Source organism: Vulpes lagopus, chromosome 16 (genome assembly GCF_018345385.1).
Source record: "Vulpes lagopus strain Blue_001 chromosome 16, ASM1834538v1, whole genome shotgun sequence".
Classification (NCBI taxonomy): domain Eukaryota; kingdom Metazoa; phylum Chordata; class Mammalia; order Carnivora; family Canidae; genus Vulpes; species Vulpes lagopus.
The window spans coordinates 22,616,847-22,761,025 of record NC_054839.1 but is presented as its reverse complement, the minus strand read 5'-3'; positions in this window follow the sequence as shown (position 1 = coordinate 22,761,025).

Genomic DNA, 144,179 nt, shown 5'->3' with positions numbered 1-144,179 from the left:
CTGAACAATGTCATCAACTAACTAGATCTAATTACCATTTAGAATATACCCGCCAACAACCAAAGAATACACATTATGAAATGTTCACTAGGAGATATCATATCATTGAAAAAAATCTAAATATTTTTGAAATAATACAATTATGTTCTTATAATAAAATAATTAAAATACAGGGGATCCTGGGTGGCTCCGCAGTTTAGTGCCTGTCTTTTTGGCCCAGGGCGTAGTCCCGGAGTCCCAGGATCGAGTCCCACATCGGGCTCCCTGCATGGAGCCTGCTTCTCCCTCTGCCTGTGTGTCTGCACCTCTCTCTCTCTGTGACTATCATAAATAAATAAAAATTAAAAAATAAATAAATAAAATAAAATAATTAAACTATAATTATCTAACAGAAAACTCATAGAAAAATCGCCAAACATTTCAATATTAGATGACATATGTTTCTTTTTTTAATAATAAATTTATTTTTATTGGTGTTCAATTTGCCAACATACAGAATAACACCCAGTGCTCTTCTCGTCAAGTGCCCCCCTTAGTGCCCGTCACCCATTCACCCCCCCCCCCCGCCCTCCTCCCCTTCCACCACCCCTAGTTCGTTTCCCAGAGTTAGGAGTCTTTATGTTCTGTCTCCCTTTCTGATATTTCCCACACATTTTTCTCCCTTCCCTTATATTCCCTTTCACTATTATTTATATTCCCCAAATGAATGAGAACATATAATGTTTGTCCTTCTCCGATTGACTTATTTAACTCAGCATAATACCCTCCAGTTCTATCCACATCGAAGCAAATGGTGGGTATTTGTCATTTCTAATGGCTGAGTAATATTCCATTGTATACATAAACCACATCTTCTTTATCCATTCATCTTTCGATGGACCCCGAGGCTCCTTCCACAGTTTGGCTATTGTGGCCATTGCTGATAGAAACATCGGGTTGTAGGTGTCCTGGCGTTTCATTGCATCTGTATCTTTGGGGTAAATCCCCAGCAGTGCAATTGCTGGGTCGTAGGGCAGGTCTATTTTTAACTCTTTGAGGAACCTCCACACAGTTTTCCAGAGTGGCTGCACCGGTTCACATTCCCACCAACAGTGTAAGAGGGTTCCCTTTTCTCCGCATCCTCTCCAACATTTGTTGTTTCCTGCCTTGTTAATTTTCTCCATTCTCACTGTGTAATTCATGTGTCAAAGGAAATGATTCAATGAAAATTAGAAAGATATCTTAATCTAAACGTAAACTTTATTTAGTACAGGGTTAGAGGTGTTAGAGGTAAATTTATGGCAGTAAATGTTTACATTAGAAAAAGAATAAAGAATTCAAATCAGCAATTGAAGCTTCTACTTTTGAAAGAGAAAAAGCAGGAAAAAAAATAGGCCTTAAGCAAGCAGAAGGAAGGAAGCAATATGTATAAGAGCAAAAATAATCAATGGAGTAAAAATAGAAAAACAATATAGGAAGAAAAAAAAACCTGACCTTATTCACAGATGGTATATTTGCCTATGTAGGAAATTCCAAGGTATCTATAAAACTAGCAAACAACGCTTAAAACCAATAGATGAGTTTTGCAAGCTAGCAGAATACAAGGTCAATATGCAAAATTTAATCATATTTGTTTATAGTGGTAACTGATGATTGAGAAGTAATTTTTTAAAATTATACTAGCTCAGAAATGCTTAGGTATCAATCTAATAAACCATGTGCAGATTTATTTATTTCAGATTCTGATTCTTTCTAAATGTATACACAATTCTAAATTGTATAAGGAAAACAAAGAAACTAGAACAGCTAAAACAATTTTGATAAAGAAGTATAATATAGGAAGATCCACTTTATTTTAATAGTAAGATTTGTTACAATGCTATTGTCATCAAGACAATGTAATATTGATAAAGGGATAAGTGAATAGATCAATGAAGCAGGATAAGGAAACGAGAAATAGACCCATGCAAACATCGCCAGTTGATTGTCAACAATCTTGCAAAATATTTTCAGTGGGAAATAATAGTCTTTTTAACAACTGTTGCTGAAATAATTAGGCATTTATGTACCAAAATTTTTTTTTAAATTTTTATTTGTTTATGATAGTCACAGAGAGAGAGAGGCAGAGACACAGGCGGAGGGAGAAGCAGGCTCCATGCACCGGGAGCCTGATGTGGGATTCCATCCCGGGTCTCTAGGATCGCGCCCTGGGCCAAAGGCAGGCGCCAAACCGCTGCGCCACCCAGGGATCCCTTTTTTTTTTTTTTTTTTAATTTTTATTATGTACCAAAAATTGACAAAAATGTTCAAACATAAAAACTCAACCTAATCCTCATATTTTATTGCAAAAATAGTAACTATGGTTAGAATATGGATATCAATATAACACATAAACATATAAAAAACACCTAGAGGAAAATCTTAGTGACCCGGATTACTCAAAGGGTTCTTTGAAAACACATGATTTATAAAAGAAGAAAAAAAGATAAATTGAATTCATTGCTATCAATATTTTTTGCTTCTTTGAAAGATAGTTAAAACAATGTAAATCATGTATCAGCAAAGTTATTATAAAAATTTATAGGGGGCAGCCCAGGTGGCTAAGTGGTTTAGTGCCACCTTTGGCCCAGGGTGTGATCCTGGAGTCCCGGGATCGAGTCCCTCTCTCTGTCTTTCATGAATAAATAAATAAAATCTTTAAAAAATTTATAAAGTATACATATACACACATTTTATCAATATGTAGGTACTTATGTATATAAATAACTATAAATTAAATAAAAAGAAAACAAGTGATCTAAAAAATGGACAAAATATCTGAATAGACATTCATTGTGGAGGATATAAAGATGGCAAATAAGCATATGGAAAGATGTTCAACATAATTAGCTATTAGGGAGGTGTAAAGTAAAAACCCTGACAAAATAGTACCACACACTTTTGAAAGTGGTTAAAAACAAAATATTGACAGTATCAAAGGCTAACAAGTTTGTGGAGCGATTTGCACTTCCATACATTTTTGGTGGAAGTGCAAAATGATACAGCCACACTGGAAAACAGTTTGGAAGTTTCTCATATCATTTCAATAAACTCATCATATGAAAGAGCAATACTCAGAAATAAAAACTATGTTCACACAAAAACTTGTGCATGAATGTTTAGATCAGGTGTATTCATACAATGTAATACAATTCAGCAATAATAAAATAGTCAATTTTTGATATATCTCATAATTTGGAAGTACCTTGGATGCATTAGGCTGATGAAAAATAGAGTTTCAAACAATTACATGTTTGAAAAGTTTCTTTCATCAGCATAATGATAGTCACCACTGTGTGATCCATTCATAATACATTTTCTAAAAGACACAATTACAATATCTTTGAACCTATGAGTGCTTGACATGGGTTAACTGTACATCTGTGTGTGTGTATCATGGGGTGGGTGTGATTACAGAGGGATAAAACAAGGGAGTTGTTTTTAAAGGTTCTGAAACATGATTGTAGTGGTGGTTTCCTGATTCTATGCAAGTGTTAATATTTATGAACTCCATACCAATAAAAAGTTTTAATTTATGCCAGTCCTATTAAAAATTAAAATTAATTTTATGGGGATCCCTGGGTGGCTCAGTGGTTTAGCTCCTGCCTTTGGCCCAGGGTGTGATGCTGGAGTCCCAGGATCGAGTCCCACATCAGGCTCCCTGCATGGAGCCTGCTTCTCCCTCTGCCTGTGTCTCTGCCTCTCTCTCTCTCTCTCTCTCTCTCTCTCTGTGTCTCTCATGAATAAATAAAAAAAATCTTTAAAAAATAATATAAAATTTAATTTTAAAAGAAATGAAAACAATGCTTAAATGACAACAAGAATGTCTTTCTTCTTCCTTTTATTTACATTGTTACCCTTCCACCACACCACTGGGTGATTACACAATCACAGCTATTGTGGGACTGATATGCTCTTGCATTGTCATGTAATAATGTTATGCTTTACCCACCAGAAATATAAGCACTGTTGACAACTGTAAATGAATAGTATGATCAAAAAGAGCATTCACTCCGGGTGCAAACAGCAAAACATAAAACTAACGAAACATAGTCTGAGTAAATAAAACTATGTTTTTATTTGCCTCTGTCTCTGTCAGTTTATTCATCTTATTGTTATTTTTACTGTGAAAATTTGTGTTTCCATATTCTTTGATATTGATAGGTTATTTCAATTAAGATTGTTAAATTTAATTAATATTACAAAAATATCCATTCTTCCAGGCAATATTTTTTATGAAACATTAATGGATATACATTACATGTTCAAATACATTTTGCAAATGATTATTTAAAACAAAGATATGATGTGTATTATTATTTTAGTGATATTCAGGATTTTTACTTTGTTGCTTTATTTTTGTAGAACGTACACACTTTTATTGGAAATTATAAACTAATCAACATTTTATATTTTGGGCACCCCTGGGTGGCTCAGCCATCAGGCGCCTGCCTTTGGCTCAGGTCATGATCCTGAATCCAGGATCGAGTTCCGAATCCGGCTCCCTGCCAGGAGCATGCTTCTCCCTCTCCCTGTGTCTCTGTCTCTCTCTCAGTCTGTGCCTCTCATAAATAAATAAATAAATCTTTAAAAAATTTAAATTTTGTTAGTAGTACTTATAGTAGTAATAATGTTCAATTCAAGGTCATTATTTCAAAAGAGATCAAAGTGGAAGACTGGAAAGTATGTGTCCCTCCACACTTTTATCACATTTACCCAATTATTCCCTCCATAGTTAACCATTTGCAGTTTCTTTCATTTATGACTCCTGAATATTACATCATATTTATAAGGCCCATCCATAATGATATTACATTATCCTTTCCAAAATTAGCTTAGCATATAATTTGAAAAATAGGTTCAATATTTTAAATAAACTTTATTTTAAAAACATGAAGGCAATGTCTGGATGGCTCAGCAGTTGAGCATCTGCCTTTGACTCAGGGCATGATCCCAGAGTCTCGGGATCGAGTCCTACATTAAGCTTCCTGGGTGGAGTCTGCTTCTCCCTCTGCCTATGTTTCTGCCTCTTTCTCTGTGTATCTCTCATGAATAAATAAATAAATAAATAAATAAATAAATAAATAAATAAAATCCTTAAAAAAATAAAAACCCCAAAACATGAATTTATGGGGCACCTGGATCACTCAGTCAGTTAAGCATCTGACTCTTGGTTTTGGCCCATGTGGTGATCTTGGGTGGTGATATAGAGCCCTGCATCAGGCTCCATGCTCAATGAAGACCCTACTTGAGATTCTCTATCCCTTTCCCTTTGCCCCTCCTGCTTATTCTTCTTTCTCCTTCTCTCTCTCTCTCTCTCTTAGATAAATAAATAATAAATCTTTGAAAACAAAGTTATGTAAACAACCTAAGTGTCTATTAATTAATTAATAAGATGTGAGATACACGCATAAATAAACAGATACACACACATATGGACACACACATACACATACAAGAATACTATTCAGTCATGAAAAAGAATTAAATCTTGCCATTTGCAATAACATGGATAGAACTTGAGGATATTATGCTAAATGAAATAAGTGAAATAGGAAAGACAAATACACTATGATTTCACTTATTTGTGGAACTAAAAACCAACAACTAAAAAACAAACTCATAGATACAGAGAACAGAGTCATTATTGCAAGAGGTGGGAGCAGCAAGAGGTTTGGGGAAGTAGGAGAGGGAGGACAACATTTTTAATTATAAAATAAATAGTTCATGGGTATGTAATATACTGAATGGTGACTGTAGTTAGTAATACTGTATTGTATATTTGAAAGTTGCTAAGAGAGTAGATTTTAAGTCATTACCAAAAAAATTCTTACTATGCAGATGTTGGCTGTTAACTGGATGTACTGTGGTGATCGTTTACAAATATCCAAATAGATAATAAATATATAAAAAGGCACTCAAACTAGTTTTTCATCAGGGAAATGCAAATTGAAGTCACAATCTGGTAACACTGCATACCCTCCGGAATGGTGAAACAGAAAATGTGCTGCTGTCCAGTGTTGAAGAACACATGAAACAACTGGAATTTTCATTCACTAATATATACAAATATCAAATCACTATTTTGTATATCTGAAACTAATATGCTTAACGTCAATTATATTTCAATAGAAATTTTTAAAGTATTCCATTGAAAATGAAAAATGTGTATAATAAAAAATAATACACAAATTTTAAGAGCACAGATTTACACATTTTTCACATAGCTTACTCACTCATGTTTTCATCTGCCCTGCAAGATATATAACATCACCAGCATTCCAGAACGTTTCCTGATATGTCCTATTCACTGACCCTCCTCCTTGGAGGAAAACATTATTGTGACTTCTAACACTGTAAACTAAATTTCCTTGATTTGTAGCTGATATAAATCAAAACATGTAATATATTTATATTACTTTGAATGTTTCACTCAGTGTTATAAGAATTATCTATGGTGGATACTATTCCTTTATGGTAGTACATTACAGTTTTTGACAGGCATTTGGATTATTTTCAATTTGTTAGTTAATATGAATAATCTATTAATGTGTCTTTTGGTTAACCTTTTTGTTCATTTGTACATGTTTATATATTTTGATGTGTATAAATTACTCTTCAGTATTCATCAAAGTAGAATGGTAGGGGCACAACTTTGGTATATATTAACCTATAATACATAATATCAAATACTTTTCCCATGTTCTAGGAAACATTCAGATTGTCAGTCTTTAATTTAAGCAATTTAGGTCTATGGAATAGGATAATGTCAGTGATTTTATTTGGCGGATTTATCAAAGAATAATAAGACCGAATGTCTTTTACATGTTCATCGATCATTTGGATATCCTCACTTATGAAGTACCTCTTCAAACACTTACCTATTCTTCTAATATACATATTATGTATGACATGTCTTTACATAGACTTAATAGGAGTTTTTTGTTGCTGCTGGAAGTATGCAAATATCCCCTACTCTGTGAATGCTTTATCACTGTCTTTAGAATGTTTTAACATTTTGTGAAGAATGTTACATCTTGAATCTATTATCAGTACTCTTCTATACCATTAGTAGCATTGGTTGTTTTGATTAAGAAATATTTACTTTTTCTTATTAAGTATATATCATGAATGCATTTTTCTCTCCTGTGTTCTAGAAGTTTATTGTTTTGCCTTTTACGTTTAGATCTACAATCCAAATGGAATTATATTTCCATATGGTGTACAGTGAAGTCAGTTTTTTCCCTTTCCCTTCCCTGCCCTGGCCTGCACTATCTTGTGCTTCCTTTTTCTTCCCTTCCCCTTCTTTCTTTTCCTTCCTCTTGCTTCAACTGTCATTCTCTCCTCTCTCCCCTTCCCTGCTCCCATAGATATATGTATTTATTGACCTAGCACCATTTGCTTAAAATAATATCCTCTCTTCCACATTAGAATATCAACTTTATCATATACTGTGTCCATTACAGTTAAAACTTTTCTGTACTCTGTATTCTTTGTTACATGGATTGATTTAGCTATCTTTGCACAAATATGCAATCTTAACTCTTGATACATTCTAATAAATACTGATACCTGGTAATGTGATTTTTAAATTAACCTGGTATTTATGAATTTTATGTAGGATACTCTTTTTATTTATTTTTTTTGAAAATTTTTCTCAACAATACAGTATTGGGTAGGTTTGCACATGTTTATTTAGAATTATATGTAATTCATCTATTTTTAAGTTTTATTTTCTAAATATTTGTTTTTGGTATAAAGAGTTAAAATAGATTTCTGTGCACTGAACTTATATGAACACAAGATAAGGTTTAATTCTAAATTTCACTCATTATTGTTAAATTCACTTAATAAAGTATAGATTTTTCAATCCATCCTTTAGACTATTATTTATTTATTTATTTATTTATGATAGTCACACAGAGAGAGAGAGAGAGAGAGAGAGAGGCAGAGACACAGGCAGAGGGAGAAGCAGGCTCCATGCACCGGGAGCCCAATGTGGGATTCCATCCTGGGTCTCCAGGATCGCACCCTGGGCCAAAGGCCGGCGCCAAACCGCTGCGCCATCCAGGGATCCCCATCCTTTAGATTTTTTGAAGAATTGTTTTTTCCTGCCATACTACATTGTTGAATAAAAATGATTGTAAGAGGCCTGCTTGGTTCAATTTCAGTTTCAGAGCTAAGTCTCCAGTATTTGACCATTAAGTAAAATATTTGACTTTTAAAAAGCTATTAATTATTGAATTAATACTGTTTTCTTTCTAGTTAGCTAAGAGTTGATGTAACCAACTTTATCTCTCTCTCCACTGATATTTACTGTCATTTTTATACTATAATAAATTATCATTTATATTGAGCCTAGTCCTTGTCTTTTTGTTTTTTAGGCTTAATCTGTTCATCATATCCTTGTTATGACACCGAGTTTATTGTCAGATCTTACAAATACCCCAACGTTCTACTCACCTCTCTCATTATTCTTCTTTTCAGAAAATTTCTGCACCAGCCTGCTTATTTATATTTGTATATGAAGTTTAAACTATGATTCTTAGTTCCAAACACACTAATTTTTACATATTCATAAGTGATATTTTTCTAAGTATTATTGGCCTCTAATTTTTATTTACGTACTTTCTTTTACAGGTTTATTATCAATGTTGGGTAGCTTAAAGGAATTATGGCAGTATTCTTTCTCTATGCTCCAAAATTACTTAATATTACATATTAACTTTCTTCTCTGAACATTCCATATGATGTATTTATGAAATATTTCTTATTCACAGGTATTCATTAGCTATATTAGCTCTTTACAAAATCTTTTAATTCTTTAATGACAATCAGTTTCCTTGTTTTGGAAAATACTTTGGTAAATTATCTTTTCATAAGATATTAAATTTACCCAGTTTCCACAGAGTTGAAAAACATTGCCACAAGACATGCTTGACCCATTTTTTCATTATCTTTATATTTTTAAATATATATTTAAGGGCACGCATTTTGTGATGATTAATGTTTAAAAGTATCTTTTTTTTTTTTTTTAATTTTTATTTATTTATGATAGGCACACAGTGAGAGAGAGAGAGAGGCAGAGACACAGGCAGAGGGAGAAGCAGGCTCCATGCACCGGGAGCCCGATGTGGGATTCGATCCCGGGTCTCCAGGATCGCGCCCTGGGCCAAAGGCAGGCGCTAAACCACTGCGCCACCCAGGGATCCCTTAAATTTTTTTTTTTTTTTAATTTTTATGTTTAAAAGTATCTTATTATTTCTTATATATTGTTTTTCAATTGGCTTTCTCCCGTTTTCAAACACAATATTTGTGTCATTTAACATTTTTCTCTTGGAGCCAAGAATTGAGTTTTTATTATATTATTTTTCTTATCTAATCAGTAAGGCATTTTTGTTTATTTTATTTTTAATTTCCTGTGTTGGCATTGTTTTTAGATGACTTGTACTTTTTCTATATTTCATTATTTATTAATATTTTATTTATGGACTAATATAATCATCTTAGCAGATTGTTTATATGTAGCTGAGTAGATGAAAAACAATGATTTCAGCCTACCTATTGGGAGGCAATCATGAAAAAATAATGTGGACAATGTTGTTGATTGCCAGTCTTACACTGGATAGATGACTGCAAGGTAATTTTGACTATGTTTGTACTACTGAATTAAAAAAAAAACTGTGTTAATTTAATGTTTTTGAGCTAGAATTAGGAAGTTTATATTTAGACTTGTATATTAGACTTACACAAAATAAAGAAAATTAGGCTAGAGTTGGACTAATAGACTAGATCGTAGTATCTTTCATTGATATGAAAATGGAGAAGACTTATGCTGCATGCTACATGCTCAAAGGGAATTGAGCAACACTTTACATTCCAACATGTTAATTCTCAAAATTATTCAAGATGTAGTACTGAAACCAGATCTTGAGATATAATGGTAGAAGAGTTCAGCATTGAGATGATGAATTTAAAGACAAAGGCTAGAAGAAATAATCCATGGAGATATTTCAGGTAGACAAGAGAAGATAGCCTAGTACACAACCCTGCACAATTCCCAAATATAGTCTTGAAGTAGAGGAACAACCTTGAAAAGTATGTGTGTATGAATGGCTGGTAGGGTAGGTGAAAGGTCAGAAAATACTGTGTAAAAGAAAGCAATAAAATAAACTATTTCGAGAAGGCAAGCCTTAACATGTGTGCTCAACATTGCTTAGAAGATGAGTAAGATGAGGCTAGGTAAGTGGATTTGTCAACATAATAATTAGTAGCTTTAGTAAGATCTTCTTTTGTGTTGTTTTGTTTTGTTTTCTTGGTCCTTCCCTGGTTTAAGTAGAATAAAAAGTGTTGGATACACGGAAGTATAAATAGCAAATACAAGTCTTCTAAGAAGTTTGTGGAAAGGGAGAGAAAACAATGCAGATCAGTAGCTAGACTCAGTTACGAGTTAAAGGAAGATATTTCATATATGGATAGGTAGATAAACAATCAGAGAAATTGGAGCATATTTGTATGATGATACGAATGATCTATATATATATGGGTGAAAAACAATTCATCTTGCAAGAGATAAAGAGGAAGACTGTTGGAAAGAACTGCTTTGAAGAGAAACAGTATGAAATTCAGTGCGGGGACCAGGGTTGACTATGGCAGGAGTCTGTTCAGTTTATCTAATTAAATAGGAAGAAAACAGAGTAGCACCATTCATCTACAGGCATTTATTACTTCGTAATTTTGATCAGAGCTAAATGAAATTTGTCTTGCTTCTCTTATTTTCAATGAAGTTTAAGCCAAAATTATTTGTTGATAGCAAGGAAGAGGGAGGGAAAATGAACATTTCCACTGAAAAAGGAAAGGTTATAAATTGTAATTTTAGGAAGTGGCAAAACAAATTTATAACTGAATGCTGTACTATTGGTGGTAGTGTCCATCTGAAATTTATAATTATAAATTTAAGACTGGTTAGATGCTCTGCATGATACTTTCAACAGTATTTAGTTGTTCATTTGTATTAGGGAACAATTCTTTTTGTACAGAAGTGTTTGTCCCAAAGAAGATAGCCACAAGAAAGAATGGCCTTTAAGAATGTTCTAAGGAATAATTTAAGTAAAATTGGGATAAATAAACTTCTCTTTAGTAAAAGTGGGATAAATAAATTTCTTTATTTGTTGAATTCTGAGCAAGTGGTGGAGAAAATCGAGTCAGGAAGCTGACGTTAAAACTATTAGCTTTATTACTTTTGAAAGCTGCGTGGAGACATGATTTCCATGTGTGAGGCACAATATGCTTTTTAATAATCCATAGTTTAGGTCATAAAACAACACAGCAGAATGCATTTTAAGGAAAGAAAGTAGTAGCTGATCTTTCCCCTTGGTGCTACTTAACAGGAATTTTGAAAACTACTTAAAAAAAGAAAAAGAGGGCAGCCCTGGTGGCTCAGGGGTTTAGTGCCGCCTGCAGCCTGGGGTGTGATCCTGGAGACCAGGGATCGAGTCCCACGTCAGGCTCCCTGCATGGAGCCGCTTCTCCCTCTGCCTGTGTCCCTCGCTCTCTCTCTCTCTCTCTCTCTCTCGGTGTGAGTAATAAATAAAATCTTAAAAAAAAAAAGAAAAATAATTTCTGAATCAAAAAGTCTTAAAATTATCATCTTTCTAATTAGCTGACACTAAATTCCCAGAAAAAAATATATCTCTGAATTTCTTCGAAAGGCTGTGTATTTTCCTAGTTGCTAGTTTGTAGATTTTTCTTGTTGTTGTTGCCCCAAGTGATTGTTTCAGAAAAAACTGAGTGTTAATTTTACTTCTCTTAAAAAACTAACATATCACATAACTTCCTTCTTCAAACTCAATTAATGAGATCATCCTTTGCCCTCCCTCCCGTCTCCCTTTTTATTTCAGATGGCCCTTGCTGCCCAGTCAAAAAACTGTGGGATGACAGCTTCCAAAGTACTTCAGTCATGACATCCATCTATTCCATTTGCACTTGGAGGCGTGGTTTACATACATATTTTATGTATATACTGTATTTACAACATGGGTAGTTATTTACACTTCTGCTCTCAAACTTTATTCTCTGAACTGATAAAATAGACTCCAATTACTCTTCAGGGTGGATGAGTATGGGCCATCTCACTATTACAAATAGGGATAGGCCATCGATAGCCTTGTTTTGAACAACTTTGCATACATGAGAATGAATGCATCTGAATTATGTGTGAAGGCGATATTTGCATAAACTTTGAATATATGCCTGTGTGCCTGCAGAAGCATTCTGTAATTGTGTCAGTACACATGCAACTATTATAAATAGAAACTATTATAAATAACCAGTTCAAGTTTATGTTAATGAAATTTATATGAATTCATGTGGGTTTATGTGTATGTGCTTAAGAAATATCAGGAAATGAAGTGAAACATTTTCTTTGTAGAATTAAAGTTCTAGTTCTAATAAAGTGTATAAACAAGGTCTTCATGAGGTTTAGTCTAATATTTTGTATATTTACTTTACATTAAAATAGATAAAACAGAAGAGTAATTGTATTTCATTAAAATATATTCTTAGCATTTGACAAATGATGATGGAAAAGTCAGAACATGATTAATCGAAAAATATACTTAACTTCCATATTTAACATTTCTAGGTACTTACCTATTTATCTATCATCTATCTTTGAGTGTATGTTTAGAAAACAAATGCTAATATACAATGCACTTATGACTGTGAATAATAAATATGTTGATACAATGTTTTAAGTTCAGAGAGTAGAGTATGTTAAAGTAAATCTCATAGCATAGAGACAGGAAACAGCAATTTTTCAGTAAAATTTTTATATAGTGTTAAGATGATTGATGCACTCTATATATAAATAATTTGAAATTGCATCATTTACCTATATATCATGGAATGTAAACCAAAGTAATTTCCAGATCCTGTCCAGATTGAAACAAATGAAAAAACAAACATTAAAAAATATGAAATAAATAGAAAATATTTTATTAACAAAAATATACTCCTGCTATATCCTTTATTATAGGGGAAAGTAAAAAAAAGTGTGTTTAAATAATGTAGTCAACAAACATACAGTCAATTATCATAATCATTGATTTATTTTTGGATCGGATAAGACCAACTTTAAATGTTATTAAGAGAGAAAGATACATTCCTGAAGATTTATGAATAAATTTCAACCATATTATAATAATATTTTCCACTATTTTATTAAGTAGTAAGTTATAAGGTAGTACGGTTCATAACTTTTTGGTCTGTTTACAGACTTATTTGGCAGCCTGGTAACGTTGATGCATTTTTTTAAGTGTACAAACTTAAATATGTGTGATTATAAAGAATATTACCTACGATACCATTATCAAAATATAAAAAACACATAAAATCCTGTGTTAATACATCAAATAATATGTCTACTAATACATCATATAATATGTCTACTAACAAAAACTTTAATTGCTGTTATTTGTCCTGTTGATAAAACTGTGTCTCTCTAATACTATTATAGTTTGCTGCAACATTCATAATTAAGTAAGTGGCTAGATATTTATAAAAATAAAAGTGTAATTTTCCTCATCCATGTTCACAGATCCCCTGAATTCTACAATAAACTCATAATTATATTCCATAATAAATTCTGCTCCTACAGGGCATTAACAAGAAAATTTGCACATGCATAACTAATATATTTCTGGTGTTTTATGATTTACCAGTACTAAAAGAAGATGCTTCCTTTAAAGAAGAAATTCCTGAGGCTTTTAGCATTTCTTTCTTTTAAAAATGTTTCTCTAAAAAAATAAATAAAAAATAAAAGTGTGTGTCTCAAATCCTGTCTCTGTACCTCAATAATTTTAATTTACATTAGTTTTATTTTACTTCCTTTTTATTTTTACTTTAAAATATTTTTAAATCGTAAAAAAAAAAAAACCTTCTTGGGGCACCTGGGCGCTCAGTCAGTTGAACTTTAATTCTTCAGCTCAGATCATGAACCGGGGTCCTGGAATTGAGCCCCATGTCTGGCTCCCTGCTCAGCTTGGAATCTGCTTGTCCCTCTGTCTCTCCTTCTATCTCTTCCCCCCTCCTCTCAAATAAATAAATATATCTTTAAAAAATAATCTTCTTAATGATTTATATTAGGAAATTTCTGTATGTCTACTAGCTTCTGGAACCCATACTCTGTGAGACAAAAGTCTGCATTCTCTTTGAGAACAAAACCAAAAATGAGGGAAATATTTACATGTTCTCACCTGCTGAAATAGTCATGCAATATAGAAAACATTATGTAATTTACATGAGCATTCTAAACAAAGTATTAAGTAATATTTGCACATTTGAAACTCATTTATTATTTGATTTTCTATCATTTAGGTGTGAATTTTAATGCAATTTTATTTCCTTGGCAATATGACTCATATTTGATGTAACTGATAAAATATGGCCCCACTGAAGTACATTTAATTTTCTTCTTTAAAGATTTTATTTATTTATTCATGAGAGACATACAGAGAAAGAGAGGCAGAGACGCAGGCAGAGGATGAAGCAGGCTCCACACAGGGAGCCTGACGTGGGACTCGATCCGGGGTCTCCAGGATCACGCCCTGGGCAGAAGGAGGTGCTAAACCGCTGAGCCACTGGAGCTGCCCTGAAGTACATTTTAAAAAACAATATATCACAATATATATCCAGAATTTATTTTTCAAGAAAATCTATATATTTGAAATTCCCTATATATTTATTCTACATTTTTATCTATCTATCATCATCTATCTATCTATCTATCTATCTATCTATCTATCATCATCTATCTGTCATCTATCGTTTACTCTGTGAGTGGAGTAATGTAAAAGGTTATTAACATGTATTAAATTTAAAAAGTGAAAATATTAATAGTCACATTTATATATAAAATACCCCAAATTAAAATAAAATTGGAATATAAAATAGAAATAATAGAAATAAATCAAGCATAGAATAGGGCACTGTTTAAGTAGTACTGCCACACATTTAATTCCATATTTCCTGGAAGATAAATAAAAATAAATGCAAGAAATAAATGACTTAAGTAGTTTTTAGTAACTCTGAAGACAACATACTAGGCTAAAATAACATACTAGGCTCCCACTCTGTATGAGTGGGATGCCTGGGTGGCTCAGTGATCACTGCCTTCGGCTCTGCGCCTGATCCTGGAGTCCAGGATCTAGTCCCCCATCTCGCTCCTGTGGTGAGCCTGCTTCTTCCTCTGCCTGTGTCTCTTCCTCTCTCTTTCTGTGTCTCTCATGAATGGATAAAGTCTTAAAAAAAAAAAAACCAAAAAACCTTTGTATAAGTAATTACAATGATATATTCACAGGAAAATATCTTCACCAGCTTCCTTGAATAAATAAATCATCAGGTTTCCTGAGGCTGTTTTTGTGGTAATATTTGAATAAATTCTGAGTAGATAATCCCAAGAACAATAATATACAAAAATAATATCTTCTCTTTTTTTAAGATTTTATTCATGTATTCATGAGAGACAGAAAAAGAGAGAGGCAGAGATACAGGCATAGCAAGCTCCATGCAGGGAGCCCTATGCGGGACTCCATCCCGGGAGTCCAGGGTCAGGCCCTGAGCCGAAGGCAGATGCTCAGCCACTGAGCCACTCAGGCATCCCAAGATAATATCTTCTTTTTTTTGTTTGTTTGTTTTGTTTTTTTTAAATTTTTTTTTAATTTTTATTTATTTATAATAGTCACAGAGAGAGAGAGAGAGGCAGAGACACAGGCAGAGGGAGAAGCAGGCTCCATGCACCGGGAGCCCGACGTGGGATTCGATCCCGGGTCTCCAGGATCGCGCCCTGGGCCAAAGGCAGGCGCCAAACCGCTGCGCCACCCAGGGATCCCAAGATAATATCTTCTTGATATGCAACTTTCTTCTCTGGTGGATTTCTTCAGTCATTAGATGTAAATCAATTGTTCTCAAATTTTGGTGTACGTAACAATTAAATGCTTTCTTCTTCAATACGAAACTCAGTTGCATCAATTATTTTTTTCACAAGCGTGTGATGGGAAGGGAAAATGATTTTTTTAAGACTTTATTTAATTATTTGAGAGAGAGAGATGGAGAGAGAGAGAAAGAGCACTAGTGGGGGAAGAGAGACGGGGGAGAAGACGGGGAGGGAGAAGAAGGCTCCCCACTGAGGAGGGAGCCTGCTGCAGGACTCCATCCTAGGACCCTGGGATTATGATCCAAGCTGAAGGCAGACACTTAACTGACTGAGCCACCCAGGCGCCCCAAGGGGAAATTAATTTTTAGTAGTCTTCCCAGGTAGTACTAATTCAAGTGGTCTCTCAATGTCACTTAAAATAAAATTTTCCCATAGGAAGAGTTGTATTATTTCTCTCCCAAACAAAGCTCCATAAATGTAACTGCTCTCAAGTGAGTTTTAGTATTTTGAAAAAATAAAATAGGAAAATTCAAAATCTAATATTACAAAAATTAGTAAGCACCTTGCTAGTACAATTCATGGAATACATTGTTTAAGAAAAAATTAGTGCCTTCTATCTTTCTTTCCTAGCTCTTCCTGTTTTTACTAGTATGAACAGGATATCTTTGTGTATCAGGTCATTCTTTTTCTATACTCATGTGCATATATTTATTTGGGGCATAAGTAGTATCATAATATATATATATATATTCACTAATATATCTTGCTTCATATTTTGTAGATATATTTTCATACCAACAAATTTTAGTAATAAGTGTTTTGCTTACTGAGACATCCTTACTTTGGATATAGCATGATTAAACACTTCTGTTTATGGCTTCTAGTGCAGCCCTCAAAAACGCAACCTTTTTTTTTTCTTTATTATTAGAAACAATAAAGCAATCTTATCCTATTTATGCATCTATATTGAATTATTTTTAAGTAGAAGTTCTAGAAGTAAAACTGCTGAGGCAAAGGTCATGCACATATTATACTTAACAATTACTGCCAAATTTACCTTTAAAAATATGTGCTTCTGGGATCCCTGGGTGGCGCAGCGGTTTGGTGCCTGCCTTTGGCCGGGGGCACAATCCTGGAGACCGGGGATCGAGTCCCACGTCGGGCTCCCGGTGCATGGAGCCTGCTTCTCCCTCTGCCTGTGTCTCTGCCTCTCTCTTTCTCTCTGTGACTATCATAAATAAATTAAAAAAAATATGCTCCTATCAATATTGTATGAGTGTTCTCATTTCCTAAAATTTCCCTGCACTAGTTATTATAATCATCTTATTTTTTGACAATCTCATTGTAGCATCAATATTCATTTTCTTGATTTTTGGTGAAATAGAGCAGTAGTTTATATATTTAAAATCATTTAAATAATTTTGTAGAATAATAGATTTATACTTACATTTTTTCAAAAAATTCTTTATATTTTATTTATGGATTTTTTCATTCTCTATAAATAATAAAAATCCCCAATTGGTTGTGCATATTTAAATTTTTTTCTCCCTGTCTCTTAACATTATTCATGATAATTCCAAAATAGATCCCATTGAGATTTCAATTGATATTTTACTGAGTGTATAGGTTTGTTGAAGAGAGAATCAATGTCCTTTTTAATATTATATCTGTACATTTAGGGAATTATCTACCTGTCTAGTTAGGTCTTCATATATATCTCAAATAGATTTTATAGTTTTAATTATATGAAATGGACACTGCCGTTAGTTATATTCCAATATATTTTATAATCATTGTTGCTACCATGAATGGGATACTTAGCACATGTCATTTAAACTTTTTAATTATAGCATGGAGAGAGTTGATAAATTTCACATATTAAGTAAGGGAGATTGTGTACATGGATAGTTAAAAGCCTGTCTATGGATCAAGCTGCCTTGGATTGTATTCTGTTGGGGCTGCTTTCTAGGTGTATATCCTTGGACAAATTAGCTGAGCCAACCTAATCCTCAGTTTCACCATCTATAAATTAAGCTATATATAGAATCAGGTTTCCCAGCATATGTACTTCCACAAGCTAATATTTTATCTTTAAGGATGAATTTTTCTATAGAGTTTTTACAGATATTATCAAAGAGAAAAATTAAATGGCCTTTAATTTCTAGCTTATCAAAGATTTTGTTTTTAATTATATTTGTGATATTTGCTGAGATTTGCCTAGCTAAAAATCTGAATGCCTAAATTATAGGTGTACTCGAATGTTTAATACAAATAAATTTCTTTTATTTTAAAAAATAAAATAGAAATATTGCAATCTTTGGGAAGTGTGACTTGTACACATTTGATAAATGCTGAAAATTTATTATTAATTCTTGCTTTTATTTTTTTTTCAAAAAGTAAGGATTAAGCAACAATAGCAAGTCTTTGATCTGCTTCCTTAATTAAATTTAGTCACCATAAAAATGCATTTAGGTTTTTATTTAGATATGCATGATATTATTCAGGTTATAGGTAGGTCCATAATATATGCCTTCATTTAATCTTTACAACAACTTGTGAGATGGATACTATTCATAGCTTTTTTTAGGTTGACCTCTAATGGGCTATAAATCTCTTTTCCCTATACTCCTACAAATTCCAGTCTTATATAAAAGAGGTATTTATATGGATGTGTCAAGGACAAGAACAAAGAATTTCCGAGGGCTGTGAGAGAGAATTATATGTGATTGGAATACAAAAGAGTTTCCTCACTCCTAGGAAACCCAGATTGTTTCATAACCACAGTAACATGGCAACAAATAGCCAGCTAAACCCAGTCAATCTATCACCACAACTTGAGTAAGTAAAAACATTTTAACCAGTTAAACAATTAGTCGTTGACTCTTGGTTTTAAAATCATTCATTCCAATTAACAAGCCTCTGGTTATGTATCAATCGACAAGCAAAATAATCATTCTTCTGCAGATGACATCAAAACTTTTCCACTTCTGGGAGTCCTCCAATCCCTGATTTCCGTGACTCCTCAAAACCCTATATCAGCCATCAACTGTCAGAAAGGCTATGCAGTTGAGTCTAGCTTTGTGAGGAGTTTCTTTTTATCTGAAGGGATAAGTGGTGAGTGATCTACCCAATACACCCAACAGAAGAATAGACACCTCCTTTCTAAAGGCAGAAAACAGAAAAAAAGTAGGAGCTACTGGTCAGCAACAATTATGAAATCTGACTGGCACATGTTACCAGTCCTTGGATTAAGTTTTAGCCTTATTGCCTAGCAGTGAGTCACTATGGCTCCTGGCTCTGCTTCTTGGCCTTTGGTTCCACCTTTGTAAGCTTCTTCTTTTCCAATAAAAACTAGCTGGCATTTGCAATTGAGAAGTGTCTTCAGCCAATTTCTTGTCTATAATACTTTGAGTCCAATGTCTCTGTTCATTTTACTTTAAGCTGGACTTTCTTCCTTCTCTGAGTCATAGGGAGGAAATGAGTATATTTTGCATGTGGAAGGCATATGATTTGTGGTCAGAGGGAAAACTGGAAGATTTCATTTTCCAAAAGTGGCTGCATAAATATGTATTCTACACACTAGTTTCCAATTTGACTTTCAAAATGACTTTGACATTCTTCCATCGAGAAGGGATCTATGTCTCCTATCTTTAAGTCTGACAACATCTTTACAACTGCCTTAACCCATAAAAATATGGCAGAAGTTGTGATTTGTGAATTTAAAGGCTTAATCATATGATACTATGAATCTTAGTCAAAAGATACTATAGCTTCTATCCTGGACTTTGGGCTCACTCACTCTGGGGGAAGCCAGCTGCCATTCAAAGAGACTCCTCAAGCATCCACTTGGTGAGGTCAAAATACAGAGTTATCAAAAACAATTAAAAACAAAACAAAACAAAACAAAACAAAACAAAACAAAACAAAAAAACAAATAGAGATGTATTGAGCCCCAGCAAGAGCCAGCCTCAAATTTCAAGAAATTTGAATGAGCTAATTTGGAAGAGAAATCTCCAGACCAATAAAACCTTCTGATGACTGCAGTACCCACTATAACGATGCAAATTCATGACATGACTGATCTCAAATAAAGACTGCCTAACCAAGCCCTTCCTGGATTTTGATGAATTATTAGGAAGAACATAAAACTTTATATTCAAGGAACTATATTTTAGAGTTATTGTTATGCTACTTTAAGTAACTAAAATAGTATTTATTTAAAACATCAAACAGATAAATTTAAAAAGATGGAAATCATACCATGCATTTTTTCTGACCACAATGATGTGGAACTAGAAATCAATCAGAAGAAATCTTCAAATAGCACAACATAAATATATGGATTCTAAATAGCATGCTAGTAAATAGTGAGTGGGTTAACCCAGAAATCAAAGAGAAATTAATTTAAAAATATAATAAGATGAATGAAAAGGAAAACTCTCTCCCAAAGCTTTGGGATGCACCAAAAGCCATTCTAAGAGGAATGTTTATAGTAGTGGAGGCCTACCTCAAGAAACAAGAAAAATATCAAGCAAACAATCTAACCTGAAAGTAACTGGAAGAAAAACAACAAACTAAGCTTAAATCCAGTAGAAGGAAAGAATTAATAAAGATTAGAGCAGAAATACATGAAATAAAATGGGCAGTCCAGGTGGCTCAGTGGTTTAGCACCTGCCTTCCGCCCGGGGTGTGATCCTGGAGTCCCAGACTCGAGTCCCACATCAGACTCCCTACATGGAGCCTGCTTCTCCCTTTGCCTGTGTCTTTGCCTCTCTCTCTCTCTGTATATCTCATGAATAAATAAAAATCTTTTTAAAAAGAAAGAAAGAAAGAAGAAAGAAAGAAAGAAAGAAAGAAAGAAAGAAAGAAAGAAAGAAGAAAGAAAGAAAGGCTAAAAACCAATAGTACAGGCCAAGAAACCAGGAGCTGTGTTTTTTTTTATATAAAAAATTAGTAAAAAATTTTTTAAATATTTTTTAATAAAATAAAACTTTTTTTAATTAAAAAAAATTGATAAAACTTTAGCCAGACTCATCAAGAAAAACAGACTCAAATGAATAAAATCAGAAGTGAAAGAGAAGAATAACAACCAATGCCAAAAAAATACAAGGGATTTTAAGGGATTATTATGAAAATTATATGCCAAAAAATTGGACAACGTAAAAGAAATAGATACATTCCTAGAAACATATAACCTCCCAAAATTCTATTGGGATGAAAAAAAAAAAATTGAAAAGGCCAATTACTAGCAAGGAAATTGAATCAGTATTCTAAAAACTTCCAGCAAACACAACCTCAGGACAAGATGGTGTCACAATTGAGTTCTACCAAACATTTAGAGTTGATTCGTGTTCTTCTCAAAGTATTCCAAAAAACAAAGAGGAGGGAAACTTCCAAATTTATTATCTGAGGCCAGCATCACCCTGATACCAACACCAGATAAAGACACCATAAAAAGAACTACAGACCAATACCTCTGATGAACATAGATGCAAAAATATTCAACCAAACCAAATTCAGCAATATATTTTTAAAAAATCTTTCGCCATAATCAAGTAGAATTTATTCCAGGGATTCAAGGATGACTCAATTTTATAAAATCAGATAAATATACATAAAAAATAATTAATTGGAATAAAAATCAATTCAAGAAAGGGGAAATTTCACATATGTTTCCATGATACTCAAGAAAATAAGAAAAATAAAACAGCATTGAAGCAAAATGTCAAACAAATATTTTTTAGGACATATATCATTAGCATGATAGAAGATGCAAAGTGAGCTGGAATGGCTCAAAACTTAAATAAAATATAAAAAAATACAGAAAATAGTATCTACATTTCAAGCATTAAAAATTGTAGTTCACTGCTCAAATCTGAATCAAAATTAGGATAATATTATTAAAAAATCAGAATATCAAAAATGCAAAACGATAAAGTACCATTAATGTCAGAGAATATCCAAATTTTTGGAAAAAACAAACATTTTTTCTCAAGAAAAAAAACAGAAAAAAATAGGATTACACAAATTCAATTATATATTTGAAAAAAAAAACAAAATATGCTCTTGCAATTTATTTATTTGCTTTGTTTTATATCCTTTTCAGCTACTTCTTGAAATAGAATCTGGTCATTGATTTAAATAGGAAATTTATTATTTTGTGAGGTTTTCAGTATTTATTTGTATTGTATTTTAGATCCATGCAATATATAAGGAAATGTGATTCATATATGTCATGTAATACTTTTTCATCTTATAAATTAGTATAAAAACTGATAAATTCACTAAACATTAAAAATCATGTAATAGGTATATTGATTACTTTATGCTGAAATTGTTTTATGATTTAAGACTGATGTGCTGATTATTGGCAAAATCATTTGAGGGGAATCTGTGGGTTCAACATGCATTAATGGTCTTACTTAACACATAGAATATAGAATCTCGCTTAAATTTTCATATTAACTATTTTTTTCTTTTAGAATTATATTAGATTCACAAATCAACATATTCTGTTCAGTGTTTACAGCAAACATATTAAAAGGAACATATTAAAAATTGATAACAATATAAAATAAAATGCAACTTTTTTCAAAACTTAGCTGCATGTGATTCCCTCACCCCTTACAAAAGGAATTCAGACATTCAGGAAATTATCACTAAAATAATAAAGGTAACTTAATATAAAAGCTCAGCACATTTAAATCAAAGAGAGTGTTAAAAACTAATATGGACACTAGAAACTGTTAACATTAATAGATTATTATTTTAGAGCCATAGTAACATTTTTATTAGTTATGAATGAGAAAAAAACTTCTGGCTTTATATTTATACTGCAAACAAGAAGTGAAAATAAATGATTTTAACACTTAAATATATTAAATAAAACACATAGCAAAGAACGTATAGGCAAATTAGAATGCTTATTTTACATCTAAATTATGAAATAATAAATCGAAAATTAAGCCAAAAAAGTTAAAATTTAAATACATAATAGAAACCAATGCGATAAGGGACTAATGTATCTGATAAAGGGAAAAACATAACACTAATACCTTTGCAAAATGTAAAAACATACACACAACAGCTAAAGGAGTAAACTAAATACTTAGTGGTAATATTTTACTCCAAATTATGCATTAAATATTTGGAAAAAATTAAAAAAATATATGTTTCTAAGAAAATATAATTTAACTATGATAATAGAAGTGATGAAAACCTTAAGTTAAAAATCATTCTGAAAAGTTGAAATATTTTAAAGAATGTCTCTTCCAGCTCTTACTCCTCCAAATTACCCAGGCTCAAAATACTTCAGGGATGAATTCTGTAAGACCTTGAAAAAATGTATTATTCAGTTGCTATTAAAATGCTCCCCAGCATAAACCAAAAAGATTTCTGTAGTGACATTAATCCATAAGGTACTAAATTCAATACATAAATATATTAATTTTGAATAAATAGGTCTACTTTAAGCAATAAAATTAACATAGATACTTTAATTATTTTTAACTTTTATTTTTTTGAGAGTGAGAGAGAGAGAGAGAGAGAGAGAGAGAGAGAGAAGGCATGAGTTCAGGGAGAAGCAAAGGAAGAGGGAGAGGCAGGGAGCCCAGATGCTGGGCTGTATCCCAGGATCCTGAGATAATGACCTGAACTGACGGCACATGCTTAACTGACTGAGCCACCTAGTCACCCCAAGATACTTTAAATTTTTGAAATAATTATTATAATAGCAAAGGTTTTGTGGAAAAATAAATGTGAGAGAACATATAGAGAGACTTTGAAAAATAATGGTATCATGAAGATCTAATCTTCATAGACATTAAAGTACCTTTTAATATTAAGATGCTCAAATATGTGGAACTGAGGAATAAACAATCATAGCAATAAAGCAGAATTAAAAGGATTGAATAACCAGGGGAACTTTATGCTAAAGGCTGTATTTTAAAATAACATGAGAGAATACATGACTCACTATCATTTTGGATGTGGTAATTTTGAAAAATAAATAAAACCAGATATCAAGTTAAATCCATTTACCCAATAGCTTCCTCATGAATCAATGACCTAGACTTAATGATACATTAAAATATGGAAAATATAATATCAAATATATTGATAACATTGTAAAGGAAGAAGTTCTTTCAAATAATGAAATGAATCCCAGAAGCTATCAATGGAAGTACAATGAAATTGGAATCATAAAATTAAAAAAAAATGTGTGGAGTCAAAAGGGAAAAAGAATCTTAAAAGAATATTCTCTGAAGGTGGTATAGCCATGGGACCTGCTTTGGACAATGAATTGTGAGTGGTTGTGAGTATATTTCTAAAACAGATTTCTCAAACAATTTTAGCATTAATTGATACATGTACTTTAAATTAGATAGTTTTCAAATTGATTTCTAAATAGGTTACATATATTTACATCTGTTCAGTATAACTTCAGGAGTTCCTTAAAGCAGAAGAATTTCAGATCTGGTATGTAATTCATGTAATTGTCTTTCACTTGTGAAAGTTATCCTTCAGTTTCAGGCCTGGAGGGAAAGCAAAGCCCTCAACCTAATTGCAATAGACCCACAGGATGAGTTAAAAATAACTTTTTTCTTCTTCTACCTGAAATTGAATCACTGAAATACTAGACAAGTTTGCACTGTAGCATAGCTACCCTAGTCTGATACCTGGGGTTAAGTGATAAGTCTTACATTAGATATTACTTTCCTTTTCCTTATTTATGTACCCTTGAAAAAGTAATAAAATCTGTCTAACCCTCAATTTTCTTGTATTGAATGTGTTAAATGCAATTACTTATATAATATGATTAAAGATTCAGAAAGAAAATCGGTATCTCCCTACTCACTTTTGATAAGAGAAAATTAGAAGTTGAATGCATTTCTGACTCATCAGGTCTCATTAAAATACTTCATTTTTCTCTCGCCATTTTTGGACACATTTTTTTTTCAATTATCTTCTATATTTGCCATAAATGTGAACAGGAAATTAAGATTGTTTATTATGTCCTAGGGTTTTTGAATAATCTATTTACTTAATCCTTATAATAGAGAGTTATAATATTTCTTAAGGCTCTATTTGTGACTCTAAATTTTTATTACTATGAGAATAGGAAAAAAGATGTCACTATTAATGTTGAGGAACATTTGTTAAGGTTTCTCAATGAGACTTCCTTGAAAAAGAAAGATACAAATCCTACTCAGATTTCAAGGATCGGAATATTTATTTAAAAATATGTTCAGCATAAACAATTAGAGACATCTCTTAATTTATCAGCTGAATCTAACATATTCACACTTGACATGATTCCCTGAACAAGAATGTCAGGATTATCAGGTTATGTTTGTTACCTATAGATAACAATTACTTTCTTACTAATAGAACTTAATACTGCCCAAGCATTAAAACTTCTAAAAATGAAATACAAGAGAGTATGGAGAGTTGCCTATAATTTAATTTTGAAATTACAAAAAATATAACAAAAGATGGATCCATGAACACTTAAACTGAATCAGATTTTCATTTATTAATGTTGCTATCACCATCACTATTAGTCCAGTAAACAAGTACTTTATAATTTCCTACTTTCTCAAATATAGACCTCCATACATAACATTTTTTAAATTATTTCTCAATGCCATCCAACTGCTATGATAATACATATTTTTAGGGGCAGAGATTCACATAGGGGTTTTTATATTTTGGAATGGGACCTATATCTCTCTTTTTAAAAATATTTATTTATTTATTCATGACAGACATGGAGAGAGAGAGGCAGAGACATAGGCAGAGGGAGAAGCAGGCTCCTAGGAGGGAGCCCAATTCAGGTCTCAATCCCAGATCCTGAGATCACACCCTGAGCCACCCAGGAGTCCCAAGGAATGGAACTTCTCAAATTGTATCTTTAGGCTATGTGCACTAAAATGGGAAAAAGATTTTAAAATATATACCTCAAGAATAGAATTTCAAACATGCTAAATGAATAAGTCTTAGAAAATATTTAGTCCAGGTTGAGCCTCACTAAGGCTAGATTAATTATCTTAGCTCTGAATTGATTAATGAATTTGACTTCATTTTTAATGAAAAATATTTCTGAAATATTTGATAGGTTTTCCCTAGAATAACTAATGGAATATAAGATATACATTCTTATTACTTCATATAGTTTATTTTTCAAAGAGCATTTTAATGCATTTTTCTTGATTAATAACAATGTCCACAAGAAAGACTAGCCCCCAGCACCATACTGCATCATTGCTGACAACTAAAAAATAAAACAAACTCATGAATATTTAATGTTTAATAACAATTTACAAAATTACAAACCATAATAACAAGAAGGGATTGTGGTACTAATCATATAGTACAAATTATGACACTAGAAAATATATTGAAGCAAGATTTTACAAGTGACTATATTCTAATAAAACTTTCTAAAAAGACAACTGGATTTCAACACACTTAAAGGAATTCAGGAATGTTGTTTTCAAATAACAGAAACTAATTACCGTATTCTTACATTTTGGAACATGATCAGTACTAGAAATGAATGCAAATATTAAAATTGGTCTCACATGACCTAACCACTAATACAAAATCCAAGGGGCTAATTAGGTTCATTTCATTAAGCATGAAATGAGGGTGAAATCCCTCTCTAAAAATTAAAACTGTCACTTTTTAAAAATCCTAATACTACATTGTAGAACCAGTCTTTGACTAAAAATTATCTTTTTAGTCACACTATATGGTGAACACTGTGTTAGGCATAGATTTTGTTTTCTAAGTTTCAAAATATAACTAGAATGTATTGCTTAACTTTTTATCAAAAGTTACATATATCCAATAGAACAAAATCACTTTGTCTAATAGTATCAAGCAGTAAGCTTTTACAAATGCTGTAACTTATATGCAATTGAAATCTTGTTTACTAAGTGTAAATGCTTGCTATGATTAATCATGATGTGAGATTTCTTGCCAAATGCCCTGAATATTTTGTGCCTCTTAAAACGCAGTTCTCCTGTGCTCTAAGTAGCCTAATACACAATTATAAACATCCATTATTGTGCTGAACAGTGATGTATGTAAAAGATGATCATTAAAATTTGAAAAATAGGAGCCACAGCTTATGATTAAGATGTGGAACATAAAAATAAAACTTTATTTAATGAAAATATTTTCAAAAAAGGTAAAACCATATGCTTCTATGATGCTATCAAAAAGCAATGGAGGTAAGGAGGCCTTGAGGAGATGAATTGCAGAGAATAAACCCTTCATAAGGAAGCAAAAAGCTGTTTTTTTTTTTCAATAAAGAATGAAAGCACATAATGTGTTCATTATATAGTAGCCATAGTTTTACAACTCTCAAGTAGGTAAATATATCTTTGGGCCAAACTACTAACCAGGAAAGAAAAAATGGTAAATCAAAATTCATCAGAATAAAAAAGAATTTTCATCAAAGACTCTATTTAGAAAAATGGCAAGAACCAGACTGAGAGAAAATATTCCTAATAGATTTATCCACCAAAATAGTTGTATTAGAATACATAATTAACCATAAAAATAAATACTAAACAAACAATCCAATTAAAAATGAGTAAGGATTTAAAGGTACTTCACCACACACATATACATACAATATATGATTAGCCAATAAGTACAAAAAGATGAACATAATTCTTCAGATAACTTTGAATTAAACTACCATGAGGTATCATTTAACTGTAAGAATGAAAAATAATTAAAAAGTGTGATAATACCAAATGCTGGCAAGGGACTGGAACAATTGGAATGCTAACACATGGCTGGTGCCATAGTGAAACAGTATAACTGCTCTAAAAAACTTTATTTTTTTAACAGTGAAATATATCTGCTTGACGATTTAACAATTCCACTCAGCATTATTTTGTGAGCACAAGAAAACATACGACATGAAAACCCTCATACATGACAACTTATGACACCTATCTGTAATAGCCAAAACCTACAAACAACCCAAATGTTCAACACAGAAGAATGACAAATACAGCGTGGTACATGGAATTCAATGAAATATTACTCAACAATAAAAACACATTTGTGGTACACAAAATGTCATGTATGCATCTCAAAAGCATTATGTTGTACAGAAGAAAGCAAACAGAGAAGAAACATATTACCACATTTTTTTGAAGTTAAAACAAGTAATCATGGTGATACAAGTTAAAAAAAGGGATTCCTTTGTAATTTTGGGGGTGGTGATGCAGAGCATGGATTGACTAGAGAATGTCAGTAAGGGAAACTTCTGGGATGAGAGAAATGTTCTATATCTTGATTGGTGGGATGGTAACATGGGCATAGTCATTTATCAAACTCATCAAAGTGTACATTTAAAATGGATATAGTTTTGTGTATGTAAATTACTCCTTAATAAAAATGCAAATTATGTTACAGAATATTGGGACCAGAAAATATTGTCATATAGGCTATAGCACACAGCTATTTAAAATTCATCCCTGGGAGAAATAAATTTACTTGAGTCAAAATAACAGGGATTTAGAGCTGAAATTCTTTCTCATATTTATCATTGTGATGGAGGCTGGAGAACACAGGTTCAAGAGAATGGCAAAGATGTGAGGAAGACATGACAAATCAATGTGTTTTCTGAGGAAACTTGGTGCTTTGGCCAGGGATTTCCTGGGGATGTTTAATGCTCCAAGCACCATTGTTGGGTGGAGGCAGGAAATGAGTCTGAGGCTCTGAGTGTAATATTTTCTGATAAAAAGATGTCAGAGTGTTATTACTGAAAACTTTTTAATTTAGCCTTATGTATCCAACTAAAGTATCACTTGACACCTACTTGTGGGTTAATATTTATGCTCATTTTTTTTCAGAGCTTGTTTTTATTGCGCAGCTGTCTTGATTATGGTTCAATTTTATGTTCTAAATTCTGTGGGGCCAGAAAGGTTTTTATCTAGTAAGTAGACTTACAGAGAGTCTCAAAATTTGTGAAAACAGAATCACAAATTTAAAAAGGAATAGATTCATGATTTCAAAAAAAAAGTAGACAATCTTTGTTGATTTTGTTTGAGCGAAGTGGTTTGGTATATTATTTAGGAGTACTGAAAATATACCAATTATCCTGTGGATTTTTTGCAGTAGAGATTGTATAACACCGTCACTGTGTAAGATGAAGTAGGGTTACCAGAGCCCTTCGCTTGTCCACTCCTGTCATCCAGTATTCCACACTTTCATGTACATCAACCTCACTGTTGTTGTTTTTTTTTTGTTTTGTTTTTGTTTTGTTTTGTTTTGCTTTGTTTTGTTTTGGTCGGAGGGGAGGGCTTCCAAATGCCATGGGTCTATTGAAGCATTCATGATATTTCAGCTCTTCTAGTATAGTGAAGTCTGTCTAAAACCTGATTTCAAGAGTCTTTTAATGATCTTTCTTCTTTCACTAGTGTAAAGTTTTGCTGGAGAAGAATCATAGACAGTGATATGCTTCTTTAAGTCAAATATTGTTTGGTTTCTAATTTCAAGCACTTTTTCTGGCCACAGACCCTACTCATCCCAACCCAAATCTATATGCCAAGAAATGTACCAGGGAGGTAAGAAATCCTTTGAAAAAGTTTGAGCCAAAGCTTGATGGAATTAATTCCTTGCTTGTGATAAATTTGAGACATGAGCAGTTTTGATCTTGAAAGCTCCTTGGAAGATTTAGCTACCACTCAGTTGCTTGCATTGGAATCAGCTCAAAAGGAAATATATTTCTCCCCCTGTTTCATTTCTTCACTCCCTACCTGTAGGCCTGAGCAACTGAAGACAGTGTGGGTGCTTTGACTGGGGCCACATGTCTTGGTTTTGAAAATCACCTAGTTTCCTGGGTTCCTGGTTAATTGCATCTTTCACACAGATAGATGTCATAGTGGAAGTGCACAAGATTTAGTTTTATGAAACTAAATTTTCGGTTGGTTTGTAATGCAGCTATAGGAACAATTACTAAGGTATCAACTTTCTGACACCATTATAGTGGATCACTGTGGTATTCTGCAGACTTCTCCTGGCTGAAAGTAGAGGAATTAAAATATCCATGGGACAACTCAGTGTGTATGTAATGCTCTCCTTTCTATGTCAATTTGAACAATATTTAGCCTCAAGATTTAAGAAATTTCTTCAACAGATCTCCATAACTAGATGCCAGAGGCTATTAATCTATTAATCTTTGAAAGTAAAGATAAAACATCTTGCACAGAAGCTGACAGTCAAGCTATAAATTGGGTAAGTTGACAGTCAAATTCTATCATTCACCATTTACCATCTGTTTCCATTTTGGTTTTTACTTATTTAAATATTTTAGAACCTAAACTCATTAACTGAATAGAAATATAATAGGGATGACCACCACTGTATTATTTAAAATTTTAATAGTGGCATTTAACCATACAATTTCACCTAAGATCTGATTGTTATTCTGATTTAATAAATATATAATATATAAATAAATATCATTACTTATGATTTATTACATATCATAAACACAGAAGTTGCACAGGCTTCTCTTGGTTCATTTAATCATAATGGTTCTTAATCTTTCTCTGGCAAAGGATGTGAGGATTCTATCAGCTGTCAATAACGCATTTAAATTATATGCCCAGGGACTGAAGAAATGAACACAGGATCAGCTATCAGTGGAGCAAAATGATATATGGAAGTCAATTCAAAGCCTATATTCAACAGATCATCAAAGAGCTGTTTTTTCCCCTTTCATCTGTATTCAGTTATGCTGACAAAATAAGGGAAGCAATGACGTGTTAATAGCTTCCATAGGGAGACTAAATCCAGCAACCTTATTTTGTAGCATTTTTTGTTCAATTCCATGGTGTAGATACACCCACCATGGCTGATTTTAAGATATCCACATGACAATATTGAACATTGACATTAGGGAGATGCTAATAATCTTTGGAAAGTTGATATAAACTGGTACCATCACTTCATTGTTTAGAAGAATGTTTATCGTACGTACTTTTTATACTATTACAGAGTCTATTCTCAAAAGAACCCAGCTTCCTCTACAAGTGACAAACTCTAGGTCTGGAAATATTTTCAGATTTGGAATCTGGGTAAAAAATTATTTTTCCCTTAGAGCTTTTGGCATCAGCTTTCAGCTTGTAAGACTTTGATCTTTCTTGGACATATGTCATTGTTGGCTATACATCTATCTTCCCCTCAGGAATGCCAATGTCCCATTACCTATAGCTTCATGTTTTATTGCCATATGTAATCCTGTTGAACCACTCACTTGCATGTCCCTTATGGGACATCTACATCTACGTCTCCTAGGGAACCTACTCACCTGATTGTTTCTTTGGTCTCTGGAGCTATATCTGCTTTAAAATGCGCACCTCTCTAAACCTTTTGAACCATTCTTAGAACTCCTTCAACACAGTTCAATAATGTTGACCTAATTGACAGTAGCTATGTCATGTCTAAGCTTAAAGTATTCATTATAGTATTATAGCAAACCAGCTCCCAGTGTAAGAATATTGAATCTTGAGTCATAGGAAAGTCTCCTTCTCATATCATCAAACTCTTTCCTTTTAAGCCTAATTTTGTGTCCTCCTTAGTCCAGCCTCCTCAAATACATTCATGAGTTTTTCTGGTCCTGGTCAGTAAATAGGTTGTATAAACCCCAACAGTTGACTTTTCTTTTTGTAATGTAAGTGGCTGACTTAAGTTTTGATTGCTGAGACATTCACTTTAAAGATGGCTATCTTGAATAAACACATTGCCAGCTACAGGACTCTATAAAAGAGTCAGGCCATGTGTACCTCCCCCGCTCTGTCCCACAACCCCAGACTCCTTTGTGTTAGAGATCCTGATTGATTTAAAAAAAATGACTATTAGGGCCTCTTGTTCCCTGCTCATCACACTCCTGCCCCAGCCAGTCCTGTGCTTTAAATTTATGCTCATGTGTTTTTATTATTTTTTCATTCATTTTTTGAGTATAGCTGACACACAATGTTTCATTAGTTTCAGGTGTACAACTTAGTGATTTGACAAGTTTACACATTATACTATGTTCACCACAAGTATAGCTACCATCCATCACTATTACAATGTCATTGACTTGTGCTCTTGTGCTTATGCTCTTTTTATTCCTGTGACTCACTCCATAACTGTGCCTGTATCTACCTCTGTCCTTCACCCATCTTACCTAACCCCCATCCCCTTCCCTTCTGGCAACCATCAGTTTTTTTTTTTTCTCATACTTACTTATAGTTCTGTTTCTGTTTTTTGTTTATCTGTTTTTTGTTTAGATTTCATTTATGATGGAATCATATGGTACTGGTCTTTCCTAGTCTGACTTATTTCATTTAGCATAATACTCTCTGGGTCCACCCATGTTATTTCAAATGGCATGATCTCATCCTTTTATAATTCACCTACAAATCATGAGCCCATGAACCCCTAGGCCCCCACCCTCTATCACAATAAAAGCAGAACTCCAGGTCCTCATTCTTCTATTTCTTTCTACCCCCAACCTCATTGTGTGGCTCCAAGTATGCCGTATAATTGGAAGGGCTTGTAAGATTTCATTTTATTTTTTCAAAGTTTCCTGATGGCTATTGCTGAGATCCTCTTGCAATCAAAATATGAATCACAAGAACCATTTCAGCTACAACATTATTATTAGGCTGAGACTAGCACAAAACAATATATTAGCAAAGTTTTGTAGAATTTTTCGTGTATAATGTATTTACGCCAATAGCAGAGGCTGTGATTCTAAGTTGGAGTATCACTGAAAACTTACCTTGATTACTGATACAGAGATAATGAGGTGGAGTAGCAGGAGACTTTGAAATTTGGAAACTATCATGTAAAGCATCCAGTTCAGGTGCGGTCTTTGATTGATCTCTAGGCAATCAGAAGATCCTTAACTTTTGCAGGGTCATGTGGTTATTTTTGTTGTCCAATGTTCACAAGAAGAGTCAACATTCTTGAACTCAGCTCAAACATTCATTCAACTCAAACATTCCATAACAGGTCACCTGGTCATTTATTGTTTGAGTCAGTGGGCAGAACTGAGAACAAAGACATGCCCAAAGTGTATCAAAACAGTGTATCTGTATTGTGGCTCTACTGCATTGAAAGGATGTTCAGCACAGCCTTTCCCTGCCTAGTGAAGGGTTGAAGGTCTATTTACATTCTGCCTTGGACTTTCTGTTCTCTCAAGTTTTCAAGTCTAGGCAGTTAACAAAATAATGCAACTTCAAAACTGCCAAAATGACCTTTGCATCCATATTTTTAAAAAGAGAGAGCTTTTGTATAAGCCAGTTCTCATTCTCCTACCCAATTTGTATCCACCATGCATTGGGGGTTTACAAACTCTTATAAGTGCTCCATGATCATTGCCTCTTTACTTACCATCAGTAAGGTCTTAGTTTCCAATTTCATCAATTGATCCAATTCCAGATTTCAATTTACTGTATACATGGCAGCTAATTCAAGTCTACTTTTCAAATAACACCATTCCACTTTATTGGTAATGTGAGTACCTAGTAACAAAATAATCCTTATTCCTACCTTCTGTTCCATGTGTTATTTCTGTCCTTTATTTCACTTGTACATACATATACTTAAGTAAATATATAGATACAAAAATTTTATTACATTGTTAGTATAATTATTTTGAATAAATTGTTTTTGGCTAGGTAAATTACAAATAAGAAAAACAAAAGGGGAGATTGGTGGGGACATGAGTGACATAGGTGCAGGGGATTAAGAGTACACTTATGTGATGAGCACTGAATAATATATAGAATCCTTGGATCATTATATTGTATACCTGAAACTAATGTAACAGTAAATATTAATTATACTTGAATAAAAATATAGTTATTTATTTATTGCTTCCTTGTGCTCTTCTCCAGTTTATGAAGGTCCAAACTACTTATATCATTATCCTTCTCTCTAAAGAATTTTTTTTTAACATTTTTTATGCAAGGTTCATCTACTGGCAGCAAATTCCCTCAACTTCGGTTTGAGAAAGTCTTTATGTATCCTTCACATTTGAAGGATGATTTTGCAACACAGAATTCTTGGTTAATTTTGTTTTCTCTCAATATTTTAAATATTTCACTCCACTCTCTTCTTGCTTGCATGGTTTCTGAGGAAAAGTTAGAAGTAATTCTTTGTTCTTCTATACATAAGATTTTTTTTAAGATTTTATTTATTTATTCATAGAGATGCAGAGAGAGAGAGAGAGAGAGAGAGAGAGAGAGAGGCAGAGACACAGGCAGAGGGAGAAGCAGGTTCCATGTAGAGAGCCTGAGGTGGGACTCGATCCCGGGACTCCAGGATCATGCCCTGGGCTGCAGGCGGCGCTAAACTGCTGCGCCACCGGGGCTGCCCGATAAGAGATAAGATGTTTTTTAACCTCTGTCTTTCTTATGGATATATATTTTTTATTTTTGATTTTCTTTAGTTTCAAAATGATATGCCTGGGTGTATTTATTTTTTTTTTTTGCATTAGTCTGCCTGATGTTTTCTGAACTTCCTAGATATATGTCTTAGTGTTTGATAATTTGAAAAAATTCTCAGCATCGTTTCAAGTATTTCTCCTTTCCTTTCTTTCTTCTCCTTTGATATTTCCTTTATGCATATAGCATATCTATTGTAGTTGTCCCACTGTCCTTGAATATTCTGTTCCAATTTTTACAGTTTCATTTCTCTTTGCTTTTCAGTTTTGGGTATTCTATTGATTTTTCCTTTAGTGCAGAGCCTCTTCCCTCAGCTATGCAAAGTCTATTAGTAAGCCCATAAAAAAATTATGCACTTTTGTTACAGAGCTTTTTTTTATTTCTAACATTTCTTTTATGTCGTTTTTTTAGGATTTCCATCTATCTGCCTATACTACTCATTTGTTTTTACATATCCTCTATTTTATTCATTAGAGCCCTTAGCATGTTAAATATAGTTATTTTAAATTCCTAGTTTGATAATTCCAACATGCCTGTCATGCCTGGTTCTTATGCTTGTGCCTTTTCAAATTGTGGAGTTTTTGCCTTTTGGTTTGCCTTGCAATTTTTTTCTTCTTGAAGCCAGACATGATGTGCTGGGTAAAAATAACTGCTATAAGTAGGCCTTTGGTAATGTATGGTGATATGTAAAGATAGGGAAGTGTTCAATATTCCTATGATTAGCCATCAGTCTTTTAGTGAGGTTATGCCTCTAGATTATAAATTTCACTAGTTTCACTAGTTTCTCAATTATTTTTCTTCCTCCTTAAGTAAGAGATGATGGCTAGAGTGGGCAGGAGCCTCGAGGCTCTAGCAATTCATCAATTACAGTCAAGATTTCCCCACCCTCATACTAGTTCCTGCAATGGTTGTCATTCAGAAGTCTCTGCTTGGTAAACTGTGGCTCCTTTTATCTGCTTGCCCATTTCTTCAATCTTGGTGGTAGGGATTACTTTGTGTCCTTCCCTGCCCTGTGGATCCATGAAAAGTTATTGATTTTTCACTCTGCTCATCCTTTTCCTTGTTTTTAGGACAAGGTGGCAACTTCCATGCTTCTTTCTTTTAAAATGGGGTGGAGAAAAAAAAATAAAAAAAAATAAAAAATAAAATGGGGTGGAGAGCAAGTTACCTAGCCTTGCAGAATTTTAGCAGAACAGTGGCTTGATCTGTTTTATTTTATTTTAAATATTTTATTTATTTATTAATGGAAGACAGAGACACACAGAGAGAGACAGAGACATAGGCAGAGGGAGAAGCAGGCTCTCTGCCGGGAGCCTGATGCAGGACTCCATCCCAGGATGCCGGCATCATGCCCTGAGTCGAAGGAACTCAGCCACCCAGGTGCCCCTTGATCTGTTTTAAAAGACACCTTTCTGATTGTTAAACTGAGAATAACCTGTCGGGTAGTGAGAGTAGAAGGCAGAAGATCAGTTAGCAGGTTATTTCCAGTAATCCAAGACAGGATATATGTGATTTGAATGACATTTGAAACTGTGGAAGTAGTTAGAATAAAATAAATTAGGACAAGAGTTTTGAGAAAAGTTATTTTCCAAAAGTAACTGGAAGGAAAAAATCACCTCGATAAAATTAGGTGTCACCAGGTCTAGATGGCTTTTAAATATGTAAGACTAGTACAATCACCAAAGATTAAATATAATTAGAGAAGTGAGCAGTACCAAAGAACTGAGACATGGGGATACTTAAAATTAAAATTAAAAGCTGGGAAGTAGGGTAAGAACTTATAAAGCAGAGTAAAACTTGTTGTCATTTAGATAAGTGGAAATCCAAGAAAAGGTGTGTCACAAACATTTTAAATAGCATCAGATGCTGAAAAATCATACTGAGAAATAATTAGTTATTATCTTGTAAATGTGAGCACTCACAAATGCTATAATGCAGCATAATCCTTCCCAGACATATTCTAGAAAGATACTCTTGCATTTGTATTCCAGAAAATTTATATATAAATGCAAAAATTGGGACTGTTTAAAATAATGTAAACCTGAAATAAACCAAACTTTCATTGAAAAAATAAATGGATTATAAAAAATTTATACAACAAAATATTAGCCAATAGTAAAGGTTCATAAACTTATGCAGAAATTATTAATCAATGTTATTGATGTGATAAGTCAGAAAATCTTAGAACATGATAACATTCAGAATGATTTGCTTTTAAATGAAATTTAAAGTATCAAAACTAAGCCATACAATCTTTAGAAATATGTGTGTGTGCATGTGTGTGTATTTCTATATAAGAGAAAAGAAATAATAAAGCAAAATCAATATAGTCATTTCCTTGAGGTAAGCAGGGTAGAATAGAAACACTTAGGCAATTCAAGTTATTATCATCAATATTCTAGTTCTCTAATAGTGTCCTGGTTTTATTCATGTTTAATATATTGTTATAATTAATTAACTGATACATGATGTGTAGGAAGACATAAGTAAACCAGTGAAAGGAATGCATTCTGTTATCAGGATAATAATAAATCCAATTTTGCACAAATGAGATTAAAATAAATCTTTTCATACAATTGAATAAGAGAAAAATAATCAATACAACAACAAAAAAATAAAGACATGAAAAATAATTTTACTTAAGGGGGAAAGTGCCTGGCCAATAAGCAGCTGGAAACAATGTCATTGTTAAATAGGAAGAAAAATTAAAACCATGAAGAGAAATAATCCCATACCCACCAACTTGGCAGATATTTTGAAGACTGAGAAGCCAAGTTGTGATGAACAAATCAAATAATAGGAATTATAATAAAATATATCTTTGGATTAATATTAGAATGTAATTTCGAAAAAAAATTATAATTTAAATATATGGATTATAAATTATGACCCAGTAATTTCTCTTCTAGTTAAAAATTCTAAGGAAGCTTCTTTATAGGTACATTAGAAAGAATATTCATACCAACATTTGTTGTGACTTAAACAAAAAAGAAACATATACATAACAGAAAGCAAATTCTCATTAGACAGGAAGATGAATAAATAGGTTGTAGCACATTCATGCAATGACTCAATATATAGCAATGAAATTGAGCAGTTATCTCCACATATAATCTGGATAGATATCATAAAATAACACTGATGCCAAAAAATTCAAGTTAACAACACAGTATTAAAAATGTATGATATTTTTGATAAAAAATGTATGATAAATTTCTATACCATAAAGACAAAAAGAGTGTGATAAAGATGACATTTGGGATAATCTACCCCTTGGGAAAAGAATGTGATAGGGGAGTTACTCAATAGAGGCTAACAGTAATAGTAATATTTAATTTTATTTTTTAACTGGGTGAAAGCACAAAGATGAGGGGTGTGTGTGTGTGCGTGTCTTTTCTCAAGTGCTAGTTCTCAAGGCAGTAAAAGCAGAAAGAGAGAGAGAAATTTAACCAGATTCAGAATTTAGACTAATGAGAGACAGGAAAAAAATAGTGTCAACATTACTGAAAATGAATTCAAGAGATAATTATAATAAACCATGAAATGTGATGTGAATAAGAAGGAGGTTAGGTTATGAAAGGCCAAGGAACAGTGTACCATAAATACAAACGTTCTAAGAAATGTGTTGGGATTGGAGTACTAAAGAAACAGAAAACTGTGTGGTTTCAAGAGAGGGGAGGGTAAGAATCTTTCAACTGATAAGGGGTAGTACTGGGAATGATCAGGTTTAACACTGGGTATTACTTTCAGGTTGGAAGGAATGTTTTGTGCAACACAGCATGATTTTTGGCAAGATCAGTAGATGTTAAGATTAAATAAATAATAGCATATTATTTGGAAATAAAAAATTATTTCCAAAATACCATTTATATTTTCCATTACATTTTTTTTGTGGTTGTTGCTGCTTGTTTCAAATTTTTACTTAAATTCTAGTTAGCATATGGTGTAATATTGGTTTCAGGTGTAGAATTTAGTGATTCATCACTTACATATAACACCCAGTGCTCATCACAAGTGCCCTCCTTAATGCCTATCACCCATTTAGCCCATCCTCCCATGCAACTTCTCTCAATTCTCAGTTTGTTATCTATAGCTAAGAGTCTGGGTTTTTGTATTTTTTTCCTTTCTTTGTCCATGAGAAAGAAAGAACACCATGTAAAATTGTGATAAGTCAACAAGACTACATATCCCCAAGCATTTCACATGTCCACATGTTTTTTATATACATCTCTCAGTCAGTTAAATGTTGCTATCTATGGCTGATTAAACTAATAATGTAAGCACTGTCTACGGCATGAAAAAAATTAAGCAACGTTAGAAGGTTTATATATAACACTCCTTCTGAACCCACAAGTACTACCCAGTGCTACACCTGATCATTCCCAGTGCTACTCTTATGAGTTCAAAAATTTTACCCTCCACTCTCTTGAGACCATGCAGTTTTCTGTTTCCCAACACATATCTTATAACTTTTGTATTTATGGTACACTGTTCCTTGGCTTTTCATAATCTTACTCCCTTCCTTTCTTCATGGTTCATTCCAGAAAGACTATTTAGTATGTATATTTGTCTTCCTTACAAATTGGTGTTAACTACATTTGATTTGATTTCCTTCATGAATTTTTGAAATTGTTATTTACTCTCAACTATTTTGTTGCAATTTATATATTTTGAAAGACACCTCATAGTCTTTGTGGAAATAAAGAAGTAAAATATAAAACTTGGTATGTTTGCTTGAGTAATTCACTTTTCAAAAAGATGTTATTACCAAAGATAATGTATTTTAAGCAAACTTACCAGAAAGCAACTGCTCAGTGAATAATAAGATTATACCAATTTACTGGTAAGTGTACTTAACCTTTAATATAACTTGATATTACATTGAAGGGAATGTCCTTCTTAAAAAATTATCACTGTGACAATAACCAAACAATCTTTGATTTCTTTTTTACTGTACCTTGTGATAAATTTGTATTTACTGAAAGACAACAATTGAAAAACCAAGAAAAGAGCTTTAGCAAAGATGTAGAACATTCTTTTTTTTTTTTTCTGAAAACTCACATAATCTAGAATTTAGGGTACTTGTAGAATATCGTCCCATTTTCATGTTATGCTATTCTTATTAAACACTGACAAATACTTGGTTAGAAAATGTAATGATTAACAATTACTATAGTTCATTTAATATCTAAAACACAAATGTGAAATTGTAATAGGACGTAACTAAGTTTTAAATTACACATGAAAATTATCAAATGAATATATTTTTATAACATTTTTAAATGTCCAACAAGTGCATTTTAAACAAATACTCTCTCAGAGAAATATTTGAAGGTGTAAGTTAAAAAAAAAAAGGTTTAATAATTATTTTAAGGCAAGAAATACATTTATTCCCAAATTCTAGTTGGAATATTCCTAGAAGTTTTTTGGCAGACACAGACAGAAACAGGCTCCAAGCAGGGAACTGGATGTGGGACTCGATTCCGGGACCCCAGGATCATGCCCTCGGCTGAAGGCAGCGCTAAACTGCAGAGCCACCGGGCTGCCCCTTAGAAGTTTTTAAGCTTTCCTAACGTGAAAAAGTATTTTTCACCTTTCTTGGTTATTATTGTTAAAAATAGAAATATAGGGAGGGGCAAGATGGTGGAAGAGTAGGGTCCCCAGGTCACCTGTCCCCACCAAATTACCTGGATAACCTTCAAATCATCCTGAAAATCTACAAATTCGGCCTGAGATGTAAAGAGAGACCAGCTGGAATGCTACAGTGAGAAGAGTTCGCGCTTCTATCAAGGTAGGAAGACCGGGAAAAAGAAAGAAAGAAACAAGAGGCCTCTAAGGGGGAGGGGCCCCGAGGAGTCGGGCTGAGTCTGGGGCGAGTGTCCCCAGGACAGGAGAGCCCGTCCCGGAGGAGCAGGAGCTGCACCAACCTTCCCGGGTGGAAAGGGGCCCGCAGGGAGTTAGAGCAGGACCCAGGAGGGCGGGGATGCACTCGGGCTCCTTGGGACAGGAACAGACACCTGCGCCCCGGGAAAGCCCCACACACTACGGCCGAGCTCCCTAAGGGCTGCAGCGCACACGGCGGGACCCGGAGCAGCTCGGAGGGACTTGGGCGGTGGCTCCGCGGAGGGGGCTGCGGGGTGGGAGCCCGAATCCAACAGCGCAGGCCCCGGAGCACAGGGCGCCGGGACACAGCCCAGGATCCGGCTTCCCCCGGGACAGGCAGAGGCCGGGAGGGCCCAGGACAGCGAGGACGCTCCTGCCCCAAGCTGAGCAGATCAGCGGCCCGCCCCGGAGCCTCCAGGCCCTGCAAACAGAGAGCCCCGGAGTTACTGCGGGAGCTGACTCCAGGGCTGCAGAGCTGGCCCCGCCACTGCGGTTGTTCCTCCTGGGGCCTCACGGGGTAAACAACCCCCACGGAGCCCTGCACCAGGCAGGGGGCAGAGCAGCTCCCCCAAGGGCTAACACCTGAAAATCAGCACAACAGCCCCACCCCCAGAAGACCAGCTAGATGGACCAGTTCCAGGGGAGTAAAGGGACTTAAAGTATACAGAATCAGAAGATACTCCCCCGTGTTTTTTTTTTTTTTCTGCTTTTTGATTTCTGTTTGCTTCCCACACCCTTTTTTTTCCTTTCTCTTTTTCTTTCTCTTTTTCTTCTTTCTTTTCTTTTTTCTTCATTTTTTTCTTTTTTCTTTTTCTCTTCTCTTTCCTTCTTTCTCTCCTCTCTTTTTCTCCTTTTCCAATACAACTTGTTTTTGGCCACTCTGCACTGAGCAAAATGACAAGAAGGAAAACCGCACCTCAAAAGAAAGAATCAGAAACAGTCCTCTCTCCCACAGAGTTACAAAATCTGGATTACAATTCAATGTCAGAAAGCCAATTCAGAAGCACTATTATACAGCTACTGGTGGCTCTAGAAAAAAGCATAAAAGACTCAAGAGACTTCATGACTGCAGATTTTAGATCCAATCAGGCAGAAATTAAAAATCAATGGAATGAGATGCAATCCAAACCAGAAGTCCTAACGATGAGGGTTAACGAGGTGGAAGAATGAGTGAGTGACATAGAAGGCAAGTTGATGGCAAAGAGTGAAACTGAGGAAAAAAGAGACAAACAATTAAAAGACCATGAAGAGAGATTAAGGGAAATAAACAACAGCGTGAAGAAGAAAAACCTACGTTTAATTGGGGTTCCAGAAGGCACCAAAAGGGCCAGACGGCCAGAATATGTATTTGAACAAATCATAGCTGAAAACTTTCCTAATCTGGGAAGGGAAACAGGCATTCAGATCGAGGAAATAGAGAGATCCCCTCTAAAATCAATAAAAACAGTTCAACACCTCGACATTTAATAGTTAAACTTGCAAATTCCAAAGATAAAGAGAAGATCCTTAAAGCAGCAAGAGACAAGAAATCCCTGACTTTTATGGGGAGGAGTATTAGGGTAACAGCAGACCTCTCCACAGAGACCTGGCAGGGAAGAAAGGGCTGGCAGGATATATTCAGGGTCCTAAATGAGAAGAACATGCAACCGAGAATACTTTATCCAGCAAGGCTCTCATTCAAAATGGAAGGAGAGATAAAGAGCTTCCAAGACTGGCAGGAACTGAAAGAATATGTGACCTCCAAACCAGCTCTGCAAGAAATTTTAAGGGGGACTCTTAAAATTCCCCTTTAAGAAGAAGTTCAGAGGAACAATCCACAAAAACAAGGACTGAATAGATAACATGGTGACACTAAACTCCTATCTTTCAATAGTAACCCTGAATGTGAATGGGCTTAATGACCCCATCAAAAGGCGCAGGGTTTCAGACTGGATAAAAAAGCAGGACCCATCTATTTGCTGTCTACAAGAGACTCATTTTAGACAGAAGGACACCTACAGCCTGAAAATAAAGGTTGGAGAACCATTTACCTTTCAAATGGTCCTCAAAAGAAAGCAGGGGTTGCCATCCTTATATCAGATAAACTAAAATTTACCCTGAAGACTATAGTGAGTGATGAAAAGGGACACTGTATCATACTTAAATGATCTATCCAACAAGAGGACTTAACAATCCTCAATATATATGCCCTGAATGTGGGAGCTGCCAAATAGATCAATTAAAAACCAAAGTGAAGAAATACTTAGATAATAATACACTTATACTTGGTGACTTCAATCTAGCTCTTTCTATACTCAATAGGTCTTCTAAGCATATATCCAAAGAACCGTGAGCTTTAAATGATACACTGGACCAGATGGATTTCAGATATCTACAGAACTTTACATCCAAATTCAACTGAATACACATTCCTCTCAAGTGCACATGGAACTTTCTCCAGAATAGACCACATACTGGGTCATGAATCAGGTCTGAACTGATACCAAAAGATTGGGATCGTCCCCTGCATATTCTCAGACCATAATGCCTTGAAATTAGAACTAAATCACAGCAAGAAGTTTGGAAGGACCTCAAACACGTGGAGGTTAAGGACCATCCTGCTAAAAGATGAAAGGGTCAACCAGGAAATTAAGGAAGAATTAAAAAGATTCATGGAAACTAATGAGAATGAAGATACGACCGTTCAAAATCTTTGGGATGCACCAAAAGCACTCCTAAGGGGGAAACACATCGCAATACAAGCATCCATTCAAAAAATGGAAGGAACTCAAATACAAAAGCTCACCTTACACATAAAGGAGCTAGAGAAAAAGCAGCAAATAGATCCTACACCCAGCAGAAGAAGAGAGTTAATAAAGATTTGAGCAGAACTCAACGAAATCGAGACCAGAGGAACTGTGGAACAGATCAACAAAACCAGGAGCTTGTTCTCTGAAAGAATTAATAAGATAGATAATCCATTAGACAGCTTTATTAAAAAGAAGAGAGAGAAGACTCAAATTAATAAAATCATGAATGAGAAATGAGAGATCACTACCAAAAGCAAGGAAATACAAACGATTTTAAAAACATATTATGAACAGCTATATGCCAATAAATTAGGCAATCTAGAAGAAATGTACGCATTCCTGGAAAGCCACAAACTACCAAAACTGGAACAGGAAGAAATAATAAACTTGAACAGGCCAATAACCACAGAGGATATGGAAGCAGTCATCAAAAATCTCCCAAGATACAAAAGTCCAGGGCCAGATGGCTTCCCAGGGGAATTCTATCAAAAGTTTAAAGAAGTAACTATACCTATTCTACTAAAGCTGTTTGGAAAGATAGAAAGAGATGGAGTACTTCCAAATTTGTTCTATCAGGCCAGCATCACCTTAATTCCAAAACCAAAGACCCCACCAAAAAGGAGAATTACAGACCAATATCCCTGATGAACATGGTTGCAAAAATTCTCAACAAGATACTAGCCAATAGGATCCAACATTACATTAAGAAGATTATTCACCATGACCAAGTAGGATTTATCCCTGGGACACAAGGCTGGTTCAACACTCATAAAACAATCAGTGTGATTCATCATATCAGCAAGAGAAAAGCCAAGAACCATATGATCCTCTCGTTAGATGCAGAGAAAGCATTTGACAAAAGACAACATCCATTCCTGATCAAAACTCTTCAGAGTGTAGGGATAGAGGGAACATTCCTCGACATCTTAAAAGCCATCTACAAAAAGCCCACAGCAAATATCATTCTCAATGGGGAAGCACTGGGAGCCTTTCCCCGAAGATCAGGAACAAGACAGGGATGTCCACTCTCACCACTGCTATTCAACATAGTACTGGAAGTCCTAGCCTCAGCAATCAGACAACAAAAAGACATTAAAGGCATTTGTATTGGCAAAGAAGAAGTCAAACTCTCCCTCTTTGCAGATGGCATGATACTCTACATAGAAAACCCAAAAGCCTCCACCCCAAGATTGCTAGAACTCATACAGCAATTTGGTAGCGTGGCAGGATACAAAATTAATGCCCAGAAATCAGTGGCATTTCTATACACTAACAATGAGACTGAAGAAAGAGAAATTAAGGAGTCAATCCCATGTACAATTGGACCCAAAAGCATAAGTTATCTACGAATAAACCTAACTGAAGAGGAAAAGGATCTATACCCTAAAAACTATAGAACACTTCTGAAAGAAATTGAGGAAGATACAAGGAGATGGAAAAAATATTCCATGCTCATGGATTGGCAGAATTAATATTGTGAAAATGCCACTGTTACCCAGGGCAATTTACACGTTTAATGCAATCCCTATCAAAATACCATGGAGTTTCTTCAGAGAGTTAGAATAAATTATTTTAAGATTAGTGTGGAATCAGAAAAGACCCTGAATAGCCAGGGGAATAATAAAAAAGAAAACCATAGCTGGGGGCATCACAATGCCAGATTTCAGGTTGTACTACAAAGCTGTGGTCATCAAGACAGTGTGGTACTGGCACAAAAACAGACACATAGATCAATGGAACAGAATAGAGAATCCAGAAGTGGACCCTCAACTTTATGGTCAACTAATATTCAACAAAGCAGGAAAGACTATCCATTGGAAGAAAGACAGTCTCTTCAATAAATGGTGCTGGGAAAATTGGACATTCACATGCAGAAGAATGAAACTAGACCACTCTCTTGCACCATACACAAAGAAAACTCAAAATGGATGAAATATCTAAATATGAGACAAGATTCCATCAAAATCCTAGAGGAGAACACAGGCAACACCCTTTTTGAACTCGGCCACAGTAACTTCTTGCAAGATACATCCACGAAGGCAAAAGAAACAAAAGCAAAAATGAACTATTGGGACTTCATCAAGATAAGAAGCTTTTGCACAGCAAAGAATACAGTCAACAAAACTAAAAGACACCCTACAGAATGGGAGAAGATATTTGCAAATGACGTATCAGATAAAGGGCTAGTTTTCCAAGATCTATAAGAACTTCTTAAACTCAACACCAAAGAAACAATCCAATCATGACATGGGCAAAAGACATGAAGAGAAATCTCACAGAGGAAGACATAGACTTGGCCAACACGCACATGAGAAAATGCTCTGCATCACTTGCCATCAGGAATTACAAATCAAAACCACAATGAGATACCACCTCACACCAGTGAGAATGGGGAAAATTAACAAGGCAGGAAACAAGAAATGTTGGAGAGGATGCGGAGAAAAGAAACCCTCTTACACTGTTGGTGGGAATGTGAACTGGTGCAGCCACTCTGGAAAACTGTGTGGAGGTTCCTCAAAGAGTTAAAAATAGACCTGCCCTACGACCCAGCAATTGCACTCCTGGGGATTTCCCTCAAAGATACAGGTGCAGTGAAATGCAGGGACACCTGCACCCCGATGTTTCCAGCAGCAATGTCCGCAATAGCCAAACTGTGGAAGGAGCCTTGGTGTCCATCGAAAGACGAATGGATAAAGAAGATGTGGTCTATGTATACAATGGAATATTACTCAGCAATTAGAAACAACAAATACCCACCATTTGCTTCAACGTGGATGGAACTGGAGGGTATTATGCTGAGTGAAGTAAGTCAATCGGAGAAGGACAAACATTATATGTTCTCATTCATTTGTGGAATATAAATAATAGTGAAAGGGAATATAAGGGAAGGGAGAAGAAATGTGTGGGAAATATCAGAAAGGGAGACAGAACATAAAGACTCCTAATTCTGGGAAACAAACCAGGGGTGGTGGAAGGGGAGGAGGGGTGAATGGGTGACGGGCACTGAGGGGGCACTTGATGGGATGAGCACTGGGTGTTATTCTGTATGTTGGTAAATCGGACACCAATAAAAATAAATTTCTTATAAAAATGGAAATATAGTTTATGGAATCTAGCTATCCTTTATATACTTGTTTGTGAATTGAAATGATATATCTTAAATTGTGGTTTAGTTTTCAAACTGACCTTCAGAAAAATGGGCAATACATTATATTCCCATGAATGTGAATCTCAGAGCCTATTTTCTCCTTGTTCTCTCATTTTTACATTTGCATTTACCTAATTATAGTGAGCTGGGCAGTCATTTTAAGTATTTATGTGCTATTGGCATTTCTTCCTCTGTGAAATGCCTTTTAGACACTCAGCATTTTTTTAATGGGTTGCCTTTTACATATTGATTTATGTTTTTAATGTAATACCAATAGCAAAGTTTTGTCTCTAACTATATTTCCAGTAGCTCTTATAATCAGTTTATGCTTAAATTATAAATATATTTGTCACACAGTGTGTTTGAAATCTATTGTAATCTGATCATATTTTCTCTTTTGATTCTAGGTTTTTCCCTTTATGAGATCTGAGTTTGTATATTACCTGAGTACTTTCCCTATCACAAATTATAAAATATTATAATTTTAAAATTTCCCTACAGATTCTTCTGCATTCATTTTGGATAAGCTACTTACCTAAAATTAATTTTGAATTTAGTTAATTTTAAATTATGAAGTAGTAAGTAAAAATTAACTTCCTGTGACCAATTACCCAAAAATTATTAATATGATGAAACCAAATCACTGATATAATAATATATACATTCGAGTTTATGAGAAAATGTACATTAAAAATTTTTCGGTACAGGGCAGCCTGGGTGGCTCAGTGGTTTAGCGCTGCCTTCAGCCCAGGGAGTGATCCTGGAGACCTGGGATCAAGTCCCACGTCGGGATCCCTGCATGGAGCCTGCTTCTCCCTCTGCCTGTGTCTGGGACTCTCTGTCTCTTTGTCTCTCATGAATAAATTAATAAAATTTTAAAAGAAATCATTCAGTACAAATCAGTCTTTTTCTTATATTTGTAGTCTATTCAGAAGTTATTTCTAGAACAATCTGATATTTCTAAGTGTCATTTAATTTTTATTTTTTCTTTCCAAATTTTAAATTGCAGATACATTTTTTCATAGTTTTTTTAAAGATTTTATTTATTTATTCATGAGAGGAGAGAGTCAGAGAGAGAGACAGAGAGAGAGAGAGAGACAGAGAGAAGCAGAGACACAGGCAGAGGGAGAAGCCGGCTCCTCGCTGGGAGCCCGATGTGCGACTAGTTCCTGCATCTCCAGGATCACACCCTGGACTGAAGGTGGCGCTAAACCGCTGAACCATCCGGGGCTGCCCTTAATTTTAAGAATTTATTTATTTATTTCAGGAGGAAAGAGAGAGAGAAGGAGAAAGAGAATCTGAAGCAGACTCTACACTGAGAGCAGAACCCAATTCGGTACCTCACAAAAGTGGGATCCCACAAAAGTGGGATCATGACTTGAGCTGAATTTGAGTTCAATACTCAGCCAACTGAGCCAACGAGGCACCCCTATTTTAATATTTTTATAAGGCATTGAATGAAGCATTTCCTACTGGAGTTTGATACTTATTTTCACTTAACTGATATTAGACATATCTAATGTAAATATATATGCATCTTTTGTATCTACCTCAATATTTTTCTCTATTTTCATGTTCTTTGTATTTTTTGTTACATATGCTAGAAGATAACTCGAGTATATTTTTCAGAACACTACATTTTTCAATTGTGCTAGTCAATGGATTTGCAATTTTTGTGAATTTATTATTATAATTTTTTCTTTTTCTTTTTTTAAGATTTTATTTATTTATTCATAAGTGACACACAGAGAGAGGCAGAGATGTAGGCAGAGGGAGAGGTAGGCTCCTTGTGGAGAGATGGAGGAGGCACTAGATGCTAGGACCCCGGGATTATGACCTGAGCCAGAGGCAGATACTCAATAAGTGAGCCACCCAAATGCTCCTGTAATTTTTTTCAGTGTCTAAGAACTCTTGTCATGTTTGCTCTTTTTTCATGTCATTGTTCTCTTTCTTTTTACATGTATGATTCTATAGTACAATACATACCTAATTTTTCTCCTTATATCTTTCCTACCAAGCCTTATGCTTTGATGGTCATAAGGGCTTCCTCTCTAGGTCTTTTCTTCTTATCTTACAATCTTTTATAGAGGTGTCATTCAACCACATAACTTCAAATACATTGACAACTTCTAAATTTAATCTTCAACCCATGCTGATAGATGAAATCTCCTTATGTCACCTTGAGGCCTGGGATATATAAGAGACACATCAAAATTAACATGTCTTGACCTGAACTTATAATTTCACAACAAATTTAACCATGCTCCAGTGTTCTCTATCACAATAAATTACCAAGCAGTGTTTCTTTTAGAAACCTTAGAGGCAATAACAAATCATTCCTCTGTTTCAACTCTTGATTTCAAACATTTCATGTCCTGGTAATTTTAAATATGTGTATCTTTCTACAATTTGTTGACACTGTTGTAGATTAAGGTAGCATCATCTCCCACCAGTATTCTTGTCTTATCCTCATGATTTTTCTTCAATACATTTTGTATTCTTCCAATAGCTTCACTAAAGTGCAGGTAGGGTGAATTTTTGAAATGTAAATTTAATGTGTCATTACTGCAATACTTCAGTTTCTACTCACTGGCTTTAAAAAAATTATTTATTTATTTTATTTTTTAATTTAATTAATTTTTTTATTGGAGTTCAATTTGCCAACATATCGCATAACACCCAGTGCTCATCCCACCAAGTGTCCCCCTCAGTGCCCATCACCCAGTCACCCCAATCCCCTGCCCACCTCTCCTTCCACTACCTCTTGTTCATTTCCCAGAGTTAGGTGTCTCTCATGTTTTGTCACCCTCACTGATATTTTCACTCATTTTCTCTCCTTTCCCTTTATTCCCTTTCACTAATTTTTATATTCCCCAAATGAATGAGACCATATAATGTGTGTCCTTTTCCGATTGACTTATTGCACTCAGCATAATACCCTCCAGGTCCTACCCACTGGCTTTTAGATAGAATTCAAATATCTTTATTTGAAACAAAAGGGTCTCCATGATTGGCATCTTAATTCCCTCTAATGATTCATTTCTGATATTTTATATGTTATATGTTGACATTAATTATCAGATTATTTTTCAGTTTTCATAATTAAAAGAAGAAAAGTGAAAAGGACAGTAGTTTACAACTGACCATACTTGTAGATTAAATAGCATTCGTAGTTTGGTTGAGAATTCACAATGGATTATAATGTGTAACATAAGTGTACACACACACACACACACACACACACACATGCACACCTGCAAATACTAAACACAGTTACATAAATAGACATATTCTGAAGAATTTATAGTAGACATGAGTGTTAATCCTTATTGTTATAACTGCAGAACATTTAGAAGAGCCATCACTTTGACCATCTGCTCTACTTTTTCTACTCATTCATTCTAATGGAAAAGAAAATCTAGAAAATGCCAAGAATATAAATATACCTGCTGGAAAAAATTAATGATGGGTTACAATGGACAGTGAATCATCTCATTTGAACAAACATCTTGAAATATGAAAATAATATAAATTATACTTACAAAATGATAATGAAAAGTTTTTATGTAAAAGGTGAAAGGAATGAAATACCAATTGCATGCTGAACTAATTTATATATTAGTATCCTGGTAAGTATATAAATTAATAGAACATTTAAATAGTTAATAGCTAATGTTATTAACTAATACCAACTATAAGTATGAAATATAGTGATTTACTAGTATTGGTAAAAACGAACTATAAAATGCAGCTAAATGTTATTTCCATCTCTATAACATACACATATATGGATGTGTATCCATGTACAGATACATTATAAAATCTTATGTACCATAAAACCTTATGTACCTTATGTATAAAACCTTAGTACATAATGTACATATATTTACATTATAAATATATATGTACATTATAAAACAGTATTAGAAATCTTATTTGAAAAAATGTTTGAAAGTAAAATGGAAGTAAAAGACTTCTTTATTTTTAGTTTCTGCAAGGTTTTAAAAAGAACATGCTAAGCAGTAATTCAAAGAAAATTGAGCATGAGAATAAATCTCAGTTGTGAATTTCTCACTAATGCAGGGATTCCATCTTAAATCTCTTTTTTTTTTTAAAGATTTATTTATTTATTTATTCATGAGAATACACAGAGAAGAGAGAGAGAGGCAGAGACACAGGCAGAGGGAGAAGCAGGCTCCACGCACCGGGAGCCCGATGTGGGATTCGATCCCGGGTCTCCAGGATCACGCCCTGGGCCAAAGGCAGGTGCCAAACCGCTGTGCCACCCAGGGATCCCCTTAAATTTCTCAGATAGAAATCTACCTCACTTAAAAACAACCAGTGATACAGTATTCACAGGGAAGTTATTTCTGCTTTTGGTCAGTTAATGTTTTCAGAATCCAATGATTTTTCTTTTCAACTAATTGACTCTTATTACCAACATATGAAATCTGTTCAACATTCCCTGAAACTTCTTGCTAAATATTGAAAGAACCCACTAATACCCAAGTAATTACCTAGGTACCGTAACCAAGTTGTTTATAGAAAGTATAGTGTATTAGAATTAGGGTAATTAGATTTTTTAAATTGTGGCATTTTGTATTAGTATATTCAAGGTATATTTGAGGATATGATAACTAATATGGATAGAATGTGTCTACATAGAATTATTTATCTAAAGAACATCAGAGTTTCTTTTGCTATGTATTTCACTAATGATAAATCTCATGAGCTAATAAAACTAAATTATTTTGGCCAAGTTTTAAAAAAAAGTCTGATCACTATATTACTTGTTTTTATGTACAGCAAATAGTTTACATTTGGTAATTTATGCTGATATGAGTGGCCATGAACTATAATATTTTTGTATGGCAGGATTTAAAAGAGCTATATTTGTAGAATGATGTGGTACTATAATCTCCCTCTTAGCATCTAAACTTAAGGTATCAGCTGATGAAGAATAAAAATAAATTTTAAGAATGACATTAATATTTGATTTCGTACATAAACTATTGGATCTTTAAATATAAATTTAAAAGATTTGTAGATCTTTAAAAAAACATGGAGAAGGTTAGATCGATAGTAATGTGTGATGGCAAACTTAAAAGAAATTTTACCTGGGATGATCGTCACTAATTATGTTATTTTTCCATTTTTAGTTTACTTATCAGAATTTTTCAAAATTAAATAAGAGCGATATGCAGAAAAATTTTAGGGAAATTTATTGTCACTATTAGGCTTTTATTAATCTTTTTAGTCTGAATACAACACATTTTTTAAAACCATTCCTTACGTTTGAGTATTTTATTTTCATATTTATTGATTGGTATATAAAGGAAGTTTGCACAGCTGAAATGTCCAGATATCTGTCTACTTCTACTGAGTTAAATAATTAATATATTTTCCCAAACAACAGAAAAAGAAAAACTTATCAGAGAGACAAATGTAAAACATGTTTCCCTATAAGATTAAACATGTTTGAGAGAAAAATTAAGGCTCACAGGTTCTGTGTAAAACCTTTTCTACATATAAATGGCCCCTATCTACATATTGATTTAATTGTTTAGTCTGGCTATAGTCATGTGCTTCAAAAACCCAAATATGATACAATATTTAGAACTTTTATTGTTCCCATTGAAAATCAGAGTTCTAGTCTGATAGTCCTTAAAGGGATTTCCTTTTTTAAAATTATTATTAGCAGATATTTTTGTTCCCATTGAAAATCAGAGTTCTAGTCTGATCGTTCTTAAAGGGATTTCCTTTTTTAAAAATTATTATTAGCAAATATTTTTGATACATGAGAGCTTAGACAGAAAATTCAAGGAAATGAGCTCTGTTATTTTTAGTAAGATATTTTATATTATTATTTCCATTTTATTTTTTTTTTCCAATTAGATAAATTATGTAAAATGAAGTGAACTTGTATTGATTTGTATCGAGAGCAGAAGGGGGGAAAGAAAGCTATGGATGGGAATACAGAGGACCTGGAGGGAAAAGTGTGTGTTCACATGTTTTGGGAACCCTGAGGTTCTTTAACAGTTGGAGAAAGAGAAAGAAAGAAAGGAGTGTGTGTGTGTGTGTGTGTGTATGTGTGTGCTACATCCTTTCACACCATAATCTGTGGGAAGTGGAGATAGAATGAAGAAGTAGAAATGTAGGTCAGTTCTTTAGATCAGTACCCATTCAATCAGAAAGGCACTTTAAAAGACAGTCAGTCAGACCACAGTGATTGCCTGTCATAGATGAATTAAAGGTCAATGCTGGAGGCTGGGGGTTGACTGCAAGAAGCTGGGGTAGTTCTGTGAAAAGAAATAAGGTGGGTATTTGGCATAGTGGTAATGCTGTCATTCTGGATTAGAAATGTGGTTTAGTGAGTGTGTTTACTTTTGCTAAATAAGCAAGGTGTACACTTATTATTTGTATACTATGCTTCCTTTAGAAATATTTTCAAAATAATAAAAATATACAACCAATATTTTGCTTCCCAAATCCAAAAGCAACACAAACATCTATCAATGTTCTTTAGCCAAGTTTGTTCACTTTCCTGACCAGATAGATTAATGAGTTGCAATTTCTGCTTGTTCTCTTTCCCTGAATATAGTACATGGGCAGACATTGAAGGAAATACTAAGAAAAGAGTGCAAAAAAGCCTAACCTGGGTAAATTCCAAACCTAGAAGTTACATGTACTGAATATGCATGCACACAGCCCGTGTGCAAATACACAAGAGCATTAGCTGAGGATACTAGCTAAGCACCATTTAGATTCTTTCTAAATCTAAAATCTCCATTCTTAAGAATAAATATAATCATGTTTCACATTTCTGTGCCTTGATTAAGGTTTAGAAACTACTAACTTTGTTAGAGCAACTACATTACAATATCCATTTTGGCATGTCAGGAGTGGAGGAGAATGATGTCTATTTTTATTTTGAATTTGAAGTAATCAGGCCCACACATTTTTCCTGTTTTACAGATGTTTTGAGGCATAAATGAGAAGCTATATGAGAAATTTGTTTCTCCTTTTCACCAAACGACACTTAACCATTTGACAGTAGTTTACCAAACACTTGGTAAACTAAGTCCTAAGTACGTAATTTTAAAGAAGATAAGAAGTACCCAAACTTTCAAAGAACTAAAAGCTGATGAGGGAAAATTTATATAAACAAGTAAATAAAAAACAAGTCCAAATACCCAAGCAAAATGATAAGAAATCTGAAGAAACTAAACAAAAGGGGTGGTAGAGTATAGCTGTGGGAAGTAGGGTAATCTAATTTAGGTGCTATGGTCAATGAAGGTCTTACTGAGGATATGACATTTTAGCTGAGACTTGAACGCTGGGAAGGAGTCAATCAATGCATATATCCAAAAGAAAGGTTTTTGATGCACAGAAACAGCATTTTTAGGCAAGAGCTCTGGGCACTTCAGAAGAAGAAAATAATACAGGGAAGTGGAAGAGGGGTCATTAGGAGGAAATAATTCTGGAGAGATAGGTAAGAGCCAAGACATAGAATCTAGTTGTCTGTGGTAAAAGGATTTCTCTTTATTCTAAGTAAAATACAAAGTCATGAAATTTGTCAAGCTGGATGTGCCAATACCTGATTCAAACTGAGAAAAGATCCTTTTGACTATATCATAGAATATTAATTATTTTCAGACACATGTTAAGATGAGGTTATAAATTAAGTGACTACTGAATTTGACTTGAAGAAGCCTTTGTTAATGCGGGCAACAAAATGATGAAATAATATTTTTGAATTTAGACCTTCAATAACTTATTGGTAGATTGCATAAGTGGGGTGAAGAAAATGAGAAAGATTTCCACTTTTTGGCTCAAGTAGTTTTGAGGGTGCTACTTATGTTATTGAAATTTACATGGGAAGTTTAGTGTAATAAAAATCTATTGATCTATTGGGCATATCCATTCAGAGATGTCTCCTTAGAAATCCAACAGTAAATGCAAACATCACACTTTCCATGACCTCTCGAACTTTATTGTTCTCCTTGTCACTTATCATCAGCTGTTATTTTACATAATTATCTGACTATTTTATGTCTCACCCATTAGAATGAAAACTTTACATAGGTAGTGAATTTGCCTTTTCTGTTTAATACCACATCCTGAGTACTTGGAACAGAGTAAATGTTGTGATATATGTTTTAAATGAATGGATTTATGTATGTATTCCAATGTCCAGCAAAGTCTTTAGTATAATAGAGTGGTTAGGGCTCAAGATAAAATCCAAAAACTTATCAAGATGGATACTACTTAATGCTTCAAGTTTGGAGAAGCTGACTTAGGAGGAGAATTTGGACAAAGATTTATTTTTTTTTAAGATTTTATTTATTTATTCATGAGACAGAGAGAGAGAGAGAGAGGCCGAGACACAGGCAGAGGGAAAAGCAGGCTCCAGGCAGGGAGCTCGACGTGGGACTTGATCCCAGGTCTCCAGGATCACACCCCCGGCTGGAGGCGGCACTAAACCGCTGTGCACCGGGGCTTCCCTGGACAAAGATTTAGGGTTACCCAAACTAGATCAATTTCTAAGTTTCCCAAACATATAAGCATGTATTATGCTAAATCCAGTAAAGTAAAAACTGATTTTCCTCTGTGACATTTAGCAAAATAGACAAACACTGGTTTTTGTAGGCTCAGTTTTCATAGAAGGGTAAATAAAGCTTTAGGCCAGTGCATGTGAAAACTCTTAGTAGAGCTCTTGCCCATAAAGTTGGAATCCCTAATAGCTGTATCCCCTTCTCAAAGGACTGCAACAAAACTTTCTTTGGTTTCATGCAGTGTAAATGGAGATGGAGTAATCCCAGAGAAGTTTTGAACCAAAGCTGTATTCATAGGTCTTTGCATATATAATTTATATTACTTTGGATATTCAAAAACATCAGCCAATGAAAATATTTAAAGTGATCCTAGATTAGTAAAAAGTCTTTTTTAGAGGAATACAGCTTTACCCGAGTCCTCAGAGGGAATGCATAAGTATTTTCAAAAGAACATGAACAGCGCAAAGAAAAAAAAAAAAAAAAAGCACAAAAAGAAACAAGGCACGATTTGCGATAATCAGCCGAAAATGCAGGGGAAAACTGGTTTGCCTGTAATATGATATTGGATATAATATTAAATAACTATTCTTACAAAGTTTTCATTTAAAAATATAATATAGAGGGCAGCCCCAGTGGCTCAGAGGTTTAGCGCCGCCTTCAGCCCAGGGCGGGATCCTGGAGACCCAGGATCCAGTCCCACCTTGGGCTCCCTGCATGGAGCCTGCTTCTCCCTCTGCCTGTGTCTCTGCCTCTCTCTCTCTCTCTCTCTCTCTCTCTCTCTCTCTGTCTCTCTCTCTCTGTTTCTCTCATGAATACGTAAATAAAATCTTTTAAAAAAATAAATAAAAATATAATATAGAAAAATAGAGAAGTTGATAAAATTTGAATAACCAAGTAGATTATTAAAAGAAGATAATATTTATAGAAACTAAGAACATAATTATAGAAAATAAATACCTAATAATAATACTTCTGAGTAGGTTATAATTGACCACACCCCACTATGTTTCCCTTGCAATGATAAAAAAAAAGAGGGATAAATGGAGGGGGAAAAAAAAACTAGATAAATTGAAAAAATACATATTTTTTTAAAGAAATAAAACAGCTCTGAAAGAATATCAAATTAATCTGAAATTCCAGAGGGACAGCCTTTATAAGGTGACAGTTGATCATTAAATATTTTCTTTATAGGCAGTATTTGCTAACTCTGGACACGGTTAATGATTGGGTGGGGGCCATACAGAGGTACCTTGCTGGTAAAAGAGAGAAAGAGAATCAAGCCAAGATTTGAATGTTTGTGTACTTGTAGCACAACAATTTTGAAGATCCAGGAGCCCTAAATATATGATGGAATTTATGCCATGGCCCATTTACTAAATTATTTTGCTAAGTGGCTTGTTAACAGTTTCTGTAAGGCAAAATCAATGTTCTATTGTCTTACAATATTTAGAAGATATATTTACTCCTAAATAATGGGATTTCTCTCAAACACACACCCTTTTCTCCACTCAAGACATTCAGTATAATTGAAATAGGGTACGGAAGGGAAAAAAAAGGCACAGCCTAAAACCTCCAAATAACGGACCCATACAGTCCTTCAGTTTAGCATAGAGAGACAGGCCAAACCAGACTCTCAAATAAAAATCTGATAGGAAGATTGCTATAGACTGAATTGTGTGTCTCCCTAAAATTGTTGAAACCTAATTCCCAGTATCATAGTATTTGGAATTGGGGACTTTGAGAGACAATTAGGTGATGCGGGTGGAGCCTTCCTGAATGGGATTATAATGACCTTGTAAAGAGACCCTAGAAAGCTCCCTCACCCTTCTACCACATGAGGACACAGTTATCTATCAACCAGGATGCAGGCCTTTAGCAGGTACTGAATCTGCTAGTGCCTTGGTCTTTAACTTCTTAGACTCCAGATCTGCGGACATAAGTTTCTGTTGTTTATAAGCCATCCAGTGTATGGGATTATGTTATAGCAGCCCAAACCGACTAAGTCAAACATACACAAGCAACAGGAAAACAAAAAACAAAAAACAAAAAAACTATGATTCTTGCTAAAACTGCAAACTTGTCCTACCAAACTGATCTCTGATGGATTGAGGTGATCCATCACTTACTCTGTCTGCCTAACTGTAGTAGAAAGTGGATATGGTCTTGTTGAAGATCACTTGGAGCTTTTTCTATTTTTTTGTACTATCTAGAATAATATAAAAAAATTACACATTTTAAGAAATAATATGGCTCACAATGAACAGAAAGAAAACAAACATTAGAATCAGACCCACAGAGAAACTAGACATTGGGAATAACAGATAAATATTTTTAAATAACTGAAATAATATAAATGAATAGAAATTGGCAAAAATATTAGACAGATGAAAAGATAGAATTAGTATCAATTAAATGAAACACCTATACATGATACAAATGCTAAACCAAATAGCTGTAATTAAGAGCTCTTTGGATAGGCTTAATAACAAGATAGGCAATGTAAAATATAACTAGTTTACTACCAATAGGTCAAAATAAAATGCTCAAACTAGAAGCAAAGGAAAACAAAACAAAACAAAACAAAACAACAAGACAAAAAAAAAAAAAAGAGAGAGATAGCAGTCTAATCCACATAGAGAATATAGTTAGGGGATCCCTGGGTACTCAGCAGTTTGGCACCTGCCTTCAGCCCAGGGCATGATCCTGGAGTCCCGGGATCGAGTCCCACATTGGGCTCCCTGCATGGAGCCTGCTTCTCCCTCTGCCTGTGTCTCTGCCTCTCTCTCTTTCTGTGTATCTCATGAATAAATAAATTTTAAAAAAAGAAAGAAAGAGAGAGAATATAGTTAAAGTCTAAAATAAGTGTAAGTAGAGTTCCCTAGAGGAGAAAGAGGAAATGCAGCAGGAAATAAATAAATAATTTTTTTTAAAGGGGCAATACACAGACTCAAGAAATTAAATGGACTCAGAGTAGGAAAAACACAAAGAAAGGTACAATGGAATATATTATAATCAAACCTCTGAAATGAAAAAGGAAAAATAATCTTTCAAAACACCTTGAGGGGAAAAAGACATGTTACTTCCAAAAAATATATTTATTTATTTGAGAGAGAGAGCACACACAAGGAGCGGGGGGGGGGGGGGGGGGGGGGGGGGGGAGGGCGGGAGAGGCAGAGGGAGAAAGAATTCTCTAGCAGACTCCCTGCTGAGCACAGAGTTCTATCCAGGGCTCCATCGGGAACCCTGAGATCATGACCTAAGTTGAAATCAAGGTTTGCCACTTAACCAAATGCTATCCAGGAGCCCCTGAGATATGAAATATTTTTAATGAATTACTTTGGTTTTAAACATTCTACTCAAAATCTCTATAATTGGTACATAGTATCTCATTGTTGAATGAATATGCTTCAATCACTTAGAGACAGTTTGATATGGATATCAGGAGCCAAGGATTGGGGATTAATACAAACTTTTTCCTTGCTGTAAATCTTCATCTATTTATTATATTTATAATTCTGGATAAGTTATATTATATCTTTATGTCTTTATTTCTGCATCTGAAAGATGTAAATGTTATATGTAGCTAACATTATATGGCCATTATGAGTTTTAAATTAGCTAGTGTATGGTTAGAGATCATTTAGTACTATTATTTAAACATAATTTATTGTCAACACTATAAACATTGCTGAAAGAGCAACTGCTACACATATTTCTGTGTGATCATCCACAACCAATTCCCTGAGATCCTCAACAGTCAAACAGTACCAAGATTTTAAGATGATATGTATCATTAAACTATCCCTTAGCTAACTCAAGAAACTTAGACTCTTGCCAAGAATATACAAATTAGATATTTTGTATATATTCCTGAAGACAATGGATAAAAGCATTACACAATATCATAAAATGATATTTATGAGTGACCACTATCTGATTTATAAGCAACAATTTGAGTAAATAATTTTCATAGAAAAATGATGTTCAGGGGGGAGGGGCAAGATGGCGGAGGAGTAGGGTCTCCAGGTCACCTGTCCTCAGCAAATTACCTAGAAAACCATCCAATCATCCTGAAAACCTACGAATTCGGCCTGAGATTTAAAGAGAGACCAGCTGGAACGCTACAGTGAGAAGAGTTCGCGCTTCTATCAAGGTAGGAAGACGGGGAAAAAGAAATAAAGACACAAAAGGCCTCCAAGGGGGAGGGGCCCGCGAGGAGCCGGGCTGAGGCCGGGGCGAGTGTCCCCAGGACAGGAGAGCCCCGTCCCGGAGGAGCAGGAGCTGCACCGACCTTCCCCGCGGAAAGGGGCTCCCCGGGAATTGGAGCAGGATCCCCAGAAAGGCGGGGACGCCCTCGGGCTCCCTGGGACAGTAACAGAGGAACTGCGCCCCGGGAGATGCGCCGAGCTCCCTAAGGGCTGCAGCGCTCGGCGGGGCCCGGAGCAGCTCGGAGGGGCTCGGGCGGCGGCTCCGCGGAGGGGGCTGCGGGGCTCCGGGAACAGCTCAGCGGCGGCGGCTCCGCGGAGGGGGCTGCGGGGCTCCGGGAACAGCTCGGCGGCGGCGGCTCGGGCGGAGGAAGAAGCTCCGCGCGGAGGGGGCTGCGCGGCTCCGGGAACAGCTCGGAGGGGCTCGGGCGGCGGCTCCGCGGAGGGGGCTGCGCGGCTCCGGGAACAGCTCAGCGGCGGCGGCTCGCGCAGAGGAAGAAGCTCCGCGCGGAGGGGGCTGCGCGGCTCCGGGAACAGCTCGGAGGGGCTCGGGCGGCGGCTCCGCGGAGGGGGCTGCACCGCCGGGAGCGCGAATCCAACAGCGCAGGCCCCGGAGCACAGGGCGCCGGGACACAGCCCAGGATCCGGCCTCCCCCGGGACAGGCAGAGGCCGGGAGGGCCCAGGACAGCAAGGACGCTCCTGCCTGGAACTGAGCAGATCAGCGGCCCCGCCCCGGAGCCCCCAGGCCCTGCAGAAGGAGAGCCCCGGAGCTACTGCGGGGGCTGGATCCAGGGTCCCAGAGCTGCCCCCGCCACTGTGGCTTCCTCCCGGGGCCTCACGGGGTGAACAACCCCCACCGAGCCCTGCACCAGGCAGGGGCAGAGCAGCTCCCCCAAGTGCCAACACCTGAGAATCAGCACAGCAGGCCCCTCCCCCAGAAGACCAGCGAGACGGACCAGTTCCAAGGGAAGTCAAGGGACTTAAACTACACAGAATCGGAAGATACTCCCCCGTGGTTTTTTTTGTTTTTTGTTTTTTTTGTTTTTGTTTTTGTTTTTGTTTTTGTTTTTGTTTTTTGTTTTGTTTTGCGCTTTTTTTTCTCTCTTTCTTCTTGATTTCTGATTGCTTCCCCCACCCCCCCTTTTTTCTTTTTTCTCCTTTCTTTCTTTTTCTTTCTTTTTCTTCTCTTTTTCCCCTATTTTTTTCTTCTTTCTCTTTTTTCTTTTTCTCTTTTCTTTCCTTCTCTCTCTTTTTCTCCTTTTCCCAATACAACTTGTTTTTGGCCACTCTGCACTGAGCAAAATGACTAGAAGGAAAACCCCTCAAAAAAAAGAATCAGAAACAGCCCACTCTCCCACAGAGTTACAAAATCTGGATTACAATTCAATGTCAGAAAGCCAATTCAGAAGCACTATTTTACAGCTACTGGTGGCTCTAGAAAAAACCATAAAGGACTCAAGAGACTTCATGACTGCAGAATTTAGATCTAATCAGGCAGAAATTAAAAATCAATTAAATGAGATGCAATCCAAGCTAGAAGTCCTAACGACGAGGCTTGACGAGGTGGAAGAACGAGTGAGTGACATAGAAGACAAGTTGATGGCAAAGAGGGAAACTGAGGAAAAAAGAGACAGGCAATTAAAAGACCATGAGAATAGATTAAGGGAAATAAATGATAGCCTGAGGAAGAAAAACCTACATTTAATTGGGGTTCCCGAGGGCGCGGAAAGGGACAGAGGGCCAGAATATGTATTTGAACAAATCCTAGCTGAAAACTTTCCGAATCTGGGAAGGGAAACAGGCATTCAGATCCAGGAAATAGAGAGATCCCCCCCTAAAATCAACAAAAACCGTTCAACACCTCGACATTTAATAGTGAAGCTTGCAAATTCCAAAGATAAGGAGAAGATCCTTAAAGCAGCAAGAGAAAAAAAGTCCCTGACTTTTATGGGGAGGAATATTAGGGTAACAGCAGACCTCTCCACAGAGACCTGGCAGGCCAGAAAGGGCTGGCAGGATATATTCAGGGTCCTAAATGAAAAGAACATGCAACCAAGAATACTTTACCCCGCAAGGCTTTCATTCAAAATGGAAGGAGAGATAAAGAGCTTCCAAGACAGGCAGGAACTGAAAGAATATGTAACCTCCAAACCAGCTCTGCAAGAAATTTTAAGGGGGACTCTTAAAATTCCCCTTTAAGAAGAAGTTCAGTGGAACAATCCACAAAAACAAGGACTGAATAGATATGATGACACTAAACTCATATCTATCAATAGTAACTCTGAATGTGAATGGGCTTAATGACCCCATCAAAAGGCGCAGGGTTTCAGACTGGATAAAAAAGCAGGACCCATCTATTTGCTGTCTACAAGAGACTCATTTTAGACAGAAGGACACCTACAACCTGAAAATAAAAGGTTGGAGAACCATTTACCATTCAAATGGTCCTCAAAAGAAAGCAGGGGTTGCCATCCTTATATCAGATAAATTAAAATTTACCCCGAAGACTATAGTGAGAGATGAAGAGGGACACTATCTCATACTCAAAGGATCTATCCAACAAGAGGACTTAACACTCCTCAATATATATGCCCCGAATGTGGGAGCTGCCAAATATTTAAACCAATTAATAACCAAACTCAAGAAATACCTTGATAATAATACACTTATACTTGGTGACTTCAATCTAGCTCTTTCTACCCTGGATAGGTCTTCTAAGCACAATATCTCCAAAGAAACGAGAGCTTTAAATGATACACTGGACCAGATGGATTTCACAGATATCTACAGAACTTTACATCCAAACTCAACTGAATACACATTCTTCTCAAGTGCACATGGAACTTTCTCCAGAATAGACCACATACTGGGTCACAAATCGGGTCTGAACCGATACCAAAAGATCGGGATAGTCCCCTGTATATTCTCAGACCATAATGCCTTGAAATTAGAACTTAATCACAACAAGAAATATGGAAGGACCACAAACACGTGGAGGTTAAGGACCATCCTGCTAAAAGATGAAAAGGTCAACCAGGAAATTAAGGAAGAATTAAAAAGATTCATGGAAACTAATGAAAATGAAGATACAACCGTTCAAAATCTTTGGGATGCAGCAAAAGCAGTCCTGAGGGGGAAATACATCGCAATACAAGCATACATTCAAAAACTGGAAAGATCTCAAATTCAAAAGCTCACCTTACACATAAAGGAACTAGAGAAAAAGCAACAAATAGACCCCACCCCCAGCAGAAAAAGAGAGTTAATTAAAATTCGAGCAGAACTCAATGATATCGAGACCAAAAGAACTGTGGAACAGATCAACAGAACCAGGAGTTGGTTCTTTGAAAGAATTAATAAGATAGATAAACCATTAGCCAACCTTATTAAAAAGAAGAGAGAGAAGACTCAAATTAATAAAATCATGAATGAGAAAGGGGACATCACTACCAACACCAAGGAAATACAAACGATTTTAAAAACATATTATGAACAGCTGTACGCCAATAAATTAGGAAATCTAGAAGAAATGGACGCATTCCTGGAAAGCCACAAACTACCAAAACTGGAGCAGGAAGAAATAGAAAACCTGAACAGGCCAATAACCAGGGAGGAAATTGAAGCAGTCATCAAAAACCTCCCAAGACACAAGAGTCCAGGGCCAGATGGCTTCCCAGGGGAATTCTATCAAACGTTTAAAGAAGAAATCATACCTATTCTACTAAAGCTGTTTGGAAAGATAGAAAGAGATGGAGTACTTCCAAATTCGTTCTATGAGGCCAGCATCACCTTAATTCCGAAACCAGACAAAGACCCCACCAAAAAGGAGAATTACAGACCAATATCCCTGATGAACATGGATGCAAAAATTCTCAACAAGATACTAGCCAATAGGATCCAACAACATATTAAGAAAATTATTCACCATGACCAAGTAGGATTTATCCCTGGGACACAAGGCTGGTTCAACACTCGTAAAACCATCAATGTGATTCATCATATCAGCAAGAGAAAAACCAAGAACCATATGATACTCTCATTAGATGCAGAGAAAGCATTTGACAAAATACAGCATCCATTCCTGATCAAAACCCTTCAGAGTGTTGGGATAGAGGGAACTTTCCTCGACATCTTAAAAGCCATCTACGAAAAGCCCACAGCAAATATCATTCTCAATGGGGAAGCACTGGGAGCCTTTCCCCTAAGATCAGGAACAAGACAGGGATGTCCACTCTCACCACTGCTGTTCAACATAGTTCTGGAAGTCCTCGCCTCAGCAATCAGACAACAAAAAGACATTAAAGGCATTCAAATTGGCAAAGAAGAAGTCAAACTCTCCCTCTTCGCCGATGACATGATACTCTACATAGAAAACCCAAAAGCCTCCACCCCCAGATTGCTAGAACTCATACAGCAATTTGGTAGCGTGGCAGGATACAAAATCAATGCCCAGAAATCAATGGCATTTCTATACACTAACAATGAGACTGAAGAAAGAGAAATTAAGGAGTCAATCCCATTTACAATTGCACCCAAAAGCATAAGATACCTAGGAATAAACCTAACCAAAGAGGTAAAAGATCTATACCCTAAAAACTATAGAACACTTCTGAAAGAAATTGAGGAAGACACAAAGAGATGGAAAAATATTCCATGCTCATGGATTGGCAGAATTAATATTGTAAAAATGTCAATGTTACCCAGGGCAATTTATACGTTTAATGCAATCCCTATCAAAATACCATGGACTTTCTTCAGAGAGTTAGAACAAATTATTTTAAGATTTGTGTGGAATCAGAAAAGACCCCGAATAGCCAGGGGAATTTTAAAAAAGAAAACCTTAGCTGGGGGCATCACAATGCCAGATTTCAGGTTGTACTACAAAGCTGTGGTCATCAAGACAGTGTGGTACTGGCACAAAAACAGACACATAGATCAATGGAACAGAATAGAGAACCCAGAAGTGGACCCTGAAATGTACGGCCATCTAATATTCGATAAAGGAGGAAAGACTATCCATTGGAAGAAAGACAGTCTCTTCAATAAATGGTGCTGGGAAAATTGGACATCCACATGCAGAAGAATGAAACTGGACCACTCTCTTTCACCATACACAAAGATAAACTCAAAATGGATGAGAGATCTAAATGTGAGACAAGATTCCATCAAAATCCTAGAGGAGAACACAGGCAACACCCTTTTTGAACTTGGCCACAGTAACTTCTTGCAAGATACATCCACGAAGGCAAAAGAAACAAAAGCAAAAATGAACTATTGGGACTTCATCAAGATAAGAAGCTTTTGCACAGCAAAGGATACAGTCAACAAAACTAAAAGACAACCTACAGAATGGGAGAAGATATTTGCAAATGACATATCAGATAAAGGGCTAGTTTCCAAAATCTATAAAGAACTTATTAAACTCAACACCAAAGAAACAAACAATCCAATCATGAAATGGGCAAAAGACATGAAGAGAAATCTCACAGAGGAAGACATGGACATGGCCAACATGCACATGAGAAAATGCTCTGCATCACTTGCCATCAGGGAAATACAAATCAAAACCACAATGAGATACCACCTCACACCAGTGAGAATGGGGAAAATTAACAAGGCAGGAAACAACAAATGTTGGAGAGGATGCGGAGAAAAGGGAACCCTCTTACACTGTTGGTGGGAATGTGAACTGGTGCAGCCACTCTGGAAAACTGTGTGGAGGTTCCTCAAAGAGTTAAAAATAGACCTGCCCTACGACCCAGCAATTGCACTGTTGGGGATTTACCCCAAAGATTCAGATGCAATGAAACGTCGGGACACCTGCACCCCGATGTTTCTATCAGCAATGGCCACAATAGCCAAACTGTGGAAGGAGCCTCGGTGTCCATCGAAAGATGAATGGATAAAGAAGATGTGGTTTATGTATACAATGGAATATTACTCAGCAATTAGAAACGACAAATACCCACCATTTGCTTCAACGTGGATGGAACTGGAGGGTATTATGCTGAGTGAAATAAGTCAATCGGAGAAGGACAAACAGTGTATGTTCTCATTCATTTGGGGAATATGAACAATAGTGAAAGGGAATATAAAGGAAGGGAAAAGAAATGTTGGGAAATATCAGGAAGGGAGACAGAACATAAAGACTCCTAACTCTGGGAAACGAACTAGGGGTGGTGGAGGGGAGGAGGGCGGGTGTTGGAGGGGAATGGGTGACGGGCACTGAGGTGGACACTTGACGGGATGAGCACTGGGTGTTTTTCTGTATGTTGGTAAATTAAACACCAATAAAAGTTAATTAAAAAAAAAAAAAAGAAAAAAGAAAAATGATGTTCATACTTCTTAAACTTTTAATTTTTCATTACTAACTAGAACTCTTTCTTGCCAAATGAAACAATGACATAGAGTTGTAGTATTTTTTTTCTTTTGTCTTCTTTGAACTAAGAACAAAATGAAGTCAATTTTAAAAATATGCTGAAGCTGATTAAATATAGAATGGACACACTGAACTCATAGATTATTAGAGTTTCAAATGTCCTCAGAGATCATCGTTGTTTTCTTTTTTCTCAGAGATCACCTTAATGTGATTTTATCCAAATGCTGAACCCCTTATATAATGTCACTAATAGTAAAGCACTCCACATATGAAGAGAAATGATTAGTTGTAAGAAAGTACTTTCTAATATTGAGACAAAATTTCTCTTTTGTCACAGTCACCTGCCTGCCCCCAATTCTGCTCTCAGATATCCTAAGACATCTTCAATACATTATTTTTAAAATATTAGAACCCATTTTATTTTTTTATTTTTTAATTAAATATTTTGTTTCTTTATTTGAGAGAGGGAAAGAGCACAAGCAGGGGGAATAGCAGAGGGAGAGGGAAAAGGAGGTTTCCCGCTGAGTTGGGATTCCATGTAGAGTTCAATCCCAGGACTCTGGGATCATGACTTGAGCCTAAGGCAGACACTTAACCAACTGAGCCACCCAGGTGCCCCAGAACACATTTTAAAAACAAAAAGGAAGTCGCAACTTTTGATGATCCAACTTTACTTGAGGTATTTTAGTGCTACTTGTTTTCTACTCTTTCTGGCTATTCTCACTAGGTAAACTCACTGTCTCAAAATATCTTCGAATTTAACAGGGAAAACTTTTACTTAGTTTCTTTTTTTTTTAAAGATTTTATTTATTTATTCATCAGAGAGAGAGAGAGAGAGAGAGAGAGAGAGGCAGAGACACAGGCAGAGGGAGAAGCAGGCTCCATGCAGGGAGCCTGACATGGGACTCGATGCCGGGACTCTAGGATCATGCCCTGGGCCAAAGGCAGGCGCTAAACTGCTGAGCCACCCGGGCTGCCCTCATTTCACCAAATTTACCCAAATTTTGATTCCTCTTAAAAAATCAACCACATAAAGTATTTTTTCCACATTGCCAGTGGATCAAGTGATAGTTAAGGTCAATATTTGGGTATCTCTTCAAAACTTCAACAACTAAGAGAAATCCAGAAGAGAACTACAAGGCTTATCCACATATATTGGACATATTAAACAAAAATATTATTTGATATTCAGTTGTGTATTATTTAAATCTCTGCAAAGAGTATTCCAAGAGCCTTTCGGTGATTTGAAATAAATATTTATAACAATGTCTTATTTTGAATGCTACCAAACTGTGAATATTCTATTAGAAGAAATTCAGTTTAGTCAGAGTTCTAAAGATAAAGAAATGAGAGTCTCTGGAACACAGATTAAATTTAATTCCATCTTTTTATTCAAATTAACCAAACTTGCAGGTAAATAAAGATTAACAAGAGGCATAAAATGTTTTTGATAACTACAATTTAATTAAGTAGAATGTAAAACTCAGTAAGTGAAAGCATTTTAAGTGCTTTGGTCACTTTTTGGTCAGCATCTCATTTATATCTCCATATTTTTAAGATCAAGGCATCTATAAAGGGGAATAATAAAACTCACCCAGGGAAACAAAGGATAAACTTTAAAAAGGCAATTATTTCTGCTGCTGCAGCTAAAACAAGAATCACCCTACAAGAAATTGTGATTCTTTTCTACCTTTAAGTAGTTCTCATTTACAAAAGTGGAATAAGGCAAATGAACCTGGGGGAGAATTCCTTTGTTTTATTTTTGATCACAGCAGCTCCTATAAAGGATCAAATTTTAATGGAAGAGAATTTTATATATGTTTAAGTGATATAGACAAAATAATATAATAACAACAACCCCTCCCATCAATTATTCTGAAAATAGAAAAACTAAATAATTACTGATGTAAAGTCTGCTTATGGATCTATTTCATAGCATTCCAATTACATTTGAATGGATAAAATTGCTAGAGGGCATATTTTTTCTCTGCCTTCTCAAAATTGGGTAATAATCCGTTAAAGTCATTGCTATATCTACCGTCACACTTTCTGTGTTCTGATTCTAAACAACCTAGTATAGCTGTTATAAATGCAAGAACATATCCTATATTAATCCTTTCTGCTTAGCTTCTCAGCAGGATGAATTTAAAGTCATCTCACTGGCCCCAAGCAATATTTTAAAAAAGAAGCATAGAAAAGTCCTAATAGATCATCAGGATCATTCTAATGTCAGAAAAATAACACTACTAAATACAGCCTTCAGTGTTTTATATCAAACTCATTTTTAAAATTCCAAAGTAATAGAGTTTTAATATAAGGGAGATGTTAATCAAGAACAAATTTATAGAATTATACAAAAATAGTTCAGTGAGAATTTGCTCATTATGATTCGCAATTTGAGCAGCTCATCATAATGTGTACCCCAAGGGAGTTGGTTTATACTCAAAAATGATGAATTTGATCAAATGAAGAAAGACTTAGATTGATTGTAAATAACTGTAATGATATGAAAATTCTCTGAAAGACATGAAATATATCACAAAGAACATGACACAATAGAAGTAACTTGTTAAAATCATATTAATATTGTCAATATAAAACTGCAATGTTCTTTCATACATAATATTGTTGGGAGATACATAGAAAAACTTGTTTTGACCTAAAACACATGCATTGATTTGTAAATTATAGGAAAACTTGCATAACCAAAATATAATTATTAAGAAAAAATACAAAATATAAGTAGTTGGCTCTTTCTGCTTAACTCTACATGTGTAATAGGACATTTTCCTATAAGTGTATATTTTTAGAGCTCCAAAATACTAGACATTTTTGAATACCAGCTTTTATGTATTTTATTAGAAATTTAATTATTAAACATTTAGTTGTGGTTCTATTGGTGGTGTTTGCATGGCTATGGATCTGGTGTAGGGGGCTTATTATAAAAAGAGAGACAATGTGAATTATTTATTTTATATCTGTATGCATCGGGAATATGTGACTAGAATTTTTGAAATTGAAGAGAAGGCCTATGTTTTTCCCTCTTATGGGAATAAATTTTAAGTCCATAAAAGGCAGAGGTGCATTATTCTGTGTTTTCATTTAATATTTTTTTGAAATCAAGTATTAATCTGATGATAAATTTTCTTAATTACTCAAAGAGGCTTGGAAAGTTTGCATAAATGACCCCATATTGTAGGAATATGTAGACCCTTATAAAACAACGATGATGATAATGGCATGATATTTATAAAAAAAAATTTTTGTTTATTTATTTATTTATTTTTATTTTGAGAGAGAGAGCAAGTGCTGGTGCAAGCAGGAGGAAGGGCACAGGGAAAGGGAGAGATAGAGGGAAAGAATCCCAAGCCAACTCTGCACGGAGTGTGGAGCTTCACTCAGGGCTGGATCTCACCACTGAGACCATGACCTGACCTGAAACCAAGAGCTGGCTACTTAACAAACTGTGCCACCTAGGCACCCCAAAGCATGATATTTAAAATAGAAGAATAATGTAATGTGGGAGTTAATCCAAGTTAAAAGGTTATCTACTATATTATGGCCATTCCTTTGAAATTCATTTCTGGGGTTTGACCAACGTATTCTTTTATGACTTACTGATACAGTACTGTGTTACCTCCATGAAACTGCACACCCCACATGATAAAATACATAAATTATCAAATAAAATTATCTATATTGACATTTGGAGTTGGAGAAATGATGATACTCAATGATGTTGTAACAAAAATATTTTATCATCTATGTTTTCCCCTTAAATAACATATAAATTATCTACATTTTCTGATCAAAGCACAAGCAGTTTTGTGTCTGGTTCCAGATAGAGGGAGTAATTGTATTTTGCCCTGTCTGTCCCATTGAAAGAAACTCTAAAATCTACCATGAATGGATTTAGTACTGAGTTAGGGACAAACAGGTCTAGGTAGGGAAGATAAGTAGGGGGCCACAGAATTAGCCTCACAAAAATCCCCAAAAATGTGCTGAGGTGTAAGGAACCAGAGATAAGGGAACAAGCCAGACCACCCTTCCCTAGGTGTGGATAGGGAGGGCGTCTTTTTTATGACAGTCATCTGTGACCAACAAAGAATAACCAGATCCCAAAGAAGAAGTGAGCCATTAAAGATATAATTACTAGTCCTTACTCAAGGTGATATCAATAGATAATGCTAAAAGGATTTAGGTTCCTTGGTTGGCTTTCAATAAAAGACCAACCCTACAAGCCCTCAGTGACAACACTGTAAGGACCCCTTTCACTTCTGAGAGCTGTCTCTGTATCTTTACTTAATAAATTTCTATTGCTTTTCCCGCTATCTTTTGTCTGTGAGATTCATTCTTTTACTTTGTGAGACAAGAACCAAGCTCTCCAGTATCAGTAGCTATGTGAGAACATGGAAACATAAATTGTAGTTGACTGATTGCAGAATAATTTCAGAAAACACTGAACCAATAAGAAGTTACCATTTCTTTGTCCACTGTTTTTCCAAGGCCTGAACACTACAGAACATGCAACATAAAAGTGAGCGTGTGTGGAGGGTGCCTAGGTGGCTCAGTGGGCTAGGTGTGCTACTCAGTTTCAGCTCAGGTAATGATCTCAGGGCCCTGTGCTGAGCTGAGCATGGACCCTGCTTAGGATTCTCTAAAAGCAAACAAAAAGACCACAGGATAGGCTAAATTACAGAGGCCAGGAGAGACCACAAGCACCAAAACTGTGAGGAAAGATAAATTTCCTTTTTGATTTGGTGAAGCTGCGATCTATAAGGCTGGAGCAAACCCCTGCTGTTTTTTGTTTTCTCTCTAATTCTAGCACTTGGCTATGGATATGGGTACAGTCACTGAAATGTGTCAAGGAGTCCAGTAACTAAAACCCAGAATTTTAAATTAAAAAAAGGTGGGGAATCGAGCCCCAGAGAATCTGAAATTACTAATGCAGAGAAGGAAGTGTGTGGGAAAGTGTCTATGAACTCCTGGGTCTGCTTTTGAATTAAATGGGACAAAAAAAAAAAAATAGAATATCTCAGCAAATAAATGAAATACACAGAGGAAATTATCAAATGTAAATATTACATAGAAAATATACAATAGATGATATGAAATATACATAGATAGATTCCATAGCAGAATGGAAATGACAGAGGAAAGAAAATATTCTTAGTGATCTATAGTAAAATAAAAAGACTAAATATTCATATAATATGAATTTCAGTAAGAAAGAGAGAATAAAGTGGTGCTTGCAAAATATAAATGACTAAAAAATCCTAAGTTTAGCAAAAGACATAGTAATAGATTCAAGAAGCTCAGAGTATCTCAAACAGATAAATCCAAAGAATACCATGGTCTGATACAGAATAATAAATCTGCTGAAGCTTAAGACAAAAAAAATTCCTGAAAGTTGCCAGAGTAAGTAACACAGCGTGAAAGGAACAACAATTTGAATCATTTGGTATTTCTAATTAGGAGCCATGAAGACAGAAGAAAATGGAACGATGTTTTTAAAGTGTTGAGAAAAATTTAACATCCAATAGAAATATTCTTCAAGAATGAAAGTAAAATAGAGACATTTTCTGAGAAAACCTAAGAGGATTAATTACTAATAAATCTGCTTTAAAAGGATTACTACTAAAGTTTTTTCAGACTGAGGGGAAATAATGCCAGATGGAAACTTAGAACCTTGGTAATGAAGGAAGGACAATGGAAATGGTAAATATTTATATATATACAATAGATTATTTACTTCTAAATTTTAAATAATTTATTTGTTATATGAAAACAAAAATTATAGCACTGATTGACTGGTTTTCAATGTATGTAGTTGTAATATATAAAAAAATGGTAATGTACAGTGGTGATGCTCAGTTTTCTATATTTCTCTTGAAACGGTAAAATATCAGTTATAATTAGACTGTGATATATGAGTATGTATGTTGTAATCTCTAAATCAGCTACTGAAAAAAATCATAGGGATAAGTGTTTTGCTTAAAAATAAAAAATTTAAATGACCCAAAAGTAAGTAGGAAAAGAGGGAAAGGTATTAACAGAGGAAGCAAACAAACAAAACAAAACAAAACAAAACAAAAAAAACAAGAAAGAACATGATAGAACTAATTCCAAACATTTATAATTGCATTATATACAAATGATATAAATGGTCTAAGCACACTCATAAAAATATAATGTCAAAATAGATGAACAATGACCAAACTATACGTTGTATATAAGAAACATTTCAAATAATGATATGGGTTATTTAAAAATGAAAGAAAGAATAAAGGTACACCAGGCAAACAGTAACAAAACAAAAGTGGTTATATTAATATCAAAGTAGAATAAGAGCAAAGAACATTATATCTAGATATTTACCATTTCCACCAGGGATAAGTGGGACATTGCATATTCATCAAGAAGACACAATTCTAAATATTTACATGCCTTAAAAAAAAAAAAAGAGTTTCAAAATACTGACAATCCTGAAAGGAGATTTAGACAAATCTACAGTTGTAGACAGGGACTTCAATATTTGTCTGTCAATAAAACATTGCCCTATTAAACAGAAAATTGATAAGGATATGGAAGAAATGAACTCCATCAATCAACTGGATCATATCAACATTTTCAGAACACTCTACCCCACCCAAAACAGCAGAACTCATCTTTTCAAGAGCATCTGAAATACAAAATACAATCATTTTTGACATATCCCCATATATTAATATACTATTCCCTTAAAAAATTAAAAAAATAAATTAAAAAAGCAGAGAATGAACCAACTATTGTCTGACTCCAAAATTAATCTCTTTACCTTCATTGCAAATGTCATGTACTTATATCCCTTAACTTGATGAGCCTATTCAATGTATTAGTAGCTTAAATAGGCTTGTATTTAAGGCCCAGAAATCTGTTTTGTTGAATCTGAAGTCTCAACAAAAAAGAAAAAAATCATAAGCTCCAGAAGAAAAAGAGAAAGGAAGAAAGTAATAGATATTTTTCCACCATATTTAGCAGCCAATTAAGTCACAGACAGAATAACACCAGCATCAGCTCTGAATCCAAATAGGATTTTTATATATGGTGATATTTTCATCCACTAGATATCCACTAGATATCCACTAGATAACTTAATTATCTATCCTATAGAGATATCTTGTCAATCAAACCTACTCTGTATACATCTTATTCTGAGGGGCCTATTCCCAAGGAGCAATAATATAATACTCTTTAGGGATACATACTGATATTTTAATGCCAAAGTCTTATACAAGCTGAGCTGGTTCACAGCCTTAGTTTGGAGATCTCAAGAACTGCTATTAGAATTTTTCCATGCCATTGCAAATAGTAGATCACTATGCTCACTCTGCTTTGGTAAGAGAACAAGAGTACTGACATCAGTTATCCACTCTGCCATAAGGCCTAAATTAAGAAACTTGTTTTTCATTGCCCAGAAATAACTGGACACATTTGTAGTTCAATAATATAGTCATACCCGAGTTTTTAATTAAAATACATGAAGAAGGTGTACATATATATTCCTTTTGAATGATGAAAGCATGAGTTTAAAATGTTTTCAATGTAAAGTTATGAGTAGATCCTAGAAATCTGGACAGCCGGATCAATAGCATCTATTATAGAATACTATTAAGCTTTTTTTTGGGGGGGGGTTAATATTTTATTTATTTATTCATGAGAGATACAGAGAGGCAAAAACATAGTCAGAGGGAGAAGCAGACTCCCTACAGGGAGCCTGATGTGAGACTTGATCCCAGGATTCCAGGACACCAGGATCCAGAGCCAGATAGACACTCAACCACTGAGCCACCCAGGTGTCACAGAATACTACTGTTAAAAAACCTTATTTCTGTGTTTTTTTCTTAAGTATTTAATCTAAGTCATTTGCCATATATGGTCTCTGAAATGAAGACTTTCGATTAGATGTGGCCTGTTTCACTTTTTGTTCCTTTGTTTCCAGTTCACAAAGGCATGAAGGTTTTAGTTAGGAATCCAAATCTGACTGATGCTTTATTCAAACTTTGAAGATACCCAAGTAAATAGAAGGAAATTTATATTTAGAATGATAGAAGACACTGCAGCTGGGAATGTCAAATTTGCCAAAGAAACAGAAGCTGTATACTAGAGACAGCTTGTACCTGCTCACAAGTACTGATTGTGCACATCTATTAGCAACAAGTCTGTGTTCAGTGGTGTCACATGGGTAGCAATAGTAGAAGAATTTACAACAGAGAGAGAGAGAGAGACAATAATTATTCAACCTTCCCCCACTCCCACCTCAACCCCACACTCAATTTGTCAAGCTATGGGTCACATATGTTTTGCATTTTTATTTGACAATTTGGACTATATTTGGAAGACAGTGGATAAAATAGGAGAAGCTTATGCTGTGAAACTTAATAATCATTGCCTTAGAACGGTAATGTGGAAGGTTCTGTGGGGGTGAATGAGAGTGTTGAAAAATTAGAGGCAGAGGCCAGTGTGATAGTGGTTGCAATATACCAAGTAAGAATTTTTCAGGCTCTCAGGGTGGCAGTAAGGGCATGGGCTGAAGATAGCTTCACAAATATGTGTGTAGGTGAATATTAAGGAGGGTCCATGGATACACATCTGGGTTAAATCTAAGTAGCTTTTGTATTAACAGATTCACAAAAATTGGGAGAAAAGTGATAGAATTCACAATGAAATATATATGAATATGTAGATACAAAACCACATGAGACAGAGAGGTTATGATGTACTCATTTTTTTCTTGAACTTCATTCCAGAAATCTTGGATTGCTCAAATTATACCCTTGCAAATGTACTTTTTTAGTATTATGTGAGCATAGAACTGGAAAGGACCAAAAAACCAATAATTTTTCTCCAGAGGAAAATCAGAGTTATAAAAGTATACATAAAGCACACAAAATCTCCAAAAATGTTTTCATATGTTTAGTAAAAATTAAAAACAAAATTTAATCACAACAATTATTTGAAAATTGAGCCAATATCTTCATCTCATTTCTTCCTTCCAGTAGGCCAAAAGGAAAATTCAGATTTCACTGCACAAACTTCTATGCACTTTCATTTGCAATAGTTTTTTTTTTTTATTCTATTGGAATAGGCAGTTCTACAATAGATCTTTTCTCTTCTTCCCATTAAAATGTTAGATTATTGTACTACAGTCATAGCCTCTTCCAAAGACCTTTTTGCCACACTCACTGCTCAGAATCAAAAGTTTCAGGAAACATTTTTTGACCCTGTTCCAAAATCTGCAGCCATTTCCCCCTTAGGAGCCATGTTCCTATTTTTGTGGTCAATAGTTTAAATGATCTTTCTATAAGATGTAAATATTTTGTGACTATTTCTTGAACGCAAAGAACAAGTCACTGATGGTGAATACCACAGGGATCATACTGCTTTTATAACTTCAGGGGAAAAAAAAAGAATGTTGGGGCAAACCAGTAAAAAAGAAAGCTCTTCAAAGGCACTGTGCTCTACTGTAAATATCTTGCTTACTTCCACAGCAAGTAAAAGCCCTTGGACATAGGCAGACACTTATTACCTATGCAACACTTTTTCAAATTCCTGAAAATAAAAATATCCATAATTGCAATCATGTTTATATCAATAACAATCAGATAGATGAGGATAACTGTTTAAACTGGGCTGCCCTCCAAATATTTCATGGACTAATTTCCATATATCTACATCTATTCCCAGAATCTTTAAAGACAAAAATTGTGAAAGACACAAGCATAGTTGGAGATTCACTCTTTTTTATTGCTGATTGTAACTCATCTCGCTTAGTGTTTAAGATTCAAAATGTATTACAGTATCTCCATCCTCTTCAGTATAGTTTGTCACATAAAAAGCAGATTTAGAAAATCCTAAAAATTTTAGTTTAAAAGCAAATATTGTAATTTTGTGACTATTTTGACAAATCATGCCTTCTGTCAAACTCTAACATCCATTTACATACCTACAACAAAGATATAATATTTTACTTAAAACATATTTGTTATACAACTAACATGCACATTGGATTCAGGGCACAGTTTAGACAAGAGGGAAGTGAAGTTCAAGAAGGTAAAATACTCATGGTCAAGGGACTCAGAGTTCAATCAGGAGGATAGTGATATCCTTTTCATAATTGCCTAAGGGATCGGTGTTAGCAAAATAAGCCAGCAGAAAACTAGGAGTTTCCTAATTTACTAGCAGATGACTATACCCAATGGCCACATCTACAACATGCTTTAAATTGTAGTATCAATACATTTCATTTGTGGTCAGTCAGCCTTGAATCAATAGCCTTTATTAGGGCAGGCGTACTGATTGCTATTAGTTATATAATGAAATGTGATTTGAATGGTGAGTTGATGTGTGTGGCTTTTCTCTTATGGTTAAAGATCTGCTTTTGACACTGGACATTTTAAAATAAATACTGTAGATGAGTAAGTGCAATGGCAATTTTTATATGATAAATTTAAAAGGTAATAACTGTAAAAATAATATTTGTAGTAGGGTGGGTATATTTTGTCCAGGGTAATATCTAAAAGTCATATATTCTGAAATTCCTCAAATGATATTTTTGAGGCCTCTGAGAATGCTTATAAACCTTAATTGGAAATAAGACATGTATAATATATTGATACTCTTTTAGAGTAACCAAAGATGCAGCCTGGACTGAATAACTAGTTGATTAAACCAGAGATCAACTGAGTTTATTTAAGATAAATATATAAGTTGTAATATTTCTAAGTGTGCCATTTCATCAATATGTTTAGGAAATACCGTTCTAATCACCCATAGAACCATTAATAAGCAATGTTGGGTACTCGGTACACTAAAACATTAGAGCAAAACCTTTTGCAAAGTAGGTTCAGACACTGAGGGAAGGATAAATCAAATTCAGAGTTGCCTTAGAAGGGAAAACATTATTTGGCTGTACAAAAGATCTACATTCACTATTGAAATTATTTTATTAATAAAACGGACTCTTTGATCACTCTCTGTCTTCCTTATCTTATCATTCATTTGCTAAGAGAACGAAGTTTCCCATCTTTAAATATCATTTATTTTGTGTTGAGTCCTGTATGTTAATTCTTAGCCCTGTTTTCTCCCCAGAACTCTAGACTCATTATTCAACTGTAACAGAACTGTAACATGTATATATGTGTGTATATATATACATTATTTATATTATGTTATATATTACAACAGCATATTTTATAAATATGTAACTTTTATATTATTGCAATATATGATATAAATATTATATATAATAGGTAACTGATATGTGTGTGTATATATATGTAATAGTTAACTATACTTTGTTCAAAAGGAATTTTTTTAACATATTTCCTTACAAAAAATGACCAAATCAAAACTTTCCCTTTAGAATTCCTTGTCTCAAATGAAATGTTATTCCATTTGCTTAGGACAAAATTCATTCTTGTCTCTGCTTTTCCCTTCTCATCCCATTATTGGTCTAAAAGCAATCTATTAAGTACTATGGGGGGATTCTTTGAATTAGATTTAAGTTCTAACAGTCATCACCCTTGCCTCTTAACAGTGCATTCCAAATGGAAGTGAAAGTGATCTATGGTCTTAAAACCCTACAAAAGTTTGCAATCTCAGTCTGTATCAAAATGAATATCCTTACCATGGTATATCCATCCTCACATTATTTGGTTCCTTGATTTCTCTGCTACCTTCTGTTCCATCTCTTCTGTTCCACATTCATTCAATAGAAACCCTACAAGTCTCATTGCTGACCTTTTAAAAAACATATTTGGTCCCAATTCACATGCATTGTCCTCTTTGATCAATGACACTTTTGTCATTGATATCTACATAGTTTATTCCTTCAATTCTTTTATGTCTGTGGTTAAATGATATCTTCTTGAGATGATTTTTTGCAACTATTCTACATAAAATGTAGATGTCCTGTGATCTGTTATTTTTCTTATATTTATAAATATAAAGCATTTACTGTTAAAGATTCCTCCATACCTTTCTAAAGTTTCAGATCTTTGAAAACAAGAACTATCTTCTCACAGACAAATTCTCTCAACATGGGTCTGTCACATATTAAGTGTTTAATGAGTATCATCAAATGAATGAATGAATGCTTGAGGAAGGAGATGGGGTATTATTTATTGGAATTCTTCAAACACTGCTGCCACCTAAATAGGTTTTGGAAATACTATATTTTCATCTTTCCAATTATCAAACCTCATAACCTCTCAGATGTACTATCACAGTGCTTTCTAACTGGTTTCTCAGTTGTCATCTTTGGCTTATGAAATCGAATATCCACACTGAGTAAATTGATAAACAGATGGGTCAAGTAATAAAATAATGTACATGCAAAGGAATTATTTTTTTAAAGATTTTATTTATTTATTTATGAGAGACACACAGAGAGAGGCAGAGACAGAGGCAGAAGGAGAAGCAGGCTCCCTCTGGGGAGATGGAGGTAGGATTGGACTCCGGGATCCAGCTCAACCACTGAACCACCCAGGAGTCTTCTGCAAAGGAATTTTATCAAAATGTTAGCCACTTACTAATTAAATTCTTCCCATTTATTAAATATGGATTAATATGTAATATCTCCTCTCTCTCTCTCTCTTTTTGCAAGGAGGATGCCGACTCTTCATGACCTGACTACTATGAAAGTATCTAGTCTTTTCATTTTATGATATGTTTTACTTTCTCTATCTACTAACAAAATGTAATTGCTAGTTTCTATGCTACTCATTTAGCTTGTCTTTGCTTCCATTCATCTTTCTGCTACAATTTTCCATTCAGCTCTCCGAGCTCAGAACATATTGCATCGAAGGAATCATTCTACTTTTCTCTTATTCTCAAAAAACAAAACTAAAATTATATGTGCTTAATAATACTATTTTCTAGGCACTGAGTTGGCTATTTTCTTCATTATAAATAATCCTAAGGAAGAGTATGAGTGTTTTATTAGAAAATTAAGGCACAGATAATCAAGGTCATAAAATTATGCAGTGTTAGGTTGTCAGTCAAATTCAAGTGTATCTGGTTCCAAAAGTACTTTGTTTTTTCAATACACAGCATGACACAATGAAATTTGCTCTACATTGTAGCATTAATGAAACATAGTTTTATTCTTTATTTTATTGAGTATTTACAGCACCAGAAAGTGGCTAGAGAAGGTTTTAATATGGACTTCAGAATCTCAGAGATGTAAGTAAATATTGATATTAGCTTATAAAATTCTTGTCATAAGGATGTAAAGAATGTCCTTAGGAGAAAAGCCATGAATTCCTGAGTAAAAAAGAGCAATAATGAAGACTTGTCAGACACAGGACATTAGAGCAAATGCCTTAAAGAATAAGAGAAAGTTTAGTGATCATTTTATAAAATGTTAAGGACTTGTGGTTGTCACAAATATATGTTGTGATATTTGTTTTCAATCCAATCTGTGGCTCTATGGCAATCATTTAGTGTGGCTGGAAGACTCCCTTGGCAATACAATGGCAAATGAAAATTTCACTTTAATATTGCTCAGAACTAACCAAAATTAGATTGCTAATTATAGAATCACTAATTAGAAATACAGCATCTCTGTACATAAACCATAGATGTTGTTTTTTTTAGAGCAAAGCCTAAAAAAATGTGCATTTTCATTAGAGATAAGCATTATGTAGAATATGATCCTAAGTATGATTTTCTAATTTCTCTAAAGCCACATAGACTTGTTAGAAAAAAAACATTGGAAAGTGTTATTTGGTTTCAGCTATTTTGCTGTTTAGTAGAAGAAGCATCATGCTAGTTCTTTGCATATTGAAAAGTCCTCTCCCTTGGCAGAAATCATTTAAATCCCTGAAAAAAGTACATTTCAATTTTGGGGTTTTATAATTAGCTTTGCATTATATACACATTTTCAGTAATCAAATCCTAACTTGTGATACAGAACATCAATTTGTTTAGAAAGTATTGTTTATAGTGAATATATCCCTCTAGACAATGCATAACTTGAACAACATACCCAAACAGGCAAGAATAGCCTGCAGGGAAATTTAAAGCTTTATTGTTCTTAGAACCATGACATTATAATACCATGTTTTGTGCAATACTGATTTATAATTTATGTTATCTCTGTCTCTCTTTCTTTTTAAGCTTTAATTGAGAGTGAACTCTTGGGATACTGTTTAACTTATTTTAGATGTGTATTAAAATGCTCTGCTGCAGCATCTATAACATATTTTGATAATTTTGCCTTGAGCTATATTAACTATTAATTCTAAATCTATGTGTTTACTTTGAGAAATGTATATTCCATATATAGCATTTATCTAAAATTGCAAAATAAATAAGTAAAAATGAATACATACATCAGCAAAATCCCAAACTATCAACCACGGAAAACTTACTTCAATGCCATATCAGAGAGACCACATATTGGAAGACTATGAGAAAAAATACTAGTTAAAATTTGAAGTATAAAATATAGCTCTAGGAGGAGCTGTGTTTCTATAGGAAAGGATAGACAGTTGGTTTCCTTTCATTATTATTTGATAAGGAAAAAATGAAAGAAATCTCAAAATAGTTGAAAATAACTGATTTCTTCATTTTATTTTATCTGCAAAGTATATTTAAATTACCATCCTTTGTTTAGGAAAACAAAGATTATAGAAAAGGTGTTAAGATATATACGCTTTTACTAAGAATGCATTTTATTTTCATTAAGATTTATATTCAAATTATAATATAGTATATAGATTTATTTGATTTTTCACAGATAAGAAGAAGACCCTCAGGTTAGTTACTTGAGTGTCTAAATCTTTTGATATCTTGTTTGAATTTTTAGCATATTTGCCACATTTAAAATTTCTTTCCCAAAACACAAAATTGAGTCAGATGAATATGTGCTCTAATTTTTAATCAGGTGATGTGAACCTACTTACTAAAAGAACACGTTTGGTAACATATTTTCTAAAGTTTATAACTGTTACACATAATCATACTGCTTTGACATTCTATCATCAATGAAAGAACTTATCTCCAATTATTAATTGATTTAAATAGGAGAAAAGATATGATGCCCTGACTTTGTATGTGTGTATGTTTTGGTAGGAAAAGGCCATAAAGTCAGTTTTTTTTTTTTTTTAACATTAAGGGTATACCTTTGGGACTACAGTATAAATTGTGCACGTTTTGCAAATGCACTGCAATTTCAGCATCTTAAAAATTAGTTTCTCTTGTGTGTATGTTTAGTGTTGAAGAGCTTTTATTATTTTAAGATCCAGGAATTTGAACCACTTTCTGTTGGCATCAAAAATCCATAAGTACTGGGGTGAGTGTGAGTTTCTTCCTCTCATTTTGGAGAGAAGTAAAATCTTGCCCCTGATATTTAATATATAAAAAATATACAGTAACTGTGATATTATAAAATATTCAGTCATGTAATTTACAAGCATCAATTGAACAACTACCAAGTTTTAGATATCTTTGATTCATAGTTTAATTAGACAAACTTTGTATTTCTCTAGTGCCCGTGTCTGTTGACCAAGGAACACATACAATTAATTAAATAATAATTGAGCCAATTCTTACCTAAGTATCTTGCTATTATCCATAGGATTCATAAAATACGTGATTAATATAAGATTTTAGACATGTAAATATATTAATATGAGATTTTGGTTTTTATTACTTGCTCTTCTTCCTAATAAAAATATATGTAAATTTCTTCTCTTTTGGAGTGATCTTATATACTCCTGATCTAACCCCAGGAGGGTCTGAGATTTCTATAGAAATCTCTTGTTTGCCTACATCTACACAGAAATATGTATATATTATTACAACTTTGAAGGTTTGAGAGATTTAAAAATACTGAATAAGATCCAAAACACATGAATAAGATAATTTTTGGAGGCACCTGGTTGGCTTAGTTAAGTGGCTAACTCTTGATTTCAGCTCGGGTAATGATCTCAGTGTCTTGAAATTGAGCCCACTTTGGGCTACACACTGGGTGTAGGATCTGCTTAAGATTCTTGCTCTCCCCTTCTATCTCCTCCCCCTGCCAACTGCATGCACACTGTCTCTCTTAAAAATAGATAGATAGATAGATAGATAGATAGATAGATAGATAGATAGATAGATAAAATTTGATCTAAATTATAGTAGTCACTCTTATCCATGGAGGAAACATTCCAAGACTCTTACCATTAGTGCCTAAAACTTCAGATATTACTATACTAGTAATACTAGCACTTCAGGTACTATTTTTTGTACATATTTATCTATGACAGTTTAATTTATAATTTAGGCACAGTAAGAGATAAACAATAGTAATCAATAATAAAATGGAACAATTATAACAATATATCCTGTAATTAAAGTTTTATGAATGTGGGATCTCTCCTTTGAAGTATCTTACTATACAGTACTCCTTCTTCCTATGTGATAAGAGAATAAAATGCCTATGTGATGATATAAGTGAGGTGAATGATGTAGGTACTGTGACATAGAGCTAGGCTGTTATTGACCTTCTGGTGATTCATCTATCTGCTTCAAGACTGCAGTTGACCATGGACAACTGAAATCTTGGAAAATGTGGATAAGGAGGGACTACTGTATACGAAGATGTAAAAGGGTGACATTATGTTCCAAGTACATATGATAGGCAGAAAAATGCCTCCTCAAATATGCCCTTGCTTAATTCCTGGAGCCTCTGAATATATTATGTTACATGACAAATCTTTGTAGCTCTGATTAGGTTAAGGATCTTGAGATGGAGAGACTTCATTTTCTTGAATCTCCTTGAATCTCATAATAAAGTTCAGAAATGTGTCCTAATTCTACCAATGATCAATGATTTCATCACAAATGCTATATTAGTTTGCTAGGGCTTCTATGATAAAATACTATGAACTTAGTGACTTACACAACTAAAATTAATTTTTAAAGATCTGGAATTTTGAAAGTCCAAGATCAGAGTGCCAGGAGAATTGGTTTCTTCCAAAAACTCTGTTCTTGGTTTGAAGATGGCCTCTTCACATGATGGTCGGACCTCTGTCTACATGCACTTCTGGTGTCTTCCTCTGTCTTAGTATCCTTTCTTTTTAAGAACACTGGTCAGATTTTATTAGAACTCAGGCTGATGGCCTCATTCTAACAATTATCATTTTATTTTTTATTTTATTTTTTTAAAAGATTTTATTTATTTATTCATTAGTGACACACACAGAGAGAGAGAGAGAGAGAGGCAGAGACACAGGCAGAGGGAGAAGCAGGCTCCACGCAGGGAGCTCGATGTGGGACTTGATCCCGGGACCCCAGAATCATGCCCTGGACTGAAGGCAGGTGCTAAACCACTGAGCCACCCAGGAATCCCCGACAATTATCATTTTAAAACGATGTCTCTAAATATAGTCAACATTCTGAGATAATGGGAGGTGGGGCTTCAAAATATTGGTTTTGGGGAGGAAACAATTCAGCCCCTAACAAAGAGTTACAGAACTTTGTCCACCATTGCTGCTATGGTAGACACTATTAATATTTTCCTTACATTCCTTACATAAACGACGAACACCCTTCAGCACCCATTGAAGTCAGGAGGAGCCACATGACTTACTCTGATCAAAGGGATGTGAGAGAAAGTGACACTGCAAGTATTTAGGCATCAGCACCCAATCCTTTGTGCTCTCTTCCTCCTGCAGCTTTAGCCAGTGAGATTTCAGATAGTAGAGCCTCAGTCAGCCTGGAAGCTAGGTGAAGAATAATTGCACTGAGAGCCTCGTGTGTGTACAATACAGATGGAGCATTCTCACTTGTTTTCAAAGCACTGATACTTTTTTTTTTTAACTACATCATAACCTAGTCTCTGGTGACTAATAGAGATGCTATTGTTATTATGGCTACTCCTAGAATAGTTAGGCTCTCTTTCTCTGTGCCTAATCATGCATTATAGTCCATGAATGTCATGATTTCCTTTATACTTCTCATGCCTTGGTTTACATTTGCACGTAAGGCAAACTTTCTCTTTTATTATCTTCACCTATTTAGAGCAAAACATCAGTGTTTTCCTTTCTATCATTGTGAATTTTTATCTTTTGCTTGAACTTCCAATATTGATTCATATACCACCTCATTCCCACTCCATTTTAGGATTTCGGTCCTTATTAGTCTGGCAAATATCACTGAATCTTGATAGTTTCTGGAATTTGATTATTTTAATAACTTCTAACACATTGTGAGACAATTTTATCTTTGTCTAAAACCCATTTTAAAGAAGGAAAATCTTCATGTATGAGGTTCTAGTAAAAAACCACTGCCTTCTATAAGAAAAAAAACTATTTTTGTTGGCAGAGGAAATATCTCCAAGCAGGAAGAATACATATTGACACTAGAGACTAGGAGAGTTAAATAAACAAGAGCAAAAAGAAAATTTGCTCTGCCAAATACAAAGCCATATTCTAAAGACAGAGTAACTAAGAGAGTATTGAACAAAGAATTGAAAATCCAGTAATTTACAGGAGTTACTATATTTGCATTTCTGTTTATATGTGGAAAGGGAAGAAGGGGGAAGAGAGAGAGAGAGAGAGAGAGACATGTTTCAGCATGTTATTAAAAGAGTAATTTCAAAATAGCTGAGGCATATCATACTTTGTAATAAAAATCAAAATTTTAGAAACTGTCATTTCCAACATAATGAAGATTTGTGTTATTAAATTATTGATTCTTTAAAAGTTAAAAATATGATATTTCAGCTTACCTTGTATTTAAGAGAGCCATCTGTCACAACTGGGACATTGAGAAATAAATTAATTTCTCCTTTCTGTTCTTACTTCTTGCTATGTGGATCATGAATGTGAAGATTAGAGGTTGAAGAGTTATCTGGAAATGACAAACACAAAGTTAACAGCCAACCACTAAGAATGGCAAAAGAGATACAATGTGTTTGTGTCTGTATGTGTGTCCACATTTTTTTCTGGAATGATGAAGAGAAAGAGTAAATGGTATTTCTATTAAAAGAGTAGGATTGAAAGGTTAGCATGAAAGAGTGGGTTTTTTTTATATTATACATTTGAACTATTAGGTTTTATTAACAGATTCCTGCTTAAATGTACATAAATGAATAAAGTAAATTTAAATAATTACTTTAAAATAAAGTATGTATATAAATTTATTTATATTATACAACATATGTATAATGCATACATATATATGTGTTATATATATTATTATAAGTTATGTTTTACTGAATTTGTTTCATTTCTTTCTTCCTATGCAAGAAAGAGAAAGTCAGGTCACTCAAAGAGAAATAAATTCTGATCGGCATTAGATATGTCAGTAGCAATATTCAAAATGAAAAACAATAGACAACATATATGTGATACTTGAAAGAAACTATGAGGCAAGAATTTATATGCTCACCTGTCCATTAATTGATCAAAGCTATAACAAATGTTTAGGAATATAAGAATTCAAACACTATCACACTAATAAGATCATAGTCTCTCCAGAATACTAAATGGATATAAGAGCTTCACCTATCTAAAAAATGACTATGGAAACCTCAGGAAAGGGACTGAGCATTAAGGAAGTCTAATTATAGACCTGAAAGTAAGACAAAAGAGAACTGGTATGATTATTGAATGTTCAATCCTTGAATGATGTTGATAAAAATAGAACTAAACAAGTTGAAAGAGAAGACACAGATAAAGGAAGGAGTATTATTAGTATCTCGACTGCCTTAAAAGAAATAGTTGAGTTTTGGGGCACCTGGGTGGCTCAGTCAGTTAAGTGTCTGCCTTCAGCTCAGGATTGAGTACTGAATCAGGCTCCCTACACAGTGGGGAGTCTGCTTCTACCTCTCCCTCTACTCCTTCCCCCACTCATGTGCCCTTTCTCCCCCCACCAAATAAGTAAATAAAAACATTTTTTAAGGAGAAATAGTTGAGTTTCAAATGACATCATTTAAAGTTTTTAAATTTTTGAGGAAATGTAAACATATGTAACAGTACATAAATAGATGGTAAAGATACCATTGCTATTGAGTAAAATAGATGCTAGATGAGAGCACAGCAGGGATTAGGAAGATGTTAGAAGGCAATTTTAGTTTTATTCCTAATGGAGAATCGATAAACACAGTGTAATATATGTACTATATGCTTAGTTCATCTATCAGATTGGGTAACAAAGTAAAATTCAACTATATTTTGGATATAAGACAGACAAATGTGATCAGAAGGATTAAAAATAAAAAAATGAATAAAACATCAAAGAAAAAAATCACAATCAACAAAAAAAGAAACAACAGTTGTGCTTAACAGCTTACAAAAGCAAAATCCTAGTCAAAAGTTCTAAGTGAGACAAAGAATCTGTAGGTCTCAATGCACAATAGAATTATAATAGCTATCAACAACCATGCACACAAAAACTCAGGAGGAATCTCTGAAGCTGAAACCACAGGATATGAAATATATAAAGTTGCCTTTAATAAAAGGAGGCAATATTCCTGTTCAGTCCAAGACATATTAACTGTGTAGCAATTTCTTATGGGTATGAGAGAAGTAAACAACATAAGATGAAAATGTAAAAAGTATATACCAAACCTTGTAATAATGAAGAAAAGAACTTCATTTCATCTCTATATGCCATTTACAAAATTGGATCCTATAAAAAGCACCAAAAATATTGATAACATTTTTAAAAGTACTCATATGGCATTATTTTGTTAAAATGAAATAAAAGTATAAAGTAATACAAAATATTTAAAATAAAATATTTCACCTTGATGTTGAAATCATGATTTTTTTTAGATTTTAATAAACACCTCATGAGTCAAAAAAATATAAAATAATTTTGAAAAATTCAAGGATATAATTAAAAATTTAAAAGCATAATATAGCCAAATATTTGATAAAGCTGAGGCAGTTATAGGAGGAAAATTCATAGTATTCAAACATATAGTTAACATAATAAAACAATGAAATCTTCAAATACAAAGCTGGAAAAATGCCAATAACATTAATAAGAAAATAGCAGAAGAAAATAATTTAAGAATAAGAGAGCAGTAAATAATGAGTTAGAAAACAAAGATAGATTAGAAATAATAAAATGTAACACTATTTGTTTATCTAAAAAAATATCAACAATATAAACAAACCATTTACTGATCCAGAAAAAAAAAAGAGGAGGGTTCTGGCTATGTGCATATCATCACCGACTCCCATACTCTACTTTTATATATTCTATTCTGTAGCCTGTGATTAGAAAACACAAGCTACACAAGACTTTGTGATACTTGGCTTCTTACTAGATTCAGACTATAGTTCAGAGGATGGTTGGAAGAGAAATTTTCTGCTGCTAGTCCCAGAATGTGTCTGTTGTTGGCAGCTTTGCTGTAGTAATGTCAGCGTCCAGGACCTTTTCTTTTTTTTTTTTTTGAGGGGGGGGGGATAAAATTTAATGGTTCAGTTTTATTTAATTTATTTATTTATTTATTTATTTGAGACAGAGAGAGAGAGAGGCAGAGACACAGGCAGAGGGAGAAGCAAGCTCCATGCAGGGAGCCCCACGTGGGACTCCATCCCAGGTCTTCAGGATCAGGCCCTGGGTTGAAGGCGGCACCAAACCGCTAAGCCCCCCGGGCTGCTCAGTGTCCAGGATTATAGACCTGTTCAAGCCAGCATCTGCCTGGAAGGTCAAGAACCCAACTGAGAACCAAATATGAGAAAGTTTAGAAAAAATAAAGACTAAAGACCAAGGTTATGTGTGATTATTGGTTCAATATTATGACTAGTAAACACAAGCAAACACTATAATAACATAATTTTTACTGCAAATATCAACTGGTTGGAAGATAAAAAATGAAGAGAAAACTCATTAAAATAGTAACAAGATAAAATGCCTAGGGAAAAATAACCAAAATATGCTAAACCTAATGACATACAATCTTCTTACATAGAAGTCTCATTAAAAAGAAAAATTCTTGTCAAACAAAGTTATATATTTGATGAAGTAGTAATAAAATGCCAACAGGATTTTGTATCTAATGCTAGAAAAGTTCATTTTAATTTTTTTATGGAAAAATATACAAGGTCAATGCAAGAAGGCAAACCCTTATAAAGAAGAGCAACAATGAGGATGAGACTGAATAGTATTAGCTCAAACAAAAATAAAAATATAGTATAAATATTTTATAAATAAAGCCATATGATACTGACACAGAAAAGATTGCCAGAAAAACATAATAATCTAGATCCAGAAATAGACTAAACAGTGTTTGATAAAAGTGCTATTTCAAATTAGTGTGAAAAACAATACATTTTTCAGATAAACAGTTTTGGGACAATAGGTACTAATCACTCAGAAAACATAAATTTTGGGATCACACTTTATAAAACATAACATAGAAATACTCTAAGATTTTGTAGAGTCAAAGATACAAAAGAAAAAAATGTCAACCCCACCTCCCCCATGATCTAGAAGAAATAAGTAAATTCATTTATAGATTAGATATGGAGGAAGTTTTCCCACTAGGATTCAAAACTGAGTAATAATGAAATAAATGATTGATAAATGCAAATACAGAAGCATTATATTCTAATACATATTATGTGTATATATGCACACCATATTTTATGCATTTATGTATTTTTGCATATATGTAACATAATATATATGCATTTATCTATCGATATCTATCAATAATCCTAGGTAAGTTTTAAATTAGCTGTAAACAGAATGACCACTATCTATGTTACCATTACCTAATCACTTTTTCCTTATTTTAAAAAACTTTTTTTTTTTAATTTTCATTTATTTATGATAGTCACAGAGAGAGAGAGAGAGAGAGAGAGAGAGAGAGAGGCAGAGACACAGGCGGAGGGAGAAGCAGGCTCCATGCACCGGGAGCCTGACGTGGGATTCGATCCCGGGTCTCCAGGATCGCGCCCTGGGCCAAAGGCAGGCGCTAAACCACTGCGCCACCCAGGGATCCCTTTTTCCTTATTTTAAAATGTAAAATTTCAAATGAATTTTAGTACAAAGTCGTACATAAATATCTTGAATAAAATTCATGGGATATGTTGAAAAGCTCATAAATCAACTTCTTTGAACCCTAGTAATTTGTTCTTCATTTATAAATTTGGAAAAATAGTAATCCCATGTATCTTCTGCTATTTGTAGAGAATACGCATCATTTTGTCCCTTGTTTCTTTGGGAAATGTATCTTCCTTCCTGTACCTGCTGTTAAAATAACTCATCTCCATGGTATTTGAAGGAGCTTCCTTTTGCCCTAGGCAATGCTTCAACAAACTTTTTGGATATGGAATTGAGTAAGAGAAATTTGTCTGTCTTTGATGATCTGTATCTAAGTTGTAAAGCTTGGAAACTATCTGTGGACACATTTCCTGCTATTCAGACATGAGAAATGTGTAAAAGTAGAATTCAGAAAAGAAATAGAAATGGAGAAGAATAGAGTGAGAGACAGTTGTTGATTCACAAACTTCTCTCATAAACGCAGAGGGTAAGAAAAGACTGAAGAAAGGGACAGCCACTTCACACTGGTAGGTGGCAGGTTTAACAACAGGAAACTTATTTACCTACAAGGCTTGTTTTCAAGACCAATAGATCTCTGCACCACCTGCCAGAATCTTAAAAGTTTATATGGAAGTCTTAACTGAGTTCAACCACTTATGCTATCGACATGTCTCAACAGCTCATTGTTCTCTCAAAGTTTTCTCCTTGAAAAGGTTTCTGGTGTAGGAAGCAGTGTGCAGAATAGATTCCAAGGGCACAGAATGGGTGTGAACCCCCCCCCCATTGCCCATGTCCACGGAGCTCTTAAGTTAACCTGTGGGCACATCCTCTTGGTGACCTCCTCTGTGTACACACATAGATCGAATTGACCAGGAACTAGAGACAATACACTTTTAAGCTTGTGTGTGTATTTGTCCTGTAACAACACTTCTTTCCACTAAGTTCAAATGTCAGCTGATGACTTTTATAATAATTCCTTTAAATACTTAGGCTAGTATAGGTTAATATGTCTGTCGTGTGCAGTCAAAAATATCCTTACTTATGCAGTGATTGTAGATATCAAGCGATTTAAATAAATAAAAGGACCTCATGCTGTAAATTTCTAAATAGATATATGGTATCATTATCGTAATGACATAACACCTGCCTCATATTGACTCAGTATTTATGAGCATCTTTTTCACCTTTATTCAGATTTTTAAAGACTCATAAAATTCAACTAGTAGTGAAAAAAAAAAACCCATTGATATTACCCACTGGATTTTTAGATCCAAGGAAAAAGTACAGCTATGAATGGATTTGAAATCTGAGAATTTCATTACATTATGTAATGAATAAAGGTGGGATTTAAAAATTTTGTGTTATCCCAGTGATTACAGAGCTATGAAAATGAACACTTTTGATGACTATGCTGAAAGCAAAACTGTTTTAAATAAATTATCACACATTAATTTTTAAATGTCATGCTAATAAAAAAAAAGAACACTTTGAACCCAGTAATGGACAGTAAGAACATTTTGGAAGCATAGAGAATATAACGGCATTGTAGGGGATTTTGGAAAGCTATCTTATTTAAAAACAGTTTTGCAAGCCAGCAATACTCGATTTTTTATGTTAATTTTTTCTGTAACTTTAGCAGAAATGAAAAACAAAATATTTATATTCAAAGTATGCACAGCAGTCTTGACTCCTTAGTTTGCATAATACAAATGGAATTTATCATAAGTCTTAAAAATTCTATCCCTCCTGAGTTTTTCAGCATTATATCCAATTCTTCTCTTTCAGGGATCAATAGTCTGTTTTTCTTACAAATTCTAACTTCCCCAATCAAAAACAAATAAGTAAGCCAAAGTCACAAATATTCTATTTCTCTAAAATAGAAATTTCAGACCATCAAAAAAAAAATAGGCACATATATTTGTAAAATGTGATTTCCACAAAAAATGTGATTTCTATTTGAATCCCTCATATTTTATTCAGGGAATTCATCAGTGGGATAATATGTACTTGTTTCTATCTTACTACAGACATCTTTTATTTCTTCCAATATTATCCATTTAAGGTAAATAATAATTTTTACTTAAAGAGATTCCAAGCCTATGCTATTTTAATAGATTACTTTAGAAAAAGTAACTCTTTTTGTGAATGCTCTTAACCCATGCTCATGATGGTGTTTCATTTAATCAAATCCATCTAATTTCTTTTCTGCATATTAAATAACTGTAATATATTTTAGTGCATATGGAGGGATCCTGGTTGAAAGGTGGAAAAAGAATCAGATTGATCTCTGATGTATTCAAAAGGGTGATGGATCTAGCAAGACATGAAGAAATGGTATCCTGGGATTGCCCAATTAATGAGAAAATGAACCTCTTTTATTCTCAAAAAAAAAAAAAAAAAGTTTGGAGTTTCACCTAACTGCTAATGATATGAATTGACAAAGACTATTGTTACTAACAGCTACTGAGTGCATAGTATATAACTGATATTAAGAGATTCTAAATACTGTTTTAAGGGGTGCCTGGGTGGCTCAATCAGTTAAGCAACTGCCTTTGGCTCAGGTCATGATCCTAGGGGCTTGGGTTAGAGCCTCACAACTGACTTCCTGCTCAGCGGGGAGACGGCTTCTCCCTCTGCCCCTCCTGCTTGTAGTCCCCTCTCCCCTTACTCCAAAATAAATAAATAAAATCTTACCAAAAAAAATATATATATATATATATATATATATATATATATATACTGTTTTAAGGAATACCTTTCCAAACTTTGCCATTACCTTAGATAATTTGGTGAGTTTATTCCAATTTGAGTTTTGAGATAATTCTTTTAATACTGTAATATATCTTTTTGACTCAAGCTCCAAAATATAACAAAAAACAATAATGCATAATCACCAAAGTATGGCTTAAAAGTAACAGTTGTTTTTTTTTGCTTAAAGATTGTGTCTATTCACTCATCAGAGGCAGAGAGAGAGAGAGGCAGAGACACAGAAAGAGGAGAAGCAGGCTCCATGAAGGGAGCCCAACGTGGGACTGGATCCTAGGACCCCAGGATCACGCCGTGGGCTGAAGGTGGTGCTAAACTGCTGAGCCCCCCAGGCATCCCAAAAGTAAGAGGGGTTTTTTTTGTTGTTGTTTGTTTTTTTAATAGTTCTTTTCATTGTAAATAGTTCCAACCTTCCTAAATCCTCAAAAAAAAAAAAAAAAAAGTCTCTTTTCAGGACCAGTAATTTTTTTTTCTTTTTTATTTCTCACTGCTCCTCTTTAGACCATTTTTAGGATGATTTTATTGCAATATAAGTTTTTCTTTTATGTTTAATGTTTAATATTTCCTTTCACAAGCTTAATTAATGGTTTCCTATTTTAAGTTCTTGTTCTAAAGTCTTTTAATTTCTCAGTGTTTTTTCTTTAGTTCTTAAAGCCAACGTGTTTTTTTTTATCTTTATTCTTGATTTTTACAGAAATGTTATTCAAGTTAGTCCTACATTCCAACCTGCAAATATAATTTATCTCTTTAATGTCTCTTTTTTATATATGTTAGTAAAATCTACTATTAATCTATTATCTAATCTAGAGTTTGAATCATTGATTAATGCAATCATATTCAAGATTAATGAATAAATTAGATTTTTTTTTTTTTAGTAGGATCCACACCCAGTTTGGAGACCAATGCAGGGTTTGAGTTCACTGACCCTGAGATCAAGATCTGAGCTGAAATCAAGGGTTGGACGTTTAACCAACTGAACCATCCTGGTGCCCCTAGAGCTATTATATATATATATATATATATATATATATATATATATTAATTTAAATTTGCTTAATTAACATATAGTGTATTATAATTTTCAGTGGTAGAGTTTAGTGATTCATCAGTTGTATAGAACACCCAGTGCTCATTACATCACATGCCATCCTTAGTGTCCATCACAGCTATTTTTAAAACAAATGGTGGAGGTAAATTTTGTACCTGTAGTTAAATCCCTCTGAAATGCTGGTTAGTTCAAATATACAAGTGAGATTAAAAAGAATTAATCCAGTGGTAACATTCTTCAATAATTATTTATGTTCCTGAATAATTATTCACTCCTTCTTGAATAATTATTCATTCTTGAATGATTTTGCATTCTCCAGAAATGTAAGGTTTGAGCAAAGGTAAAATTCAGCAGAGAATTATTAGACTTTGATAAATTTAAGTAATGTTTATGGGTGTAGAAACAGAAATAGCATCTTACATGTGGAAACAAAGGGGAGTTTATGAAGTGATGCACATGAGAGACAATAACAGAGCTATTGCCACATCATAATAGATCAAGTATGGCTTTGAGACACATGTTGGAAGTTAATTCTTACATGGTACCCTTCTTTAGGAGGTAGAAATTGGAACATTTTCCTTAAATGTGGACTGTAGTTGCAGTAACAGACAAGATTAACTATATTATTTCTGGTGCCTAGTTCAAAATGAAAAGGGAGAAATCCTTATGTAATAATCCCTTATAAATTAAAATATCAACATCAGAGCATGAAAGGAAGTCACAAACACCTCTTGGCCAACACCCTGACTGCAGAGTTGCATTCCTCTGAATCTGGTTGGAAACAGGAATCATTGTCATGTGGATATGCCTATCAGGTTCTGACCTCCAGAAATCTGATTGACCCCTGGCTCTGAGTGCTGTTCCCTGAAAGCTGTCAATGAACTCATACTTCCAATAGGGTCCTCTCAGCAATGACTAAGTGTGTCAGGGTTACTGAGGTTGTATCATTTTATTTAAAAATATTTTAATTTTTTTCTATCTAATCTTTCTTACTTCTCTCTCTCCAGAGGAGTCAGACATGCATAATAGTCTGATGCTTTCTTGAACTTCTCTGGTTTTCTCTCATTCTCTCTTACCCAATAACTCTTTGCTCATCTAATCCCATCTTGGTGTCTGCTTCTTGGAGGACCCAAACTAAACCTATGGTATCAGTAGTGGTCTGAAGCAAAGGGCCTGCATTCTGGGACCATTTATTCATCATCTGATAGGCAAACATGATGATATCTAAAGTAGTATGGATGGTGTATACAGTGTGGTAGTGACAATGTAATTGCTAAAGATTTCATAGGAGGTGCCCTGGGACATAGTTACAGTTGTGGGAAGTGCACTTGAAGGTGCAGTGATTTGAATATTTGAAAAATGTGAAAGATAGTATAAATGGCTGATCATTACTGACACTCTCTAGAGAGATAATGAGAAATTAAAGGTTACTAATGGCAGATATGGTCTAAATTTGAGAGTCAAAGGATACTCTATAGCTTACAAGTAGGGCCCTTCTCTCCTATAGCAGAAAGATGAACATAGTTGAGCAGAAAAACATCAAACAGTAAGAGATACACAATTAGCAGGTATTAAATACTCAGCCAAAACATATTCAGTCAACCTTGGGAATATCCCAGGTATTAGATATTGAGGATGCTGGATGAAGAGGGTGAGACTATAAAAACAAGTAAGTAAAAATTAATTGACTTGAAAATACTTTCTTAGGGGTAAGGGATTTAACAACCTGGCAAAGATCCCAGGGGACAGATCAAATTCTGTTAGGGTGCCCCTGAGAAACCTGGAGAAACTGATGGCTAATGCTGAACAGAGTAGAAATGATCAAATTATCCTGGCTGCCAGCAAAAGAAGAAGAGAAAAGCTGAGGAAAGTGGGGATGCTGAAATTAAAATCTGAGTCAAGAAAACGGCCAGAGTATTATATTTTATATTAAGGCAAAATGGATATAACATTCACCAAGGCTGTCAAGAATGTGTTGATAAACGAGGACTAACCTAAGAAATACAGTGATGGCTCTCCATTTCAGGCTCGGTATGACAGTTGGGGTGTTGATTTTAGTGCTCAATTTGCTAATACCCATGAGGCCGCACTAGAGGTAATGCTAATAGAGGTCAGGTGATAGCACTTAACTATCAAAACCCAGAAGGCTGCAATTACCATAATATAGCAAGGTTGGAGGTACCAACAAGAAGCCTTCACTAGCAGGGAATTTTATGAACAGTTAATAAAATGTGGCATCCCCTGGGACAGTCAACAATGATGCAGGAGCAGATAGCTGAGATTAATGCTTCAAAAAAAAAAAAAATTCATGTCTTCCTGACCCAGGATGTACCTACAAGTAGCACCTATAGACTTGAAAGTTGGAATAACTTCCACATTGCTTTCCTGCCTGTGAGGTGAGAGCTAATATAGTAGGAAGGGGCCAATCAAAACCTCTGAAACTACTACTCCCCATCTCCCAACTTCACAAAGCTGTATTTTTTATACTTTGTAGAGAAAATGAATGTATTGACCTGGAAGCAAAGAGAGAAGAAGATACTCTGATCCAGAAAAAGTGACAGGGTAAAATGAGGATAAATTGAGAATTAAGTTTAAAATCTATCTTTAACAGCTGTGTTGGCTTCAAAGGATTAAGGAACAACAGAAGAAAATTAAACATTAAAGAAAAATTGAAAGTATAACTGCTGTAGTAAAGGCATTGGCAAATAAGGAATGTTTATATAGTCACTGATTAGTGCAAGTTGTTTAAGACCTTGGAAACTCAAGTACCAAAGGAAGACATTGCTTTGGGGAAGAATACCTGGCTAAGTACATGTAATTTCTCTCTCTCTTTTTAAAAATATTTTATTTATTTATTCATGAGAGACACAGAGAGAAAGAGAGAAAGGCAGAGACACAGGCAGAGGGAGAAGCAGGCTCCATGCAGGGACCCCAATGTGGGACTCGATCCTGGGACTCTCGGATCATGCCTTGAGCCCAAGGCAGCCGCTCAATCACTGAGCCACCCAGTAACCCAGTACATGTAATTTCTTACAAGATGGGCTAGATTTATGGACGTACAGCATCCAGGAGGAAAAAGGAAGAAGAGGGAGATAGGTACCCAATAAAGCATATTCAAAAAATGCCGTGAGTTTCTCCTGATATTGAAGCAGTGCAGACAAAATAGCATGAGGCGGGATTTGAGTAAGAATAGTAATGTTAACTGTGGCCTGTCCTAGATTTGTAGTGTCTGCTCACAATAGAGAATAAGTTCTCTCTCTGGGTAGAGCTATTTCATGCATTGTGATTCTGCCTGGAGTTGTTAGAGAAAAAATGGAAATGAAGTGGTTTCAGATATTCAAGAGATCCTTTATGGGGAGAAATTGTCATCAAACTATTGTCATTATAGCAAATTTGACCTAGGGACAGGTCATAAGTAATTTCTTCAATGGATGATTTCTATCATCTGATTTTAAAATATCAATCCATAGGCTCTGGTCAACTGGCATGGATTCATTTGATCTTGTATGAAACTAAGATCTATTTGTTTTCTAGTCTATATTGTAAAAAACAATGTCTAATAAGTATTAGATAGGGATATCATTTAAAGCAGTATTTTTCCTAGAGTGTCTTGAAATATGAGTGTAGAGCTAGAACTTTGATAGCCTCCTGTCTTTTGAATTGTTACACAGTTTTGAGGTATACTTTTGAATTTAATCTGAGTTTGGGTATTCCAGTGGAGCCCCATCTTTTATAAAAAAAGTCTAACCTGAAGCTACAGAATGACAATCTAAATAACCTCGAGATCAGACCATCCCTTGAGATCTTTAATGCTTCTTTGCTCAGCAGCTGCCCTTCAACCCTTCTAGAACATACTGGTTTTGTATCTGCAGTTATGGATCATAAGGTAATTATCACTTTTTAAATTATCTTCTTGAATGATCTTTTGACTGATTCTTGGAACTTCATTTTATCAGAGTTAGACTAAACTATTTTCCAAAGCTAAGAAAGAAATGAAGTGCTTCTCTGGGGACAAGCTTGCTTATTTTCTGTGAGTGGCCTTGTTTCCTGACATGTGTTGGAAATCTGCCTAGAAAATAAGCCAATAAGCAATGAGAAACAGACAAGAGATGAAGTGAAAAAAAATTCATGGCCCTGGCTCCATTGCTACTGATGCTCTGCTATTCCATTGTTTTCTCTAGTTATATGAGTTTTCTGATAAGAGCTTCTGGGCCAAAGCTAGTTGGATTTGGGATTTCTTCTATTCTTTGTATTAGAGTAGACAATAGAAGATACATTTTAAAGACTTTGACTTTTCCAAAAAGGATTTGTAATACTACTTTTTCAGCTCTGTTATTATTTAAAATGGATATTACTGAAAATTGGAGAAGAAATGGTAAAATTAATACATCAGTGATTTTGCTGTTGCTGAAATAATTTTATTTGAGATGTATTGCCATTTATTTCATTAGATAAAAGCTCCATAAAGGGAGAGGTCCTATCCATCCTGGTTTTTACTTATCGTCAATATCTAATTCAAGAACTCAATAAATATTCTGTGACTTCTCAAATGTACTATACATCTGTAGAGGGCAAAACAGTCTGTCATGTCAAGCAGGAAGCCTGTGTCGAGCAATGATGCAAGTAGTTAAAGGTACTGCAGATAGGAGCTCTACCTGGGACCAGCATCAGCTGATACCCAGAACTGATAACAAGCAGAGGCAGAGGAGGTCTGCAGGGGCCCAAGACTGATTAAAACCCATTAAGAAGGGGAGGATTTTTGTAGCAAACTGTCAGACTCTTCAGACCTGACCTCTCTATGTCTGATCACTTAAAAAAGGAAATTGTCACTGAAGACACTGCCCAACTGAGCTCCGAACAAAACTGAGAACCTTCATTGCTTGAACATAACAAGCAGTAAGTGCGGAGAGGCCACCCAGACAGGAACCAAGTCTTAACTGTGCCCACAGACTGATTTTGTCTTCAGTTTGTTAATTTCCCACACCCTTCTGTTACCTTGTTTGCTGTGTGATTTGTCTTATGTGCTGCTCTGTGTGCTGTGTAAGAAGTCAAGTTTAATCACATGGTGGGGTGTCTTTGAGTTTGGAATCCTGAACATACTTTATAATTGTGATTAACTTTGCTTTATGATTGAATAAAGCTGACATTGTGGAAAGACAATTTTGTGTGTGCCTTCATGGCATACTCATAACAGCATCTTATAAAAATCACTAGGAATTAAGACATACGATACAATTGGAATAGTAACAGGAGGGAAATGCTGCCTAAAGAAAGATATAGTTTTGATATTGACTTCATTAAAGTCCTATCACAATTATTTTTAGAAGCTTCTGGAACTAATAGAAAAAAGATTTTAGAACTGTTTCAAGGTTCATCTACCCATATTATTGGTCATATAAAAAATAGTACAGGTTGAGAAAGTTGTTTTTCATGTTTTTAACATGGAGATATCAGGTTTTCCTTGATTTTCAGCAATTCTTCTCCCCTGAGAACATGGTGAACAGTGGTTGTGCTGATAAACTAAGTAATTAACAAAATGAACTACAGTGAATGAGGAGATACTCTTCCTTTCCTCACTCAATAAATAATTCATTCATATTATGTAGTGGGTTGGAGCACCCAATGTGTCTTAAAGGAACACATGAATAGGAGATGCTTTCTTTCTCTTTTCCAACAACAAAGACTGTTTTTGAGTTTCATACCTTATTCCATTAGCCAATATTCTTTTTCCTATTCAGAAATTTCAAGTGAAGGGAAGCCCTATTTGCTAGGAAATCAATCCATTTTTATGAATTCTTATAATATCTGTCCTTAAAATAACATAATTTCATTATTAATTTTAAGAATATTGATAAGTTTAGGTAGAAAAATCAAACTACTACTTTTAACAACAAAAATATATACTTGTAGAAGAAAATATTCTGTTGTGAAAAAATAAACACCTTTTAGTAGAGCTGTAAAGCGTATTTGTTTAACTACTCTATCTGGCTCAAAAACAATCCTTACTGGAGGAATTCAAAAGAATAATTACTACAAATGTTAGCAAAATAATTTTAAAAATTGAACAAGAAAAAATAGATTATTTGCTACTAAACTTATTACATTCAACATTAGTATTAAAATATCAAAACCCAATGAAAACAAATTAAGGAGTTTTTGTTAGTCTCTTCAATAACTCTTATATGATGACCTGTAGAAATTAAGCATTAGCTTAGAAAAAGAAAAGCTATGTAAGACCTATATAAAGAAAACCCAAGAGATGCCTGAGTGGCTCAACAGTTGAGAATCTGCCTTCAGCTCAGGGTGTGATCCTGGAGTCCCAGGATCGAGTCCAACATTGGGCTCGCTGTATGAAGCCTGATTCTCCCTCTGCCTCTGTCTCTGCCTCTCTCTCTGTGTCTCTCATGAATAAATAAATAAAATCTTAAAAAAAAACTAAAATTTTACTAAGCAATATCAAGACAAACTTAAAATTCTTAATTCATTTTACATGCAAATAAAATAAAAATATATATCATTTTCAAAAATTATGTTCTGTAAGGGGTATTGTGCATTACTAGATATTAAGAAGATAAATTAGTAGCAAGAGAAGAAAATGACCAGAAGTGGTGTTATCAGGAACACCAGCACAACGAGGCGATGGACTGGCTCTGCTCTCAAGAAACTAATTCTCTACCAATGAGAAGGAGTGCTTGTAAAATGCACTAGAGGGAAAAATGAGTTTGGGGACCCGAACAGTTAAGGTGTAGCTAGGTCACATCATTTTTTTCTCTCTGTAAAAAGTGTCTCAAGTCAGGGAGAATACTGGAACTAGGGCTTCTTAGAAAAATGGAATTTTTCCAGGGAATCCAGGGATTTCCTGATGAGGGCAGGGCAATTACAAGAACAACCTGGCCTATCTTGTCATGCCAGAAGCAAAAGAAGTGTTTAAAAAATGAAGGGGAAATGTCAAGTGGATGCAGTAGCCATCATTAAGTAGCTCCTACTGGTCAAATCTGAGACAATTTAAACATCAAAATAAATAATGACTGTAATATGTTATAAACTATTGACCAAATGTGGAAACCAAGACTCTATACTGATACATGGATTATATATGTGATATATAGTATTATTAATATAATAATCAATACATTAATAAATATATAATTGCTTCAAATGTTCCATCTACAAAATACCTATTTATTACAAAGGATAAAAGAGTAATTTTATAGTGAAGAAGACTGGCAGATAACACACTAATTAGATGATCAAAGTGGATATCACCAGCAATGGAGAAAATTGTGTGCCATTTGATAAGGCACAATGAGAAGAACATAGTATCACTTCTGTATTCTTGCCAAAGTTGCATAACCAGTAGCTAATCAAAAGAACCAAACTGAAGTCTATTCTACAAAATACATGACTCACTGTCTTCAAAAGCAAGAGTCCTGAAGATTAAAGAACTATTCCAGGTTGAAGGAAACTAAAGAGCTTTGAGTATAAAATGCAAAGCATAATTCTGAACTGTTTAAGCCAGCTGGGGCTCAGCTGCTCTAAGCCAGGCTCCACTAGCCTTGACTGGAGGCTGTGGTTCCAAATCTGTACCACATGTTTTTCAATCTTCTGGATCAGCAAATTGCCTGAGGCACTTGCATGTGTGTGTGTGTGTGTGTGTGTGTGTGTGTGGCCAAAATTCAGGGCAAGCTCAACTGCACAAGTGTAGTGCTAGTTCCCCTCTCACTTCATATCTAAATAGCCTACTTGGCTCATGCACCTCACAGGGCTAAGCCCAATGTCAAGGGTGGGAACACACATAGATATATAATTGCTACAACTGAGCAAAGAAGAATTGAGACCAGTGCTTCAACCTGCCATACTTATTATGTGCCTCATGCTTTCTTAGGTTCACTCTATGGCCTGGCACACAATGATGAATTCCCATATCAAGTATGAATTTGTGCTGCTCACACTGCTGACCCCAAGGAACGTGCTTATTCTTATTGATCTATTACTGTTGCATATTGTTTCTACTCTCGTTAATGAACAGACTACCATGTCAATGTTCCCTGTGTTTGTTCTAAGAAAATATTGTCTTCCTTCATTTTGAACTTTATTATAAAATCTGAAAACATTTTATATCATCAGTTTAATGTTTGGTCTGGAGAAATACTCACACATGATTTTAAAAAAAAAGGCATGAGAAAGGATGCTTATGATAGCATGGTTCATGGGAGTGATAAGGTAGAAGTCCTTCAACAAGATAGGAGTTAAATAATATGGCATTTTCATGGCAGTTATCAATGAAAAAAGGGAATAAAATAGGGTTTAAGGAAAGACAAAATAATGGTGACATGAGCTTGCTTTTGTCACAATACCTGGGTTTTTGTGCTGGCTCCAATATATATAGAAGTTCTGTGACCTGATGAAAATCACTTAACCTATCCAAGTCTTAATATCCTCTTCTCTAAAAGCAGGTAATGAGGGACACATATTCCGTGGGATTATTCGAGAATTAAAAGAGGTAATGTTCATAAAACAGTGGTGCCTTGCCTGGCCCATTTCAGAAGCTCCTGGGACTTCACACTACATTGAAATTACTATTTAGTAATTATGTATTATTAATTTTGAGTACACTAGGGAAATGACTCTATCACTGGTTTAAAAAAAATAGATCAATGAACTGATATGAATTGTCCTAAAACTTAGTTACATATCAACATGTACATATATTTCTTTTTAATTTTTATTTTTATTTATGATAGTCACACACACAGAGAGAGAGAGAGAGGCATAGACACAGGCAGAGGGAGAAGCAGGCTCCATGCACTGGAAGCCCGACGTGGGATTCGATCCCGGGTCTCTAGGATCGCGCCCTGGGCCAAAGGCAGGCGCCGAACTGCTGCGCCACCCAGGGATCCCAACATGTACATATATTACAAACCACGTCCTCCAATTTGACACCTTGCCTTCCAGAAGGAGCAGAGACTAAACTGGGTGTCCACTTCTGATTTGAGTTTTTTTTGCAGTCAATAGAAACTTCAGCCCAAGGCAACTGATGAAGTCCAACAATCAAGACAGTGCATGGAGAAGCTACTGTTCCACAACTCTGAAGGCCTCCAGGACGTATCTATGAGCCTTATTCAGGAAACTTGTAAAGATCAGGTGAGATGTCAGGTCCTTGCTCTTTAGAGCCAACTCCAGCCGCAGTTGTCTCACCTGCATCAAGGAGTCATGCTCACCAGCTGGGGGCTCGGCCCCCCGCCACCCGCTGCATGGTGAGGGTGCAGAGGGGGAAGCAGCCTCAAGCTCACCAAGACCGTAACCACTCATATCCCAGGAGAGCTGGGGTGTTTTCTGTAAAAAGCTGATTGCTTATTTCATTCTAACTACTTGTTTTATTAAATTCCCCCCTCTAATCCCCCCAAAGCCAGTGATTAGTCTAGTGTTTGCTGCAGGCATGTGCTAGATGCGGCGTTAAGCTCTAGCCGTTATCCATGGCAACTATGGATATAACAGCCAAGGTTACGGTGGTTATGGAGGATATGACTACACTGGTTACAACAACTACTATGGATATGGTGATTATAGCAACCAGCAGAGTGGTTATGGGAAAGTATCCAGGCGAGGTGGTCATCAAAATAGCTACAAACCATACTAAATTATTCCATTTGCAACTTATCCCCAACAGGTGGTGAAGCAGTATTTTCCAATTTGAAGATTCATTTGAGGGTGGCTCCTGCCACCTGCTAATAGCAGTTCAAACTAAATTTTTTGTATCAAGTCCCCGAATGGAAGTATGACGTTGGGTCCCTCTGAAGTTTAATTCTGAGTTCTCATTAAAAGAAATTTGCTTTCATTGTTTTATTTCTTAATTGCTATGCTTCAGAATCAATTTGTGTTTTATGCCCCCTCCCCCCAGTATTGTAAAGCAAGTCTTGTGTTAAAAGCCCAGTGTGACAGTGTCATGATGTAGTAGTGTCTTACTGGTTTTTTAGTAAATCCTTTTGTATAAAATTTTTTTTTATTTTTTTATATATTTTAATTTTTTTTAGCACAAACACATTTATTTACTAACTAAAGGAATGATCCTAAATAAATCAACCCTTTGAAATAGTTGCATGTAAAATGTTTGTGGTAAAGATAATTGAACACAGTAATGAAAAAAAAAAAAAAAAGCAGCATGGAGATTTGCTCATTGAACTGAGCTTGTTCATCCTCACAGCTAATTCCTGTCCAAAATGATGATTGAATTTTTACTCTACTTTTTCATAGATCCGTGTACAGGTGACATTGTTCATGACGCATTCCACCACCAATTTCCCATCTTCCAACTTTCTTGTTATTGTGCTTTCCTTCCCATCCCATTCCTTTTTTTTTTTTTTTTTTTTTTTATTTATGATAGTCACAGAGAGACAGAGACATAGGCAGAGGGAGAAGCAGGCTCCATGCACCGGGAGCCTGACGTGGGATTCGATCCCGGGTCTCCAGGATCGCGCCCTGGGCCAAAGGCAAGCGCCAAACCACTGCGCCACCCAGGGATCCCTCCCATCCCATTCCTGATGTTGAACCAATGTGTCGTCTGTGAAGTTGCACACAGTCTGAGCTTTTCTGCCATCAGCTGTAGTTTCTTCAAACTTCTCTCCCAGATTACACGAAAACTGTGTTGTTTTCAAAGTGCTCTCAGTTTTTATGGTGAGGTTTTTGCCGTCAGAAGAGATGATACAATCCGGTTTGGCCATTGCACCCACTTTTCACAGGGCCATTCCCACTCCTACTCGCCCCAGCTCTCATGACATATATATCAGCCATGTACAGACAAGATATATAAAATATAAATAAATTAATAAATTTATGAAAATGTACACATAAAATGTCTTTATATGTCATTAAAATTAATGAAATAAAAATGGTAATCTACTTAAATGTTTGGAAGAAAACCAAAACTATATTATCCATCTCAAAAATATTTTATTTTTAAATTTTTTTATCTTTTTTAAGAGGTTTATTTATTTATTCATGAGAGACACAGACTGAGAAAGAGAGAGGCAGAGACACAGGCAGAGGGAGAAGCAGGCTCCATGTAGGAAGCCCACGTGGGACTCGATTCCTGGACTCCAGGATCATTCCCTGGGCCAAAGGCAGGCGCTCAACCGCTGAGCCACCCAGGCGTCCCTCAAAAATATTTTAAAACATTATTTTATAGATTTAATTGTATATTGGTAAATGTTCATATATTTTAATGTGTGAAATCAAAGATTTAAAGAGAATACAAATTAGTTAACACTTTTTTAGTAAAAGGATAAGGACAGATCCAATAATTTTCTACATGAAATCATTTCTTTCTGTAACAAAAGAAAGTATTATGTATATTTGAAAGCATGAAAATAGTGAGAAATTATAAGTATTGTTAATGTAAATAAAATATATGCAATAAAAAGGTAAAATCCCTATTATTGTTTAATAATAAAGTGTTAGGAGCTCTGTTTAATCAAATGAAAGAAAGAAAAGAGTTCTCTTTCTTAAATACTACATATATTTTTCTCTATTTGTAGGACAAGATGCTCTTAAAATATATACTCTGCATTATTTTGCTTTATTATGTAAATTAAGATATGAATAAAGTCAAAGCTTCCACTAGTTTATACTCAGTTTATTTAATTAGACCAAATAATATCAAATAAGCTTAATTTCACTATGTTTACAACTACTTTTTTGATCTCTTACAAACTTGTAACAGAAGCCACTTGTCCAACCCAACTTAATATTATCAGATACATGAATTAATTTATAATTATTTCTCTCCCACATTCATTCATTCAAAATTATTTATTGGTATTTATTATGGACAAAGAACTTTCTCATTGTTATTTAAGTTAACATTATCTATTGTCAAAGTCATATTTCCTTTGGGTACCAGAAGGACATATGTTGTATACCACATATACATACACATACACAGAAAAAGGTTCCAACTTAGTGTAATCTTCCTAAATGTATACGTTTATTTAGTTCATTCATTCATTTATCCAACCCTATTTGTTAGTTTTCATATGCAAAGCACTGTTCTAGATTGTCTCATGGACTTTACATTATATGGCAAGATAAAAGAATAAATCTGATACCTAAGTAGATAATGAAATAAAATATATAATGCTTATAAGTAGCATGAAAATAATAAAAGCAGAATAAAGTGATAGAAAAAGAAGAAAAAATATTCAGTGATGTGTAAAACTATAACAACATTCTACTCACTATTATTTTATATCATATGCTTCCAAACTTCTTGAAAATTAATTTTTAAAAGTCACTACATTTGAGAGGAAACTTGATTTTTTTCAAATGTAAATATAATTAGACTTCTATTTATAAAAATACAAAATCATCTAGAACTTGCTAGTTGGCATTCTAAGACATAATTGGTCTGACACAATATGATATGATTTTTTTAAATATGCATATTTTAATATATGTATTACAATGTTGATAGATATCAATCTAATATTTTTCCTTTTAAGATATTATTTCCTTTTATTAAGGTTTATTCAAATTGTATAATGTGTTACTTTTTTTTAAGTACAAGTAACATATCCAGCATAGGACAAATTCTTAGACTCCGAATATTAAATCAAGGATTTAAAATTTTTCCATTAAAATATTTTTATTAATTTGTTTACATCTACTCTTTACTACAGATGAGCCCTATAATAATTCTTTCTTAGTTGAAACTTTGTTTCTCATAAGAGTCACCTCAGTTATTTGTTGCATTACCTACCTAAACCTCTAACATATTTCTTAAAGCATGTATGTATGTATTCATTAATTTATTCTCCTATCATTCATTTAATGCTTAGTTAATGAGGATCTTCTGGATGAAGAACAATGTACTAAGAACATGAATGGACATTAAAATCAATGATGTCTGTCTGTAAGACATTTATTTGGTATTCATAATTTAACTTCACTGAACCTCAGAATCATAGTGCATGATAAAGGACTAATGGCCTCTAAAGTGTCAGGAAAATACTCTTCAGAATGATCTGACACATCACAATGGTGTGGTTTCCTCTGCAACATCACCACAATGCCTCTTAAGACTCATTAAGGAGACGGATTCTAGAATATTAAGGGAATTCAGATGTTCTGCAGTTAAGAAAACAGTAACATCTATAAGGCCATTTTTAGGAAACTTCATAATATTCCAGCCCTTACTTATCTCTCTCTACTGTCCTCAGTGTACTCCACAGACAAACTCCATTCCTTGCTTATTCACAAACATAAGCCCATCATTCCTAGTCTCCATTTTAATTGCTTTTTTTCTAATTCTAAAATTTGAAAAGTCACCTCCATTACTTATTAGTGATTTTCAGAAACTCTAACTCTTATAACTCTTCTCTCCCTGGTGTTCTCCAATGTGTATGCACACACGCACACACACGCACACACACACACACACACACACACACCCCTCAAATCTCCAAATGATATAAATTAATGGTAAACTAGTGTGTACTTCCTATGGAAATATGGCTTCCAATCAATTTTTCTGGCCACTCTTAGATACTAGCAGCTATCATGTCTATCTTCAGTCTACCAGACATTGAAGACTGACTTGCCAGGGAAATGTGTTCTCACCATTACTGAGCACCTAAAGCTTGTTATTAGTTGAAATAATATTAGCAGCAATGTCAAAAAGAACAGTAAATGATAATATAGCTATGTCTACAATAATGACTTTGCATGTATATTAATCTATGCAATGAACCTAAAGTTGGCTATTGTATTCACCTTTTACAAATGAGCTAAGTGATTAAGAGAGATTTTAAATAATTTGCCAAAGGTAATATTGTCAGTCTATGCTCTTTGATTTATCCAATTCTAGATTACTAGTTCTAGATTTATTAACTTCCAAAGCTTAATTTGTATGATTTTTCCATACTACCTGATATTTTAAAACTTTTACTGAATTTATTATTATTATTATTATTAAGTCATAAGTATTACAAGAGGACTTCATCAAACTGTTTTAAAAATTAATTTTGTTTCCCTTGACCTCATTTCATTTAATGCTAAAAAATAATAGTTAATTTCCCCACTTGGAGAGAATTGGATAAAAGTGGAAAAAAGTCCTGATTTTGTAATAAAGCCTATTAATAGCTCCTGTATAAATTCTGTTAAATCTCAAATCAGTTTTTTTTTTTAAAGTACAAGTATGTGGGCTTTGATCTTGACAAGCTTCTGAAAAACTCTTATCAGACTCTGGTTGCTCTGGTGATCGACCATCTGTTTATACAACTGCAATTTTATTTCCTTCATAAAATTAGAATAAAAAAGGAATTGAGAACTATGCTTGTTTTTTTCATCATCCTATTTTGTTATAGGCTGTTAGTATTGGAAACTAGAAATAATGATCATCCAAATCATTTTCAGAAGAAAGCTTTTGATAATACCTGAAATATAAAGGTTATGAATTTTAATAGCTTATGGTAATTTGCTGATCAAATAATTTTGCTTAATATGTAAAAGTTAATATAAATATAAATTCTGTTTTTAAATTGAAGTACAGTGGACACAGAATGTTACTTTAGTTTCAAGTGTACAGCATAGTGATTGACAACTCTGTATGTTATGCTATGCTCACAATAATGCAGCTACCATCTGTCACCATAAAATGGTATTGCATTACCATTGACTCTATTTCATATGCTTTATGTAGCTCTCATCTCTGTTACTTATTCATTCCGTCACTGGAAGCTGGTACTTTCCACTCCTCTCCACTTATTTTACCCTTCCCTCTAACCCCCTTTCCTCTATTTTCATTGTTGTTGTTCATTTGTTTTGTTCTTTAGAGTCCACGTAAAAGTGAAACCATATGGTATTTGTCTTTTTCTGACATATTTCACTTAGCATGTTAACTTCTAGGTTTGTTCATGGTGTCCCAAATGGCAAGATCTCATTCTTTTTTATCGCTGGGTAAAATTCCATTGTATTTACATACCACATCTTTATCCACTCATCTATCTGTGTATACTTACATTGCTTCCATATCTTGATTATTGTAAATAATGGTACAATTAACATAGGAGTGCATATTTTTTTTTCTAACTAGTGTTTTTTGTTTTCTTCAGATAAATATTCAGTAGTGGAATTACTGGATCATATAGTATTTCATTTCTGATTTTTTGAGGAATCTTCATACGGTTTTCCACAGTGGTTACATCGATATCCATGCCCACCACCAGTGAATGAGGGTTCCCTTTTCTCTACATCTTACCAACACTTGTTATTTCTTATCTTTTTATACTTATTATTTCTCATCTTTTTATACTAGATACTATACTTATATTTTTTATACTACTATCTTTGTTATGCTTATATATATTTTTTATTCTGACAAGTGTGAGGTAATATCTCATTGTGGTTTTCATTTGCATTTTCCTGATGATTAGTGATGTTGAACATATTTTCATGTGTCTATTGGCCATTGTATGTCTTCATTGGAAAAACACTATTCAGGTTCTCTGCTCATTTTTTAATCAATTTATTTGGATTATTTTGTTTGTTTAGTGTTGAGCTATATAAGTTTTCCATATTTTTAATTATCCTTGGAGTATAACTGGCATATAATGTTTTATTAGCACCAGTTGTACAACAAATTTAACAATTCCATGTATATTTATATATTTTTTACATATTTTTACATTAAACCCTGATTAGCTATATCATGTAAATATATATTCTCCCATTTAATAGGTTGCCTTTTTGTTTTGTTGAAGGTTTTCTTCACAGTGCAAAATCTTTTGATGTAGTCTCAATAGTTTATATTTGCTTTTGCTTTCCTTGCCTGAGGAGACATATCTAGAAAAACATTATTAAGAATGATATCCAAGAGATTACTGCCTCTGTGTTCTTTAAGGAGTTTTATGGCTTCAGGGCTCATATATAGGTAATTTAATCCCATTGTAAATTTATTTTTGTGTAGGGTGTAAAAAAGTGGTCCAATTTTGTTCTTTTGTAACTAGCTATCCAGTTTTCCCAACACCATTTTTAGGAGAAACTACCTTTTCCCTGCTGTATATTCTTGGCTCCTTTATCATAGTTTAGTTGACCATATAAACATGGGTTTATTTCTGTGCTATCTATAATATTCCATTGAAATTAATATAGACATATACGTAAGGGGAATGAGAGTTTTTATCTTTAATTTTAAGAGAATCATTCAAAATTGTTGTTATAGGTAGTATACTAAGTTCAGATTAATATAAAGATGACGATAATTATAATTGAATCACTTATATAGGAAGGACATGAAAGGGAGAGATTGGAATGGAAAAAAGAAAACAAACTTATTGTGAAAAAGTTTTAGTTTTGTAAATTTTATGAAATTATTGTGACTATGCTTAAGAATTTCTAAGACCCCTCTCTGTGCCAGGAAGAGGCCCGTACAAGTGGAATCCACAGATTCTGAGTTTTTTGAATTTCTTAGTAATTCTGACTCTGATCATTACATATTTCTTAGCTTTATGGAGGTAACATTGATAAAAAAAAAACTGTACACATTTAATATACACATCTTAATGAATTTGGAATATGCATACATCTATGAATATACCACAACCAAGGTACTAAACATGTCCATAACCTCTAAAAATTTTCTTGTATTATTTTAAATTACATTACATATATATTTTAATCTGAAATCTATTTTTAAGAAGGTACGTAGGGTATGACATGACTCTATGTGTGTGTGTGTGTTTGTGTGTGTGTGTGTGTGTGTGTGTGTGTTATCCTCAGATGGTTTTCAGACACTAGTATAAGGTAGTTTAAGGAGTTATTCAAGAATAAATCCACCCATAAGATATATATTTAAAGAACAGTGAAAGTAATAAGTCAATAGTGAGGGAAGAGGTAGTATAGTATAAATAATAATTAGGAAGATGCACATAATACACTAATAATTAGTGGAGTACAAGAATTAGCAAGTATTTCTGAAAACCAAAAGCAAAATAATGCCTTTAAATTTTGAGGTGCTATTTCCAAGCATTATTCTGAAAAAAAAAAAAAAAGAAAATAGGGGAAAGAGGTAGGGAAATAAGAAGAGAAAAAATTGATGTGAAAGTGACAAATTGTCTAAAATTTGATTTCTAAATTCTTTTTAAAAAAAGATTATTTATTATTTTAGAGGGAGAGAGAGAGCATGAAGGGTAGGGACAGAGGGAAAGAGCAAGTGAGAATCTCAAGCATGCTTCCCATTGAGTAGGAAGCCTGCTACATGGGTACTTTTGTTTTTCTAAATTCTAAAAAAAAATTTTTCAATATTTTATTTCCTTAACTCTTCATTGGATGGAACAAAGGAAATTTTCTTGATATCTTGTTAATATGTAAAACCAAGAAACCTGTTGAAATTTCATGTAAGTTTTCCAACTACACAATGTAGATTGATCAAGATTCTCCCTATTTCATTTAGTTGATTAATTAATTATTTTTTTGAGAGGGAGAAAGAGTGTACATGGGGGGAGGGACAAGGGGTGAGAGAGAGAGAGAATCTTAAGCAGACTCCATGCTCACCACAGAACTTGCTGTGAGCTCAATATCGTGATTCTGAATCATGACCTGAGTCAAAATCAGAAGTCAGCCACTTAACTATGCCACCTAAATGCCCCAAGATTCTCTTTAATTTAGATTATTACATGTCATTTCCCACTTACTATCTTAGCATTCTATTTCTCCCAGGAAAATTACCACAAATTCAGTGTCTTAAAACAAAACAAACTGATGACATTACAATTCTCTAAGTCTATGTTTGACACAGGTTTCCCTTGGATAATATCAAGGCATCAACAAGTCTTCATGCCCTTCTAAAGGGTATCAGGAGAACAGACTTCTCTGTTCATTCAAGTTATGGGCAGAATTCAATTTCTTGCATTTGTAGGTCCAAGTTTTGTGGATTCTACCTTTCTCCCACACTTCCTGACTCATAGACTTCTTCCTCTATCTTCAGAGCCAGAGATGGTAATTTGATGTTTTCACATTGTATTTCTGTGATGTACACTTCTGCCTTTTTTTCTCCATGACTAGGGATCATGTGATTAAAAATGGGTTCACCTGAATAAATCAGGAGAACCGTATTAAAATCTTTAACGTTTATCATATCTATATAATCTCTTTTGTCATAAAGATACTTATTTACTCTTTCTGGAGATTAAGGTATGGAGATCTTTAGAATGCCATTTTCTTCCTCCCATATAATTTTATTTCCATTTTCCTCTGGAAAATCTTGAAATATAAGGGAAAATAAATCTTTTAAGTCTGAATGCTAATATATGCTGAGCCCAGAGTAAGAAAGCTGCTGATATAAATCTTACTAATAAGTGGAAGTCAACTATCACTCTATTTTGTTCTAGGTATGTGTACCATAATTATAGCTGCCATGTAATATTATGTGAAACAAGGAGAACTCTTTTTCAGATGTGGAAATGAAATATTTATATTGTTTTTTCAAGCATAACAAAAAAAGCAAAGAAAATAAGCACCAAAAAATAAAATGATAATTTTGTAAAATTGCTTTGGTTGTACTCAAAGAAGCAGCATTTTTAAGATACTAGTGTTATGTCAGAGATTTTGTTATAATGCACAAAAATAATCTCCTCTAACATGCCAGATTATAGTGATACAATCATAACTCTGAGACAGTTTTAGCAAGTTGTTTCTGAAAAGTGGTTTATAATATAATAAAATACACAAACAGAGTTTCTCAGGATTACTGGGATATAGGCAGGTAAAAATCTAGCAATAATCAGAACAAAATTAACACATTCATTGTACTAGTTTAACTGTGTTTGATCAGCCTAAAAGAAAGAAAATCTTGCTGGTGTACTAGACTCAAAATGGCCTCTGAACCACAGGCTCAGTTCTGTAAAATTGATGATTACTGCAGAAAAAAATTAAATGCCTACATAGCAGTATTTTATGCCATTTGTAGATTAGCCTTATACATGAAGTATATATTTTTCATAATATTCTTGACCTAACAATATATTCTTGGTTCTTCATTTATCAAATATCACTTCTGGTCCTTCCTCTTGTGGAGTGAAAAATATACTATGCTTAACATAGGGATATCGTTATAAAAGAGTGAACTCCAGGAACTTTAAACTCTTAATTGAAGACAAGAGTTTAAATAAGATAATTGTTTTGATTCAATTTGGAAAATAAGGCTGGATCTACACTGTATATAAGGCTATTAAGAAAAATTACATATAATGGACACTTTTCTTAGTCATCTAAATGTCCATTAGGTTGAATTCCTTTTTTTTTTTTTTAATTTAGTACTAGCAGAACTATGCTGGATGTAATTAGTGATAAGAGCTGTTTGAGTTGTCAATATAGGTCTTACCATGTTTCCTGTAATCAGAGTAAAAACCATATGACACATGGTCAATTCGTTTTTGCATTCTATAAAAAAGGGGGGCAGGGAAATGGTTATACCACATGGTTTTATAAGTTGATTCTTGCTTTACTGAATCAGCATGATCATGTTGGTCTAGTGAGTGCCTGCCATTTTTCATAAGCAAACTTGCTAGTAATATTATAACATTATATCCTCAGATGTAGTCATCCATCTAACTATGCAAAGGAGTGGGAATTATCTTGTTACTTTTAAGATGATACAAACAGGGATCCCTGGGTGGCGCAGCGGTTTGGCGCCTGCCTTTGGCCCAGGGCGCGATCCTGGAGACCCGGGATCGAATCCCACATCAGGCTCCCGGCGCATGGAGCCTGCTTCTCCCTCTGCCTGTGTCTCTGCCTCTCTCTCTTTCTCTCTGTATGACTATCATAAAAAAAAAAAAAAGAAAAAGATGATACAAACAGTGTTTCGTTGAAATGTTAAATGATGTATGATGTTAGTTTTACAGGATAATCATAGTTCATGTTGATTTAATATTGGACACTAAGAGAAATACAATATACCAGGTTTTTAACATCCATTAACAATAAAAGCATTTCATAAATTCTGTTAATGTCACCAGGAATTTCAAGAAAATATAGTTGAGTGATGTTGCCTAAAAGATAACTTAAATATTGCTTTTTCGCAATGGGTTTGCCGCCAGAACACAGGTGTCATGAAAACCACCGCTAAATCTAAACCAAAATGGGAAAGGAGAAGACTCACATCAACATCGTCGTCATTGGACACGTAGATTCGGGCAAGTCTACCACTGGCCATCTGATCTACAAATGTGGTGGGATCGACAAAAGAACTATTGAGAAATTTGAGAAGGAGGCTGCTGAGATGGGAAAAGGCTCCTTCAAGTATGCCTGGGTCTTGGATAAACTGAAAGCTGAACGTGAACGTGGTGTCACCATTGATATCTCCCTGTGGAAATTCGAGACCAGCAAGTATTATGTGACCATCATTGAGGCCCCAGGACACAGAGACTTTATCAAAAACGTGATTACAGGCACATCTCAGGCTGACTGTGCTGTCCTGATTGTTGCTGCTGGTGTTGGTGAATTTGAAGCAGGTATCTCCAAGAATGGGCAGACCCGTGAGCATGCCCTTCTGGCTTACACACTGGGTGTAAAACAACTAATTGTTGGTGTTAACAAAATGGATTCCACTGAACCACCCTACAGCCAGAAGAGATACGAGGAAATCGTTAAGGAAGTCAGCACCTACATTAAGAAAATTGGCTACAACCCCGACACAGTAGCATTTGTGCCAATTTCTGGTTGGAATGGTGACAACATGCTGGAGCCAAGTGCTAACATGCCTTGGTTCAAGGGATGGAAAGTCACCCGTAAAGATGGGAATGCCAGTGGAACCACACTGCTTGAAGCTCTGGCTTGCATTCTGCCACCAACTCATCCAACTGATAAGCCCTTGCGTCTGCCTCTCCAGGATGTCTACAAAATTGGTGGTATTGGTACTGTCCCAGTGGGTCTAGTGGAGACTGGTGTTCTTAAGCCTGGCATGGTGGTCACCTTTGCTCCAGTCAATGTTACAACTGAAGTAAAGTCTGTTGAAATGCACCATGAAGCTTTGAGTGAGGCTCTTCCTGGGGACAATGTGGGCTTCAATGTCAAGAACATATCTGTCAAAGATGTCCGTCATGGCAACGTGGCTGGTGACAGCAAAAATGACCCATCAATGGAAGCAGCTGGCTTCACGGCTCAGGTGATTACCCTGAACCATCCAGGCCAAATCAGTGCTGGATATGCACCTGTGCTGGATTGTCACACAGCTCACATTGCTTGCAAGTTTGCTGAGCTGAAGGAAAAGATAGATCATCGTTCTGGAAAGAAGCTGGAAGATGGTCCCAAGTTCTTGAAACCTTGAATGGGATGCTGCCATTATTGATATGGTTCCTGGCAAACCTATGTGTGTTGAGAGCTTCTCTGATTATCCTCCTCTGGGTCGTTTTGCTGTTCGTGACATGAGACAGACGGTTGCAGTGGGTGTCATCAAAGCAGTGGACAAGAAGGCAGCTGGAGCTGGCAGAGTCACCAAGTGTGCCCAGAAAGCTCAGAAGGCTAAATGAATATTATCCCCACTACCTGCCACCCCAGTCTTAATCAGTGGTGGAAGAATGGTCTCAGAACTGTTTGTGTCAATTGGCCATTTAAGTTTAATAGTAAAAGACTGGTTAATGATAACAATGCATCGTAAAACCTTCAGAAGGAAAGGAGAATGTTTTGTGGACCATTTTTTTTTTTGTGTGCGTGTGTGGCAGTTTTAAGTTATTAGTTTTTAAAATCAGTACTTTTTAATGGAAACAACTTGACCATAAATCTGTCACAGAATTTTGAGACCCATTAAAACAAAAGTTTAATGAGAAAAAAAAGATAACTTAAATATTGAAAATTGTTGTCCTCCATGATGCAGATACCTACCTTATACTGCATTCCATTGTTCAAGTTTTCCCTTTTTCTCCTGTTATCCTATTATGTTAGATGAAGATTAAAGTGATAACCTACCCTATACACACAGACACACACACACACACACACACACTCACCGAATGAATATTTTGGACATCTCTACACTACAATCTCTGTTATTCATGTGATATCCATGTTAAAAAGTTAACACAATATTAAATGTCACATTGATATACTCAGTAATTTTAACAAGGCAATCCCTGACCTTTATAGAGAATATTTAACATCTATAGGCACAGTAGATTTATCATGTTAAAAAGTGAAATAATTTTCCTCCCCAAAATATCCTTCTCCATTCTTCATTATGGTTAAGGATCCCTTATGATTATTTTACACATGTTAGACAAAGTTCTACAGGATAATTCTTGTAGATAGTTTCAGATCTAGAACTAAATTTACTGGAGAACAATTATGATGAATTCAAATATCCTCAACTTCTCAATAATCAGTCTTGCATTTTATCTAATTGAATCTGCATAAGTTACAAGGAATATTGTCAATATAATCAGTACTGAGTAAGTTACTCTTCTTCAAACTTTTCAGGCCTTCTACCCTTTTGAATTTCAAATACAGACAGCACTAGATATTGTTAAAAGGTATATTACCTTGTGATAATGACAGTTATGGGTCTTTTACTTTTTTAATACAAGATCACATTTGTAATTCCATTTTTAGGGCATTGCTTTTAAAATATATATGAGTGACACTGAGATAATACAAGTAGTTGGGTTGACAAATTAAAATTGCAAGAATTGGAGGTAACTTTACTAATAATTCAAATAATAAAAGTGATCCAAAACCACAGGTTAAATGTGAAGTGCAAGACAACCAACACAACTCTTAGTTTCTACCTTGCTCTATTTATGGGCAGTCTGAGTGAGCTGATCATATGAGATATTTAAGTGATAAACAAGTAGCATCACCTTCAGAAAAGGGAGGTATTTCAGTTAGAAAATGTCTTCAGATTTTTTTTTAACCCCAGAATTGTGTATCTATCATTGCCTTTATTCAGCATAAATTATTTCTCCTAGAACATAAATTTCAGATTATGGGTTTTACCAGCCTAGACTGTGGGCACATCCTTTAAATATATCATAAAAAGATTCTGTGGGCACATTTACAGAATAATTTTATTGAGTCTTTTTTGGTGTTTTTCCATGGTTATAGACTAGCTGCTAATTCTTTGCCTATTAAGCATAAAATTCAGGAAAGTATGGAAATTAATATGGTATATTGTTAGACAGACATTCCTGAGGGAGATAGGTCTGTGTAACTTGACTGTTTTTAAAAAAATCTGAAGCAATTTCATATCAGTCTCCTAAATCACATTTTAATTTTTAAACTTATGCACATTTTTGGCACTGAAAAGTTAAAGGAATTATTATGCTGATTTTCTAGCCTTTTGATAATTTATTTTATTCTGATATCCAACAAAAAGGAAAATAAAAAATGATATAGGATCTGATGGAGAGGAGTTAGAATCAAGTAAAATATCATCAGGCATCACAAAGCACTTGGAAGATAAAGCATCCAGAAGGAAATGATACGACTTGATCTTTCCTTAAAAATCGATTCTATACTTCTTAAAAATAAATAAGAAAAAAGAAATTTACACTGTTTATCAACTACACAGCTAATAATGGAGGATAATTTATCAAGATGAGAAATTAATATGAGTAAAAGATTATTACAGTATTGGAAAATAAACTTAGAGCAACAACTGCCAATTAAGCATGATGTACTTCATAAAAAAACAATGGCAGGAAGCAAAGGACCCAGAACTCATATGCAACAGAGGTGAATTGCAGTATGCTCAAAATGAATTGTACGTTTTTAAAATTATAATTAATAGTTTTGCAGCATGACAGAATGCAACTAAACCAATGATACCATATGTTTAATTCACTTTTTTTCCTGAATTTAGAGTTTGCAAACAAGTCATTAGGAATTGCCTCTGGTACAAAAGATTGTGAAACCTATGAATTGACCTCATCAAATTCATTAGTCATATCCTATATCGCTAGCCCTTGGGAAAAAACAGGTCTTAATGTTGCTGTTAAATTAACTAATCTCCTTTTGTTATCATTGTCAGTTTGAGTTTAGTAAGTAAGTACATTGAGAAAAAGATTAGACGATTTTAGATTGGAGATCTCAGATTAAACGTTAAAAATTATTGTATTTCAAATAGAACTGAAAATAATGAAGTTTTAAAAAATAGTACAGATTTTGGCAAATCTTGTTATAAATTTTTTTTTTCTAAAAGGTGGGAAACCTGAGTCTATTTACTGACATCGCTGTGGAGTTTTTCCAGTGTCAGTACTCAGTGCATATTTGTTTATCTGATTCACCAGCATATGGCTAAATAAGTATGTGTATTTCATTCCATGCACTCTCAAGAGATCTTTATTAAATTGAAAATGAAGTGATGCAAAAGAGAATAAACCCACAAAAGCTGAGATTACTGAGAAAGAAATATCAGAGAATGAAAGATATATTAACTTTTTTTAAAATACATAAAGCCACTGGAAGTGACTTTACAAATGAAACAGAAAAGAAAGCATCCTTCCAAAATAGATTTGGTATCAGACTACTGTGAAAGTGGGAGTCAGTTCTCCATCAGAATACTGGAGATTTTCCAAACATGGTATAAGCTTGGAAAGGGTCAACGCTGGGGCTTCAAACAGGCTCCAGAATTAAAGTTCTAGCCACGAAGTCATGTACTAGCCAGTTCTTGAACTCTTCTTTCTGATACAGACAGTATCAGAAAGGTTAAGCCAGGTTAAAACCTGAGAACTAATTGGAACCCCAAAACAGAAATGATTCAATTGCTGCCTTGAGTCAGAAGAATGGATGTGGGAGAATCAGGGTAGGAAATCGTTGCTTTTCAACTTTACTCATCTATACCATATGATTTTTAAAAATTCTTTCTAGTTGGCGGTCATTAACAAATATTAATAGCAATGTGGACTTTTAATTGTCACCTACCAGTTGTTTCTTTGGATAATTGTGTGGATTCCAATCCAACATATTATCAAAAATTGTAATAAACAGATGGTGTTTTTTTTTTCTTCAACATGCTGAAGAAAGTTTAGCATTAAGAAAGTAAAGTAAGTTGGCAAATATGAAACATTGGCTATTATTATAAATATGGATTTTGTAAATAAGCATTGGGATAAAAAGAAAAGCAGAGTTGGTGTTATTTTCAAATAAATGCTATGGAAGTAACTTGTTCCAATCAGATGATAACAACGTGGATCCAGGAATTTTTGCCCAGGACAAAGAAAATTAAACACAAGAATATAACAAAAACAACTATTTTCTGGTTTGGGAAGATGTTCATACCTACTCAAAAGATTATCATTGTGTTGATTATTTATTGTATAAGCTATATGAAAGTAAAAATCATGTTTGAGTTTTTAGCAACTCAACGTGTTAGCAAGTTAGCAATCCTTATTGGTGCTTCCAGAAAATGTTTGCACTTCTGGCAAATTATTTCCTAGAAACTTACATCAACAGTCCAGATTTGAAAAATATCTATATGTATAAAATTTGCTATGTAAAATAAATCACCTCAAAATATAGTGGGCCAGGGATCCCTGCGTGGCTCAGCGGTTTGGTGCCTGCCCTTAGCCTGGGGCGTGATCCTGGAGTCCCGAAATCGAGTCCCGCATCAGGGTCCCGCGTGGAGCCTGCTTCTCCCTCTGCCTGTGTCTCTGCCTCTGCCCCTCTCTCTCTGTGTCTCTCATGAATAAATGAATAAAATCTTTTTTAAAAATGTAGTGGCGGGATCCCTGGGTGGCGCAGCGGTTTGGCGCCTGCCTTTGGCCCAGGGCGCGATCCTGGAGACCCGGGATCGAATCCCACATCAGGCTCCCGGTGCATGGAGCCTGCTTCTCCCTCTGCCTGTGTCTCTGCCTCTCTCTCTCTCTGTGACTATCATAAATAAATAAAAATTAAAAAAAATATTAAAAAAATGTATTGGCCCCAAACAAAAGAAAATATTTATTATTTCCCATAGTGCATTAATTTGGCTGGGGGATTCATTTTGTCTGCCCCAGCATGGATAGAGCTGGATGGTCTGGAATGGCCTTAGTCACATATCCAGGAATCAGCTGAGATGACTGTGATCATGGTTACTCTTGGGAGATGGTGGGGATGGCCAGTTCCTCTCTCTAAATGCATTCCCATCTTCCAGGAGGCTAACTCAAATTTATTTACATGTTGGCAGAAAGAAGGGAGCAAATTTTAATATATAGACATTTCAAGTCTCTGCTTGGGTCACAAGTGCTACTGATTGAAAGCAAGTCACATAGGTCTGAGACTAGACTCATTGTAGAAGAGGATTACCTAAGGCGATAAATACAGGAAGTAGGCCATCATAGCCGTTTGTCAATCTACTGCAACAATAAAAGAATAAAAGAAATCTGTCTTGCTTTCAGATCCTCCAGAATGCCAGCTTACCCAGGTATAAATATTACACGAGAGCAATTTCAAGAAGTTTCCCAAAATAAAGGTGCTCTATATCATATAACATATCCCTTGCCTGTATCCTATAAATTGAACCCATCTAATCCAAAACTCACATACCAGCCTCAATTTTTTAATAAAGAAACTATTAAGAAAGAGATACCTGGGGAAACCAACACCAGGAATTTATCTGTCTTTTTAAGTCAGCAGATGTTTGCAAAATAGTATAAAAAATTATAGAAAGTAAGACACCAATAAATGGACAAAGATTATAGCAATTCATGTGTTTTGAAAATAACTTTAAAACAACAATGCAACTGCCAAAAGCTTATTGATATATTAAAATTTAAGGTCGTTTAAAGTTACAAAAAGAACAAGATATGGTGAAATGAATGATAATTGTATTATTTAAAATGTTCAAATACAAGGGCACCTCGGTGGTTAAGTTGGTTAATTCGCAGACTCTTGATTTTGGCTCAGGTCATGATCTCAGGGTCCTGAGATCAAGCCTCCTGTCCAGTTTCCTGCTCAGCAGGAAGTCTGCTTAGGGATTCTTTCCCTCCCCTCTCATGTACTCATGCTGTCTCTCTCCTTCTCTCTCTTTCCCTCTCTTTCTCCCTTCCTCAAATAATCTTTAAAAAATAAAATAAGATGTTCAAATACAAATTTAAAATTTTAATGATTTCAACTGCCAAAGCAAACCAAGACTTACTCCTGGAATCAGCTTGAAAGCCTTCTTTTTGAGCTCTGTTCTATTAATGTTCATTGTCTGATCGTATAATTATATATATATATATGTATATATATATATACATATACACACACACACACACACATACACTGTAACTTACATACACACACGTATGCAACTATTTTGGAGGTCTGAAAATTCAAAGAATTCACAGTACTCCACAAATTTTGCTCACCTAAGGTTTTTAGTTTTAATGCAGAGAAAGGATATAGTACAAGGGGAAAAATAAAACATAGGCAAAAACAGGGGTTTTGAGCCATATCCTTAGTTATACAGGATGTACTTCATATCTGTATTGTAAACTACCTAGATATATGCAAGAAACCTTGGTTTTTGGAGACCCTAAGCAAAAGTTTCTGGAAAATTTTTATACCCTACTGGGGCATATAAGCAAACCAAGATGTGTATCTGGTTAAACCAGGGATAACCCACAATGTGAAGCTCTCTAAACAGTATAAAAAAGCTGGCACTGGGGGCTTTTGGGGAGGAGTTTTAAACATTAAATAGCTTATTATAAATCACTACTATCCCATATCACCCTCAAAGTAGTCAAGAGAGTCTAAAGATCAGCGTGGAGCTATGCCTATCCAGGTATATAACCTTATTTTATATAATATATATTGGTAATTGTATGCTAGTTACAGCTTTGTTATTTTTAAATAATCTTCCAAGTTTGGAGTTTACTTTTACAAATGTACAAAAATACTTAACCTGATTTGATTGAACAAAAGATCATTATTTTATGCATATTTACAAACAAGAAAGAACTCGGGCATTAGTTGACATTGTAAACAATAAAAAAATTTTTCTTTAAAGATTTTATTTAATTGACAGAGGGAGAAAAAAAGAGAGTACAAGCAGGGGCAGGCAGAGGGAGCATGAGAAGTAGGCTCCCCACTGAGCAGGGAACCTGATGAAGGACTTGATCCCAGGACCCTGGGATCATGACCTGAACTGCCCAGGTGCCCGGCAATCAATAAAATTTCTAATAAATATTGTTATATTTATTGAAAGGAGCATCAAACAAACCATTATAAATAATTCAGCCTAATATGATGTAGTCATGACAAATAACAAAAATGTTAACAGGTATAGGTAAGAGATTAATAGAAAGAGAAATATTATTATAGAAATAGAGAGAAATATTATTATATTATTATATAGAATATAGAATATTATATAGAATATTATTATATTCTCTATAGAATATAGAGAAATATTATTAATAATAATATTAATAGAAATATTAATATAAAGTATATATATATACTGTGTATACATGATTTTTAAATGTTTTGTAAAGAAAACACAAGAAATTATATTCTGTGGTTATATTTAAGGAAAGTTTGAGGTGAGTAGGTGAATAGAAAGTTACAATGCATATTCTGTATACTTTTTATCCTGTATAAATCTGTATGATTTGTATAAAATGCATTTTTATATTGTGTATTTTAATTATTTGGATATGTTATATGTGAACTTAAGTATAGCTGGTTAATTCATTGCTAAAGGAGTTGGATATAGTCAAGTGTTATTTTGTAGTTCAGGTCCAAATGCATGAACAAGAAATGAATGAACTTTTCAGGTGTAGTAAAAAGTAAAAGAAAATCAAAGGCTGGACTGAATCTCAATTTTGTACTATTTGGGTCTTTAAATGACAGAGTGAAGCTTTCTTGCACATTTAAAGTGATTCTGACTGAACTACAGGATTGATTTTCCAAGTAGGACAAGACAACTCTTTTGGAGGAGTCATCTGAAAGAGAACACACTGAAATTAAACAGAGAAAATTGCCTGGTGATGTGTTTGGTTTGGCAGAGAATCCATTTTTACACAAAACGTAAACTAGTTTAACAAATTAGCCAGTCATCTTCTGCTTTTTAAAAAATATTTTAACTGAGGATTTTCTGATTTAAATTTTTCAATGACTACATTTTCAAGGTAAAATTTTAAATGATATGTTTATGCAAATAATAAATATGTGGTCAATTTTCAAATTACTTTGAGTTTCTGTATAAGTGATTAATATGGTTTCTCTAGTCAAATATTAACAAGGCACACAATTTATAGGAGATTTCTTAAATCTTCCAGATATACCTTTCAGGACTTTATGCTGTTTTTCATTCAATACTTTTGCAATCCTATAAGGTCACTGCTGTTATAGTCCATTTTGTCTATAAAGACATAAATCTTAAGGAAGTTAAATAACTTGCTTTAAAACACTCAGCTCTTAAGTTACATAACGCATATTTGGAAACATTTCTATCTACTTTACCTGGGCCTGAACTTTTAATATTGAAAAAATATAGAAATATTTATGTTTCAAAATAGTGAAAAAAAATTCCTAAATGTGGAAATATCTTTTAAAGACAGTGGCTAATCATTCAAAAGTTCATACAGTATTACTCAACCCATGAAACTGATTAAGAGAGTAAGCTGTGCTATGTCACCAAATATTGGGACCATTTCTGATAAACCCCAATTTAATTTACACATTTAAATAGAGGCACTATGAGTAACTTTATCTTCAAATAAAGAAAACATTTCATTATTATTATAACCAAATTACTTTTATTCTCTGGACATTTATCCAGATTATTGCATGTATCATAGTTTGCTCTGCTTTACTACTGCTGAGTAGTATTTCCTGGTATAAGTGTATCACAGTTTATTGGTTTAATAGTTAAATTCACCCATGGAAAGATAGTTTGGTTGTTTCCGTTAAAACAAAAATAGCTTTTAAATACTTTAGCTATTACAAATAAAGCTTCTATGAATGCTAGGTATAGATTTTTGTATGAACATAAGCTTCAATTTCTCTGGGATAAATCTCTAAGAGTGCAATTGCTGGGTCTTTTGGTTGTAACATGACTAGTTTTATAAGTAATTGCCTAACTATCTTACATGGTGACTGTGATGTTTTATACTCCCACCAACAATTTATGAGTGTTCTGGTTTCCCCACATCCTTGCCAGCATTTGGTGTTGTCATTGTTTTTTATTATTTTTTTATTTTAGCCATTTTAATAGGTGTGTAATGATATCTTATTGTAGTTTTAATTTATATTCCCTTGTGATAAAAAATGTTGAATATTTTTTCATGTTTTTATCTGTATAATTTTTATGTGAAACGTGTCTTCATGCCTTTTGCCCATATTCTAAATGAACTATTTACTTTTATATTATTAGGTTTTGAGGGTTTTTTGCAAATATTTCTCCCCGTGTGTAATTTTTCTTTCATCCTCTTAATACAATCCTTCAAAAAGATTTTTTATTTTGATGAAGTTCAGTTTATAAATTTTTTTCCTTTTATGGATCTTTTTAAAAAAGTTTTATTTTTATTTTTATTTTACCATCCAGTCTAAGAATTTTTCTGACCTAGATCCTGAAGACTTTCTTCCCCTATTTTTCTTTCCTAAGTTTCAAGAGGTTTTGTTTCACTTTCCAATCCATGATTCATTTTGAGCTAATTTTTGTATAATAGGAGGAACTTAATTCAAATGATTATTTTTTAACCAATGAATATATACTTTTTTTTTTACCACTTTGGTTGAAAAATCTAGTTTTCCTACATTAAATTGCTTTTGCATCTTTGCCAAAAATCAATGTGGCATATATCTTTGAACTCTCTTTTTCACTTCATTGTTTTAATATGTCTGTCCTTCAACCAATAACACCTTATTTACTGTAGCTATGTGAAAAATCTTGAAATTCTATATAGTGATTTCTTGGTCTCATTTTTCTTTTTCAAAAATTTTTGTGTTATTCTAGTTCTTTTCTCTTTCTATTTAAATTTTAAAATAACCTTGTCTATGTCCACAAAAATTTGTACTGGGATTTGGTTAGGAATTGCACTGAACCTGTATATCCATTTGGGGACCATTGGCATCTATATTACATTGAACCTTCCAGTCTGTGAATGCAGAATACCTTTCCATTTTTATAGATCCTCTTCAATTTATTTTGTCGGCACTGTGGTGTTTTTGTTGTGTGGGTCCATACATTTTTTTTGTTAGATTTCAATTATTTCATATTTTTGAGCTATTAGAAATGGTATTAAATTTTAAAACTTAGGCTCCACATGTTCACTACTAGTAGAGAAATACAATTTATCTCTGCATGTTTATCTTGCATTATATAACTTTCTAAACTCACAGATTACTTCTCAAAGTTTTCACCTGTTTCCTTGATTTAGTTTGCTTGTTTTGAGAGTCCTTGGACATTTCTCTGTAGACATGATATCCTCTGTGAACACAGTTTTATTTATTTTCCAGTCTGAGTGTTTTATCAATTTTTCTTCATTTTTTGCACTGGTTAAATTTCCAGCACTATGTTTGAATAAGAGTGGTGAGAGTGAACATCCTTGCCTTGTTCCTGATCTTGTTTGAGAAGCATTTAGTCTTTCACCACCTACTTAAATGCTATCTGTATATATTTTTGTAGATGATTTTTTAATAATTGAGGTATTTCTCCTCTATTCTTTTTTTTAAGATTTTATTTATTTATTCATGAGAGACAGAGAGAGAGAGAGGCAGAGACACAGGCAGAGGGAGAAACAGGCTCCCGTGCAGGAAGCCAGATGCGGGACTCGATCCCGGCTCTCCAGGATCACACCCTGGGCTGAAGGTGGCGCTAAACCACTGAGCTACCAGGGCTGTTCTTTTTTTTTTTTTTTTTTTAAGATTTTATTTATTCTCCTCTATTCTTATGTCTCTGAGCATTTGACATGAGTGAGTGTTAAGTTTTGTTAAGTGCTACATCAGTTGGTATGATGAGAAGATTGTGTTCTTTACCTCATTAATATAGTAGTTCCCATTTATTATTTGCACATGTGTTTTCACTCACGGTATTATATACATCACAATGTTGTGAACATATTAATTCACTGAAATCACTCTCTGATATAGCAAAACTCTAGCACTCTTAAAAACATTTTTTTATGTATGACCTTTACTAAATATATTACTGTATCACAGAGTGATGAACACATTCCTTCACTGAAATAACACTGTGCTAATTCACATTCAATATGATTCATTTTTAATAGCTTTATTGAGGTATAACTGATATGAAAACTGCAATATTTAAAGTATGCAATTTCATAAGTTTTGACACATATACAGCTATGAAACCAACTCCACAATTGAAGTAATAAAACTATCCATCACATCCAAAAGATTTTTCCTGCTCTTTGGTATTTCCTTCTCTTTAAATTGTGGTCAAAACTCTTAACATGAACTACAATAACTTTTTCTTTATGCATAATACAGTGCTATTTACTATAGGCACAATGTTGTACAGCAAATTTTTAGATTATTATTTATCTCACACAGCTGAAACTTTACATATGTTGAACAGTAACTCCCATTTACCCTATTCCCAACTCCTGACAACCACTATTTGCTTCTCTGCTTCTATGATCTTGACTATTTGATATGTCACATAAGTGAAATCATATAGTGTTTGTTCTTCTGTGACTAGTTTATTTAACTTAGCATAATATCCTCCAGGTTCATCTATGTTGTCACATGTAGCAGGATATTCTTTTTTGTTAAAGACCGAATGATATCCACTGTTTGTAGATATCACATTTTCTTTATCTATTCATCCTTAAATAGGCATTACTAAAAATAAAAAAAATACGCAAGTAGGATCATAACAAACTAAACACTTTCTGCACAGCAAAGGAACTAATCAACAGAATAGAAAAGCGCTCTATCGAATGAGAAAAAAATATGTACAAACCATGTATCTAACAAAGGATTAATATCCAAAATATATAAAGAACTACAACTCAATAGTAAAAAGAAACAAATAGGGATGGTTGGGTAGCTCAGGGATTGAGCATTTGCCTTCAGCTCAGGATGTTGTCCTGGGGTCCTGAGATTGAGTTCTGCATTGGTTTCCCTACAGGGAGTCTGCTATTCCCTCTGCCTATGTCTCTTCCTCTCTCTCTGTGTCTCTCATGAATAAATAAATAAAATCTTAAACAAAAATCATCAGGAAAATGCAAATCAAAACTGCAATGAGGTATTACCTTACACCAGCTAGAATGGTTCTTATCAAAGAAAAAAAGAGAAATTTTAGCTAGCATGTGAAGAAACTGAAATACTGTTGATGGGAATGTAAAATAGTGCAACCAGTATAAAAACAGTATAGAGGTCCTCAAAAAATTAAGAATAGAACTACTACATGATCCAACAATTCCACCTCTGGGTATTTATTCAAAGAAAACAAAAACCCTAACTTGAAAGGATATAGACACTCCCAAGTTCATTGCATCATTATCCATTATAGCCAAGATATGGAAATAGCCTATGTGATCATTGACCGATGAATGTATAAAGAAAATATTATATATATACATATATATACATATATACACACATCTGTGTGTGTGAGTGTGTATAAATACACACATATACATAAAATAAATATATATATATATATATATATACAATGCAATATTATTTAGCCATTAAAAATAAGGAAATCTTCCCATTTGTGATAACATAAATGAATCTTGAGAGCATTATCCTAAGTGAAGTAAATCATATAGAAAAAGATAAATACCTCACTTGGATGTGGCATCAGAAAACAAAAACAAAAATAAGCTTATAGAGATAGAAAACTGATTCATGGTTGCCAGAGACAGTGGTGGGTAAGGGTAGAGAGTGAGCCAAATGGGTGAATAGGCCAAAATGGTACAAACTTCCAGTTATAAAATAAGTCATGGGGATGTAATGTAGAGCATGGTGACTGTAGTTAATAATTCTGTATTGTATATTTGAAAATTGCTAAGAAAGTAAATCTTAAAAAAAAGTAAATCTTAAAAGTTCTTATTATAAGAAAAAAATTGTAACTATGATGATGAATGTTAACTAGACTTATTGTGGTGAAAGCCTCACAATATATATAAATATTGAATCAAAGTTGTATACCTGAAACTAATATAAGATTATATGTCAATTATATCTAAATAAAAAAAGATCGTTTCCAATCCTGTGTTTTATCTCCCTTGAATATATATATTATCCATTTAGGTATTATGTGGAATACAAAATGGGTACTTTTTACAAGAATTTTCTATTTTTGATTAGGGTGACTCTGTTGTAGTCATGACATTTATAGTAATTGTTTATGATTATCTTTATAATTTATTTTAATACACCAGAAATAATCTTTATATTTTTATGTTTAAAAAGATTTTTATTTATTTATTTACTTGAGAGACAGAGAGAATGAGACAGAGAGTATGAGTAGGGGGAGGAGCAGAGGTAGAGGGATAAATCTCTGACTCCAGGCTGATCCCAAGACCCAGAGATCATGACCTGATCTAAAACCAAGAGTCTTATGCTCAACCAATTTAGAGCCCCAGGTGTGCCCCTTTCATATTTTTATTAGTATAAAGAGATTCTGTGGTTTTCTAGGAATCAATTTCATAATAGAATATTTATAGAAACCAGGTTTCCCAAGTCATCTTGTACCACCAATCAGGAGATAAAAAATGTGTATATTTGTTTCTAATTTTTTAATCATTTTATCATCTTTTAATGTATAGTAGAAATAGAAGTAACAGGAAATCAAGGTAGTTTGGGTATTCTGTATGGTTTCTTTCTAGCATTCTTTTGTGGGAGCACCAACAAATGTGCTGTCTTATTGTTGCTCTGGCTGTCCTTGTTCCAAGCTCTTCATCTGAGGGGTTGGTTTTTCAAAAGTGAATTTCAGTGTGGGAAATAATCAGTGAATTACTAGAAGTACTTAGCTGGTTTATCATATTGCATGAGAACTGAATTATTTTGTTTTCATTTAACTTTATTTCCATGTTGATTCTGAGAGCTTTCACCCGGTAAAGGATGGAAATCTGTCTTCTCTCTACAACTGCCTTTTTAAGAAACACATTGAAGCCAACTCTCATCATTTGGGCACCTCAGTCTGCAGTCAGTAAAGCCTTGATGTGAACGCTACAGTTAGTGTCTCTGAGTGGCAATCAAGTGGAAGCCCCTATTTGTTTGTTTGTTTGTTTGTTTTCATAAGCTCCCTCTTTTAATCTAGACACATTTTTCCTCATGCTAAAAAAATATATTGAGATATCATTATCACAACAATGTCTCCATTTAGTGCCTTCCTTATCTTGTCCAGACAAAGTAGTTCTCATCATAACAATTGATCTCAGGCATTCTGCAAAGGCTCTGGATTAAAAACAGTCACTTGATTTTTACACTGTTGCTTCCTTATTAGATATTTTTGTTCCTTCAATTATTTTTGAAAGTATAAAATCACCTTAAATATTATTTTATATTTAATTTTAAAATACAGAATTCATATTTTTATTACACATAAATAATACACAAATGAAGCTTTCATTCCACCTACATTAAAAGAAGTATTGCTTGCTTATTTAGAGTATTCTTTTTCTTAAGGAATCACCAATTATTATTTTCAAACCTTTTTGTATTTATTTTATCAAAAATAGGGCAAATCAAAAGAAATGTAAAGGTAAGACAACCTTTGGCAATGCCTGGGGGAAAGTTATTAATAGCTTAATTTTGAGTGGTCAAATCTCAACTCTTTAAAATATTCAGTCAAAGAGAAATTTTAGCCAACTTTAGACAAAATGCTTAGTATTCTGGCTATTTTAATCCTAATTTTGAGTTGGCCTGTCTATCCTTTTTGAGCATGTGCTCATGTGTCCATACATGTGTGATCTCCCAGCAAGTTTCAGAGTGATATGGAAACTTGCATCTCCTTGACTCGCTCTGCTGCAAAGTGTAAATGAATCTAACCAGTTATTTCCTCAGGCTTTTCTCCGTGTCTTGCTTCAATGAGGTACACAGGAAAACATCCATCTGAGAAGAAAATGAATTGCTCTGCAAACCGTGTCGTATAGTTGCAATAGTACTATCAAGTTCTCAGCTCCATGCTTAAAGACTATCAGCAGATGGCTTATAATTTTGAAAAAAAAAACATTATAAATTTACTCGAATGTGTACATGGTTTATGGTGTATCTTCTGGTATAATGTTTTATAAATAGTGACCCAAATCTAAGAAGCAATGTAATATTTTATTAATTGTGAAGCCAAGTTAGGTGGTTGGTTCATATGTTCTACTTTTTGAGACAAATACCCAGTCTATTTTGTAATGCCTCAGAAAATAATTTGAAATATATAATTAATGAGAAAGATTTTTATTATTACTAATATGTCTCAATTTTCTTCTACTTAGTAGTAGTAATGGAATATTGGTATATCTTTATTAAGAGTATACATGCCAAAATCCTTAATGTTAAGCATCTCTATGACATATAAACAGAAATAAAATATCAATTTGGGAATCAGATAATGCGTATTCCATGGAGAAATAGCGTTTTCTTAATTTACAACAATAATATTTATTGTCATATTAAGTATGACATAGACATAGTTACACATTTACATATGGTTATAACTCTTTAGTCTTCTTGAGTTATATATATATATTTCTAATTTAATGCATTTCATTCTATTGTGGTGCTATAAATTTCATGCCAAGCTTGCTACAGGAATAACAAAACAGTATTCTATTATTAATAGCAACTCCTATTTTTGGATCTGGGATTAAATGATTATATTAAAAAATATAAATTTAATAAGTTTTAGTTTTCACAAGCAATCTTTTTTGTTATTATGTTTAATCACTAATTCAACAAGCTCTCCCCTATCTAATGGCATCTATGTGATCATTGAGAGTTTGGGCAAAGGCAATGCTAAAATTAAAAGGAAAGTTCTTGTAAATGGAGAGATATTTTAATGATACACTTTACTCTAATTTTTAAGAACATGATATTCCTGGTAATTGTCAGTGCTGATTATCAATTTATTGAACCACAATGCCCTATACATATACTTCATTGATTGTGCTGCAATCATATAACCTGGCCTCCTCAACATTTTTCCTAGAAGTTTGAAGAAAAACTCTTAGAAAGTGGAATCTGAAAAACACAGCTTAGCATCTGTAATAGTCCCTAATTTCAAATTTCAGGCAGCAATAAGTAGAAAGGTATGAATGAGAAAACTGTGTAGGCTGGATCTCTTTTAGGATTTAAGTGCAATATAACACTCTATTTGTATCTTATGAACCTGGACTTGCTATTATGATGACTCCTCTTAGAATAAGAGATTTAAAATATGTATTTGTTTTGGCTAGCCACTTGTCAGCTGAAAATTAAAGGGGAAGTGGTTATTAAGTGAATGAAAAACTAGTACATAAAGTAAAACAGCTAGCTCTATTTGCCACACTTTACAAAAAGGATGTTGAATCAGTGTTGAAATAACTTGCCTATGGGTAACATGTTCATGTATTAAACCATTATTTAAATATCAGCCTCATTTATTTATTTTCTTTCCACTACACACAATTACCTTTTCATAATGAGTAAGAATGGATACATGAACAAGCCAAAGATTCTCATCAATTACACTGTCACACTTTATCCAAAGGAAAGCATCTGAGAATACCAAGTAATAATTAAATTCTATAATTATATCACATTTTCCCAATTTTATTTACTGCAAACATTAATATAGTGGTATAAGTAGGGGATGACTCTCCCCTGCCATTTCATACTTGAGATATCATAACTGAAAAAGTAAAAATTATTTACCCTGTGTGAAAAATGGAAGTTTCTAACCCCTTTCTCATAATTACATATTTTGTTTTACACTTGCTTAAATCATGAAATATCAAAAAAATAAATATCTGGATTCTTCTAAACCAGAAATTCAGAATCCTCTTTATTAGAATTTAAATACTACGTGGTGCAAGACCCAGATTTTGTTAAGATGATTATTTATGTAAAGGAGTTTGTTGCAAAGCCAAATTTCTTGATGGAATACAATGATTATTTAAGTCAGGGACATTTGCTGAAAGGAATATAACTCTGTGTCCATTAGAGTAACTGAAGTTGTGGTTAAATATAAATATTTAGAATAAATTTATCATTAATCCAAGAGAAAAAAAGACTCTAATAAGCTTGGTCATACCTGGTATGGCTCTAAACTTAGGTAGATTGTAGAGGCATGAGCAAATTCAAACAATTAATTGTATGCTTCATAATCCATGTGATTTAGTTGAATTCTAAGTATCGATTCCTTCTGGTCTTTCTTGAATCAGATGCCCTCTCTTCCTAGAATCAGGTTTCGCCAGAATGAGGAGATTTACACAGCTGAAAAGGAGCCTGGTCTTGGTAAACAGGATAATGAAGAGGCTTGCAGCGGAGATAGTCATAAGACAGTCTTTAAAACAATTGTATTATATTTGCAGTATTGTTTTGCTGTATTTTTTACTCTAATTTGTATCAGTGAAATCATATGTTGTTAATTGGGTAATGTATTCAAATACATACTAAATGTATTTAGAGCATAGAATATAAAGTATTAAGGTAGATACGACAAAGCATTTTAATGTGAATAAAATCCCTTGAATTATACTGAATGTTACTAAACTTTTGAGTTTACACACACACACACACACACACACTCGTGTGTGAGCCATGTGTATGTGTGTGCAGAGTTGGTTCTCATTATTCATGGTAGTCATACCCTATAAAGATTCTGCAAACACTGAATTAGTGGATTCTGAACCATTGCTTCTGGGTGAAATACAGGGTTAACTTCCTGGGAACCTCTGGTCACAAGAACTTTGACAACCAATCGATGAGTAAGCTTGTTTCATGTGTATTTCTGTTTAGATACACACACATGCACAAAACATACACGCACACATGCACACTTTAGGCTCATTAGCATTGAACTCATGGTCAATACCACTATAATTCATGCCTAAATGAAGTTTATCTAACACACATATTTTCTCCATAATGCACACCACAGTTTTCTTGAGCTTAGAGAAAGAAGTGAGACACTTCAGCACTATGCTTGGGTGCCATTTTAAGCAGCAAAATCACTAACAAAAAACACAAAAAAAAGCTGGAACAAGATGGCATAGCATTACCTTGTGCCTCCTTAGCTAATTAGATATATATAAAATTTACACACACATAGACACACATATGCAAACACACTAATTACTTTGTAAAATTAGAAATAAGTTATTAGTGAATGTTTATGCCATATTCACATGATGGACTAGTAATACTTTTCAATAAGCCAGTTTATATGGAAAAAAGAAGCAATCTGTCAATTTATGTATATTTTTATTCTTAAAAATGCCTCATTGAATCAATTAGCAAAATGTATTATTTTTCCTTATTTGTCAGGGTATTTGTTAAAAACTAGCTGAGTAGCTCTGCCAATCCACTCAAAATATTGCACAGTTTTTCATAGATTTGGAAAAGCCTTAATTTTTGAGTAGTAACAAAATGAGTACCTAACTCACAAAAATTCTTCCCTAATTCAAGTGCTGTCAAATGTCGAGGCTGTAATTGAAAAGTGCAATCCTGACTCTTTCGCATATGCTTTGCCCTGACTGCTTTCATCAAGTTGGAGGTGAAGCAAGACCTGAATTTGAAGTTTCATACTCTCCAGACAGGCCAGATGAAAGAAGACACAGGAAAGAGTGGACTGAGAGGAAGTCGGGAGTGTAAAGCAGGCATTATCTGATTTCCTTTTTCTTTGCAGGTTTGTGATTGGTGTCTTCACAGAAGGTTTTCAGTCACATACTGAGAACTCTAATTAAGAGAGTTATCTCCATTTGTGCTGGCTTGAGGGGGCACTTCAATCAAGTAGAACCTGTTGAAGTGTGAATAGGAAGAGCAGGGGAAGTCAGAGTGTCATCGGGAGAAGTTGGCTGTCGACCAAGAGACATCACAGGATGGCTTTACTCTGGCAAAATGTCCTCAACCCAGGATGAAAACTTGAGGCAGAAATCAGCCTTTGCCAGCACACTGGACCTGAATCTGTTGATCAGAGGAGGACTGACTTAACCAGAGCTCTCAGAGTCTGATAGAGAAGTTCAAATGTCAATGTATTATTTTGCAATGAGAACTACTCCTTATTCCCGGTCTGATTAACATACTTGCGATTTTGAGACAGATTTGCATTAGAAGTTGACATATTTTTCAAGAATTGCTTGGTAGTCAAGAAATCTGAATAAAGGTGTTTTTTTTTTAATGACAATAGCTTCTGATAGTCTGACACATCTATCTCTTCAGTAAAATATACGTATCTCTAGGACCAAAGAGATTATATATCTCATTACACTACATGAATAATACTTGCATTATTTTCTTCTCTGACTCTCTATCATTTTTCTGTTTCTGTCACTGATCAGTCCTTCCAAATGACACATTTCAGAGATATTACGATTACACTATCTTCCCAGGATCTTGGAGAAACACTAGGTTATCCTGTAAAAAAAAATTAAATTAGGCAAATCTGACAAGATAGAAATTATTAGCAATCTATGATATAACCAAGAGCTTATGTGTCACTGTATGCTAAGTAATTCAGGAAGGATCAAATTCCAGCTATGATGTGCTGGCAATAGTCTTGTGGAAACACATTCAGCTAAAATTTAATTATTTTTTTCCTTTTTTTCACTTTTATTTTTGATGGATTTTAAGTTCACAGAATTGAATTAATCCTACTTACATTCATCCTCATTTCATGCAAGCTTTTATCTGTCAATCTACTTATTTATTATCTATTTATCATTTATAGTAAAAATAGTAACAGGTGTCTGAATATTAGAAAAATGACAATAATTTAGAACTTAACCACTTTTGTGTTCTTTACCTATGTCCTCCTCTTTCATTTCTCAGACACCACTTTGTCTATTCTTAATCCTGTGCCCACTATACCCTTGCTTTTATTTTTATACAATTTTATATAATTTCTATACTGTCTATATGTATGATGAAAGAACATAAGAGATATTTCAACCATAGCTATAGGATACTCTCCCCCCCTCCCTCAAAGAATCATCTTTCCTCAAATGGTCAGAGAAAAAGAGGATGAGCAAGCAACTGGGTGTTTTGCCCAGTTTAGCTTAGAAATGCTTCATAAATATCTTTGTTCTGATTTCAAGCTCACATCACAATCTCATAAATTCTTAGTAGGTTCCAAGTAAATTGCCTGGAGATAAAAATGCTCTAAGAACGTTACAAAATGTTTTGTCTAACTAAGTTTGTATTTCTCATTATAAGTCTGACAGACATTGTGATTATAATCTAGCATCCCTGGAGGGACAGAATACACAGATAGCTTGATTCTTTGAACATTCATGCTGGAGATGTGACTGTTGTGTTGAAAGCTTGGTGTGAAGTTAAAATATCCTTCAGAATATTTTGAGATAAAAATGAACAATCAAAACTTATTTTCCAAACTTGATTAAAAAATAAGAATTAACATTCAAAATATTTAAAAAGTATGGGCTTTAGGCTTGTACTCAAACCCAAACTATGCCACTTAAAAGTTATGTATGCTTTCTGATTCACATATCAAATCTTAATTATAAGATCTCCCAGATTCTTCTTGAAATTAATAACTGTGTTAGAAGTATCTACCACAGTTCCTGATGCAAACATAACAAGTCCTCACTATATGACAGCTTTTCTCTTTCTCTTCTTCTTCATTTCAAGGTAAATTCTTTCAATGATTGTCCAACATACCAGCTTACATGTTACTTCTCTTAGAGCAAATTCAATTGCCTGCCAATAGAAAATAATTATTTTGGTCAAACACTCATATAATGCTTTCTTCTATATGGGACGCATTACGTTCAAGACAACGTAAGGGCTATCCTTTCTTTCTTTCTTTCTTTCTTTCTTTCTTTCTTTCTTTCTTCTTTCTTTCTTCCTTTCTTTCTTCTTTATTTCTTTCTGATTTTATTTATTTATTCATGAGAAACATACCCACAGAGAGAGAGAGAGAGAGAGAGAGAGAGAGAGGCAGAGACACAGGCCGAGGGAGAAGCAGGCTCCATGCAGGGAGTCCTGACGTGGGACTCGATCCCGGGTCTCTAGGATCACACCCTTGGCGCAAGGCGGCGGTAAACTGCTGAGGCACCAGGGCTGCCCAGGCTATTGTTTCTTTTTTTTCTTTTTTCTTTTTTTTAATTTACGTATTTATTTATTTTTATTTATTTATGATAGTCAGAGAGAGAGAGAGAGAGGCAGAGACACAGGCAGGGAGAAGCAGGCTCCATGCACCGGGAGCCCGACGTGGGATTCGATCCCGGGTCTCCAGGATCGCACCCTGGGCTATTGTTTCTAAGTACACTTGTTATATTAAGACCACATCACTCAACTGACCTCTCATGACAGACTCAAATTATTCAGACAACTTGTTTCTGTGGAATACCAGCTCTGCACATAGATTACACCATGCAATCTGTAATCTCAATTGTGTAACTCTTTAATAATATTATCCTGAAATCTAACATCATCAGAAGTAACCAGAAAGACCGTACACCACAATCTGGAACCTGCTGTGACAAAATGAATTAAGACGCCAGCATGTCATATTGATCTCCTAGGCTAAGTATCTAATCATTAGTATTAATCAGACTTGAAGACATAATTAAGAATGTAGATTGATTCTTAGTAGACAATTATTAAAAAGAAAATAAAAGGAAAAAGCTGTTATGAATACTAAGTGTAAAACATCAACAATAAAGGTAGCTGCGGGGGATCCCTGGGTGGCGCAGCGGTTTAGCGCCTGCCTTTGGCCCAGGGCGCGATCCTGGAGACCTGGGATCGAATCCCACATCGGGCTCCCGGTGCATGGAGCCTGCTTCTCCCTCTGCCTGTGTCTCTGCCTCTCTCTCTCTCTCTGTGTGACTATCACAAATAAATAAAAATAAAATAAAAATAAAGGTAGCTGTGGGATGCTTTTGCCCTTGCAACACTGACACGAGTTCTGCCTACTTAATTTTTTAGGGACAAATTTTCTGAGAACAATTCAATTTGTGCCACACTGTGATATGGAATTTTGTGTACATGGAACTAGCCCCAAAACCCTTAGTGTAAGAATCACTAAAAATAAATACTGTTCTGCAATGTTAGAGAATGAGCAGCTAATGTAATGATTGCTCCAAAAGTAGAGTTTCTTAAGATATGATCCACAGAAAAACTACAAATAAATCATCTGCACTGCTTGTAGAAAATTTAGATTCTACTCTTCCACTGGATGAATTGGTATGCACCCCTTAGGAATCTACACATGTTAAAATACACAAATGATTTTTTTACACAAATGATTTTTATGCATACTTAAATTTCAGACCAATGTCCTAAGGAATTTTTCTTGAGTAGGTGATCAAAGCAAGGAAAGAGCTTTTATAGAAGAGGCCATAAGAAAAAGGTCCTTTGAGACTATCCCTAGCACAGACAGTCAAAAATGGTGAAGATGAATATTCCTGCAGCTTATTCCCGGCGATTATCATTATAAATATAAATGCTCAAAAAGTTAGCTATTACTATCTTGTATAAGAGAAATATATTTATAAGAAGAAATGAATATTGTGATAAATATCAGAATAGCAATTATAGATTCTGCTGACCAGGCTTTAAGGAAATAGTTATTCAGATATTTTACTGTTTTGAGTGCTAATGAAACAACCATATGGAAACAAATCAGAAACAGCTACCAATATTACACCTGCATTTACACATTAAATCAGAAAATCTCTTCTGGAAATACAGTTTTAAAGTACAACTGCACACATGCATAATTATCTATGCACAGATCTCTTTTATTGCAACATCATTTATAATAGAAAAAGACTGGAAATAATCCATGATGAAGTAAGAGGAGATTATCAAATAAAATATATTGTATTTACAAAATGGAAACTCTGCATCTTAAAAAAAATCAGGGATCTTTTGTGTACTGACATGAAAATAACCCAATAGATGATAGTGATAAAAAAAAATCTTGTAGAAGAGTGTATTTCACATACTAACAAATACAAGAAAACAGAGAGAACAATAAAAAACTACCCAGGTTTACACTAAATTAGGTTATTTTCTAAATTACTTAAAATTCATTTTTAAAAAGGATGTTGAGTTAACAGTAGGTGTCTATATAAGGTTGGGGACAAGACCTCTAAACATACATATTTTTTGTCATTTTGCTTTTTGACTTATGTTAATCTATTTTATATTAAAGTAAAATATAATTTATCTCCAAGTAAATAAAAATCCTTATGATACACAACTAGACACATTCCATATATTGCCTTTTTTTTTTTACTAGCATTTTACACACAATAAAGATTCTGTCAGAGAATGAAATATTTGGAAAAGTGATAAATTGTTCCACATAATTACTGATGGACTTATCACTTAATGTTCCAATTGTTATTGCTTTCTTATTTTACTTTATTTTTTTAGAGAAAGAAGGAGGAGAGACAGAGGGAGAGAGAAAGGAAGAGAGAGAATCTTAAGCAGACACCATTCCAGCATGGAGCTCAATACTGTGCTCAATCTTGCCACCCTGAGATCATGACCTGAGCTGAAATCAAAAGTCAGACACCCAATTGACTCAGCCACCTGGGACCTCCTCTTATTATCTTTTTTTTTTTATTTTTTTATTTGTTTCTTGCCATTTTGAAGAAAACTTTAGATGATGGCCTTTTGTTTCCCTCTACTCTTGTGGATTTACATTTTATCTATTCAAGCTTCCTTAGAGGCAAGAAAGTATTCAGACTCAAAGATTTTTTACCTGGACCAATGTTGAGAATACAAGGTTTAGCTGAAGCTGAATGTTGCAAAAACAGAAATATCTGTAACAATGCCAGTTCCCACTGGAATGAACTAGATTGAACTATAACTTTCAGTTTAGACTCAACCCTTGAGTTTAATATAGTCAGTCAGAATCCAAATCTAAATCTGTCCCAATCAGGTTTATAGACAGCAATCTGGCAACTGAAGAATTATAATTCAGAACCTCAGTCGGCCATGCCTGTAGCATCTATTTTAAGAATGAAGATAGGGAAATTTACAGTAAGTGTGTTCGAAATATTTTATTTGTAGACAAGAATGACCAAAGTGATTTTTAGACTAGGAATTTGCAAGTAAATTCAAAGAAAATATTTATCAAATTTACTGAGGATACATATCTTCTTTTTGAAATGTAAAGGAAAAAACATTTTTTATTTGTTTTCGATTTTGAAAGACCTATATTTACCTGGAGAACTTAGATTTTTAAAATATTATGTAACAATTGAACTAAATATATTATTTGTCTGATACATAGTTGGATTAATCTACTTTTTCTGAAATTAATCAATGAGCCATGATAGTATACAAAATGGTTTTTAGAAGTAAGTGGCTTTTTGGGAGGTTCATTTTATCTTATTTGTAGCACTTATTAGTATTGTGAGTTTGAAAAAAGTAAATGAAGCTACCACTGCTTCATTTCCCCATTTGTAAATTGAAAAGTTTAATACAAACATTTTTTCACTTACTTTTAACTTTTATGATGTTATGTGCTTCTTAAAGTCCTTTATGATACTTTAAATCATGTAGTCTTCATCCTATCCCTGTAGGATACAGAGAAATTATTGCTATTTTCATTCACCAGCGATACAACTGAAGCATTTAGGCATTAAATAAATTTTCCTCATCCTATCAATGATATAATTTTTACTTTACAGCTTTGGCATTTGGAATATAAAATATTTCCTTGAGCAGATAATTCTAAACTATTATTTACATAACTAAAAAATATATTAATATTGAACTTTTATATATTTTCTGCCTCTAGAAGTAATATCTGTATGCCTGGGTATTACTTAAATGGATCTTACAGCTTTTAGCCTATGGCTCTAAACTGTGGCTTATTATACATTCACAATTTATTTGTTTCTCTTTATTTACTTTCGTATGCATGGCAACTTCTGAATAGACATATCTATAAATTATTCATTGGATATCACATTCAAAATTTGTGGTTCAGGTCAGATTCCAAGATGTTCATGCTTAAAATTCAGACATTCCTGGCAGCAAAGGGGATTTTAAAGGAGGAGTTAACATTGGGATTATGAATGCGTATAAAATTCTTTTTAAAAATCATCATCCTTTATAAATATCAATCACATCATTGTACAAGATTTGTCAAATTAAAAGGATATTTTGCTCCCTAGGGCTTACATAAATGACATATCTGCTAAACATTCTTTGATGAAATCAGAAAGCAACAAGTTTTTTTTGTTTTTTTTTATAAGCAAGACTTTTTGGTTTAATTAATTGGTTGCACCTGGAAGTGTAGACTATGGATGGGAATTCAAGAAGAACTTCTGTTCTGACAAGGACTGAAGAAATGATAAGCTAATCATAATCATTCTAAATCTGACAAATTGTTCCTGGAGCTGATTTTAGAAGTCTGGAAGAACAGATTTTATCTCCTGCAGGTTTTCTTTTTGGGGTAAGTATATTCCGAAGATGTTCCCGTATTGGGAACTCTTTGCAGATTCAGATTGCTTTCCACTGTGTTTCCTTCTCTCTCTGTGGTCCTATTGTGAGAGATTGTTAAAATTCCTGTTTAATGCTTCTAGGGAGACAAATGAGCTGCTCTTTTCAGATAACCCTTTGGGAAAGTATGTGATTAAACTTTATCAGTAGAGGAAAATTCTGTAACTTCAGGGATTTCTCTTCATTATCCTTCTATCCCTACCCCTACTTGGGAAGGTATGGTTGGGGGATACCCAGGGTGCTACTGAAGGCTGTAACTGGAATAAAACTACCCCCCACCTCAATACTCTCTGGGGGAAAATATTTAAAGCTACATGGAAGAATTTGGTTTCTGCCTAGGAGAGAGACATTGCATAATGGAAAAGAAGTGGAGTAGGAGTTTGTGGTACAGTGTAGTGGCAGCAGAGTTCTCCCAACAGTATGATGACGAAAATTTCAGGCTGCCAATGACATGGCTTCTGAAGTCCTCAGGCACCAGAACTCTTGTTGCTAGCAAGGAGGATTGCAGAGCTTTATGCTGGATTTAATGAGTTCACTGGTTGAAGCCAAATTATAGTGAATGAATGTAGGAGATAGATAGCAGGGATAAAAGTAAAAGTCACTATTGAGCGAAAAAAATTGTTCAATTGTTAGAAGCAGGGCTGAGCAATCTTTACCTTTTGCTTAAGGTGAAAAGTTTGGTGAACATACAATGATTCTTAGAAGTCCTTTGATAAGGAATTGAATTTGTTCCTGTGACATCAGAAGTGCTTTTGAGGAGCAATTAAGAAGAATCAAGGGATAAAGAGTTTCTCTTAGTCTGCTAGTGCTTTTATCTAGACTGGGTGGCACATAAACAAAAAATTATGTTTCTCCCAGTTCTGAGGCTGGGAAGTCCAGGTTCAAGGGGCTAACAGATCTAGCGTCTGATGAGAGCCCATTTGCTGGTTCATAGATGGTGTTTTCTTGCTGGGATTCCTTTAATAAGGGCATTTATCCCATTCATGAAGGCTCACCCTCATTACCACTACCACTTCCCAAAGGCCCCATCCCCAAATACACTGAGGAAAAAGTTTCAACAAATAAATAGGGAAAAAGGGCATAAACATTCAGTCTATAGAAGTGGTTGAATATAATGTTTATTGAAAACCATTTGTGGGATGCCAGGGTGGCTCAGTGGTTGAGCGTTTGCCTTTGGCTCAGGCGGTGATCCCAGGGTCCTGGGATTGAGTCCCACATCAGGATCCCCACAGGGAGCCTGTTTCTCCCTCTGCCTATGTCTCTGCCTCTCTTTCTGTATCTCTCATGTATAAGTAAATAAAATATTTATAAAAATACTGTGTATTGAACGTTTACCATGTATCAGGCAAGATTTTAAGCACTTCACTTAAATGACCTCATTTAATTTTCACAGCAAACATGTTGCAGGTTTATCAGCTATTATTATTATTCCCAATATATATGTGAGGAACCTGCACTCAGAAAAAAGTTACAGACTGTAATAAAACTATCTACCAGCAAACCAGGCTTCAAATCCTATTCAATTAATCTTTAGTAACAGGATTTGGTGTTTATATTTACCTGTTGTCTCTTTCATATACAAAAATACTAGCTATACTTAAAAAAATTAGAAACTACGTTACTATACTGAAATAGCACTTTAAATAGCATATTATGATCTATTGGAAATTATTCTGCTCAGCCAAAAACATTATTATCATGTTGCAAGTGGAGATATTTTCTAATAGGGCAGTTGATGGGCAAGTCATTATAAACCACAAAATGAAATAAAAAATATTGTTTCAGGAAAAGGGAAAACACTTTAAGTAATTCATTTTTATATGAAAATTATCAAACTGGTGACTTCGTCGATCCGCTTCACTTTGCAAATAAGGAATCTGAGGTAGAACGAGGCTCCTTGATTTATACTGGTTAACTCAAGCTGTTGTTGTTTTTCACGATTTCATTTATCTGAAAGAGAGAAAGCACAAACAGAGGCAGCAGGAAAGGGAGAAGCAGACTCCCTGTTGAGCAGGGAGCTAGATGTGGGGCTCCATCCCAGAACCCTGAGATCATGACCTGAGCCAAAGGCAGACACCTGAGCCACCCAGGTGCTCCTTACCTCAGCTTTTCAAGGGAGAGTATAGGGTAATTTCAAACTATTTCCTGTTGTGCAAGGATATAAGGGCTGTTTCTAGTCTTTAATCATAACAAATATACAAAGAATGACCTCACACACAGGTCTCATCATGTTATTGTAGGTATGTATCTTGAACATTTTTCTACAAGTAGTTTATCTGAGTAAAAGTAGAAATGCATATGTTCTTTTGCAAGATGTTGTGAAATCTCTGGACATAGTGCTTCTGTTATTTTGCATTCACACTAGGAACTTTTGGCTTTATCCACTTTGCCAACAGAATATGTTGTCAAGTTATTGTACTTTTTCCTCTGATAGATGATTAATTATTAGAATATTTATATATAGGCATATGTTATTTAGAATAGGATTCATCATTTCATATATGACAGACATTTACATTTCTATATGAATGGGTGTGTGTGTGTTTCCTTTATCCATATTTTGAGACTATTATCCTATTAGATCATTGATCTTTTTCTTCTGTTTTTATAAATTCTTTATAAGTTATTCATCTATTATATAATTTGCAAATATTCACAGAGTTTTTCACACTTTTGCTTTAATGTACTAATTTTTATCAAACTTTTAAGTAGTAAGATAATTTTTGAAGCAAATAATTTCCCAAACCTTATTAAAAATTAGATTTTGGGGGTGTGCCTAGGTGGCTCAGTTGGTTGAGCATCCAACTATTGCTTTTAGCTTAGTTTATGATCTAGCATCGTAGGACTGAGCCCCAGATAAGGCTCATAGCTCAGCAGAGATTCTGAAATTCTTTCTCTTCCTCTCCTTCTGCTCATCACCCCCCCCCCATCACATGTGCTTTCTGTCTCTCTCTCTCTAAAATAAATAAATAAATCCAAAAGAAAACTGTTTAAAAATTTGATTTTTTTTCTCAAGGATTTTAAGGTGCACATTCATCATATGCAACTTTCCTGTTTATTTCAAAGTAGATCTTAACTCCATTTCCCAGTTTTTCCTAAAAGATGTTAGTATGGATGCTATATGTTCTAAGTGCAGGTAAATGTCAAAGTGCCAATATAAAGTAGTAGTCCTGTTACTATAATATCTATGTGCTTTATAAAATTGTAAAAAAAAAAAAAGACTTCCACAGTTCTTATATATACAGTTGAGAATTGTCTAAATACTTGGCATGTATTGGCTCACTTAATACTATCTGAAATCTGTAAGAAAGATACTATTCATCCCCCTCATTTTGCAAATTAGAAAACTGAACCACAGGGAACAGGCTCAGAGTGCAGGCAGTCTGAGTTTCTAAACCACTACAAGTTGATTCTTGTATCCTGCTGAGGCTGTGACCATGCTACCTACTTATATTTCTTCAGCTTTTGAAGTATTTATCATTTAAAACCAACCAGACTTTAAAATATTGCCCCCACCTAATTTGAGGAACACCAAGCAATGTTGCACAGATATGAAATTCTTTCAGTGTAAATTTCATATCATTTTATCACCTCATATTTCCCACAAATTGTGCTACTTGGAAAACTTAAAATAATTATCTAGCATTAACTGAAGCATGCTGTTATCAGAAATAACCAAAATAGCCTACTTGTAAATGTCTTCTACTTGAGTAATCACTAAATCATATTTGTCATGTTGAGAGGTCATGAGCACTGTGGTTAAAATTTCCAGCTTGAACTTAGTCAGCCTGGATCAGATATTTACTTATTGCTTTAAATCAAAGTTTCCTTCTGACATACGTGGGATGAAAATATATACTTTATTCATTAAATTTTTCTAAATGCTTCACTTATAAGTGCCATATACATTTTACCTACTCTTACACCAAAAGAAGTTGTAGTTAATTGTTATACAATGAGAAAAGATGACAACAACAACTGCTGTTTGTAAACAAGGATAAAATAACTGGTGGATTTGATTCACTATCTTTAATGAGCTAAAATGAAAAGAAAAAAAATCCTTTACATGTTTTAGACGTGGGAAATAAAGTGTGCTACTCTACTAATTTGGTTTGGAGATAATATCAAGCTACGGTATATTTTTAGCATCAGTAAAACTGACACTGAGAGAAACTAAGCAATTATTAGGGAAAACAAAACAAAACAAAACAAAACACAATGAGCTAAAGGAGACAGTGTATGGGGAGAGATTCTCATTATTCTTACCAGTCGGTCCAACTGGCAATCACCAGTGAGGTAGATGCATGTGAAGGAAAAAGTTTTTCATAAATAAAATCTAAATCAGTGATAGCAGAAAATACTATGAAAAAATACAAAAGAATACATAAGAAATTCTTTTTTACTCTTCATAAGTCACAATGAAAAATAATAGCATAATGGACAAAGTGTCCAGAGTTATGTTCTTTAGTCATCCTTGGACTTTTTGTCTTAACTTCATAAAAAGAAAAGAAAATGACGGTTGACTTTGCACAATTCAAATTAGGTACTAGGGATACCCGGTGGCTCAGCGGTTGAACATCTGCCTTCAGCTCAGGGTGTGATCCCGGGATCTGGAATCAAGTCCCACATCAGTTTCCTTGCACAGAGCCTGCTTCTCCCTCTGCCTGTCTCTCTGTGTCTCTCATGAATAAATAAATAAAACCTAAAAAAAAAACAAATTAGGTACTCATTATAACATTTTAGGATGTTCTAGAAATCTTATTCTGACCCCATCTTTACCTTTAGATTTATCATCCTGAAATTCAAATATCTTGCATTATTTTGGGTTGAGAGGTTCAGTGTGAGGGTTTAAATGGTAAATGTGGAGGGACACTATGCCACGACAAACTTTTGGATGGTTAATAATTATGGTGGGACAATGAATCTATTGTCTGCTTCCTATCCTCAGTCCTCATCTCAAATGCTCGCATTTAGAATTTTTTGGCTTTTAGAAAAGCAAGTGAATTCATAGCCAATCAAAATTTGCAACCTGCATAGGATCTCTGGCTTTATCCCTATAGCAACACATTAACATTTCTGCAGCTAAAAATGATCACACTAAGTGAGATGTATAAAGAATATAAATAGCCTGACATCGATTCTCTTTAGATTTGCCACTAAATGACTGTCTTATGATTTTCAAAAATTCTTGGATTTTAGAATTCTGAAAAAGGCAATGTCTAAAAGTCATTTACTTACATTAGATAGCTAGTTACATGAAAGTTAAAGTGAAGGCATTAGTGAGCAAGAGAGTGAATACCACGCGCTATATGCTATTTGGAGAAAAAGCTCAGAAAGTGGTTTTAGAAGCATCAGAGCCTGTGGGCATCATGAACATTTTCTCTCATTCTTTGCAAGATTG